The 107279-nt window shown below is 56.1% G+C and overlaps 5 protein-coding genes across 30 annotated transcripts; 2 read left to right on the top strand and 3 right to left on the bottom strand.

The window, feature by feature from the left end:
- Positions 1-466: 466 nt before the first annotated feature.
- SEZ6 (seizure related 6 homolog) lies at positions 467-14079 on the bottom strand. 2 transcript variants are annotated; one of them, XM_057414599.1, is made up of 17 exons: positions 13935-14079; positions 6302-6880; positions 6094-6227; positions 5204-5396; positions 4383-4568; positions 4141-4309; positions 3560-3726; positions 3283-3477; positions 2920-3058; positions 2644-2840; positions 2372-2566; positions 2099-2290; positions 1825-2022; positions 1697-1735; positions 1486-1606; positions 1308-1410; positions 467-731 (listed from the first exon to the last, which is right to left on the bottom strand). In XM_057414599.1, exons 1-17 carry the CDS (start codon positions 14002-14004, stop codon positions 702-704), a joined length of 2907 nt encoding a protein of 968 aa, XP_057270582.1. In that variant the 5' UTR covers positions 14005-14079; the 3' UTR covers positions 467-701. The 2 variants fall into 2 exon arrangements, with proteins under 2 accessions (XP_057270582.1, XP_057270575.1); XM_057414592.1 differs by having other exon boundaries at positions 467-747.
- Positions 14080-17313: 3234 nt separating this feature from the next.
- PIPOX (pipecolic acid and sarcosine oxidase) lies at positions 17314-20200 on the top strand. The gene is made up of 8 exons (XM_057414861.1): positions 17314-17496; positions 17758-17906; positions 18356-18557; positions 19114-19296; positions 19359-19505; positions 19571-19729; positions 19844-19919; positions 19995-20200. The coding sequence occupies exons 1-8, from the start codon at positions 17347-17349 to the stop codon at positions 20123-20125; spliced, it is 1197 nt and encodes a 398-aa protein (XP_057270844.1). The 5' UTR covers positions 17314-17346; the 3' UTR covers positions 20126-20200.
- A 511-nt stretch (positions 20201-20711) lies between these two features.
- Positions 20712-56507, bottom strand: MYO18A (myosin XVIIIA). Of its 22 annotated transcripts, XM_057414613.1 has the most exons (48): positions 56489-56507; positions 50601-51694; positions 44808-44870; positions 44594-44671; positions 44085-44219; positions 43569-43625; positions 42983-43070; positions 42753-42862; positions 42498-42674; positions 42203-42413; positions 41836-41978; positions 41271-41371; positions 41120-41183; positions 40861-41005; positions 40482-40502; positions 39525-39536; positions 38843-39019; positions 38676-38766; positions 38403-38595; positions 37869-37955; positions 37070-37211; positions 36827-36986; positions 36558-36744; positions 36162-36399; positions 35291-35400; positions 35129-35194; positions 34763-34891; positions 34214-34357; positions 33036-33125; positions 32836-32955; positions 32649-32760; positions 32390-32517; positions 32105-32259; positions 30885-31008; positions 30606-30806; positions 30214-30324; positions 29786-29890; positions 29553-29699; positions 29348-29461; positions 29079-29195; positions 28901-28984; positions 28568-28705; positions 27741-27926; positions 27517-27656; positions 26574-26618; positions 25032-25154; positions 22975-24147; positions 21774-21911 (listed from the first exon to the last, which is right to left on the bottom strand). In XM_057414613.1, the coding sequence occupies exons 2-47, from the start codon at positions 51612-51614 to the stop codon at positions 22983-22985; spliced, it is 7548 nt and encodes a 2515-aa protein (XP_057270596.1). In that variant the 5' UTR covers positions 51615-51694; positions 56489-56507; the 3' UTR covers positions 21774-21911; positions 22975-22982. The 22 variants fall into 22 exon arrangements, with proteins under 22 accessions (XP_057270736.1, XP_057270745.1, XP_057270754.1 ...); XM_057414660.1 differs by lacking the exon at positions 56489-56507 and having other exon boundaries at positions 44190-44219; XM_057414753.1 differs by lacking the exons at positions 22975-24147; positions 56489-56507 and having other exon boundaries at positions 20712-21911.
- Positions 56508-60806: 4299 nt separating this feature from the next.
- On the top strand, positions 60807-65668 carry CRYBA1 (crystallin beta A1). Of its 3 annotated transcripts, XM_057414890.1 has the most exons (6): positions 60807-61210; positions 61901-61965; positions 62771-62889; positions 64209-64350; positions 64832-64974; positions 65100-65668. In XM_057414890.1, the coding sequence occupies exons 2-6, from the start codon at positions 61921-61923 to the stop codon at positions 65245-65247; spliced, it is 597 nt and encodes a 198-aa protein (XP_057270873.1). In that variant the 5' UTR covers positions 60807-61210; positions 61901-61920; the 3' UTR covers positions 65248-65668. The 3 variants fall into 3 exon arrangements, with proteins under 3 accessions (XP_057270873.1, XP_057270884.1, XP_057270893.1); XM_057414901.1 differs by lacking the exon at positions 60807-61210 and having other exon boundaries at positions 61833-61965; XM_057414910.1 differs by lacking the exons at positions 60807-61210; positions 61901-61965 and adding an exon at positions 62486-62619 and having other exon boundaries at positions 65100-65666.
- A 6395-nt stretch (positions 65669-72063) lies between these two features.
- On the bottom strand, positions 72064-107051 carry NUFIP2 (nuclear FMR1 interacting protein 2). Of its 2 annotated transcripts, none has more exons than XM_057414828.1 (4): positions 106829-107051; positions 82515-84224; positions 75593-75625; positions 72064-75190 (listed from the first exon to the last, which is right to left on the bottom strand). In XM_057414828.1, the coding sequence occupies exons 2-4, from the start codon at positions 84016-84018 to the stop codon at positions 75138-75140; spliced, it is 1590 nt and encodes a 529-aa protein (XP_057270811.1). In that variant the 5' UTR covers positions 84019-84224; positions 106829-107051; the 3' UTR covers positions 72064-75137. The 2 variants fall into 2 exon arrangements, with proteins under 2 accessions (XP_057270811.1, XP_057270804.1); XM_057414821.1 differs by lacking the exon at positions 106829-107051 and adding an exon at positions 87065-87341.
- Positions 107052-107279: the final 228 nt, after the last annotated feature.

Genomic DNA, 107279 nt, shown 5'->3' on the forward strand with positions numbered 1-107279 from the left:
CTCCACCCCAGGGACCCCCAGCCCGGGCGGGACCCATCGAGGGGTGAGCCACAGCCATACCCGGTGTCCCCCGTCCTCGCCCGGGTCCGTCCCTCCTTGGGTGCCGGGGCAGGCGGGGGGGGACACATCGGTGGCGGAGGGGACGCCCCAGGGAGGGAGAAGCAAGCGGGGGGCCGGGGGGGGACGCAGCATGCTCGGTGCGGGGGACACACGACACGTCCCTGCGTGACGGCGGTGGGAGACACGGGGGTGCAGGGGGGGCAGGACCTGTGCTGAGGTGGGAGAGGTGGGGGGCACCCCCATGGCCACCCGAACCCCTTTAACCCCTTCCCCCCCCCCCCAGGGGCTTTGCAGGGTGTCCCCCTCTCCGCTGCACCCCCTGTGTTTGCCGGGGGGGGTCCCCACAACCCCGCTCCCCCCCGCCTGGGACCCTCCATTGTGTGGCTGGGGCCTCGGGGATAACACCCCCCCCCAATTCAGCACCCCAGGGTGGGGGTCGGGTGGCAGCGGGGTGCAGGCAGACCCCACGGGGGTCCGGGTGGGTTGGGGGGTGCAGGGGGGAGCTGGGGCTGGGTCAGTCCCACCAAGCGCTCGGCTTGGGTCTCATTGGGAAAGGTGGACCCAGCCCGTGCTGGGGGGCTGGTGAGCACGGGGGGGGCCGGGAGGGGTGGCTTCGGTGCCCGGCTCCACGCTGCCCACTCCTAGATGGACACTTCATATTCCCTTGTCTCCTGCAAAGAAAACAGACTGCGAGGGGTTGGACACTCGGCACATGCATGTCCCACCCCATGTGTTGTCCCTGGATGGATGTCCCATGTTGTGAAGGGTCCCTGGATGGATATACCATTCTGTGCATGGTCTCATCCCATGAATGGTCTCTGGATAGATGTCCATCCTGGGAAATGATCCCTGAGTGTATGTCCCATCCCATCAACAAATATATTCCATCCCATGTGTGGTCCCTGCATGGATGTCCCATCCTGTGGAGAGTCCCTAGATGGATATTCCATCCCGTGCACAGACCCTGGGTAGATATTCCACCCTATGTGTGGTCTCTGGATGGATGTCCGTCACATGAAGGGTCCCTGGATGGATGTCCCATCCTGTGAATGGGACCTGGATGGATATTCCACGCCATGTGTGGTCCCTGTATGGATATCCTACCTAAAGCACTATCCCTGCAATGTGTCACCCCATTCCATTCCTGTCCTACTCCACACACAGCCCCTGGCACACCTGGCTGATACAACACAGGGTCCCTGGGGTGCCCAGCTCTGGCTGGGGGGACCTGGAGGGCCAGTACTTACTCCTGTCTCATAGGTGGGGTTGTCAAAAGCCGACTCCACTGTGATATGGTCATAGGGGTGGGAGCCAGCGAGGGGCAGCTGCAGGGATGGCTTCCCCTGGAGCCTGTGGGGAGCAGACAGATGGAGCAGGAGGAACATGGTGACCCCATGGGGTGCCGGGGGCCACACGGCCACTCACTTGGAGAAGTAGAGGTAAATGCCCCCGATGAGCAGGGCCACCACCAGGACGGGCAGGAAGACGGCGATGGCGACATTGGTGCCCTCCAGCGCTGGTCCCGATGGCACAGCCTTGGCCACGGCTGCATGGGATAGTCGGCTCAGCGAGGGGGCACCCCGCATCGGCTACACCCTGGGTGCTTGTCTGCACCCCATCACCCCCTTACGCTTACCATCCAGGTTGCGGTTGCTGTAAAACTCATCGTAGGAGGCTGGGGGAGGGAGGAAAGAAAGAAGCCGGGATCATCAGCAAGAAGTGGGGTGCTGAAGGATGCTGTGGGGTGATGCGGGGTGCTCTCACCCGCCTTGCAGATGGGAGGGGAGCTGCTCCAGCGCGACGGGTGCCCGGGCAGGCAGCGCAGGCTGCTCTCCCCCAGCAGCGCCCGGCCGTCGGCGCAGGAGAAGCGCAGGGTGGCTCCCGCCGGGTACAGGCGCCGCTCGGGGCTCTGCCGCCCGCCCGCCGGCACGCCGGGGTTGTGGCACGGCTCGTAGGTCTCCGCTGTGGGGCAGGGACACGGCGCCGTCAGTGCCCATCAGTGCAGGGGACATGGCCTGGGAGAGGGGACCCGACTCACGGATGCACTTGGGGAGGCGGTCGCTCCACTTGGGTCCCCCCGCGGCACGCTCGTGGCACGTCAGGGTCCCGCTGCCCGCCAGGATGTAGCCCTTGTCGCAGATGTACTGCACGGTGCCTCCCACCGGGAATCTGGGGCTGGAGACCACCCTGCGGCTGTGCTCGGCGTCCCCGGGGTCCCGGCAGGAGGTCACTGCAGGCAATGGGACCGGTGATGATGGCGGCTGCTGGGGATGTTCCGCAGGGCACGGGGGTGCCAATGGGCACCACTCACCCCGCTCGCAGGTGGGCAGGTCGCCGCTCCACGTCAGGTCCCAGTGGCACATCAGGAGGTCGGTGCCGGTCAGCTGGAAGCCGGGGTAGCAATGGTAGGTGACCACGGTGCCATGGAGCAGCTCCGGCTGCGAGGATGTCTTCCAGCCATTGGCGATGTCTGGCAGCTCGGGGCAGGTATCATTACGGGGCACCTCTGTGAGGGTGACAGGGTGAATGGGGTAGTGTGGGACACCAGGGACAATGCTGGCACTATCCCACCGTGGGCCTCACCAGAGAAGTGGATGACAAAGCCCTGCCGATAGGCAAAGGCACCAGCACCAGGGTCAGACTGGAACTGGACGGTGACATCAGCGGTGGAGGCGTAGAGCTTGAAGCGGCCGCGGGCGCCCGTGTACTGGCCCAGGATGCGCGCCGTGAGGTCATCCCCGTCGTAGAAGGTCAGCACATCCCCTGAGCCCAGCCGCAGCCTGGGGGAGCAGGGCGGTGAGGGCAGGGGGGAGCATGGATCCCAAACCCCTCCATCCCCGTGGCCATCCCCGCACTCACACGCGGACGTCCAGCATGATGCGCTTGTCCTCCTCCACGTGCAGCCCCCAGATGCAGTCCTGGCCCTTGCCGTACGCCTCTGGCCAGTTGGGTGACAGAACCACGCCGGATGCATCCGTCAGTTCCCCGCTGCACACCGCTGTGGGTGCATGATGGGCTCAGCATCGCTGTGGGGCACCCACCACGGCACCCACCACCCACCATTCCCATTAGCTACGGCTCCCACTGCATCCCACAGCTCCAGCACACACCACAACGCATCCTTCCTGCTCTATGCCCAGCTCCATCACAATGCCACCTCCCAATTCCAGCACCCCCCAAACCCCATCTCCAGCTCCCTTTTCCCTGCGCACTGGTGCCCACCACGGCATGCTGGCTCCGTCTCATTCCACTGTGGATCATTGGGATCGACACACTCGATGATGGTGGAGCCCTGCTCCAGCGTGTAACCGGGGTCACAGCTGAACTCCACTGTGGTGCCCACCGGGTACCGGGGGTCGCTGGCCGTGAAGTTCCCATACTTGACAAAGGGCTCGTAGCAATGCCCCCGCTCAAAAGCTGCGGGCACAGGCGCGAAGGTCTGCAGGGGCCAGGCGGGCATGGGGGTGCCTGGGTGCCCCCCTCCACCCCGGCCCCGTACCCTCATAGCGCAGCGCCATGCCCGCAGCGGCCCCGCTGCTGTCGGTGGTGAGCTCCACAAAGAAGTGGCGCCCGGTGCTGAGCAGCCCCTCGATGGGCAGGTACTCCACCTCGTAGGAGTCATACACCGGTGGTGCCTCCACGTTGTTGCCGTTGCGGATGATGAGCCTGGCAAAGCATGGCAGGGGCAGGGTGCTGTGGTGGCCATGGCCAACAGCACCCGTCCTTGGGCATGGGTGGTAGCATGGCCACAGCCATGGCCAGCAGCACCCGTCCTTGAACATGACGAATGACACCAACCCTTGGCCATTGCCAGTGGTGTCCTCTTTGAACGTGGCCAACAGTGCCTACACTTGAGCACGGCCAGTGACACCCATCCTTCAACATGATCGACAGCATCTTCCCTTGGATATGCCACATGACACCCATCCTTGAATATGACCAAAGGTACCCATCTACAGGCATGGCCAACAGCGCCCATCTTTGGGTATGTCCAAAAGCTCCATCCTTGGCCACGGCCCAGTGTGGGGCTGCTCCATGGTGCCCTGGTCCCCCCACTCCCCCCCTTCCCTGTTGCCAAACCTGTCATCATCCTCTGCCAGCGAGACCTTCTCGAAGTGGAGGTGCAGGCGGTGTCCGGCGGGCGCCTCCAGCAGCCAGTGGCACGTCAGGTTGTTGCTGTAGTTCCCGGGGAAGCCGGGCGAGACGATGCGTCCCACCGTGGCGTTCCGGACCACGCCGCCACACGCCGCTGCAGGAGAGGGCCCGTCAGCACCCGGCTGTGCCGCGCCGGCTGTGCCGCATCCCCCGGTGCCAGTGCTCACCGAGGCAGAGGGGCTCGCGGGCGCTCCAGAAGGGCCGGGTGGCGTTGAGGCAGGTGATGCGGTGGGTGCCCTGCAGCTGGTAGCCGGTGGCGCAGCGGAAGCGGGCGTCCCCGCCGGGGTGCAGGCTGCTCACCGACACCTCCCCGAACGCCGGCCGTGCCGGGAAGGGGCAGCTCAGCACGTAGGCTGGGGGCAGGTGTGGTGTTATGGGTGGGGATGGAGCCCCCTAAAGACCCCAGCCCACCCAGCACCCTGGTATGGGTGCTGCAGGGCTGGGTCACACGGTGCCTACGTCTGTCTGTAATCATACAATCAACCAGCTTGGAAAAGACCTTTAAGATCAAGACCTTCCTTGCCAAGGCCACCACTCACCCATGAGTGAACACTTGCAGGGGTGGTGACCCCAGCACTGCCCTGGGCAGCCTGTTCCAATGCCTGAGCGCCCTCTCCATGAATAAATTGTTCCTAATATCCAGTCTAAACCTCCCCTGGTGCAGCTTGAACCTGTTCCCTCTTGTCCTGTCACTTGGGAGAAGAGATTGACCCCCCACCTCACTCCATCCTCCTTCCAGGTAATTGTAGAGAGCGATAAGGGCCCCCCCCGAGCCTTCTCTTCCCCAGACTTAGCCCCCCCAGGTCCCTCACCACACTTGTGCTCCAGGCCCTTCAACAACTTCATTGCCCTTTCTCTGCGCTCTTCACCCACTTAACCCACCACTGGCACAGGTAAACTGTGCCGCCCATCACCATGCTCTAAATTACCATTGCACCAGCGAGGGAGCCCCTGGGAGGTACCAGGGTGGTGGATGCTGCGCCCATACCTTGGTATCGGAAGTGGTAGGAGCTGGGGCTGTGGGGCCGGGGGCTTTGGAAGCGCAGGGTGAGGATGTTGGCAGGGCTGCGGATGACCTGGCCCCGCAGCAGGAAGGACTCATTGGCCAGGAGGGTGGGCTCCAGCCCCCCCATGCTCTCCACTGTCAGCGTCTCCCCCTCTGCCAGGCTGATGTTGTGTACCTATGGGGACAGCCGGGAATCACCACCCCGGTACCTGGCTTGGGGCTGGTCCTGGGGCAGCTTGTCCATGGTCGATAGCGCGTTGGAGCGTGTCCGTGCAGGGCAGCGCCTTTCAAACACGGTTACCAGCACCATAAGTCATCCTGCTCTGCAAGGAGTGAGCCCCCCACGGCGCAGCCAGGCCCACACCGACAGCCCTGCCAGCAGCTCCAGCCCTCTGGAGTGATTTGCTATTAATGGTGTTAATTAAGCACTGGTGTGTGGTGATGGAGGAGCCAGGGCTGACTGTGGAGCTGCTGCCTCTGGGTCACCACCGGCTTTCAGTGGGGACACACATCCATGTGCCACCGATGGGAGCAGCACGTGGCCTCAGCTTCTGGTTCCAGCAGATGGGAACTGGGTTTGCCTGGCTCTGCACCACATCATCGCTCACACCTTCATTAAGTCATCCTGCATCCCTGCTCCTGTGCTGGGTACCAGCCATGGCAGCTGGTGAGCACGGAGCATCCTAGGGCATCCCACCAGCTTGTGCACCCACATCCCTGCCCCAGGGCCCAGCTCTGCTGACTTGGGGACGTGGGATAGGGACAAGACTGTGTGTTTGCTGCACTCCACACAGTGATGGCACAGAGCAGGGAACATGCCACGCTTGCCCATGGGCACTTGGCACCCCATCCCACCCCAGTTCCCATCTCACCTTGAGCTCCACGCCATAGCCAGGGTAGACAGAGATGGTGTAGGTGCAGTCCAGGCTGCCATCATAGGGGACACTGGCCAGCTCCGGGGACACCAGCCAGCCCTCAGGACCCGCCAGCGTCCTATTGCAGGGGGCTGTGGTGACAGAGGAGACCCCTGCTCAGCCCCACTTCACCCCAGCTCCCCCCAGCTCCCTCCCCAGCACTCACCAGGCCCCTGCAGCGTGGTGACAGTGGTGGTGGTGATGGTGGAGGTGGTGGTGGTCCCCTCCTCATCCCCATGGACCACAGCATCCCCAGTGCGGGGTCCTGGAGATGTACCGGGTGTGATGGGTGCCTGGCTGGGGGGCGATGTGGGGCTCGATTCCAGCACCCTGGCAGGGGACCACGAGGGATCAGCAGCCGGTACAGCCCCCCACGCATCCCCCCATGGCCCTGGGTGCCCCGCTGGTGTGGTCAATGGGTCAGTGGGGAAGGCAGCCCTGGGCAGGGCAGGGGTGCGTGGCGGGGGCTCAGGGGCGGGGGGACCAGGGTCTGGCTGCAGGGCACCAGCGGGCAGGACGGGACCAGGACCCCCAGGCAGGAAGGGTGCCTGGCCCAGGTAGTCCTTCTTGAGGAAGGCTTCGTGCAGCAGGTCCTCCAGCAGCGGGTGGTGGTTGAGGAGCTTCAGCGTGGGCGCTGTGCTCACGAAGCGAGCCTCTGCCTCCCGCTCCTCCGGTGTGGGCAGCGCCGTCGGCTCCCTCTCGGCCTCAGCGCTGTCCCCGGCTTTCCTCGCCAGCCCATTGAAACCTGTGGGGAGGAGAGAGTGTGGGGTGCTGGGGTCCCGTGGATTGATGCTGCATCATAGACTGATGCTGCATCAGAGACCGAGGCTTCAGGCTGGACCAATGGTGCACTGTGGACAGATGCTGCATCATGAACTGACATGGCCCTGGGGACCAGCGATGCACCAGGGACTGAAGCTTCCTCACAAACCGATGCTGTGCCCAATGTGGCACTTGGAAGCAAGCCTTGGGCATGGACCGATGCTGCACCAGGGAGCAATGCTGGTGCAACATCAGTCCTGTGCTGCACTGGGGACCAACACTTCACCATGGACCAACACTTCATCCTCCATCCTGAGGGGCAACACCTCCTGCTCACCAGTACTGCACCAAAGCCAGGATGACAAACAAGCACACTGACCACATGCAGTGGGACCCTGCCCTGGGGCAGCCCTGGCAATTAAGCCATGGCTAATTAATGCATAACTGCAGCTTGCCCCACATTAAGGGGTGCCCACCCCTCCCATTGTAGACATAGAGGTGATTGCCATGTCTGCCATAACCAGCTGCCCCGGGAATGCCATGGCTCCTCCGAGCATTAATCCCTGAGCAAATCCCAGACACTTACAGCCTTTAGACCAAAACCAAAAGCATTTAATCAGCCTTAATGAGCCACCAGCATCTCTCCCTGGTGGGTCTGGTCCCCACAGCTCCCGAGCCCCACCATACCACGGCAGGAAGGGATGCCACGGTGGCAGGGATGCTGTGGCAGCACCCAGCATCCCTCTATGGCCAGCTGGGAGGCCACAGGAGCACATGGGCATGTCCTGCCACCGTGCACAGGCGCTGATGACATGGTACTGCCAATTACCAGGTAATTATACTGATCTATAGCAGGGCAGGGCCCCACGAAAATTAATTACTCTGTGACTGCTGCTTTTAAGGGACTATTAAGAGACATTAGCTTGGGTGAGCAGCGTGGGGAGGAAGCTGGTGGGTGCCAGGAGGCATCTCCACCACCCAGTGCATCCCCTTGGCTCCCTTACCATAACCCAGGGGTGGTGGCAATGCCCCAGGCACAGCAGCACGGTGGGAGGTGAGTATCTGACCACACCAGCTCCAAAAGGGTCACTTGGCCCCCAGCAAGGCCCCAATTATTTTTTAATGGGATCCATTTATTTGAACATAAAACTTGATGAGTTTGTACTGAAGGCCACCAAAACCTCTCTTAGGCTTTAATAGCAGATTAGTGCTCAGGGACCAGCCCCTCAGAGCAAAGGCTGGAGGAGGGATGCTCACCCTGGGCTCCTGCACCCCTTGCCCATGACATCTCAGCTGCCCAGGGTGCTGGCAGCACAGTGGTCCCCACTGGGGCTGCTGGATGAGGTGGGACCCCACAGCAAGATCCCTACAGCGGGTGCTACCTGGGTGCTGTGGCACCCTGGGCTGGGCAGTACCTAGACAGGGGGTGCTGCCCTGGGCTCTGTGTGGTGCTCTGTGTACCACTGGATGCTCCCAGCATCGTGGGATGCCTCTGGGTAGCAGGAGATATTCCTGACACCAGGGGATACTCTGCGTACCACTGGATGCTTCCAGCACTACAGGATGCTTCCGGCACCAGAGGATGCTCAGAGCTGGAGACGCCCTTGGATGCAGGATGCTTGGAGCACTGCGAGAAGGCAGCAAGTGCCCAGATGTTGCCACCCATGTCCCTCAGGCACCACCAGATTAAGACCCTCCGCCCCTACAGATATCTCTAAGCAGCTTATCTCCAGCACCACATCTGTGTCCCTCCCACAGCCCCAAGGAGACCAGGGGCTGGTGGCATTAAACCCTGCCACCTACCACCCACCTCCCAAGCCCTGGCATCCCTCCAGGGCTCAGGGTGCTCACAAACACTTGCAAAGGACCCATCAAATCCCCAATAGCCGGGTGCCCATGGGGGCTGAAGCTGGGCTGGGGTCCTAATCCCTCACATTGGCTTTACCAGGCAGGAGTCTGTTAGTGGGAGCTGGGGAGATGCTGGAGACTAATGGGGCTGTGGCGGCGGCTGCCTCCCCCCCATTGGGAATCAATGCTGCTGGCTGTCACAGATACATAAATAAGGCAGCACGTGGCCTCCTGGGGAGCAGCGATCGATGCTGCCCGACGAGAAAGTAATAACACAGCGGAGGCCACTGGTCAGGGCCCTCAGCTGTCCCAGGAGCATCGCGGTGCTGCCCCGTGCCTCAGTTTCCCCATCTGTAGGGGGGTGATGGCTGGCAGGAGGTGCAGGCAGCCGGGTCCATGGGGGCAGGGGTTGGGGCTTGCAGGAATCCAGGGTTCTTTTCCAATTTAAAATCCAATCTGGTTTTGCCCCTGCGCCCGGGGCTGGCAGCGGTGATGAATGAGCTGTCAGGCAGCCGGCGCCACGCTCCCCCCCTCCGCAGCCCCAGCGCTGGGTATGGGATGTGTTCGCTTGATGCCAGATCCCCATCTCCATGCCCTGCTCTGGTAGCCATGGGGAATGGGGACCCTCGCTACCAGCAGGCAGGGAATGAGGGCGGATGGGAAGGTGTAGGCAGTGTGATAGCACAGGCAGTGTCAGGATGCAGGCAGGAGCAGTGGGTGGTGTAAAAGCGCAGGCAGGGATGGTGGGTGTAAGCAGTGGGGAGGTGAGTGCAGGGAGGTGCACACACACGGCGTGATGGTGCAGCAGGGATGTGCAGGCAGCTCCCCGTGCCAACACCGCTGCCACGCAGCCAAAGCACTGCCATACAGCAAGCTGAGCACCCCATTGGCACCCACATCCTGCTACCCCATGGCCTCCTCCATGCCCAGACGCCCAAGCCAAGGATGCTGGAGCAGCCGGAACCAAAGGGCTGCCCCGGTGCCTGGGGACGCTGCTGGTGAGCGCGGCCGCCAGCCCTGGCAGCTACCAGAAGAGCTCAGTTTAATATTCATGGCGGCGCTGGCGGGGAAGCGTTTGACCTTGTATGTTCTGCGATTCTCCTTGAATTGAACAGTCATTTACCCGCTGACACATGTCACATGTCACCAGAACCAGCTCCCTGGAGCCCCGCGGCTGTGGCACACCGAGCATCACCGGCACCGAGCGGGCAGGAGGGCAGAGCCCACCGGGCACCGGGGTGCCCATCCCCGGGGGTCTCCCTCCCTCCCCACCCCTGCTGAGGGTGCCCCCGTCCCCTCCTCATTGCCACAGCCTGCGTAATCCCGCTTTCCCTGCGGAGCTAATGCGTTTGTACAGCGATTTCCCTGAGCGGCGGCAGTGATGAATTGTGCGTCTGCTGCTATTTCGGACCTGAGAGCTGGAGCCGTGCGGTGCCACGTCCCTCCTCCCCAAATCAGTGCCCAAATCAGCCCCATCCCAGCCCTGCATTGGTATCCTTGGGACGGAACCCCCATTGGCGGACAGCACTTGCTCTGTGCCGCTCCAGGGTGCCCATGGCATGGGTACCAGCTCCCCACAGGGCTCTGTGCCAGCCTGGGCTCCACAAGGACACCACACAGCTCATCCCCTGGTGGCAGAGGGGACACCCACCCTATAGGGCACCCCTGAGTGCATGGGTCCAGGCAGGAGGCAGGCAGGGAGAGCAGAGCCCCGCTGCCCTGCCAGCTCCCCTTCCCTGTGCCTGCTGCTGGCAACAGTAATTGAAATGTGCTTGTCTGGCTCCGTGTTGGGCTGCTCAGCCATCACCCTCCCTGCAGACACCGATCCCTCCCAGCAGGTGGGAAGCATGGAGCATTGCACCAGAGCTGGCATCCCATCTGCCTCCAGCACTCGCCTTTGTCCCCCTGGGAATTCAGCATGAGCATTCCCTTGCCAGCAAACCCTGCTCCATCGCTGCTCTTCATGTAGGATCCCAGACTGGTTTGGGTTGGAAGGGACCTTTTAAGCTCATCCAGCTCCAACCCCTGCCACGGGCAGGGACACCTTCCACTAGAGCAGCTTGCTCCAAGCCCCTGTGTCCAACCTGGCCTTGAACACTGCCAGGGATGAGGATGAACCAAAGCCACCATCCCCTCCCATTGCCACCTCCCAGGGCAGCTGGGGACCCCCAGAGCCCACCCTACCTGGGCATCACCCCCATGCACTACCCAGCATCAGCTGATCCTGTCTTTCAAGCACCTCTCTATTTTCACAGGGTCACAGCAGCGCTCTTGCAGCTGATTAATATTTGATCCCCTCAGCGCAGCTCGTTACTGCGTTTAAATTATATATATAATAATCCCCAATGGCATGGCAAGTGTGCAGGCCGGTGCCTGGTGCTCCTCACACAGGCTGGGCATTGAGCACATTCCCAATGGGATGCTCTGACACCTCAGAGGATGACACAAGGGGCACCAGGTCTCATTGCAGGGCAGGCTGGTGGGGAGCCAGGGAGATGGAGACATCCTCTGACAGGTCCAGGCAGCCCCTTTGCCACCCAAGGATGTCCATGGTGGGAGCGGTGCTGGTATCCTGGCTGGCTCCATCTCTTCAACAGCCAAAGGAAGGGATGCTGGCTCTCTGGAGCTGCTGCCTGTGACTAGAGGGAATCCATTACCTCCCTGGTTATAGGCAGCTTTCAAAGGCAATCTTTCAATTGTGTGCATTTAAAGAATTGATCGGAGGCAAAATTATCCTCTCCCGCCAGAGTCACCGCAGACACAACTCCATCCACCTCCCCTGGGGCCTCCCTGTGCTCACAGGGGGCCTGGATCCTGGGATCATCCCTGGCCTTCACCCCAGCACAACCCTAGTGAGCCCCGCTCCCATCTGTGGGTCCTTCCATTGCTCTGCACCAGCCCTGGGGTGCCCTTGCTGTGCCGTTGCCCCTTTGCACCCCATTTTCCTCCCACATTCCCACTGTCTGGCTCTGCCGAGTGCCTGCACAGAGCCTGGGGCCGGCAGCCCTGCTCCGTGTGCCAAATTCATCCCCACCTGCGGCAGGTCCTGCGGCAGCCAGGCTCCCATGGGGATGATGGAGGCGGCTGGTGCAGCCCTGCATCCCCATGGGGCACCCTGCCCTCCCATCCTCTGGCTTAAGAGCATTATCCACATAATCCCAGCCTGGCGCACGCAGTGTGGCAGTGATGAACTCCTCCGGGGCACGCAGGGGATGAGCACATACGCTGTTAATTACTGTAGCAGATCCCGCTCCCTTCCCTCTCCCCTCTCCTCTCACCAAAACTCCGACCAGCACCGACATCCCCAGGGATGTCTTGTCCCCAAATCCATTGCTCCTATGATCATGGTGGATGTGGCTGACACTGGCAGGCATGGCACAGCTCATGAGGGCACAGTCAGGCCCTGTGCCAGCCATCACAACCCGCAGGCTGCAAGAACCCCAAATTACAAGGAGGTCCCTTCAGCACAGCATAGATGATCCCCCGAACAAGCCAGGCCTGCCATGGCTTTAGAGAGCTGGGAAAACGGGGTGCGGTGGGGCAGGGTGGATGGAACCATGCCTGGCACCATACCCTGGCTGCATCAGTGCTGTGGGGCCTACACCCCACTTACTCCTGTGGGCACTGGCAGCTGGTGCTGCCCCATGGCTGGGCTAAGCCTGCAGGCCACTGGGTCCTAGCCCCGCATTGCCATCATCCAGGGGACATCAGCGATCCCCTCAGCCTGGGTGAGGGTTCTGTGAACCCTGTACCCATATCACCTAGACCCACGGCACATCCCCAGCATGCTCCAGCCCATCAATGCCAAATCAAGGCCAGGACAACAAGGTGGTGCTGCATGGAAATCAGGGTGCTGGGCTGGTAGCCCTGCCTGATGGGGGACAGGGAGAGGGTGGGTGAGTGTCAAGGGCAATGCCCAGCACATTGGGGGGGCACAGGGTGAATAAGACCCTACAGCTCCCAGCCCTGGGAAGAGCTTGGCACATCCCAGGGCATCCCTACCTCTAACACTCTGGGAAACGCACGTACAGAGTTTAATTAACTTTATTGATATTCAGAAATTAGGGGACTGACTAGAGGTAATTGCTCATTAGAAATCATTAAACTGACACTGTAAGCACCAGCCTCCCTTGGGGGAAGCCAGAGCCCTGCTCCCAGGACAGAATGAGGCACACAGGCACCCCTCACCCCCCCCCCCCAGTGGGGTGGGAGATGTGGGTGCCATGGCCTTGCTGCACTTGCTGCCATGCAGAAGTTCCCCCATCCACCCTCTCCACCCAAGCAAGAGGCTGTGGCATCACTCCCGGCGGCACAGTGAGACGGGAATAGCAGCGGGCACAGGGCCACGACGCCCTTCCCTGGCTGGGCTCTGCTGCCAGATGGGGAGTTTATGTAAGTCCCTGCACGGCTGCTGCCTGCAGCTTGGCCGAGCCCCGCAGGCAGCCTGCGTCCCCCTGCCCGCACCCTGCCAGGACCAGCAGGGATGGATCCCCACCCGCTCCTCACCCCAAGCCCTGATACGTCCCCAGTCTTGGGGTTTGGGGCAGCAGAGCCACAAGGCATCACGGCTGCCCGTGCCCCATGGGTGGCAGAGCTAAGGAGCTGAGCTGGGTGTTGGCTGCTCTCCTTGGGAAGGACCAACCCCCACATCCCTTCATCTCCCCTGCGCTCTCCCCGTAGCCAAAGGGGTCACCCCAAGCGAGCCAGAGAGGAAGGGGGGGACAGAGACGAATGCCCCCAGGCGCCACAGCACGGAGGGGCCGACTCGCAGCCGGTGAGGGGTGTCGAAGGGCTTGATGCTGAGGGCGCGGGTCCCCCCCTCGGTAATACCGGCAGAGGGGCCGTCTCCAGAGCCCGCCGGGGGCGGCGTTGCACCAGCCCGGCTGCAAACAGCTCTGCGCGCCCCCGGCGGCTCCCGCTTCCCGCACCACCGGAGAAAGGGGGGGGGGGGGGGGGGGGGGGGATAACGGAGAGGTGATGGCGGGGGCCCCCCCGGTGAGGAGGGATCGAGCGCAAGTTGGCAAAGTTTAGCGGCGACAAGGCTGGAGCCACCGGTACCGGGGGGTGTTGGTGTGTATGGGTGGGGGGGGGGTGACCGGGACGGGAGGGTGCGGGGATGGGGGGGGGGGTCACCGTGTTGAGGAGGGAAGCGGGGAAGGGGGTGCGGTGATGGCGGTCCCGGCGCTTACCGTGTGCGGTGGCCCCGAGCAGCGCGGCGAGCAGCGGCAGGAGCCGTGCGGGCGGCGGCGCGGAGCCCATGGCCGGCGGCGGTCAGCACCGCGGACAGCTCCGCGCTGCGGGCACGGCCGAGCCGCAACGCAACGCTCCGGGTGCGGCGCCCGCCAATCCCGCGGCCGTGGCGGGAGTTGCGGGGGGGGACACACACACACACACGGACCCCGCCGTAATGCTCCGAGTGCGGCGCACGCCGATCCTGCAGGCTGGAATGGGGAGGGAACGGGGAGGGAACGGAGAGGGGGGGGCTCCTCCCGGCCACCCCCTCCTTCCGCGCCGTAACTCTCCGAGCGCGGCGCCCGCAAATACTGGGAGATGGAGGCTGGGGGAGGGGGATCTCCTGTACACCCCCCTTCCCGAATGTAAACCACCCTCCGGGCTGGGGGCCTGTGGGAAAGCTCAGCGGTACCCACCCTGTCATATCCCACCCACCCCATGCTGGATACCCACTCCTTTCAGCTGCCCTTCTCCATCTCCTCCTCCTAAATAGCCCCAGTTAGGGCTGAGCTCATTATCCCTAATCAGGGCAACCTGGGCCCAGGGCAGCCCTCCCAGCTTGATGGAGGGGGGGGTGTATTCTGTGTTCCAAGGGGCTCACCCCCCTTCCCCAGCCCGCTGGCTCCCCGGGGAGGGCCGGGGGCCGCCAGCCCTGCAGCAGGCAGATGGCGTTGGCACCGCTGCCGGACGGCTCTTGCGTGTGTTAAAAATAAACACAAACCCGGCTCTTTGTTGAAGAACCCCCTCCCCATCTCCGCCGAAGCCCAGATGGCTTCTCCTCCCCGCGCCGACGCCGTGCGCCGCACAGAGCCCGCAGCCCGGCCGGCCCCAGCCCACGCAGCCAACCATCGCCCGGTGGGTTTGCAGTTCCAAACCCAGGCCCTGCTTTGCCAGCACGCACCAGGCAAACCTCGGCTCGGGATGTGGGCAAACCCATGCCTGCGCTGGGACCGATGCTGTGGTCCTCATCCCAGGGGGATGTGGGGTAGGCAGGGGGCAACTGATGCTTCCCGCAAAGCGCTTTCAAGCTCTAAACCCAAAACTTTGATCTGCTGGTAGCTGCATCAATGTTTAATGCACCAAAGGCCTGGTAGGGCTTGGAAGATGAACATTTTGAGGCCAAATTGATGGGTTTTGATATTATGATATTCAAATAATTTTTAAGCCGCCCAACGCTTCCCCCGGCACCTACCTGGACTGCTAATGAGGGGCTGCCTCCTGTTTGGGTTTGACACAAAGCAAACAAACCCTTTGCAGGTGCCTTCAAAGCATCTGGATGGGGAAATAAATGGGGGCGAGCACAGCACAATGATGCTGTGCTCCCCAGGGAGCATCCTGGCTCCCTAATTCTTCCTTTAGTGCCAGTTGGCACTTTGATGGAGAATGTATGAGGCTGGCACAGCCCAGCATGAAGCGCTTGCACGGGTGGTGGTGGGTTTTTGGGATACTCCACCTGCCAGCCCAGTGTGCAGTGGGTGCAATGGATGCAATGGATGCAATGGGTGCAATGGGTGCACTGGGTGCAATGGGTGCTGTGGGTGTAATATGTGCAATGGGTGCAGCAGGTACAGAGCTCTGAGCTGCTGAGCCCTGCCTGGCCTTGGCCAAAGCTCCTCATTCCCAGTTTGTCCTAGTCCCCATGGATCTGATCCAGGCTCAGCTCCTGCAGCCTGAGCCAGGCTCTTCCCTCATCAATCCCACCCTGTGCCAGTGCCAGCCCCGAGTTTTCCCATCCATCCTCCCAGCCTGCACTGGGAATATTTCATTTTTACTGTGCTCTCCTGACCCGCACCGGCTGCTTTGGGAAATGGATTTCTTGCTGTCTCGAGCGTTGCCTCTGGTTAATTTAAACCCAAGACAAGAGGCAGGAGTGATGGAGACCATCTTCTCTCTCTTATGCAGCACAGGGCTGAAGTAGCACCCCAAAAATTCACCCCAATGCAAGATGAGCCCATGCTGCTGCTTTTTGGGGGTTTGGAGTATAGACATCCCCAAGATGAGAGCAGCCCTGGTCGGGATCATCCATGCAATGAAAGTGATGGTTTAAGGGGTCCCACAGAGCCCTGGAGATGGTCACTGTCTCCTCCAACACCAACAATCATCCCTGCACCCCACAACAGCCTCCCCAGCTTTACAGCATCTGAGCAAGGCTCTTCCAACCCGACCTATTAACACACCGTTAACAGGAGAGTAGTTCATTTTGCCATGTAATGTTTCACGGATAATTAATTATTCTTCATCTTCCCAGCAAAAAAAAGAAGGAAGAGCAGGTAAGAGGTGCTGTTCAAAGCACAAAAAAGCCAGCTGAAACCTGGGGGAATTGGTGAATTACTCGTAACATCAAAGGCGAGGGAGGATGTGCTGATTTAGTGGGGCACCGCGTGATGCAGAGCCCTGGGCATCGCAGCGATGCTGAGGCCGGCACGTCCTCATTGCATTAGTGGTCCTGAGGAATAGCACTGAGGAGGGGTCTGTGAGGGACCCCATCCTTTGCTTGTGCTCCCCATCTTTGCCCCATCACCTCTCCATCCCTGTCTGCTGCCGGATCTGCCTTCGCATGATGCTGGGGTATCCCCATGACCCAATTGAGCACCACGTTGAGGGGGGGGGGAAGGAATTCCCCCCCCAGGCTAGTCCCCAGTGCTTCATCCATCATCGGATGCGAGCAGCAATGTAAGTAATGATATTTAACATTTCATAATAACGACAATTAACCAGTAAGTAATGCTTTTTACACCACGAAAGCCAGAGTAAATTAATTCCCCTAATTAGCCGTCAGGCAGCACATGGGCACTGGCATCCCCTGCCTGTGTTACCCCCCCAAAAAGCATCACCGAGTGTCCTCAAACCCCAAATCACATCCCATAATTTGCACCAGCACCAGTGGGACATGGGGCTTCACATCCCGGCCTCTCTGAGCCCTAAATCACCCCTATCTCCTGCTAAAAACATAGCAGCAACAAGAAAAGATGGCACCAAAATGGTTTATGGCTGCAATAAATTGTGCTGGAGGGAAAAAAACCAACCTGTTTGTCTTGAAGCAAGCAGGGGGTTCGCATTGCACACAAATGGGAGCGCTGCTGAGCCCCATGTCCAGGGACCAGCAGGGAGGGAAAAGGGGATTTACTGGAAACACTTTTCCATCACATTTATCTCACCCTATTGCTCTGATCCTGCTGGGGGGGTGAGGGTGATGGAGGGGTGTAGTACCCTGTGGTACCCTGGGATGCGGGGTTCAGGCCGGTCCTGGTGGGAAGGATGCGGCTCCCACTGTCCCTGTTGGGGCTGGAGGGTGGCCAAAGCTCCACCACCAATGGCTGGACTCTGCCCCATCCCTCCCCTTGGCTCTGCTCCCGGCTGCAGACAGAGATGGGAACAAGGACAAAGACGGACATGGCTGCCCCCAGCCAGCCCCACCAGGCCACCTACGACACCATCGTCATTGGGGCCGGCATCCAGGGCTCCTTCACCGCCTATCACCTGGCCCAGCGCCACAGGGACACCCTCCTGCTGGAGCAGGTACCGTGTTCCCAGCCCTGACATGTCCCCAGCTCCACTGGGTCCCCAGTGACAACGAACTGGGGCGGGTGCCTGCAGGCCTGGATGCCCTTTGCACGGCATGGAGTGGAGCTGCCACATGTCCCCAGTGCCAGCAGCCCTGTGCCCCCCAGTGCCAGGACCCCCGTTTCCCAGCACCATAGGGCTGGGACAGAGTCAGGGCAGGCTGTGTCCCCAGGTGTCAGGGGGTGGCACTAACCCCCCTGTCCCCCTGCTCTGCAGTTCATCCTGCCCCACTCTCGAGGCAGCTCGCATGGGCAGAGCCGCATCACCCGCAGCGCCTACCCCCGGGTGCCCTATGCCCGCATGATGCCCGACAGCTTCCGCCTCTGGAAGCAGCTGGAGGACGAGGCCGGCACCAGCCTGTACAGGTGATGGCAATGGGGATGCAGCCCCACCAGCACTGTTCCCCCCACGTGGGGCTGGGGGCTGCGGAAGCCGTGTGTCAGGGCTGGATGAGGCCGCGCTGGCAGCAGCTGCCAGCCCTGGGTAATTTATGGGGCTCATAAGGAAGCATCATTAAGGAAATGAGCATCCAAATGATCCTCTGCTGCTGGGGTCAGCGCTGATGGCAATAGCTGGATTGCGGGGGGGGGGGGGAGCGTTGTGAGTGGGGTGCTGGCATCTGGATCCTCCCCATGCATCACCGCACACACCCATATCCCCGTTATCACCTGTATAGCCCGCATCACCCAGCATGCCTAATATCAGGCATCGCACGTTCCAAGCATCACCATTGCCAGTGCCTCGGTTTCCCCCAGGGGCAAAGCAAGGGGGGTCAGTGCATGGAGGGGGAACTGATGTGGCTGGTGGGACACAGGCGGACAGGGCTGGTGGTGCTGGGGCCGGCGGGTGACCCGGAGCTGGAGGGCTGCCGCCAGAGCCTGGGGGACAACCACGTCCTTGATGCCGTGGAGCTGGCCCAGCACTTCCCTGGCCTCCGGCTGCACGCTGGAGAGGTGGCCCTGTGGGACAGCACTGGTGGGGTGCTGTTCGCTGACCGGGCGCTGCGGGCAGTGCAGGTGGGTGCTGTCAAGAGGATGGAACAGGGTAGGATAGAATGGGATGGTATAGGATAGGATGAGATGGATGGGAAGGGATGGGATGGGATGGGATAGGATAGGATAGGATAGGATAGGATAGGATAGGATAGGATAGGATAGGATAGGATAGGATAGGATAGGATAGGATGAGATGGATGGGAAGGGAAGGGATGGGATGGGATGGGATGGGATAGGATGGGGTGGTATGGGAAGGGAAGGGATGGGATGGGATGGGATGGGATGGGATGGGATAGGATGGGGTGGTATGGAATGGGAAGGGATGGGATGGGATAGGATGGGGTGGTATGGAATGGGATGGATGGGAAGGGAAAGGAAGGGAAGGGAAGAGAAGAGATGGGAAGGGATGGGATGGGATGGGATGAAATGGGATGGGATAGGATGGGATGGGGTGGGATGGGATGGGTGGGGATGGGAAGGGATGTGATGGGATGAGATAGGATGCTATAGGACGGGATGGGATGGGGGTCCTCTGGCTCAGTCCCTGCAGTCACCTCCTGTCCCCATCCCCTCCCAGGATGCCTTCCGCCGGCACGGGGGCACCCTGCAGGATGGGGAGCAGGTGCTGCACATTGAGCCTGGGGCCGTGCTCACCATCACCACCACCGCCGGCGTGTACCGAGCGCCCCGGCTCATCATCACCGCCGGAGCCTGGACCCGTGCCCTCCTGGCACCGCTGGGTCTTCACCTCCCGCTGCAGGTGAGGGTTGGTGGCACCATGGGGTGGCACGGCCACGGCCAGGGCTAACGCTGTGACCCCAGCCCCTGCGCATCGACGTCTGCTACTGGAAGGAGAAAGAGCCTGGGAGAGCAAGCAGAGCCGGGCCCTGCTTCATGGCCATGGGGCTGAGCCAAGCCCCACACGGCATCTATGGGCTGCCTGCCCTCGAGTACCCCGGTCTGGTCAAGGTGAGCAGGGTATGGTGGTGTTAGGGGGGTCCCCCCAGCAGCCCCCCTGACCTGCTGCCCCCCAGGTTTGCTACCACCACGGCAGCCCCACGGACCCCGATGAGCGGGACCGGGTGCCCCCCGGTACCCCCCGTCCCGATGTCACCCTCCTGAGCAGCTTCATCAGCAGCTACCTGCCCGGCCTGGAGCCCTCGCCAGCCGTGGTGGAGACCTGCCTCTACACGGTGAGTGCCCCCGGGGGCATCCAACCCCAAGCTGCACCTTGCCGTGCCTTCCCCACAATAATGGGTCCAGAAGAGGACCCCTGGCCCTGCATTCTCACACCATGGCTCCCCCAGAACACCCCGGATGGAGACTTCATCCTGGACCGGCATCCCAAGTACAGCAACATCATCATTGGGGCTGGCTTCTCGGGTAGGTGAGGGCACCCAACAGCCCCCAGTGCCCCAATCTGGCCTGTGCCCCCCAACCTCCACTGTTTTCCTACAGGCCATGGGTTCAAGCTGGCACCAGTGGTGGGGAAGCTGCTGTGTGAGCTGAGCCTGGGTGAGGAGCCATCCCATAGCACTGCTCCCTTTGCCATCACCCGCTTCCCTGGAGTGTTTCGGGCTGCACTGTAGGTGAGAGGCCCTGGCTGTGCCCACACAGCATCACACTGACCTGCAGCTGTGTTCCTGCATCCCAGCATCCTTACATCCCGGCATGCTAGCATCCCCGCGCATCCCCACATATCCCCATATCCCTGCATCCCGGTGTCCCAGAATGCTGCACCTCAGCACCCTTCCACCCCACACCCCAGCTACCCTGCATCCACACATCCCCATACTCCACCATCCCATCACCCAGCATCCTGGCACCCCTCCACCCCACATCCCAGCACCCCTGCATCTCTCTATCACAGCATCCTGGTCCCTGCCTCCTCAGATCCCAGCATTCCTACCTCCCCCCATCTCAGTAGCCCTCCATCTTGCACCCCTGCATCCCCATAGCACAACATCCTGCCACCCTACATCCCCAGAACCCAGCACCCCTGTCTCCTCCATCCCCACATCCCAGCATCCTGGTACCCTGCCTCCCCGCATCCCAGCATCCCCCATGCCGCGCGGTGCCAAGCTGTCTCTACCAAGCACCAGCTCCCAGGAAACAAATTAAGGAGCTTTGTCAGCCTCATGAAGATGGAGCTGGAACAGTGCAGAGATGCTCTCGCTTAGGAGTCAAGTTAAATGTTTTAATGTTAAATGTGCCATTTTATTATCATTAGATCGCTCCCACTTAATGAAAGCGCATTAGCGCAGCGTGGCTTTACAGCAGCGAGCGCAGAGCTTCCCCCACTTGTTTCCAAGAGATGCTTGGGAGAAGGGACCAAACAACCTGGTTTGTGGGGTCCTGGGGGGGAGCTCTTGGGGATGGGGGGAGGCAGGGGCAGCACCCAGAATCAGCTGGTGGGTGCTTTAGCCATACGCAGCAGAGGCGGCCAGCGATGCGCATCACCATCTCCTCCATGTTAAATAATTAACTGAGCGGAGGGCTCCCATCCCTGCTGCTCATCTGCATATTTATGAAGATTGATAAACGATGCAGTGCCAGCACCCGCGAGGGCTGTCTCCTCTCCTCATCACCCATGGGTGCAGCAGGCGCAGGGCTTGGTCCCTCCATGCAGCATCCTCATCGAGGCTGGATCCAACCCACCATCACCATCACCCCCTAAAACAGGGTGACCCCCCCCCCAGCCCCATGGAGCAGCCACTGCCACCAGCCAGAAATGACTTTTATTTCCATACTGAAAGTAAAGGGGATGGGGGGGGACGGGACGGGACGCACAGCTGGGCTAGTGCAAAACAACCAGGCAGGGTTGGGGGGTGACAACAACCCGCATGGGTACGTGGGACCCCATCCCCATGTCCCCTTCCTGGCTGCTCCCCAGGGCCCGGCCAGTGAGAGACGTCTTTGGCTCAACTAAAAGGGGTTTAAGAGGACACTGGGGTGCCTGGGGAAGGGGGGGGGGGGGGAGTTTAAGTTATAAAATAAGGAGCCAGCAGGCACTGAGGAATAACAAACCAGGACGCCGGAATGACCGGCTCCACCGCCGAGGGCAGCCGGGAGGTGGGAAGGTGGTTGGGGGGCTGCAGCCAGCGAGCCGGCCGGGCTGCTCCCCACATAGCAGGGCTGGGGGGTGGCTGTGTGTGTGTCCCCCCCATGTCCTGTGCATCAGGAGTCACCGGCTGCCCAGGGCAGCCCTATAGAGCTGGATGTCTCTGGGGCGATGGTGGGCTCTAGGCAGGGGTCTCGGCAGCCCGGCTCTCGGCCTCGCTGGGGGAGCTGTGGGATGAGCGGCGGGTGCTTTCCTCGGCGTCCTGCTCCTCATCCCATCTGTCGTAGGTGAAATGGTGCCGGGAACTTGGGGGGCTGTGGGAGAAAGTGGGGTTAATGGGGGTTCAATGCTCCCTGCACACTGCAGTGCGGGGCTCAATCCCCTTGGGTGAGCAGGCAAGGTGGCAGCCGGATGGATGGAGCCTCCATCACCACCTTTATTATTGTTTCGGAGAGATTTGGGGTATCTTCCGCTGCAGCTGACTCATTCCCAGGCTGAGCTGAGCCCCGTGGGTCAAACTGGGCCTGCCCAATGGCTACCAGCCCCATAGGCACCTAGCACACGGCCATGGATGCAAACACCAGTGCTCATGGACATCACCGCTTGAGGGTCCTGCATGCACCAGAGCCCACGGCTGGGTCCTGGGGGGTGTTCCTCCCCACCACCATCACCCCATGATGCCTTCCTTGGCCCTGGGTCAGGCAGCCCGACTATGACCATGTTTCCACAAGGCTTTTCTTTCCCTTTCCTCCAGCTCTTTTCCTATTCAAGCCATTGGAAAGGATAAACCCTGCTCTGAAATCACGGCCGGAGACCCCAGCGCAACCATTTGCACCCCAAATCCCCATCACAAGCCCCTGCACAGCACAGGGCAGCAGGATGTGGCTGCCACGAGAAACAACTCCAAGTCCCAACCATCCACCCCGGCACCCCCACTGCGGGTGCTGCCTGCCCTCCATGCTCACACGCTGCACTGGATGCATGTTAGTACCCATCCCATTCCTCCCCAGTGCCTTCGGGACCCACCGCTGTCCCCAGGGCGCTGAATTCCCTGGGGCGAGCCCTTAAATTTCCTGAAGGAATAAATTCAGCTGCATCCTGGATGGTGGCTGGGGAACAGGAAGGGATTTGCACTTCCCAGTACCCCACGTGCCCCAGCTACTAATCCCAAACATGCTGCTGGTCCTGCTGCGGCCATGCCCCATGGCTGGAGATGCGTTGGGGATGCCCTGCAGCACCCCAAAAGCAGGGCTGCTCTGGACACATCCCAGGGAACCTGGCAAAGGTGAGATCCACACCCGGAGCCAGGTGAGGGTTAGGACGAGCTGTTAGTGGCACACGGGGAGGTTCATGCTGCACAGCACACACCGCTCCCACCTCCTGCCTCAGTCGCTCTCGGGCCGGTACAGATACTTCATCATCAGGCTGTCCACCTGCTTCTTCCTCTGCTTCTCCTCCTTCTTGCCCCGGCTGGGGTGTCCCTGCTCCTCACCCCCCGGTGCCTTTGGGCCCTTCTTGACACTGGAGGTGCTGCGGTAGGAGCTGGTGGAGCCGGAGGACGAATCGGAGGAGGAATCCGATTCGGACGATGACGACTCCTGCTTCTTCTTCTTCTTGGATTTCTTCTTGGACTTCTTGGAGCGCTTCTTGGAGCGGCTCTTCTTCTTCCGCTCCTCCTCTTCCTCAGAGGAGCAGGAGCTGCTCCGGTGCCGGTGATGCCGGGAGAAGTCGAGGGCGGACGCGGAGCGGCGCAGGCTGCCGGGATTGGGGTCGGCAGCACCCAAGGGGGCCGCGCTCCGCACGCTCCGAACGCTCCGCACGCTGCGGCCGTCATCGGAGTCAGCGTCAGGGCTGGAGCAGCCCCGGGCCCGCACCGGGCGGTAGCTCAGCACCTCCTGGATGGCAGCTTCCAGGTCGGGGTCCAGGTAGGAGCGGTGCCCCACGGGGCGGGCGTCCCTGGGACTCCCCTCTTCAGAGGCAGCGCTGCGGGGCCGGGGGGGCACAGAGAAGCTGCGCCCCAGCGGGGGCTGCCCACGGGAACCCTCGTCCGCCTCTTCCATGCGGCTGCGGGCCAGGGAGAGCCGCGACTCGGGGCGACCTTCAGGTCCCCCGCGCCGGCTCCTCAAGCTCCCAGGGCTGGAGAGGGCGAAGCTGAGCACTGAGGACCGCTCATCCCCTGCCTCCTCATCCTCCATCCCGCGCCAGGAGGCTGAGGACGCCCGGCTCACCGGGGCAGAGGCGACGGAGGCTTTGTCTCCATCGGCAGCGGAGAGGGACCAGCGCTTGCCCAGCCCTTGGCGAGCCCGGCCGCTGGCATCGGCGAAGGCGCGGGCGATCACAGCCGCCCGGTCCTCGGGCTCGGTGCTGCGGGCTGCCCTGCGAGCAGCACGCTCGGGGGAAGGCGGCCGCTCTCCCAAGGCACTGAACAGCGTCTGCTCATCCCCATGGCCACCTATAGAGTCCTTGAGGCCCGGCCGCTTCCTATAGCTGAGGCAGCTCAACACCGACACCGGGCGCTCCTCACCCTCTGGACCGTCCGGTGGGGCTGACCTGTGCCAGCACCACGCACGCACCGGGGAGACAAGAGAGAGATGGAGATAAGCGGGCGAAGCGGGGCGGTCGCGCTGCCTCGGCGACGTGCGTCAGTGGGAAATAGCACCGAGTTAAAATGCCAGGTAAATGGGGGAATTGTTCTAGCCCAGCACTTTGATTCCCCTTTTCAAGTGTTGCGTTCAATCTATTTCATTGTCGGCTACCTGGAGCCGCGGCGTTTGATTCCCGACTTCAGAAAAGGCGGAATTATCTCCCATAACAAAATGTTTTACATCTGCACCGCTGAATAAATTAAACCAATTAAGAAAACCCGGCTCAGATCTCTCCCCTCCTGCTCGGCAGAAGGGAGGGGGGAGCCCCCTGGGACTCCTAGAGCCCGGCTAGGAAATTGGGTTTGGATAAAAGCAGGCTGCACTCAGCAGGCGAGCGCTTTCCCTAGGGAATGGGAGTGGGGATGTGTGCCCCAGCCCCACGCTGGCCATGGGGGCACATGGGCATGGGCCCCCTTTCCGCTGGTGATCTCTGAGAGGTGTGGGGAGGTTTGGGGAGGATCCAGCCCTGGAGAAGGGGGATGATGCATAGGGATAGAGCCGATCATTGGGAATGATGGGGAGGCAGATGGGCTCGGGGCTGTGATGCCCATGTGCCTCCACAGTGGTGGTGCAGCAGGTGGAATGATGGGGAGGGGGACCATGGAGGTCCTTTTGGGTGGGGGGACATGTGTCCCCAGTGGAGACTAAGCTGGTCATCACTTAACCATTCCTTGACCAGCAACACAAGCACAGCACCCAGAGCGTGACATCCCATGGGTGCTCCCCCTATACCTTGTCCATCCCCTGGCACAGCTCACCCTGTCCTCTGCCAGCCAGCCCTGCACCCACCTGCTGCCCTTCAGGCTGCCGTCATCCGAGAGTGCTTTGGAGGAGCCTTTGTTCTTGGAGAGCCAGGACTTCACCCCATCCACGCGCTCCTCCAGCTCCGAGTCCACGTCTGAGTCACCGTCACTGCCGGAGGAGCGGGTTGGCGTGAGAGAAAGCAAGATGTGAGCATGGGGCAGTGAGATTTTGGGTGCTGGAGTGGCAAATTGCGCTGGTGGGCGCTGAACCCTCCAAGCACCCACTGCCTGGGTACCCTGGTGTGGGCAAAACCGCATCCCACGGCCCTGCTCCATCTCCAATGTGCATACATAGGGGCTCCATGGAGCACAAACCCCCAAACCACCCCTTTGCCCATCCAAGGAGCTCGTGCACCTTCTGCCCAATGTCCCCCCCTGCCATTGCACAGGGCAGCAGGCAGGGCATAGCTTCAGAAACGCAGGAGATTTCCAGCCCTAGGGCTGGGAAGGAAATAAGTGGGTTCGTTTTATAGGCCACCGTTGAGTGCAAAGTTACAGCGAGCAGGAGCAATGTTGATGGCCCTGGGTAAACAGGAGTTTAGCAGGCAGAACAGAAACGACCCCGGCAAGGCGGGCAGATTTACAGCCCTGCCGAGCCTGGAGCTCCTGATTTACATCCCAGAGTTAAAAAAGTCCTATCTGGCTTAAACCATCTAATTTATATCAGCCGTTCGTAACCATATTGATTGCCTTTAGAAAGAAGGCGCCGTATGCATTGCAAAATCCATTCCTCCACGTTAAAAGCATCCCTGTATAAATCTCCCTTAATACCTAACTGCTTACTGCTTTCATTAGGGTTATGGCAGTACTGGCGGGATCCATAAGGAAATCGAAGCAGCACAGCCCCCTCTCTAACCACTCTGCTGCCGGCCAGTGAGAGGTGAGGGATCCCACCAAGGATGGGATATATCATATCATCTTAAAGAGCTGTTTTATCCACCCAGCTTTGGGCTTATTCCCTGCCTGGGGCTGGGAGCAGACAGCACAGGCTGGGATAGACCCTGTGTATGAATCTTCCTCTTTACATGCAAGGCAATTTGCCGCGCTCCATCACACGCACGTCTCCCTCCCCTGCAATACATCCAGGCAACGCTCAGCTTGGAAGAAAAACACAAACAAGAACCCACAAAATGACAACAAAACAAACCCCAACGAGCCCCCTAAAACAAACTCTGGGGGCAGCTAAGGTTTTATAACCATCAGAATTAAACTCCACATCAAACACAGTTCATACCCGTGCCGTTAGTTAAGCGCGGCCCGCGTCGTGGTGCAGCGACCACAGGTGGGATATTAAAGGTGGGTGGCGGTGGGGCTCTGTACCAATGTGCTCATCATTAGCCATGGCAGAGCATCCCCCCTGCCCCATCCCGGGGGCTCATCCCGTCCCCCCTGCATGGGATGCGGTTACGTGCCGTGCTGCGGGTGCTGTTAGGGCATGCGGAGATGGGCCAGTGGCATGCGGGGCCCCGGCCCGTGGGGGTGAGGTGAGGGTTAGGGGAGGGGGGGGAAAGAAAGAGAAGCTCCTCACAGTTTACTCTTTCTTTTCTGATACTTTGTCACCATGTCCTGCAAACTGGGAGGGGTTGGGGGGGGGGGGGGGTGTCGGGGTGGGGAGAAACACAAAAGAAAGGAAATCAAATCAAAGGGAAAAACAAAAGACCAAAAGGATGGGAATAAATGGGGGTGAAGGGCCTGGAGCACCAATCTGATGAGGAACTGCTGAGGGAACTGGGGATGTTTGGCCTGGAGAAAAGGAGGCTTAGGGAGACCTTCTCACTCTCTACAACTACCTGGAAGGAGGTTGTAGTGAGGTGGGGGTCAGCCTCCTCTCCCAAGTAACAAGTGACAGGGTAAGAGGAAATGGCCTCAAGTTGTGCCACGGAAGGATTAGGTGGAATATTAGGAAAAATTTATCCACTGAAAAGGGTGCCCAGGGACGTGGTGGAATCACCATCCCTGGAGGTGTTTAACAGACGTGTAGATGTGGCATTTGGGGACATGGTTTAGTGGTAGACTTGGCAGTGCCGGGTTAACATTTTGACTGATGACCTTAAGGGTCTCTTCCAACCCAAACGATTTTACGATTCCATGATTCTATCCTGGGCTGGATTCCAGTGTCCTGGGCTGGGCTGGATCCCAGCATCCCAGACCTCCTGCCAGCCTGCGCTGCCCTGGCTCCTGGAGCTCCCTGGCAGAGTCCAGCCAGCCGGCACAGCCCTGGCTGCATTTCAGGCACCTCCACAAGTGAGTGAAGCTGCACTGGGGCTGTGGAGGGTGGGATGCACGGATTGATGATGCGTATGTGCACGATGGCCGGATGCATGTGTGCATGGTGCATGGATGGACGCATGGTGCATCCCGTCAGGGCCAGGCAGAGCCGAGGGGTTTCAGTGACATTTCAGAAGTGGCAAGGAGAAGCAGTGAACCCCGGTGATGTGCCTTGCACAGGGGCCAGGCCTGGCTGCTCTTACCTGTTGATGAGGTCCTCATTGCTGTCACTCTCCATCTCATCCTCGATGGCCGCCTGCAGGTCCCCGATGCGCTTGAAGGCCAGCTTCAGGTCCGACTGCAGGCTCTGGTTGGCGGCTTCCAGGCTCTCCAGGTCCATCTCCTGCAGGGAGGGAGCAGGATGAGCTGGGTGCCCCGGGGAAAACACCCCTGTTCCCCCTGCCCAGCCCTGTTGGGGGTCCCTCACCAGTTCATGCTTCTTGCGGCTGGCCTCTGCCTCCTTCTTGGCCAGCTCGCCCATCTCCTCCTTGACATCGCGAAGCTGCCGCTGCAGCCGCTTGTTCTGCTCCTTCTCCCTGTTCTCAGCAGCTGCGCGCTGATCCCGCTCCTCCGTCAGCTTCTCCATGTTCTCCTTCAGCCGTGTGGCCAGGCTCTGTGGAGCAGCAGGCATGGGCTCACCCTATATCCCTCCACGAACCCTTCCCCCTAGAGCATCACCCACCAAATGGCTCCCATCCTCAAGGGGATGAAGGAGAAACCCCCCCCCTCCCAGGGCCGGGAAAGGGGCAGCACAACCACGAGGGCTTTGTTGAATTGGGAAAATAGATTTAACTCTGTGTGAAGTAATTAAAGCGTGTAACGTAGGGGAAAAAATAGCTCCATTCTCCCCCAAGCCACTGAGCCAGCCACTGCATATTTATGGCCCCGGCAGAGAGAGCGGGGAAGGGAAATAATAGCCTGGAAAATATTAAGAGGAGAGCTAAGCTGCTCCACTCCCCGGCAGAGCTGCAGAGGCAGAATATAAAGCAGGCTGCGTTTAGCGGGGCCGGCAGAGTCTATAATTTCCCTAAGTCAATGCAGGGAGAAAGCAGCACTTTGCTGGGCTGGGTGCTGGATTACTGTTATCGGCGCTTGCAGGGAGCTTTCCCTGCAGGAATGGGGACAGCTGCCAGCAGGGGAGGGCTGCAGCGTGGGGGGCCTGGCAAGGGGATGCTTAGGATGTGCTCAGGGGATGCCCTGGGCAGCTTCACGTCATGGTCCCGGTGTACCCCGGTTCCACACGGAGGGATCTACCTCCAGGCGCTTGACTTGCGTCCGCTCGAACTCCAGCCTGGTCTCCAGCTCACGGATCTTGGCCTCTTGCCGGCTCACCAGCGACTTATCCACCATGGATTGCTCCAGGAATTCCAGCTGGCTCTGCAGGCCTTGCAGCTGCAGGGGAAACACAGCCTCAACCACAACCTCCCTGGTCCCCAGCTGCCAGCCTTGCCGCTCCCATCCCAATGGAGAGCTCCCCATGGGAATGCTCTGCACCCCGTACTGTGGGTAGCAGGTCTCTGGGTGCCCCCATGTGCCCCCTGGCTTCACTCATGGCGCATCCCCATGGCCAGTGTCAATGCTCCCTACCTTCTCCTGCAGTTCCTGCTTCTCCTTGCTGACCTCCTCCAGCTGTGCCTGGAGGTCGCTCATCTGCGCCAGGTCCCGGGATGCCTGTGGGACACATGGAGGCCATCAGCAGGGACCCCATTGTGCCGGCTCCAAGAAGGGAGTTATGGGGGTGCTGTGGCTGCTGTTCCCCCCTCACCTGAGCCACAGCCGCCTTGTGCTTCTTCATCAGCTCATTCATGTCCTCCTGGTCCTCCTCCAGCCGACTCTGCACCTCGTTCTTCTCCCGCTGCAGCCGGCTCAGCTGCTCCTCCAGCTGCGGGGAGCCGCTCGCGTCTCCCACTGCACCCCAAGAGGAGGGCACCCACCCCCAAAGCCACCCAAATGGTGTGGGGCCACCCTGACAGCACGCATGGTGCCGGATGTCCCCCTGGCTGCAGGTGGGGTAGGACCCCAAACCCCACTCACCGCTGCCTTGGCCTTGGAGAGGTCATCGATCTGCAGGTGAAGGTCTTCGATCTCCACCTCCATGGACTTGCGGGCCTTGACGGCGGCCGCGCACGTGAACTCCGACTCCTCCAGCTGTGGGGACACGGCTCAGTGCCCAGCTTAGGGCTGGGGCCACCCCGTGTCCCTCGAGGGCTGTGGTTCTGGGGGGAATCTGTTTGCTCACCTGGTTCTTGAGCTGGGCGATCTCCCTCTTGCTGGGCGCGTTGTTCTTCAGGTGGTCCAGCATGATCTGTGCATCGGCCAGCAGCGCCTTCGTCCTCTTCAGGTCCCGGCGCAGGCGCTTCTCCGTCTCGAAGTCCCGCTGGTTGGCCTGTGGCACGGGGGGCATCATTCCGGGACACTGCCAGCAGGGCGCCCACCCCACCATGGGGCTCCCAAAGCCACCCTGCACCCTACCTGCTCACTGACAGCAGATAACTTGCTCTCCAGCTCCCGTTTCTCTCTCAGCACTTTCTGCTTGTCCTCGTACTCCTCCTCCAGCTGCACCTCCATCTGCTTCAGCTGCAGGACAGCCCAGGCAGCCGCTCAGGGTAACGGGAAGGGGCTGGGACCCCTTCCTCTTGCGTGTCCCCACACACTGGGGACTCGGGGGGACCCCATCATCCCGGTGTTTGCGCAACCACAGGCACAAAGCCCAGTGTGCGCTGGCCGGGGCAGCGGAGGGACCGGTCGGACTCGCCGAGCCAGTGGAGCCGGGCTGCGGCTGGACGCGTGGGAGCCGGGTACTGCCTGATGGTGCCCGGCTGGCAGCTCCCAGCATCCGACCGGGGCACAGGGACACATCCCGGACACCCATGGGCAGAGGGGCCGCAGCCCAGCCCTACCTTCTTCTGGCACGACTGCCGAATCTCCTCCACCTCCTCGTCGCGGCTCTCCACCTCCTTGGCATGGGTCTGCCGTAGCCGCTCCATCTCCATCTCCAGCCGCAGCTTGGCCTGCAAATGGGAAGGGGGGATGTGGTCAGAGCAAAGGGGACATGGGGGGACCCCAGTGCCATTCCCTGGGTGCCACTCACCCGGAAAGCCCCCCGGTCTGAGGCTGGCCGGGCTTCCCGCCCCACAGTGACCTGCCGGGCCATGGCACGGAGAGCCAGGAGCCGTGTCGGCACCAATGATGCCTGGCCCAACACCTCCTCTTCCCGGGCAAGCCCGTCCCAGGTAATAACAGCCCTGCATGAAACCACCCCACCCAGAAACCTCGCCCCTCCCCGCTGTACCTGCTCCAGCATCTGGATGGTCCCAGCCTGCTCATCCAGTTCCTCCTCCTGGTCTTTGACCTTCGCCTCCAGGTCCCTCAGCTGCTTCTTCACCTTGGCCAGGGAGGCTTCATCCTTTGACTCCTGGGAGGAGATGTCCTGCAGCTCAGCCTCCAGCGCCTCTGCCTTCTGTGTCAGCCCTGCGATGTCCGAGTCCTTGTCCTGCAACGAGAGGGGGGCACCATGAGCCCGGGACACCCACTGGTGGGGGCACTGGGGAGAGGACATGGGACCACTCACCTCCAGCAACTGCTTGAGGCCAAAGACCTCGGCCACCAGCACGTCCTTCTCACGGCTCAGCTTCTCCCTCTGCAGCCTCTCCCGTTGTGCCTCCTCGTGCGCCTGCGAGAGCTCGCTATCAAACCTGTGTGGGGACAGCAGGACAGGCACTCAGCACACTGCCACGGGCACCAGGAATGGGTCCCCAGCCCTGTGCCGCCAGCACCGTGCCGAGCATCCCCATCACACACCAGCAGGCACTAAGAAGGGCAGCGTGTCGCCGGCTGCTCATTTGAAACATGCTGCTGATGAGCTTTTAATTGCCAGCACGGTGGCACGGAGTCACTTGGAGAAACTCCTCCCAACGCCTTCCCTCAGTGGCTAATGGAGTGCAGCACCCACAGTGGGGCTGGTGCGTGCTGATGTTGACACTCTGCTATGCAATAGGCATCTGGGGACACTGCACCCTCAGAGCAGGACATGCAGGGGCTGCAATACATGGGGGTCTCCAGCTGAGATGGGCTCTTGTGGCATCTCAGCTCCATGGATGCAGCCCAGTGCCACGGTCCCATGTGGGATGGCACTGGTGCCATACCCGGGGAGGTCATGAGCTCCTGGTGGGGGACTGCTCATGGGGCAGCTTTTCCCTATGCCCCTGGGATGGGATCAGTGGGGTTTGCTCTGAAACTGCTGCCTTTGGGGCTTGGAAAACAACCCTGTGTTTCAGTCTGTGACCTGCATTAAACACCTCGCAGCTAATCCCCATTCCTGCTCGCGCTGGGTAATAAACAGCTGCATTAACACAGGCTCCAATCCACGGAAATTGAAATTAATTAGATTGGATTCTCTTGCTGTATTTGTGTGTGTGATCATTACCATAATGAGATGAAAGCGTCCCTGCTGCTTAATAACGTTAGCAAACTCCAGAGCTGGGAGAGGGGACGGGATGAGAGCGAGTGCTGAGCACAGCCAGGGAGCATGAGCAGCCTCCACCATAGACCACGGCCTCACACAGGGGGATCACTCAGCTTGAGCCCCCAAAAATAGCATCAGAATCACCCCCATCACCATAAACACCCGACTCGGGCAGCTCTATCCCACTGGAGACACCTCGGCCAAGTGGGAGCTGGTGGAGTGCCCAAATCCCTGCTAAAATGGTAATGCCACTCTGCAAGAGGCTGGCTGCGCGGCGAGGATGCCACCCCCGCTGCGTCCCGGCACCGCCGGCGCGCGGTCCCCACCTCCGCTGCTTCTTCTCCAGGTCGTGGTTCCGTCCCTGCTGGCCCTCGAGGTGCAGTTTGGTGTCCTGCAGCTCCGCAGCCAGGCGCTGGCACTTCTTCTTCAGCTGCTGCAGCACCCGCTGGCTCTCCTCGCTGTCTGCCTGCAGGTCTGTCAGCTAGGGGCAGGAGCAGGCAGGGTGCTGAGGAAGCCACCGTGTCCCCACTGGCATTGTGCTCCCTCAGTTCCAAGCTGCCCATCCCCATGCTGAGTGGATAAAGGGGTCCCTGGGGCTGAGCCCCACTCACCTTCCTCTCCAGCTGCCTCTTGCCCTGCTGCTCCACCTCCAGCTTGTCCTCCAGCTCCTGCTGCAGCCGTTTCTTGGTGAAGTCGATCTCCCGCACCGCACGCTCGTATTTCAGCCGCCATTCGCCACCTGCAAGGGGAATCTGGGTCACCAAGGGGCTGCATGGGGTGCTACGGGGCCACCACGGAGAGGGGGGCACAGTGCTGTGGTCACGGGGCACCAAGGTGTGCCAGCAGCCAGCACCGGAGACACGACAGTACCAGAATCATCATCATCCAGCTCCCCATTGAGCTCTGCCGCCCGGATGAGCCGAGCCTCCATCACCTCCATCTCCATCGACTCCATCTGCTTCTTCAGAGCATCGTACTTAGCCTGAGAGGGGACAAGGCCACGGTGAGCACCGAGGGGTGAAGGAGACGCTGCGTGGCTGTGGAGACGAGCACTCACCTGCAAGTCCTTCATCTCCTTCTCTGCCCGCAGCCTCTCGGCTGTCTCGGCGTCCAGCAGCTGGGAAGCTGACTCTCCAGTGTTCCGCTCGTCCGTCAGCTCCGATGTCAGCTCCGTGATCTGGGGAGAAGGAGGGGGGGGAATGGGTCCATGGGCCAGGGCACGGCATCGCAGCCGCTCCCGGTGCGGGCAGGACCTACCCTGCTCTCCAGGCGGTCGCTGTTGAGCCGCAGCTCGTTTCGCTCCTTCTCCACCTTGTCAAGCTTGCTCTTCAGCTGCTGGATCTCTTCCTGCAGCAGAGCGGGCAGTGAGGGAGGGGGGCAGAGCAGGGCAGGTCCCCGCAGGACCCCCCCCTAGCACTGGGTGGGCAGGATGGGGGCTCCCCTGCCAAAGGCTGGGCAGGGAAATTCCCCAACGCTGCCGTGCTGACTCCAACCCCATAAATGGTGTCTAAACACCAGGCAGCCCCAGCGGAGACAGAGAGGGGTCCCTGCATCCCCTTAGGAGATGGGGTGGGAGCAAACCCACTCATCGGCAGCTCAACAAAGGGTTTGGGTGCACCCGGCCCAGATGGGGAGGGAGGGGGCTCAGCAGGATGCCTGGGGACCACGGGCCAGCATCTTTCCCTCCCTCCTCTGAACCCAGCACAGGCACCCATGAGGGTGAAAGCTGAGCCAGGCTCTGTGCTGGGCGGGATCGGCAGGGGCAGCAGTGTCTGGTTGCCAGCACGGGGTGGCCCCCGCAGATGCCTCTCGGCACAGTTTCATTTCCATTCTCCACGCCTTGTAATTGGGCTCAGGCAACAGCCGGCTCTGGGGATGCTAATGACATGCTGATCACAAATGAGGGAGCAATCCCAGCCTGGCGCTGATGGGGTATGGGGCAGCCACGGTCCTGCATCCCTCCCAGCCATGGGTTATTGCATCCCACCACGCCATAGGAGCCTGCGCCTCACTCCACCACAAGATCCTGCATCCCAATCCATCACAGGATCCTGCATCCCAACCCTACCACAGGATCCTGCATCCCACCCCACCACAGGATCCTGCATCCCAACCCTACCACAGGATCCTGCATCCCACCCCACCACAGGATCCTGCATCCCAACCCCACCACAGGATCCTGCATCCCAACCCTAACACAGGATCCTGCATCCCAACCCTAACACAGGATCCTGCATCCCACCCCACCACAGGATCCTGCATCCCAACCCCACCACAGGATCCTGCATCCCAACCCTAACACAGGATCCTGCATCCCAATCCCACCACAGGATCCTGCATCCCACCCCGCTGTGAGGTCCTGACTAGGACTAGCCCCCCCCCCCCCCAGGCCCCTCTCTGCCCCATTCAGCGTCCCCCAGCATAGAGATACCCACGTCTTTGCCACGGATCTGGTCCTCAGTGAGCTGCACCTCGATGAGGGGCCGCACCGTCGTGAAGAGCTTCCACCAGGGCCAGTCCTTCACCCCCTTGTTCTTCTTGATGTTCTTCTGCACGCACCGGATGGCCAAATCCTGGATCTGGAATCACCGCAGGGTACGGCGTCAGTGGGACGAAGCAGGGTGGGTGCTCAGCACCCTGGCACGCTCCCCTTTGTTAGCATTTGGGCTAATTGCACCCGGCTCATCTGGTTGATTCTTTCCACCCCCTCAAAGCTAATCTCACGGTGAGGAGCTGCCAAGGTGCCTGCTTTACACCCTCTCTACTATTAAAAGTAGGAGCCGATGCTCTGCTCCATCCCACCGCAGCGATGCCCGATGATTCCCCTCCACCCCCCCGGTTCCCCCTGGCCCCCCACAGCTGGGCGGGTGTGGGGGGAGGCGGGAGGAGGAGGTGCTGGCCCAGGAGGCAGCAGAAAGGCTGCGCTGCCCATTTTAGGCGAAATTGTGCAGCAGAGCTGGGAGGGGAGAGCTGCTGGGACGAACCTTCCTCTTCTTGAACTGCTGCCGTGCCAGGAAGCCCCTGCAAGCTGCCTGGAAGAGGGTGATGTTCCTGCTGGTCTGCGTATCCCGCTGCTCCTCCAGCCTGGCCAGCGATCCAGCCCGGAAAAACACCTGCGGGACGGGAGCAGGGCGAGATGCCGATGGGTGCCGGCATCCCTCCGGCTGCACCGGCTGCTGGGGACGCAGCTCTCCCCTCTGCAGCCTCTGGTCCTGTCCCGCCGTGGGGGTTTTATTCCTCAGACAAGAGGAATGTCGTAGGGGGGAGCAAACAGTGCTGCCCTTGTGCGGCCGTGCCACCCTGTGCCATGCCATGCCACCCATCCCTGCCCACAGCCAGTGTCACCATACCCGGCTCAGACCCATGTGGTAGCTGCTCTTCTCCAGGTCCAGCGACTCCAGGAGCTCCTCCACTGCCTGCAGGGAGGGAGAGGTGTCAGGGCGGTGCTGGCAGCACCCTGGGGTGGAGGGGACCCCTGGGGTGCAGCAGTGGTCCCAGCACAGGGCACGTACCCGCTTCTCATCCACCACGATGTAGTTGCGCCCGTGCTTCTTGGTCAGGTGAGGGGCCAGGACGTCAAAGCGCCGCCTGAACTCCGCAAACACCATGTGGTCAGGGTACCCTGTGGGGAGCAAGGGGGATGTAGGAGCAGCCAGGACACCCAGGGGATGGCCGGGGACGGCCCTATGTGCCCTGACTTGCTGGAGACCATCTTTTGGGAGAGCTGATGGTGTCACCCCACGTGGCACAAGCACGGCCAGAGAACCCCAACCCTCCCCGGGACGCTCTCCTTGGCTGCGTCCTCCAGCTATTTTGGCCAGGATCCATGGAGCAAGTGGCCGGATCCTGCCTCAGGGGAGCGCAGGGACACGTGTGTTGCTTGTGCAAGCAAACAGGCTCCTTCCTGAGCCGCAGCCAACTTCGCCGTCATGCTCACGGTGCCGAGCCTCCACATCTTAATTAGTGACGGGGTATTGATGGGGCTGCCGACCCCGGCACAGCGGCCATCGATCCGGGCGGCATCGATTCCCTATTGCAGCAGGAAGAGTCCATCCCCCAGGCAGTAAACCCTTGGCTGGGCAGCCAGCCACGTGCATCGATAAATGCTTTGCTGAGCATGACCCAGAGGCCCTCGTCCCAGTGGGATTGGGGCAGGCTGCCAGCAGGAATGCTGCCAGGAGCCGGCGGCACCAGTGGAGACACCCTATTAAGGCCATGCCTGTCCCCAGCACAAGGGAGGGGGGACAGGACCACGGTGGGGGGATGCGGTGGGGTTTGGAGTAATGGGATGTTCCAAAGGGGGTCGCTGGGTAGGGTTTGGCTCCCCACGGAGGGGACACGTCCAGGATCCATCCCCACACCCCGCAGGGTGCCACATCTCACCTTGGCGGTACATGCGGAGGGCATCGAGCAGGCGGGAGCCGCGGAGCTGGGCGCGCAGCAGGGGCACGTCGAGCTGCATGAGCCCGGCCTCGCAGTGCTCCGCGGGCAGCTCCAGCTCGCTGCCGCTCACCCGCCGGCACGGCCCGGCACGGGGGTCCCCGCCGCCCCCCGCCGCCTTCGGCAGGAAGCAGTGCACAAAGTGCAGCTTGGACTTCTTGATGCTGTCGATGAGGGCGTCCTGCAGGCGTGGGAGACGGAGATGAGCGGTGACAGGCAGTGATATCCCAGCCGGACCTAGTGATCCATCATCCATCCATCCATCCATCCATCCATCCATCCATCCATCCATCCATCCATCCATCCATCCATCCCCCCCCGTGGCATCCCCTCGCTCACCACTTGCAGCTTGATCTGGATGCAGAGGGACTTCTTCTTGACGGCGGCCACGCCGGTGGTGAAGGTCTTGCGCATGCTGGTGGCGCGGCGCAGGGCGAGCTGGGACCCCCCTTCCAACCCTGCCACCGAGCCCGACAGCACCAGCGCTGACCCACCACGGCCGGCAAACAGGCTGCTGATGACCTTCCTGTGGGGCACGGAGGGGATGTCACCCTCCAAATCACCTCTTACCCCACTGTGATCCCCCCCTACCCCAGGACCAGACTCACTTCTGCGACTCCTGCAGCAGGATGGAGGCGTTTTGGGTGGCTGGGTTGTGCTTGACATAGTTGAGCCAGCCCGTGGCATCGTACTCAACCCAGTTGGTCCCCGAGCTGTGCCCCAGGAGGAAGTGCCGGGGCTTGTCACTGGGGAGCAGCGGGTTGTGTCCTGTAGGGAGACACGGCACCGCTGGGCACAGCCCCAGGGACCAGCACTGATGCACTGCCCCATGGTGCCAGGCTCCTCCTCACCTTTCTTGCCTCCTTCCTGGGGGCCGTAGTAGGAAAAGAGCCGCTCCAACAAGGTGTCCTCATTGCCGCCCGGCTGCAGAGCCTCCTCCTCCAGCAGCCACAGCAGCCCTCGTGCCTCGTCCGTGCGTGCCAGTGACCGGACCTGGGGGTGACACTGCGCTTGGGTCCCATCCGGCACGCCGGCATCCCCGCGGTGACACAGGGGACACAGGCCTGACCCTGGGATGCAACCTTGGGTGCTGTCAGCAGCAAAGAGAGGGGCCCTGCTTCATGGAAACCCAGCAAGGGAAATGTCTGCAACACTCTGGGCAGTGCATATGGCTGGGGTGGAAAAGTCATTGCTCAGGCACCCATGGGCTGAAACCCAGGGCAGGGGTGGTGCTAGCAGCACCTTTAGTCTCTGCAGCCTCCTCGAGCAGGGACTGGAGCACTCCAGGGACTGATGCACCTTGGGGACCTATGTACCCTGAGGACCAGAGCATTCAAGGGACTGGAGAACCCTGAGGACCCATAAACCCTGGGGACCTGAGCACCTCGAGGACTGGTGCACCCCAGGGATCACCCAATATCTCTGCACCCTCCTGCCCGCAGCACAGGCAGCTCCCAGAGCTAGTGGGGACACCACAGCAGCGGATGCACCAGGGATGGGGGCTGCACACACACTTGCAGATGTGCTCTCATAGCCAAGCGTTCAGGACAGCCCCTCTCCTAACCCAAACTACTGCCAAAAGGCCCAGAAAGCCGCACAGGGCTGCATCATGCCACGATGTGACCAGAAGGAAGCGCAGTGTGTGCTTACCAGTGCCTGGTGCGAGGGCTGGTCTACGGCAGCGACAGAGCCGGAGGAGCTGGGCTCAGCATCAGCCAGGGCAAGCTCTATGTTCTCCTGGTGAGGGGGAACAGAGGCTCAGTCAGTGACCATGCAGTGAGGAGGCAGTGATAGGGACTGGCAATTGGTCTCAATGGGGTGTAGGAAGGAAGCAGGACATTCCCAGTGTCCCACTGCTCCACAGTGCTGGGTGCCAAGGAGGGACCAGGACACACGGAAAGGTCGCGCAAAGATGGAGCAGCGACAGTGATCTTCACCACCAACACTACCCATAGCCTGGCACTTTGTCAAACAAAGCTGCTGGGATGGAGCTGGAGCTGCCGGCAAAGGTGCTGCCAGGAAGAGAGCCCCGGCATGACCGCGGCTGCACAGAGCATCATCAGAGCTGCTTTGCTGGACTGGTCCAGAGCAACCATAGGGCAAGAAACCATGGGGGAAAGGACACGAGATGCTCATGGAGAGTGGGAAGGAGGCGATGGCAGCCCTTGGGGGTGTCCCTGTCACCTCCTTGTAGCGCTCCAGCTCGCGGGCGAAGGTGCGCTGGTGGAACAGGAGCTGCAGGCGCTCCTGGGCATAGTTGTGGCACAGCTCCTCGAAGGTGGCCCCTCGGCTCTGCCCTGACAGCTCCGGGTTCTGTGCCCCGGGGGTGTCCACCACCGTCACCGAGCACACCGAGTGCTGGCTTGACTTCAGTGCCCTGCGGGGACAAAGGGACAGAGCGGGGTGACTGGGTGCTGTCCGGCCACCCCGGCACCTCCCCGGTCACCCATCACGTACCTGTTGAGGAGGGAGATGAGGAGGGTGAAGAGCTCAGAGTACAAGCCGGCTGCCATGCCCTCCAGGCACTCCAGTGCTGTCAGCTTGGGACCTGGCCAAGGCAATGCTTAGTGTCCCCATGCTGGTGTCCCCTGGGGCTGTCCCCACCATCCCATCCCTCACCATACCTGTGCTGCTCTCGCCCAGGGGTGGCTCGTCGGGGCCCTGCCGGAAGGAGGTGGATCTCTGCAGGGTGCCCTTGGGCTGGTGCTTGAAGATGGAGGAGGAGAGCTCCTCCAGGCTGCAGCCCAGCAGATAGGCAGCTTTCTGAGCCCACTCGTGCCTTGCAAACTGCTTCCTCCCGGCTGCAAGAGGGGAGAAGGGGGCTCAGCACCAGCCACAGCATCCCCCCACATGGGGGGGCACCCCCAGGCAGCCCTGGGGTGGGCTCAGATCCCCCAAAATAGGCTGGGAATGCTGTGCACAGAGGGAGCACGGGGCTGACGCAGGAGAGCTGGGAAGCGTGTTCTGGGGTCTGATTAGAGGAGATGGGGGATGAACGGCTTTGTGCCTCTGCAGGGCTCAGCCCAGAGCCGTGCTGTGGGTCAGAGAGTGGGGGTCACCTCTCAGTGCCACCACCCAGGGACCCCTGGGGCCTGTGATGGTGTGGGGCTCTGAGCTACCCCAGCACGGGGACACATCCCTGCTCGGCCACATGCACTGAGCATCCCCCCTGCAATGGGGCAGGACAGACCCAAGCACAGGGATGCTGGGGAAGGGCAGGTGAGGTGGGAGGTGGTTAATGGTGACACGCAGGGACACGACAGTTGGGAGGGGGAAACTAGAGACACGTGGAGAACAAGACTTTACCTTCGTCGGCGTCTGCATTGCAAAGGGGCAGCATGCACCATGCGAACAGAGACAGGGTTAGAAACACCGGCACCCTCACGCCACGCACATGCCAAGCCTGGTCCTCCCCCCGGCACCGCTGCGGTGAGACCCTGCGACCCAGCATGGGGACCCTTCCCCTGTGAGCCCCAGGTGCAGTGGTGCGGAGCAGCCCAGCTCTGCCATGGGGAGCTGCTGATGGATCCAGCCCACTACAAGTATAAAGGAGCCAAGGAAACGGGGGCTGGCGCGGCTGAGCTGGCAATGAGCATCCCCACGAGATGCAGCACAGAGCTGGGGCTGGATGCTCTCCCTGAGCAGGATGCAGGGATGCTTCCCCCCAAGCAGGATGTGGGGCTCCTCCTTCAGCAGACCCCCATGAGGAGGCTCCAGAGCTGCCCAAGCATGGCTGCAGCAGGGCCCTGCTGCCCTCTAGTGCCTTGGAGCACCCCAAGAGCCAGCACTGCACCACGTCGTGCCCCCGAGATCCTCCTGGTCTCTCTCTTCCCATCCCCAACTCATCTTTTTCCCCTGGCACAGCCACCAGCTCCAGGTGCCCGCTTTGGTTGTGCCGTACCCAGGCCCTCCTGTCAGCATGCAGCACCAGGGGGGCTTCCACGGTGGGAAGGTGAAAGCCCCAGGGGGAGAAGAGCAGCCCCATGAAGCCAAATTCACCACTCCCAGGGATGAACAGTGAAGCTGGCACCCATCAGAGCAAGCCCTGCAGCCCACGGTAAGCTCTGGGTGCTGGTGCCCACACCAACAATGGTACCAACAGGACTGGGTTGGGGGGCAGCAGGCAAAGATGGAGCTGCCAGGACCCAGCTGGGCATCAGGGCTGGTCCCAGCACAGCAGCAGCATCCCAAGCCCCACTCCCAGCCCCAAACTCAGCTCCGCACGGCACCACCCGGAGCAGAGCCCCCCATGGCTCCCATTACCGGCTCCATCTGCCAGCGGCTCTGCAGGAGGACAGGGGAGAGATGTTACACTGGGGACAGGGACACTTGTACCCCCGACTCCCTCAGCCCCAGCCAGGCTCCTGGTCCCCCAACTTGACAGGGGCCAGCTCAGGGTCTGGGGTGCTCAATCCCCACCAGCCAGTGGGACCACCCCAACCAAGGGGGCAGAACTGGGTGTCCCAGAGCACACAGGGTGGCAGGGCACTGTCCCCAAGTGACACAGCCCAAACACCCCCCCAGGGCTGAGTCACACCAGGAGGGGGTTATTTACAAGGTGCTGGTGATCACTTCGACCCCATGCAGCCATCAGCCCCAGCCTTGGCTCATTAATGCCTCCCAGCCCAGAGCAGCACGTTACCTTTCGTGGCCCCGGCAGCCCCCAGGTGATAAATGGCACCGAGGACGAGCCAGAAGGCTTTCTGCTCATCACTGGCGATGCCCATCACCTTCATGGCAGCCTGCAGCTTGTTGAACTGCTGGGTCGCCTTCTGCTTTTCCTCTGGCTGTAAAAGCAACAGGAGCCATCAGTGTGGGAGCCTGGCTCTGCCTCCCCTGCAACCAAATGGTCCAGCCCCCCCCCCCCCCCATAGACCCCCATCCAGCCCCACAGCAGTGACCTTGGAGAGGGGTGTGATGCCAAAGACGTTGTTCTCTGCCAGGTGGTTGAAGTGAAGCTCGGTCCTATGGGGATAAACACCGAGATTGGCTCCATATGGGAGACCCCAGAGACCCCCTAAGCCAGGGCCATGGCCTCACCCCCCAGCTCACCTCAGGGCACTGTCAGAGCAGGCCAGCAGGTAATAGAAGACATTGAAGGTGGCCTCGTTGGCCGGGCGCTTGGCGACACGCAGCTTCTCCAGCAGCAGCGTCTGGTGAATGGGAGGGTTGGGAACCATCCCCAAGGACCACCAAGGCTCCCACCAAGACCCAGCCCACCCCAGCCTCATTCTTACTGCCTGCCCAAGGTCCCTGCAGAGACATGAGGGTCTCCTGCCCGCTGCAGGGCATCATATGAATGCAAACATCATCCAGGCAACCCAGGAGCATCTCCTCTCCTGGGTGTCTGCTACTACAGGAGCAAGAAGCAGCTCTCTGGAATTAGGGGCTCTGCTGTTATCACACCAGAACAGTGTCTGGAAGGCAGAGAGCTGCTGACGCAGCGAGGCCATCCGATGTGTGCGTGCTGGGGTGTGAACAAAGATGAGAGAAGGATGCCTGGCTGCTAAGCGCTGCGAGCAGGAGGAAACACCTCGTGGAGGATGGGCCAGCTCCCGCACAATGGGGAGCTGCCCTGCTAAGGACGGACTGGGGGGGGCCACCCCGGCCCCCTCACCTGTACAGAGGCAGATGCCACCTGCCCAGCCTGGTCGAAGTCCAGAGAGATGATCTGGGAGAAGCGAGTGGCGTTGCCATTCATGCCGGTGCTGCTATTGCCAAAAGCCTCCAGGACGGTGTAGAGAGCCTGCCACTTCTCCGCTGCGGGAAGAGGAGCGGGGTGCTGCGGTGCAGCCAGAGGCAGCACCGCCAGGCAGGCAAGCGCGGCTGCTCCTGTGCCATGCTCCGCGCCACGGCCGCCCGCGGTAAAGGGGCCGGGGTGACAATGTGAAAGCACAACGTGTGGCACGTGTCCGGCCGCAGCAGGACGCTGGGACCGCAAAGCGAGAGGCATGCGGGGACCCTGCAGCACGCCGGGGACTCACCGGAGAAGACCCTTCCGGTGCTGCCGGCGATGGTGGCGAGGTACTGGACGAGGTGCTGGCAGTTGGTGGTTTTGCCGCTGCCGCTGGCACCCAGCAGCACCACAGCCTGGTCCTGGCGGCTCATGAGCATGCTGCGGTAGGCAGCCTGAGCCACCGCGTAGATGTGCGGGGACGTGTCCTCCCTGCGGCACCCTTTGAACATGTGCATGACCTGGTGGGGACAGCGGGCGAGGGTCAGCACCCTGCTCCCTGTGTCCCCTCTGCTTCCCCCCCCCCCCGTCAGCACCAGATTCACCTTCTCGGAGTACATGGATGGGGAGCTCAGCGGGTTGATGATGACCATGGTGGGGCCGGCGTAGGTGTGCAGGAGGTTGCCGCCGTAGCGCTGCCGCAGCGTGTGCAGGACGCTGGACTCGTTGAGGTAGAGGAGGCTGGCGAGGTCCTCAGCACGGTCACAGGACGGGGGGTTCGCCTGGCAGCGAGGTGAAGGAGGGGGGCATCAGGTGGGAAATGAGGGGCTGTGCCACTGCTCCCCATCCTGTGGCCTTACCTTCTCCACATCGTCCTCCTCCACCTCCAGGATGGCTCCATCGTGGTCCAGCTTCACCTTCACCTTGCCCTCGGGCAGGGGGCTGCCGTCCTCTGGCCGTAGTTGGCTGCCTGCGAGACGCATGGGATGCTCAGCAGCGCTGTGCCAGCAGCGCCCTGGGGACGCCGCAGCCATGGGAAGGACAGGGAGAGCTCCATGGCCCCGTGGCACCAGGCTGATTCCTGACTCACCCAAGGAGAAGCCATCCCTGTGCACCAGCCACACCTTCTCGGTCTCATACCAGGCCTCCTCGGCTGCTATCTGCTCCTCTGTCTTTGCCTGTGGGACAGCGGGATGTGGGGTGATTGTGGTCATCTGCCCCACCTCCCATCTCACGCCCTCCCCATGTCTCTGGGGCTGAAGGAAGCAGCCTGGCCACGGGGCCATGTGCTGGGCAGCCAAAAACCCCAGCAAACCCCAGCTTGCCCACTGCCCCCGGGGCTGCAGAGACCACCAGGGCCCTGCCACAGACACAGAGCGACAGTGACCCACGAGCACATCCACCATGGGCACCTTGGGCAAGCCTGGAGGGGCCAAACCCCCAAACCACAGCCCATGGAGCAAGTGCCAGGATACAGGGACACCAGGCATGCTGTGGGGACGTGGGGCATGCTGCACACTAGGGACACGGGAGACGCCGCTCAGACGTGACAGAGGGACACGGGACGCGGCACAGCGACGGCAGAGTTCCGCGGTGTGGGAAATGCCGGGCTGGCATGGCCAGCACAGCGGGAATGTCCCCACCAACTGGGAGCAGGGTGAGCCCCAAAGCCAAACCTGAGCTGCAGCAGGGACGGCGCCAAAGGGGGCTGCCGGGGCATCATCCGCTTGACCCTGGTGAGGTCGAGAGACGGCGGTGAAGGCGAGAAGGGTTAATCTCTGCCCCACAGACAGCACGGGAAGCAGTGCCGGTAAGCGACGGGGGCAAAGCACTGCTGTGCCAAAGCCTGCTCCTGTGCCACAGCCACCACAGTCACCAGTGGAGTGGCAGGTCCAGCGCTGTGCTGGGGACACACGGAGCCAGGAAGGATGCTGGCCATGAGGCCATGCTGCCAAAGCCCTGGGAAGCCACTGTGCCAACCTGCTGCAAGCTCTGCCAGCACTGCCTGCTTTGGCATGAGCTATGCTGGGTGCTCAGCCCCTTTACATTGCTCTGCTCCCCTGCCCGCCCTGGCTGTGTCACCGAGGCCAAGAGCACCCTCCCACGACCCCTGGCTCCCTGGCACTGGGGAGGGGAACCCAGCCCCGGCCACCCTGGCACCACGGAGCAGGGTGGGATGGGGAAAGCCTTACGCTCCAGCACGAGGCGCGGGCACAGACGCCAGCCCAGCGGCACACAGAGGATGGCAGGGGGTCGCTGGTAGAAACAGGGGGCTCCTGAGGACAGGGGTACGGTACCTGGCTGGGTGCCGGGGCGGCAGGGTCCAGCTAGCGGCAGCGAGGAAGAAGAGAAAGGAGAAGAGAAGGAGTGAGAGGCAGAGAGCAGCAGAAGCACCGTGCCGTGCCACAGGGCCTTGGCACAGCCACAATCCCCATGTTACCACCTTGGCGTCATCCCAGCCACCAGTGCCAGGCTGCCAAAGGGATGCCACCAGCAGGGCAATGCAGCTCCCCATGGCCCAAACCCACCAGCAGCCCCTGTCATCCATCCCCTACAGCCAGTGCCACCCAGAAAGGAGCCACGATAGTGGTGGCCAGGCGCAGGGGTACAATCACCCCACACGGAGCACACAGCACGGACGCCGGCCATGCCTCCCCACCCCACATGGATGGCACGCGAGCACCGATGCCCCTGGAATTACAGTAGCGGTGAAGATCCTCTCCAGCCGGCGCTGTGCCTCCTCTGACGGGCTCAGCTGGGATGCGGGGCTGGGAGCTGCCTGGAGGCAGAGCACTGTTAGCACCAGAGGGGCTATCACAGCCTCGCAGCCCAGCAGTGCTCGGAGGCTGGCACAGCTGGGGTACCAGCAGGTACCCCCAATGCGCAGGGACCCTGGTCCCTACTTCCACACACACCTGCTGAGGGGGTGCCGGGGCAGTTTTCGTGGGGATCGGCCGCTTCTCGCTGGGCTGCTGCTTCTTTTCCACACGAACCAGAGGGGAGACAAGGGGTATTGTGATGGGGTGGCCGCAGCGCACGCAACTGCCCCGAAAAGTGACCCCCACCCTGCACCACACACCCCAAAACCACTTCAAACCATGCGGGTGAGCTCACACCACGGGCCGCACAACCCCACACTGCTGTGTTAGCGCATCCCTCGCCGTGTACACACACCGGTACCTTGTGCCTCTCCAGGGCGGTGGGTTTCAGAGCGGATGCCTTTGCCGGCTCTGCTTTCCCTCCCGAAGGATGCCCCAGCGGCTCCGGCTTGGCTTCAGCACCGGGGGACAGGGACGGCTTCGCGTCCCCCCCAGGCGGCTCGGGGGACTTCTCCTGCCTGTCCCCCGGACGGAGCCGTGGACGGTGCTCTTTGGTTTTGCCCTTTGCCATGAGGGTTTTGAGCCCTGCTGAGATCTCATCCTTGGGCTCCGGCTTAGCGGGAGCTGCCGGCACGGCGGGGGGAGGCGGTGGGGCAGGAGGAGCTGGGACGGGCGCTCGGCCCGTCTCCTCCTTCCTCGGAGGGGGCACTGGCTCAGGACCTTTGGCATCGCGCCCCGGTTCCTTGGCACTGCCGGCGTCCTCCCCAGGCAGGACCTTGCGCACCACCTTGCGCACCACCCGCACCACCCTGCGGCGGGACAGCCCCTGCTCATCATCCCCTTGTGCCTCGGTGGCCGGGCCCTCCAGCCCGTTCATGGCTGCACCATTCAGCACCGGCTCCGGGCTCTTCCCGTGCCCAGGGGGTGGCTCCAGGCTCTTCGGGGGCTCAGCTGTGGAGGGCTCAGCTTTCGGGGGCTCAGGATTCGGGGGTGCAGGCGCCGCATCCTTCGGGCTCTTGGACTGCAGCCACAATGACACTGGTGTGAGTGGAGGTGTGGTGGTGCGGTGCCTCTGCCACACGCACCCGCGGCTTGGGATATGGTGGTACCCGGCGCCCTGTGCCCTGCCGTGGGAACACAGCTCCCAGCCAGACCCCTTCCCCAGCCAACCCACAGCATCCCCACGGGGATGCTGAGCCCACAGCCCAATACGATGTCCCCAGGACCCTCCACGATGCCCCCAAACCCTTGTACAGGGTCTGTCCCCACCGAGGGCAAGCCCCATTCCCAGCACAGCTCCACCCTGCCCCTGCCTTCAACACTTACAGCCCCATCCTCCTTCCCAGGTCTTTTCACAGCTAAAGACTTGTCCTCGTCCTTGACCTGAGGGTCACACAAACAAGAGGAGCCTGTTTCAGCCCTTTGTGGGGCCTCGCTGCCAGAAAAGCCACAGGGACCAGGAAAAGCCATCGGGATCATCACTCCATGCCAGGGGGGCAGGAAAGCAAGAAACAGCCCCAATCTGCAGCCTGTTGCAGCCCCAGGGATGAGGACATGTGTCCTTCCAGGCTTCCCAGGGACTGAAGCACAGAGATATGTCCTGGTTACGGCAAACCCCAGAAGTGGGAGAGGAAAGGACCCTGCCTGGTCCCCTCAATGCATGCAGGCAATGAGTGAGCTGCTCCCACGGGGGCTCTGTCTATCTGCACGTCACCACATGGGTGTCACAGCACGTTTTAAGTGCCCCCAGCTAATCCCTGTAGCACGCCATGGGATGAGCCAAGCGGGACAACCAGGAGTATGTGGCAGGGTGGGCAGCCAAACCCTCCCCTGCCTCTGAGCTCCAGGGCTGGCCGGTGGCACCGAGGGGGCTCACACTGTGTTAGGGGCTGCTCACAAAGGGGCTGTTAGTGATGGTGTTAGTCACCGCATGCGTGGCCACACCGGTGACCATGGCCATGCTATGGTGAGGCCGGGGCAGTGCCGGCACCGAGGCAAACTGGCTGGCAGTGTGACCCGAACGCGGGTGCAGGCAAACAGGCAAGAGACTTCCCTTCTGCTCCCAGAACGCAAACCGGGATGAAAACGCCATGGCGATGTCTCATGGAGCCGCAGCCTGAGCTGGGGAGAGAGGGAGAGGTGAGACGGGCCCAGGACAGCATGCAGGGTGGCAAACATGGCACGGTGCCTAAGCCCTGCTGGCCCCCAGAGCCTGGGACCCTCAGGAATGGGGGTCTGAGACCACTTGGCCCTGCTCAGCACAGGAAGGGCTCTAGGGACAGGCAGGCGGCCGGGCTGAGGCTGGACAACACTCATTGCACAAAATAAGCCCCTTTAGTCAGGCTGCAGGACCGTGCTCCGCTTTCCCCCCTGCAGTGAGCAAATGCCAGGGTGAGGAAAGGGATATTTTCTACCCCAGGCACCCTGCTCACGCTGACAGCAGGGGTTTATTCTGAGCCTGACCCCATGCCAGCAGCCGGGCAGCCCCGGCAGGGACCCATTGCCCCAGTTAGAGCCGTGCTCTGAAACCCAGGCGGGTCGTGCCTAGGGCTGCGGGGGAGAACTCCCTGTCCCAAGGCCAGATATGGCACGGAGGAGCACGCAGCCAAAACACCTCCCTGTGTGGGGGTACCTCACCCCATCCCGAGGGGGCCCCTTCTCACTGCAGCATGAATCACCAGTGCCCAGAGCTGGGCACGGGGGTCCCAAGGGGAACCTGCTCATGGTTCAGAGCCCCCAAACCCTCTGCCCACCGCGCTCCCACCTCCAAACTGCCCCAAAGACCCCAACGGAACACCGGTACGGGGGTCCTGGTGGACACCACCAAAGCACCCCATGGATGGGTGCAGCAGGGGACCGTCCCCTCTGTGCTCCCCCCATGCGGTGCTGGTCGCACCGGGGGTCCCCACCTTACCGCGAGGGTCGTGGTGAGCCGGGAGCGGGGTTTCCGCCGAGGCGAGCGCGGCACAACCGGGTGCGAGGGGCCGGCGCGGGGACAGCTGGGCTGATAGGGCCACCCTAAAAATAGCCTGAGGAATGTGAGGGCCCCGCCGGCGCGCGCAGCACACGCCGGGAGCGACGGGGAGGGACACGCGGGCAGTGGGGCCTCGCCACCACCACCACCAGCACCACCAGCACCACCAGCACCGCGGCCAAAGGAAGTGATGTGGGAACAGCCCAGCATCCGTCCCACCGCCCGCCCTGGGGGGGAGTGGGGAACGACACCCCCAGGCTGAGCGTAGCGGCGGGGTGCAATGAGGGCCCTGTATGGCGAGGGTCAGTGCTGCACCATCCTGAGCCCCATAGTGGGGTGCCTGGTGTCACGTTGGGGTGCCTGGTGTGGGAGCGGGGCATCCGGCATCGTGCCAAGCGGTGCAGCCTTGACACCGCTTGCTCCTCCCTTTGGTTTCCCATGAACACAGCAGCCACCCGGAACGCCGCCGCTGCTGCTGGGGATACACGGACAGACGGACGGAAGCGTGGCAGCCCTGGTAAAGCCACTTCTGTGGCAAAGCTGCCTCTGGAGGGCCAGGGTCTCCCTGGAAACAGTAGGGCAAGGGACTGGGGGCCTCCCTGCGCGGGGACTGCCGGGAAGAGGCCGGCAGCAGGGAATGCCGGAGGCACGGAGCAGTGGTGACCCATTGGCACGGGCATGGAGAGGACCCCAGTCAGTGCCTGAGCAGGTCCCTGCGTGGCACAGATGTGCCCCGGGCTAAAGAACACTTCCAGAGGGAGCAGGGGGTCCCGGCTTGACTGGGAGAGCCAAACCCATGGGCAACACAACATGGTCCTGCCTTCCCAGGGGGTCCCAAGCACCCCATGGAGCCACGCGCCAGGAAGGAGCCTGGGCTGCTCCGTGGCTGCGTTTCTGCCTGGCCAGCAAATTCCTATCGTTCCTCCTCCAGGAACTTCAGCAGAGACATCCCTGCGGCTGAGCCCTCTCCCCATGGCCACCGGGGAACCCCATAGTGGGGCACCCCAGCAGCACCGTCCCCGTTATAAGGGTAAAAGAGCCAAACCGAGAACTTTAGATGGAAGAAGCGTGGATAAATAAAGCGCCTTTGGCACAACGGGAACAGCACGGTTCCCATTTCAACCCCCCCACACCTCATCCCTGTTGGACACAGGGCACGGCACAGAGCCAGCACCATGGCACAGGGGCCCTTTGCCGCACAGCCCTTTGGGAACCATGGTGCCGGTGGCACGGGGCGAGCGCGGCAAGAGGGCTCTGCCGCATGCCTGTGGTCCCTCCAAAGCGCCGGAGCGGTCGGAAGCCTTTCTGGAATATTTCTGCCAGAGGAATTTTGCCGGTAAATAAATAAACAGAAGCGTGGAGCTGAGCCAGCCCCACGCCGGGAGCAGCGCCGGGATGTGGAGGGCGCTTTCGCCCTGCTCCTGGTCACAGCAACCCCACGACACCGGCTGAGCCCAGCACCACCACCTCCAGGCACGGCGCTGCCCCTGCCTGCCCTCAGCATGGATCCACAGGGATAAGGATGGCTCAGCACGGCCCCCGATGAGGGGTTAAATCCCTCATGGAACACCGGGAGCCCAGCACCATCCCTGCTCCAGCCAGGGAGGGGCTTCCAGAGCCCAAAAGCCCAAAATATGTCTATAATTTCCTGTTTCAAAAAGGATCATTTTTATTTAAATTAGGACCAGAAACATTCCAGGGAGCTTAGCGGGGCCTGGGGGGAGAGCCAGGCCTCCCCGTGTGCCGGCACCTTGCACTGGGTGAGGGAGCCCTGACTGCACCCTGCACCGCAGCCCTGCCTCCCCAGCACCGGCAAAGCCACATCATGCTCCCCCAGTTCAGCCTGCACCAGGAGGTGCCTGTGCTCTGGTGGCAATAGAAGATGCCACCAATATGGTTAATGCAGCCCCTCTGGCTGCTTTCCCGTGGCTGGTGCTGTGTAACCACACCGGGACCCAGCACAAGGCTGAGCAGTGCAGCCTCTCCCCCACAGCCCCAAGGGCACTGGAAACTCCTCTTCCCCGTTCCCAGCACTGCGCTCTCAAGGGTCACAAGCACGTTGCTGGCCCCAGAACTGAACGCGCACACATCCCCCAGCCCCACAGCGGTATCGGTTCAGGGTTATCCCGATGGCATTGCCCTGTGGTGCCCCATCTACCTCACCGCAGCCACATCACACCGCACAGCTCTCCCCGATGCAGGTGACCTGCTCTGCAGGCACCGGCACCCTCCTCTCCCTAAGGAAGGCTTAAAGATACCCTAAACAGACCCAAAACCAGCGTCATGCTGCTGCCCATGCCACCACAGAGAGGTCAGTCCTGCAGGGTCAGCAGAGCCAGGCAGCTCATACAAGAGATGTGGGTCACCCAGCCATTAAGCTTCTATTTATACAGCACCAGCACGGGCTGCACACGCCGGCGGCAGCTCCCGTCCCCCGGCACATCACACTGCCTGCTCCGGTCCCTGGGGAGGGATCCAGCGGGAAGAGGCCAATGTGGGCAGTGGGGCAGTGCCCCTCCTGCAAAGCAGCAATAGGGATTTCACGGCAGTGAGGAGCAGAGCTCCTGTCCCTGCTGGACTGTTCTCCCTAGGGACAGACTAGATGCAGAACTGTGCTCTCCTGGAGCCCCTCCAGCAAGAGGGAAACCAAACCCAAGAGCACACTGAGTATTTTGAGGGCAAAACCCACCGGTGCCAGTTCAAAACTGGTGCCAACCTGCCCCTGTAGCCACTCTGTTGCCCTGCGCTTGGGCATCATTCCTGCATCCCAGCCACAACCTCCTGCATCGCTCCTGGCTGGGTCAACCCCGGCATCCACCGCACAGTCCCTGCCAACCCAAATACCCTCTGTGAGGATGTCGGTGGCCAGCAGACCCCCAGGACACTGTCCCCATGGTGAGGATGACGTTACTCACATCCCAAGCAGCACGGCGCGTCCCCTGGCCACCCTGCAGCCAGCAGCGGCTCAGCTCGCTCAGCTCCAGGATGGGCTGCACCTTCAGCTGCACCGTGTCCCCGGACTGCCGGATCATCTCCACGATCTCATCCCGGGATTTGTTCTCCACGTTCCTCCCGTTGATTTCCACCAGCCGGTCCCCTGGCACCAACCCCAACGCCAAGTCTTTGGTGCCGGCTCCGGGCTCGGCAAAGTGCACGACGCGCCGGTACACCTGCCCATCGGGCGCCCGGTCCAGCATGGTGGTGCGGCGCAGGGAGAACCCGAAATCACCCGTGTTGCGCCTCTGCAGCTCCAGCTGCCGTGGGGTGGGAGGTTGTGGGGGGACCAATGGGGGCAGCCGCAGCTCGGCAGGGAACCTCTTGTCGACGAGCTCCGGCACCCTGGCACGCAGGGATGCAGCAGGAGGGGTACAGGGGTGTCCCACAGGGACCCCTTGCTTGGCGAGTTGGGTCTCCAGCGTGCGCACCTCAACCTGCGGGGAGGGTGCTGCTGAGTGCTCGGAGGGGGTGGATGTCTCTGAGGTGCTCTCATCCCGGCTCTTCTGCGAGAAGGAGAAGCGTTTGACAATCATCTGGGAGTTCTGCTTGGCCAAGGAGCCGAACTTGGCCGCCCGCTGCAGCACCGAGCCCTTGAAGTTGGCATCGTCCACCTTGAGGTCGTCGCTGGAGCTGGCCGTGCTCAAGTGGCCCGAGTCCAGGATGACGCTGCCCCGGTTGCTGTCGGAGTCAATGTCTGTGAGATGCAGGTCGGAGCCACTGGCCACCTTGATGGGTATGGGGTTGGAGATCTCCAGGCGGGTCTTGGAGTCCCGCTTGGAGGCACGGTTGAGGTTGAAGAAGCCCCGGCGCATGCTCATCTCCTCCAGGCTCTTGAGCTCAGCCGCCGACATCCGCTCCTTCTTCTCCTTCTTTTCCTTCTTCTCCTTCCGGGCCCCATCCTTCTCTTTGTCCTTCTTCATTAGGTTGAACATGGTGGAGGGGAGCTCGGGGCGTTCTCAGCCCCGTGGCAGGGCGCTGGGCTGGGGGTGCTGGTCACGGCACGGCCGCCTGCCTGCAGAAGGACAGACAGGCAAGGGTGCCATCAGACAGCAGCATGGGTAGCGCCCACCCCACCACCCCTCAATCCACCCCACCGAGACCCCCAGCCCTTGGCCATGTCCCAGCATCCCCACTATCCCCAGGGCACTGTGGGCCTTTGAGACTGCCCTGGTCACCAGGTCCTTGCCCTGGCTGGGCACCAAGCCCTAGGAATGCAACAATGGTGGTGCTGCATCCCTAGGGATGCCCCAAAAGACACTCGGAAGCCTGGCACCCCATTTATCCCCAGGCTATCACTGGGGCTGACTGCAGGCAAGACCCCCATCATGTCCTGCAGCTTGGCAGCAGTGCTGGAGCAGCATGGGCAGGCAGGGGAGGAAGGCATCCCAGTGGCATTTGCAGCGGTTACCACCGACATGGATGCTCCAGGCAAACCCACCCATCCCTGCGGCTGCGGCACCGTCCTGCCCACCAGCTCAAAAAGCGCCCTTGTTGGAGAAACAGATTCCTCTCTGCTGCTTGTCCCAGGCCTGGCCACCACAAAGCCATGGGGGACAGCCACGGGCAGCGTCCCCAGCGGGGAGGGAGCCGGAAACACGGCCCTAAGCAAAGGCTGCTGTCATAAACAGGAACCTGTAAAATCACATTCCTCCCAAACACTGATAAGTGTCTAATTTTAGCACCGGCGACGCAGAACCTCGTGACGCTGCCTCAACATCCAGGAACAGTCGCTCTTTCATTCGGGCATCCCGTGCAGGGGGGGGGAGCAACCAGCCAGTGGCAACACCACGGCCTGGAGCAAACCTCAGATCCCTCCCTGGAAAACCCCGGGAGCACCCATAGCGTCGCCCCACATGGGGCTGCTACGGGATCCGTCAGTCCCCGGGGCAACTGGTGCCCCCCCCAGCCTCCACCAAGCAGTCAGGGTGTGGATAAACAGCTCCACGGTGGAGCAGCGGGCTGGCAGCGTGGCGCGGGACAGGCTGACAGCTATATATAACAGGGCAGGAAGCTGCACAGGAACTTAACCTCAGCACAAAGGACAACAGGAAAACTCCCTGTATTCGAAGCATCTGCTTTAGAGCTCTCTGATGGGTGCGGGGATGAGGTTTGGGAAACCCACGGAGAGGGACAGTGCTGCCCATGTTGGCGCTGCAGGCTCTGTGGGCACCCTGGGGTGCATGGATGCCATGCCGTGCCAAGCTGCACCTTGGATCCAGCACAGCGTCAGTGCTGCATCACCACCACTGCCTGGCCACACGGTCCCTGCTGTCCCTGGATGCACCCAGTGGGACACAGGGAACCCATCATCCCCTTGGCAAAGCCACATGGATTCAGGGATTGCCTCAGCCCCGCTGCCCCTCGGGCTGGGGCAGGAGCACACGTGCCCAGGAGAGTCCCAGCCGCAGGGCAGGTGAGGGCAGAGCTCTGCAAGCCATGGCAGATACAGGATCCGACCCAGGCAGAGAGGGAAGCAGTCGGAGGGACGAGGTCAGGCATGGAGCATGGCTGGGTGGCTGCATTCACCAGCTCAGAGCCTCCAGCCCATGGCCAGAGGGGCTGCCATGGCTCTGACCACACAACTCATCCCCAGGGCTCTGTTCTGCCCTTCCCTGAGGCTTTCCCTATTGTCAGGGCCAGGACCTGGGCTGGGCAGCCCCCCAGGACACAGGAAACCAAGCCAGCTCCTTTCTCCTCTCCCACAAACACCGGCTGCAGGGCGATTGCTGACCCGAGCCTGGGAATGGCACAGCTCCTTCCCATGACCCACAGCGGGTCCTGCCAGCGAAGGGCCCCACATCCACGCCGTGATGAGGGTTCTCCACCGGCTCCTCCACAGTGATGCTGGGGCCTCAGCACAGACAACAGCAGGGAGAGAACAACCTGCGAGTGTCCCTGCTCCCCCTCCATGCCGCCGGTACCCAAGTGGGGTGGCCTGGGGGATGCAGAAAGGGCTGCACCCTCCGCTCACCCCATGGCAGGAAGGGGGATGCTCGGCCCCCTTCCATGGTCCATGGGGAGGGACCCTTGGGAGCAGAGCTGCTCGCTGGGCTGGTGCTGGATAGAGCCGAGGCGCTGGAGGCAGGCGGCCAGCACTCCCTTTGTCCTCCGTGGTTTCTCTCCCCTGCACACACGCTCCCTTCCAGCCTTTGTATGCTCAACAAAAAGGGGGAACAAGCGTTACCATCTGCATCCCTAATCAGGCAGCGGCCCTGCCACATAAACCCCACACAAAGCCACTGCTGGCAGGAATGGGGCAGGTGAAGACCCCAGCCTCCCCAGCCCACATGGGATGCGCTCCCTGTTCCCCAAGGAGCCTCCTGCCCGTGGCACGCACACACCGGGGATACCGGATGGGTGCAGCCCGACGCCTCGAGCAGGAGGGGAGGCAGCTGCTGAGCGTCTCCTTGCTCCTGAATCAGACCCAAGGCGCCTTCCCTGACTCATGGGATGGGATTACCCATGGCCAGGCGTGTTCGGGGCAGTGCCGTGAATGAGCCATGGGAGGGGAGGGAGAGGCAGCGGGACGGCACGCAAGGACACTGCTGTGACACCTGGGCTGGCAGGACACAGGGATGTCACCCTGCAAGGGCCTGGGGCCAGAAAGGGAGACCCAGCTCCAGGCTCCCAAACCCAAACCCCCTCCTTAGGCCACCCAAGAGGGACTTGGGGGGGGGGGTGGGGGGGTGAAACTTCCCCTTTATGCACCCATCATGGCCATGAGCCCCCCATGTCCCTGCTGGGGAGTTTCATGCAGGAGGAAGGCGTTCACTGGAACTCCAGCCACTCCTTCCCTGCCCCAGACGCAATCTGGTCCGACACGCTCCCCGCGCAGGGACCTGCACTGCAAGTTTCCCGGTCTCCTGCCCTGCTCCCTGCTGCGATGCCGGCACAGGAGCCAGCCCGGTGGCTGTCACCTCCTTGGACACACCATGCTGGGGCATGGACAACGCTGTGCCAGCGAGTGCGTGCTGGTGAGAGCGATGCTGAGCGGGCAGCCCAGCTCCCTCACACGATGACCTGCGCCATGGCTCCTCGCCTCCTTGCCGGACACAAGTTTTCCAGAGCACAAGGAAATCTAGGGGGTTTCCAAGTCCTTCCACCCTGCCTGCCCTTATGGACGATGCAGGAGGAGAACAACGCTGGATTTACCCGAGTCACAGCTGGGATGTGTCACTAGACTGTCTCCAAAGCGGGACTGTGGGTTCTGCTGTGGGAACCCACTTCCAGCAGCAAAGGTGACCCAGCCAGCATCGCCCTAGGCTGGTGGTGGAGGCCAGGAGGGCACATAGGGTGTATGTGTGGGATGCAGGCACTCGCCTCACCCCAAAGCCGGGCAATAAACCAGCCCAAAGAGTCCTTACAAAACAGAGGTGACGGGGCAGCAATCACTGCCAGGCTCTGCTGGGTGGGAACTAAGTGGGACACAGTTCAGTGCCCAGCTCAGGGGGAGGACAGGCAGGTCACAGCCCCTCAGCACTGGGCCCGTGCCACCCCATAGCCCTTTTCTGGCTCCAGATTTACAGCCTGACCCCGTCACGGCCCAGCCCATGACAGAGGTGACGGGCTGAGCACGGCCCATCAGCGAGCAAAGTTCAGGGCTGGCGCAGGCCCTGCGGGAACACCTGACTGCTTATGGGGCACAGGGTGATGGGAGCTGCTGGATGGGGGTCCCCCAGTGCCGGGGTGCCTGGGTCAGCCCAGGGTGCAGGAACACAGCTCCTGCGTGCCCTTGCTCACCCGCCATGGGCCCACGCTCTTCTGTAATTGCCCTAAGTTTAGCTCTTGACCAGACGATTTGCATCTCACAGCCCGGCTGGAAACCACACTATTCCTGGCCGCGCGTCCCAGCCCTCACCCGCTGCTCTATATATTCCTCTCCAGGCAAATGAACATGCAGGCAGGCGCCGTGGCAGCCGCAGGCACCACGAGCCCCCGCCGCCCCCAGCACAGCAGCTTGCTGCAAGGACACCCACCCGCCCTGTGTGCCTCCAGAAAGGGACCCAGGTGCCAGCACCACCGGCCCCGGCGGTGATCGGTTATTGCTGAGCTGGGATAATGGCTTTGGATGCAATCCCCCAGTGGTGCAGGAAAGGCCCAGGCCGGTGGTTTCTCCCTGGAAGCAGGGTCAGTGCCAAGGAGCTTCACTGCAGGTGCTGGGGCACCCACCATGAAGCATCCATCATTGCACACCCATCGTTAGGTACCCGACATGGAGTACCAAACACGGGGCTCCAAACAGGGGGGCACCTAACACAAGGCACCCTGCAGGGACAGCCTGGCATGTGCCCCACACCACACAGAGGGTTTGTGCCCCCCCAGCGGAGCTCACAAACCTCCAGCACCCCACTGCACGAGTAGTAAACACACAGGTGCTGCAATGCAACGAGAGGGGGTGCGTGTGTACACACAAACCAGGGCCCGCAGCGCAACGGGGAGGGGGGGGGCACGCACAAGGTGACACAATGGGGCCGGCACACACAGACACACACACGCACACACGTACATGTGCAGAGCACCGGGGGATGCACAACCACGGGCGCTGCGAGACAACAGCGGGCCACGCGCGTACCCGCACCCCGCAGCGGCACCGGGGAGGGCAGGGGGGGGGGGCACGGGCACCCGCGCACACCCCGGTTGTGCACCGGGGGAGCACAGCCCGGTCCGCTCCGCTCCACCGGGGGAGGAGGGGGTGTGATGCAGACGGACCCGGCCCCGCACGGCGCGGTGCGGTGCGTGCCCTGCCCCGGGGCCGGCTTTGGGTCTGGTACCGGTACCGGTGTCGGGGGCTGCGGCGGGTACTCACCGGTGGCGGCGGCGTTGCGGGGCCCGGGGCTGGTGGCGGCGGTGGTGCCGGGCCCCGGCGGCGGCGGCGGCGCGGGGCGGGGCGGGGCGGATCCGCACCGGGGCGGGCACTGCCGGCTGTGCGCGCGCCGCTGCTCACGGAACGGAACGGTAAAGAGGGTCCCGGCCTCCCGCATCAGCCGCCACCGCTATAGCACCGTGCGGGTGGCCACTGCCCGGTGCGGGGCCGGGAGCCCAACCCAGCACACGCTGGAAACGGTGTGAGCACGTCGGGTGATGATGAACACAGCCCTGTGCATCGCGCCAGGGCGCGCACACGCTCCCGGGGTTCCCCTCCTCGGAAGGATCCTGCAGGGAGCAGAGCCTGATCCGGTGCAGGGTGGCTGGTGCCCGTTGGCAGGAATACAAAGCAGGACGTTGTGGCCGGTGCTTCTCCCCGTGCTTCCCTGCCCACGCTGCTTGTCCGCAGGGAGGGCTGTGAGCAGACCAGGATGGTGCCTTGGCCGGGAGACAGCACGTGATGAACGATGAGCATCACCCAGCAGAGCCTTTGTTACAGTCCTTCCACTCTTGTCTAGCGCTGGCACATCACACTGGGGTCACTCAGATACAGCGCAAACCCTGCGGACCCTACAACCACCACCTGTCCTGGGGCAGAGGGGTTTCAGGACAAGCCCTGCAGTCTCTGAGCTGAGACAAGCTCCCTTGCCAGCGCATGTGGGAGCAGCCAGGCCACCTCAAGGGACATGGGTGACCCAGCAGGGCTTTGGGGCACAGAGACCCCAGAGATGGGCATCCACGAGCTCTTCCCAAAAGCTCTTTTCAGGGTGCCCATCACCTCTGCTGGAAAGCCCCCGATGGACAGAGTAAGCTATGGGCACAGGGATCTTCCCCAGCACCACCCCTGCCGCCCCCATGGCTCCTGCCCTGCCCTGGGGCATCCAGAGGACTCCAAACTCCAACCACCATCCATGGGAGGCTGAGCTGGACTGAGCTGTGTGGTCCTGGCTCTCCTGCTGTTAGGCCACAAATGCAACAGCCTCACCACCTTCCCTTGCTGAGCAGCCATGCTGGGCTGTGTGCTAGCAAGAGGCTGAGCCCTGCCAGGCTCCTGTCATCCCTTGTGCACTGGGAGTAGCACCAGGTTCACCCCACTCTTAGGACACGCTTGCTGCGTGTCACAAGCCCCATTCCTTGCAGCACTGGGCCCATAGCACGTGCCCAGGACACAGCAGCAGAGCGGCACGTGTGTGGGAACGAGCTGGGGGCCATATGAAGGGCGCTGCTGCGGGCCCTGTGCTGCGGGACGCGGTGCAGGAGGAGATGCAGCTCTTGCAGCGCAGAGGACGGCAGCAGCAAGTGCAGCCGCCTGCTTTTGTCACACTTCCCTTTGTCCCAGGCACGTGGTGCCAAGCGCAGGGAACCACAGCGTCTGGGGAGCAGGGATGGGAACTGATGAGCTGGAGCGGGGGCAGAGCCCTGGCTCAGCTGCCGGGGGGGGTTCCCAGCTGCATTGGTTTGGGAACACATTGTGTGACTGCCCCTCTGCCCAGCACAGGCGGGTGAACAGCTGGTTACAGCCTGCGGCAGCTCCTGCTTCCTTATCATGCAGGGCAGACGGTGGCGGGGTGATGCCGGCTGGAGCTGCCGAGTGTTGGGGTCTCCGGTGTGACACAGCCCTGCCACAAGCAGTCACCCGGTGGTGCCACCCGCCTGCCTCTTCCACAGGGCTAAACACCTCCGTGCTTCCCAGCAAGGTGTCTGTAAGATCCCATCCACCCTCACCAGCCTCTCTCTTGGGACCGCGGCACCCTGAGCATCTCTGTCTTGGTATGGGGGGGGGGGGGGTGTGGGGTGTGTTACAGGCACCCTATGCCCAGGTAAAGTCTCCGTGTTGCCCCAAGCATCCTATAGAGAAGCAGGACAGAGCTCCGGTGCCCCGGCAGATGGTCAGCTGGAGCACTGAGGGCCCAGAGCCGGGCTGGGAGGGAATCATCTGTTTCTCAGCACCGCGGGGTTTCCTAAATAGGTCACTGCTTTTTTATAGTCTCTGGGATCTAGAAAAACCAGTTGTTCCGGACACCCCGAGGACCTGCCAGCACCGCCGCAGCCGTGCTCCCCAGGCACTCACTGCCGGTCCTTGCTGGGGGGACCTGTCCCGCCAGCACTGCTTGGTGTGAGCAGGGAGAGCAGCTGGGGAGCTTAAGCCGCACACTGGGGTCCCGTTCTCCGCCGAGGGTGACCATCCCTGGCCGTGCCCGATGTGGGGTGTGCAGGGGCTCCCCATTCCCTGCTCCCGGCTGTGGGCAGCTCCAGGCACTGACTGAAGCTACCGGCAGCGGTTTCCCTTAGCGGGGAGCCGGTGCCCTCGCAGGGGGCACGGGGCCGAGCCGGGCAGCACCGCGCTGCGCTCCCGCATGCGCCGGGCCCGCAGCCTGCTCGGGGCGAGCTCTCCCTCTAGCGGCTCCTGCCAAAGCCTCCGCGCACCGGGGCGGCCGGAGCCCGGTCCAGGGTCCGCAGGGAGCGAGGGGACGAGCTCCATCCCCTGGCAGCCGGGATGCACGTAGCGGGGCGCGCAGGGGTGGGACCCAGTGGTCTCACGGGACCATTCCCCCCAGCAGCCCCACGTTCGGAGCGCAGGTTGCCTTCCCCTCCTTTTCCCTGCCCCACGTTTGCTGGTCAGCCACCGTGCCCAAGGGGTCGGTGCACAGCCTCAGCCCCACAGCTCTGCCTTCCAGTGATCCCCCCCTCTTTGCCAACCACGTCTCCATCACCTCCATCACCCAGCGCAGCCTGCACCAAGGCTTCCCCCCGCCGTGGCGGTGCCCTGTACCCCAATACCTCACTGTCCCCGCTGTGGGCAGCGCTGGGCCGGTGCCATCGCTGCAGCAGGGCCCCGGCAGGGTCCCCCGGGCCGGGCGCCAGCCGTGCCGCGGGCAGCGCTGACAGGGCGCTTTGCTTTGTGCCGCTGCCCGGTGGGGAGACAAAAGGCGCAGTCAGACGCGGGCTGTGATTGTGCTGGCAGCCATGCGCTGAGGCAGCAGCCCCCGCCGCCACGCTCGCCTCGTGACCCGGCAGGGACCGGGCCTGTGCCCAGCACCATGGCACCCAGGGACTGTGCTCACCATGGCACCCAGAGACTGTGCCCACCATGGCACCCAGGGACTGTGCTCACCATGGCACCCAGGGACTGTGCCCACCATGGCACCTAGGGACTGCGCCCACCATGGCACCCAGAGACTGTGCCCACCATGGCACCCAGAGACTGCGCCCACCATGGCACCCAGGGGCTGTGCCCACCATGGCACCCAGAGACTGTGCCCACCATGGCACCCAGGGGCTGTGCCCACCATGGCACCCAGAGACTGTGCTCACCATGGCACCCAGGGGCTGTGCCCACCATGGCACCCAGGACTGTGCCCACCATGGCACCATGGCATGGCACCCAGAGACTGTGCCCACCATGGCACCCAGGGGCTGTGCCCACCATGGCACCCAGGGACTGTGCTCACCATGGCACCCAGGGGCTGTGCCCACCATGGCACCCAGGGACTGTGCCCACCATGGCAACCCAGAGACTGTGCCCACCATGGCACCCAGGGGCTGTGCCCACCATGGCACCCAGAGACTGTGCCCACCATGGCACCCAGGGACTGTGCCCACCATGGCACCCAGGGGCTGTGCCCACCATGGCACCCAGGGGCTGTGCCCACCATGGCACCCAGGGACTGTGCCCACCATGGCACCCAGGGGCTGTGCCCACCATGGCAACCCAGAGACTGTGCCCACCATGGCACCCAGGGGCTGTGCCCACCATGGCAACCCAGAGACTGTGCCCACCATGGCAACCTAGGTCTGTGCTCACCATGGGACTCTGGGGCCTTTGCCCTGCCATGGTACCTGGGGCCTGCCCCAGCACGGTATCCTGAGGCCTCTGCCTGCCATGGCACCCCAGGTCTTACCCCGCCATTGCCTGCCCTACCGAAGGGAAGGGAGAAGGAGGGTGTTGGACAGCCAGGACCTGGTTGTCATGGTTACCATGAGGCCTGGGGCCTAGCGGTGCCTCGTTGCCATGGTTACCGCAGGCCTCCCAAGCCCATGGCGGCTCCATCCCCAGCCATGGGGACAGGGATGTGTGGAAGTGGGGGGCAGCCCCAGGGCTCGCTGTGGCCATGGGAGACCCCACCACACCAGCAGGGATAAGCAGCATCACAGCCCCCCTTACCCACCACAGAGCCACAGTGAGGGTGGAGGGTGTCCACACCAACATGGAGGTGGAGACCCACCAAGGCAATGGCAGTGCGTGGTACACACCTCACCAAGCCCACCACCCATAGGGTCTCACCATGAAGCCGCCATCCCCACCGTGCCAGCCAGCGCCCTGTGACACCGCAGTGCATTGCCCCTGGAAAATGCCAGAGTGGTCAGAGCGTTGAGTCATTGGTGCCAAGATTATCTGTGCAAACAGCCGCCCTGACTGGGGGGGGGTTATTATTATTATCAATTTGTTTTATTTTTTCTTTTTCCCCAAGAATGTGGCTCAGCCCATGGGGATGAGCAGCTGAAATCTCCGGGGATCAGCAGGACAATGCCAGAGCAAGCATTGTGCTGACGGCTCTGCAAACGCTGGCACCGGCTCCCAGCCAGCAGCACCCTATAAAAGCCGAGCCGCTGAAGTAGGCAAACATTACATGGGGGAAGCAGCAGTAACCGCCTGAGCTAGGTGAGTCCTGGGACCGATCCGCACCTCTCCCACCTCGCCCCTGCCGGGCAGACACCTTCCTCCTGCCTGGTGCCCAAAGACACCCAGAGGGACCATTGCCCTTCCCCATGGCAAAAGACAGGCTCACACATCCCCGCCGGCATCCAGGGGGTGAGAGCCCCTCTATCATGGGGTATCCCGCTCCTGGTACCCACCCGGCCCACAGCACAGCGGTTGGCGTCTCCCATCACTGGTCAGGGCTGTCCATGGGAGCACACTGTGACTCCCAAGGGAGGCATTGCCGAGATGCTGGGGCAGGGAGAAGAGGCAGGGGGGCTGTTGGAGACCATCAGGCACGGGGCAGACTATGCCTCACATCACAGCTCCCTGCTCCAGCTCAGGGGGGTTATTCCTAGTGATGGGAAGGGGAAAGGGGAGCCAGACAATACGCCGGTGCCATGGCTGGGAGAAGGAAAGGGACACTGCGACAGTGAGAAGGGAGCACCATGCTTTAGGTGTTTTCCAGAGTCCCCCAACCCCGTTTTGTGGCCAAACAAGAGGGTCTCGCTGTGACTGGTCTCAGTAATAGGGCAGCTGCCTTCAAAAAGGCACTGCAGGCAGCAGGCACAGAGCTGTCCCCAGCCCCAGGAGCGGGCAGCAGGGGAGCACAGGGACACACTGCGGTGCCAACGGCTTTTCCTTCCTTTCCAGACACCGTTCCAGCACCAAAGATGGCTCAGACAAACCCTCTGCCTGTCCCCATGGGCCCATGGAAGGTATGTCCTCGCACCCCTTCTAGCTCTCCTTTCACTGTGTTCATGTGGGGGACAAGGAGAGGAGGAAAAGCCAGTCCTCCAGGAGCAGGGCAGTGAGGCAGGGAGGAGGTACAGGAAGGACAGCACCCCTGTCCCCATTATCTTTTGCCTATGGGAACGTGCCTCCCGCCTGCTCAAACCCCTCTTGGGTGTTTTCCATAAGCCTCTTCTTAGCCCTGCTCTTACCAGTGGCCCTGTGCCAGGGAATTAGAGCAGTCCCAAAAGCCACACGCTGTTGTTCGCCCTCCCGTCAGTGCAGGCGGGCAAAGGGGACAGGGGACACGGCAGAGATGGCGGGGAGCAGCCCCGAGGGTCTGGCAATAGCTGTGGGCACACAGTTAGAGAAGGGAGCCGAGATGGAGAAGCTCGGGTACCAATGGGATGGGCCCCACCGGAGCTGGAGCCTTCAGGGAGAGAAGAGCATCATCCACAGCCCCCGGGGAGCAGCACCCCCCCCTCCGGCCCTTTCCCCCCCGTTATCCCTCTTTGCCCTAGAGCGCTGGGAGCAGAGGCCGGGAGAACCGCCAGCCGCAGCCCGGCCACCCGCCCGTGCCAGCGCGGCTCCGCTCCTCCCTCCGGACCGCGGCGCTGCCCCGGGAGCCGACCTCCTCTGGGGTGAGCAGGAGAGCGGAGCGGGGCCGGCACCGAGGCGCTGCGGGGCCGCATCCCGGCACAGAGATGGAGCGCGACCCTCTCAAAGAGGGGCTGAACCGCCTGCGGCCGGTGCCGGGCACTGCCCAACGCCGCAGCTCGGTCTGCGTTGCAGATCACTGTGTACGACCAAGAGAACTTCCAGGGCAAGAGGATGGAGTTCACCTCGGCCTGCCCGAACATCATGGAGTGCGGCTTCGACAACATCCGCTCCATAAAGGTGGAGTGCGGCGCGTGAGTACCCGGCAACGGGATGCTTTTCCTGGGTGGGTTGACAGGGTGAGGGGTGGCCGGGCTGGAGCAAAGCACGGCAGCAAGGGGAGGATAGGGACAGAGAACCCCACCCTGACAGGGTAGAGCAGGCAGCCCTGGCAGGGCCAGAGGGACAGTGGAGATGCTCTTGGCACCATCCAAAACTCCCTCCCGCAGCCTCGGAGCAGCCAGGTTTGGAGCTCACCAGTGCCCCTCGAAGATGCAGCAAAGATCAGCACTCAGCAAGGTTTTGAGCCCAGCCTAGTCCCCATCCTGCCTGTGTAACCCCATCAAGCACCTGGGCAACCGCAGCTGCCACAGCGCCCAGCCCTGATTCTCCCCATTGCTTTCCTGCATGGCCAGATCAGAGCCTTCCTACAGCCTGCACAGGGCTGCCCCAATCACTGGTAGGGGTCTGGAGCAGAGCTGGGCTTCTCTCTGAGCACAGGAATCTTCCCTGGCATAGACAAGCCATGTCCTGATCTGCTCCAGACGCTGTGTGTAAGGATGGTCCCCATAGCGAGCATCCTGCTGGGGCTGGGAAGCAGACAGGATAGATTTGTGCTGCTATATTTAGGGTTTGTAATGCTAATGGGATTACAGCGGCGTGCATGCTCACACCGTAATCAGCTCGCTGCTCCAGTTGACGTGCTCCTAATCAGGCTGCTCACCTTGCACAGGGGAGCACGACTGTGGGACACAGGATTGGGCCTCAGTCTGGATCAGTTGCAAGAGGCTCTTGGCCCCCGCCCCCGGGCTCACTGTGCCTCTCATACCCCAAAAGCAGGAGCCTGGGGTGTGCACAGCCTGTGCCATCATCCTCCAGCCCCCAGCCCAGCCTCTGCCTCCCCACTCAGCTCCAGTTGTTCCATCTCATTCTCAAGGGGATGTCCCCGCCCCAGGGACAGGCAGGATCTCATATGGGCAGCATCAGGGCTGGAAAATACGTCCTGCAGGATGAAGACATCATCTTCTCACCTCTCCTTGCCTATTTTCAGCAAAGAGGGGGAGCCAGAAAGGGGAAGGCATCAGGAATTCGGGTCTTTCCAGCTGTGCTTTGTGGGAAACAAGAAATGAGGCTTTTTGAGAGCAAGGCTGTCCTGGGGCATCCAAATGCGATGCTGAGCTGTGCACATAACCACAGAGCAGTCAGGGGCAGGGCAGCCACATCCAGCACCGCTTCCTCTCCTCCCCACGGGTGGGCAGAGGCCAGACCCCAACTCCTCCTCGCACCCTGGTGCCAGGCGCGGGCAGGACCCCACTGCCGGCACAGGAGGCCCTGGCACGCTCTGTCTCCGCAGCTGGGTGGGTTACGAGCACACCGGGTTCTGCGGGCAGCAGTTCATCCTGGAGAGGGGAGAGTACCCGCGCTGGGACGCCTGGAGCGGCAGCAACGCCTACCACATCGAGCGCCTCATGTCCTTCCGCCCCGTCTGCTCCGCTGTGAGTGCCCCCGCTGCCACGGAGCCCTCCCATCCCTCATCCCATTCGAGTGCCCCAGGCAATAGCTCCAGGCCAAGGGAGCGGGGTCAGGAAGGGCAGAGCCATGGCAGGGGCTCTGTGGGTGGCAGAGGCTCCTTGGGTTGGGTTCAGCTCTTCCCCTCCCCATGCCCAGCAGGATTTGGTCTTTCTGTCCTGTAGTCTAAAGCTTTGAAGGGGATTTTGGGGCATCTGTATGTGAGGAGCTGGCGGACAGCTCACCTGAGATGGGAGCTGTGGCACAGCTCTGACACCTCCTGGCTCAGCACCGCCCTGCTGAGCACCTCCTCACAGCTGGGCATTGGGAAAACCAGGCTCCCCTACAAAACCCCACACAGCCCAGGCTCTGAGCACCTCCCTCCCCATCAAACCCTGGAAGCAATGCCATAGGGAGGGACAGCCAGGGAGGGAGCACCCCTCACCCTCACCCCATCTCTATCCCCAGAACCACAAGGAATCCAGGATCACCATCTTCGAGAAGGACAACTTCATCGGCCGCCAGTGGGAGATCGCTGATGACTACCCCTCGCTGCAGGCCATGGGCTGGGCCAACAACGAAGTGGGCTCCATGAAGATCTCGTGTGGCGCGTAAGTGATGGGCACAGCACCACGGGCAGCAGGGACAAACCACAGCCGGAGGGGGGACACCCCATAATCCCCTTGCTTACCTCTCAGCCCTCTTAATGGCTGCCTGATGACTCCTTGTCTTCCAGCTGGGTTTGCTACCAGTATCCCGGGTACCGTGGCTACCAGTACATCCTGGAGGCCGACCACCACGGAGGAGACTACAAGCACTGGAGGGAGTGGGGCTCGCATGCCCAGACCTCCCAGATCCAATCCATCAGGCGTGTCCAGCAGTAGCTCCCCACTTCCCACTACATCTTTGCAAGGTTTCTAAAGCTCACCGGCTCCCTTTTGGTGCTAATACTCCCCTCCCGAAATAACCACCCCTTCTTGTACTGCAACTGCTTATGGAACAACACTCCCCAACGGTACCGACTGCCACAACTGCCAATAAATGTGACTGAAAGAAAAAGATAAACCAGCTTGGTGGGTGTCTGCTGTTCATAGAATCCCAGACTGGTTTGGCTTGGAAGGAACCGTAAAGCTCATCCAGCTCCAACCCCTGCCACAGGCAGGGACACCTTCCACTGGAGCAGCTTGCTCCAAGCCCCTGTGTCCAACCTGGCCTTGAACACTGCCAGGGATGGGGCAGCCACAGCTTCTCTGGGCACCCTGTGCCAGCGCCTCAGCACCCTCACAGGGAAGAGCTTCTGCCTCAGAGCTCATCTCAGTCTCCCCTCGGGCAGGTTAAAGCCGTTCCCCTTGGCCTGTCCCTACATCCCTTGTCCCAAGCCCTTCACCAGGTTTCTTGTAGCCCCTTCAGGCACTGGAGCTGCTCTAAGGTCTCCCCTTCAGGAGCCTTCTCTTCTCCAGGCTGACCCAGCCCAGCTCTCTCAGCCTGGCTCCAGAGCAGAGCTGCTCCAGCCCTTGCAGCATCTCCATGGGCTCCTCTGGACTCGCTCCCACAGCTCCACGTCCCTCTTGTGTCTGTTGTGTGCCAGGACTGCAGTCACACATCCCCATCCCAGCAGCAGGGACCAGACTCCAACTCTCACACGCACAAACACAGCAGCCAAACCCTTGGTGTGGGCTTCTCTTCCTCCCTGCCCTCCCCTTCCCCTTCCCCTGCCAAGGGAAAGGACACTGAGCTCCTGGTCCCACGGAGCATCCATGCCTACACAGAGCCACCTGCACTGCTCATGGCCTTCATGGCCAGTGCTGCTGGCCCTAAGGGACCAGGAACTGGAGTGTCCGTTGCCGCAGCATCCCCGGTTGAAGGGATGCTCCCCGACAGCGCGGAACAGAACCTCACACCGACACCCACAAACTTTAAAACTTTTATTCAACAATTTACATCACTTATTGTCTGTCTTAATGTATTCGATCTACACAAATTTCTGTTTTTCTGGTTTTTTTTCCTGATAAAATAATAAAATTTGGATAAATTTTGAAGACCTGTTGGTGCAGAATAAACAAAATTCCAGGTATTTTTTTCCTTTTTTTTTCTTTTTTTTTTTCTTTTTTAAACATTTAGTGTGAACTATGACATCATTGGTAAAGATAACATCATGCCATTACAGCTCATGGACATCACCTATCCTTACAGTCCGTGACATCACCCATTCCAGCGCAAAGGGCTGTGCCAGACACAGCTACAGCAGGAATTCCACTAACTCTTCCAGCCACCCCCTCACCACCGGGAAAACACCGACACTTTTCCAGCTGGGCACACAAGAGTGCATTAACCTCATCGGGAATAACCAAGGAAGGGAGAAGGAAACACAAACTACCTTTACGGACTCGTGTGGTCGCACACAACCAAGAGGGGCTGCGCCTCTCTGAGGGTCAGAGGTAACTCAGCACAACCCCTTCGTGGTGAATTTAATACACAAGGAAACGGAAGGAAATGAGAACTCGTGGATGGGGGAGGCGGGAGGAGACAGGCGAAGCGCGCGGTTGGGTTTCGCATCGCCCTTAACACTGAAATACTCAGGGGAGGGGGACAGAGGGGGGCACCCGTCCCCCCAGTAAACAAGTTGAGGACCTCCAGAGCGAGGCTGAAGGTGTGTAAGTACACGTGTGTGATGGTAGATAGAAAAGCAGCCCTGTTCGGTACGAAAGAAAGCTGTCAAGTTAGTACAAATCGCTGCCACGGCGAAGGGAACGGGAGGAGGAAGCGGTCAGGGTCCTTCTCCCCGCACAAAACCCCCCCTCTCCTGCGCAAAAGCTCTGGGATAAGCAGCATCCTGGCTAAGCAACACGTTTCCAAAGGTGGTACCTGCAACCCAACGCACCCAACTCGTGAAAACAAACCCCAGATGAAGCTCAGAGACCAACGCGAGCTCACCCTCCGCGCCAGGGACCACCGTGAGGAAAGCTGTCCCCCACCTCACAGTGGGAATACACAACGGAAGGGCTCACTCTGTCATTAGAAACCTCCAGCAGCTCCGTCTCCATCCCCTCCTCAAAGCTGTGTGCTCCCCGTCCCCATCCCACCCGCACACCCCGCGGGGACCGCTCTCAACCAGAGGAATAAAGGGGCACTCGTTCATGCGACACTAGGAGCGTACCTGAACCACAGGCCAGCGACACCCCGCTCCCTCCGATCCAAGCACTAAAGCAGGCTCTTTAAAATAAAAAAATAATATATATATATTTATATAGCTCTACAGAGACAGAGAAAGCCAAGGAGAGGGGAGAGGCTACCAAAAAGAATCAAGAAACGCCAGTCCTCTGCTACAGCTGTCAGCAAAGAACTGTCACCTTACATCAGACCCTGCAGGGCGGTGAAGAGAACGCAGGCAATGACAGCACAGGAATGCAAAAGAGGGCAGATAAGTCACTTCTGGCAATGAGACACAAATTAAACTTTCAAAACATGTGCATAGCTTTATTCATCTGCTTCAAACTAACCTCATCGCGGAGCTCCGGCGAAGCCCCGGTGTGCAAAATGCATCTCTAGAAAATAATGCAAGCAAGCTTTTCACATTTACAGTGGCAGGAGCACAGAACGACTGGGACAGGAACCACACGCTGGGGTGAGCTGGGAGAGAGATGAAGGAACAAGGAATCGCACAGCTTCGTATTCAGAGTCACTGACTGCAAACAGAAGCGTTCCTATTTTGTTAACTTCGAGCAAGGCGTGTTTTAATTCTGCTTTACAACAAAAAAATGTAAGAGAAAACCCCCACAGTAACAAGAACCACAACCTGGAAGGGAATAAACCCCCGGATAACGGGATCCCTGGTGCTGCAGGGCCCTAACTCCAGTGCAAAGCCCCTTGCAGACCATCACTGGCCCTTGCTTTGCAGGCGAAGCATTGCAATGCTTGTTTTTGACCGCGGGAGAACAGCAAAGCAGCTTCTCTTTCCCTACCCCCTCCAAACTCACAGGTGCCACCCCACAGGACATCGCCCCCAAACCATAAGCTGGGCTCAATGCAGGCTCGAGCCCAATCCATCAATCCCATGGGTCACTGGGACAGGAATGAACCCTCGGATATGGATAGGGCCCAGCTGTCCCAGCAGCTCACACACCGCCACCAGCTCCCTTCAGAAAGAATAAGCACACGTGCAAGGCACATTTAGTCAGATGGACACACACGCAAACATGGGCGTAAAACAGCAAACGCTGCCCCAGAAAGAACTAATGGATGCTGAATAAACTAAATTAAAGAGGCAGAGAGTCCTAGCCTATGTACTGATATACTATTTTCCAGACAGTTGTAATCCCCAAGCGTTTTTCCTACACTTCAGACCTTCCTCATTCTATCCTCACTTTAGAGATACTATTTTTCCTAAAGGATCTTCTATAAATAGTCAAGTACATTCCTTTTTTCCCCCTCCAATGAACTCCTCCTGCAGGGTCGCATCCCCCCTGCAGTGATCCAGGTCTGACCCAGTAAGACAAGAGGTTCCAGACCTGCTCGTGCCCTGTGTTAGCACCTCAATGGGGCAAGACCTCCCTCACACTTCAGCCATCAGGTTTTGGCTGGTTAGAGGGCCTTTTGTCTTGGAAAACAACCCAATTGCAGGCACCAACCACTCTGCAGCACCCAGAGAAGGAGCCTGTGACTGGACTGCCAGGGGTGCAGGCAGGAAAGAGGCCACACGATCTTTAATACTGCTGGTTAACTTCACATTGAGATAAAGCCTTAAGATCTTTTTGCAGAGATGAGCAATTTCCTTCCATAGAGACTCCATTAGAAAACAGAAGTACTAAAACCAGAGACAAGACACGGATTGAGATTCTTCCACCTCACAAGTTATTTGGGCCTCTTTCCCGCACCACCAGGCAGGCAGGAAGGAGAAGCTGAAAACCTCAGGGATTTGCGCTACCCTTTCCAACAGCAGCTTGACAAAAGGAAGGAGAGAAAAAGCAACAACAACAAAAGGCAAATGCACAGTGATCTCTCAAGTTAAGAGTTCTCCTTTGCTTGCGTTTGCATAGAAGTTCCCACAGGTCAGCACCAAAGTCAGGTAGACCCCGCTCCTGGACCCCGTTCCTACACTACCCGCAGTTAGTGGCTGTGTTACACCAGGGTTTAGCTACTCGCAGAGGAACTATATGGTCGTGTAAAAGAAAAACAACAAAAGTGCATCACACATTCTTGATGTTCAGGGTTACTTATAGCAGCAGCAGCATTAATCCAAGACAATGAACAGTTGTAGAGTCGTTCTTAAATGCAGCAACACTTAATGAAATGTCTTCAAGGAAGGTCTTAAGAGGGTCCTTCTCGAAAGGATAAAATGGAAACGAGACTATTCGACAGACACAAAAAGGAGAGAAAACAAAAATTAAAGACACCATCTTATTTACACACACAAAAAAATAACCCAAACGACATTCTTGTTAAAATATCTTTACAACAGCTAAGCAAAAAAAAAAAAAAATAGGTCTTTTAAGAATAAAGCAGAAACTCCTAAAGCAGTATCCATTTTTGGAACCCTTATTTAGCACCTGAGGAAAGACCGTATGGAAAGCAGACAGGTTTTTTTTTTGTTGGTTTTGTTTGTTTTGTAAGAAAGTTGTGGGTTTATGTTCGCAGCACACACGTTTCATACCACAGACAGAAATGAACTCATTTTTCTCCTTGTCAAAGATACTCTACTCATCAATAAGGCTGTAGAAAAGGGATACCGCTATCTTACAACATGGCTTTAGAGCGCTGGACATGTTAGATGATGCTTTCTGATTAACAGTCAAGGTGAACACAACTCAGCATCCCCTGGTGAAAAAGCATGGGGATGACTTTTGCTCCTGTCCCGGGACAGCAAGCGGCGTGCCAAGAGGGTCTCATGTCCTCAACACAAGGCCATCATAGAGCTCTCTGCTACCTCCCCGCACATCTGCTTCCAAGGCTCTGGAGCAGGATACAAGGAAGCAGCCTTACCCTGTGGTGTAATACATCCTGTACAAACACCTAAAGCTCTGTGATCTCTGGAAGGCAGCACAGACCCAGATCTGCTCCTTCACACCAGACCAGGATGCTGCTTCTCATGGACAAAATGCTCTCATGGTGGCCAAAGCCAGAACGACTCTGGCTCCTCCAGCCCCAGCCCTCCTCCTGCTTTATGCACTGGTGTGAAACATGCAGCAGCTTTAAATCAGGTGTAGCCTTGTTCTCTCCCCTCCTGACCTCCACCATCTCCCTTGTAAACAGTCTCTGTAAGGAAAAGAAATCACTAAGGACGTACATACAGAAAAGTCTTCTAGGGATGAGACTCCTGAAAGCTCTGGACACCACAGCAACTTATTGAAGATGCTGGATCGAAACTGAACACGCAGGAAAAACCACCTGTGAAACACATCTGTGAATGCCACAGCTCCCAGATGTCCCCGAGGTCACCCACTGGCTGGAAAGGATGCAATTGTGCTAGAGCGACCCTCTCTTGAAGGTGAAAAGCACCAATTACACAGAACTGAGGGGAGAACTTCCATCTCTCCTTTCTCCTGTGGATTTTTAGCTAAGCTGGTTCCCCCCATCACCCACTCCCACGGTGTACTCACAACCTAAGGAGAACTGGGGTTCTCTTCAATGTTTCAAACAAGTTCACAGCAGCTACAAAAGGCAAACAGTGGGATCTGTCCCTGCTCACCGCAGCAGGGCTGGACAAAATGACCTTTGAAGGTCCCTTCCAACCCAAACTGCTCTATGATTTATGGCTGAGAGAGGGTGATGCTTTGAAGCAGGTTAGGGACAGAACCCATGCCCTGGAGCTACCCACATTGCCAAGGAGATTTCCAACAACAAAAACAGGTGTCAGGGACAGCCAAGGACAAACCAAAACCAAACACCAACCAAGCCTTGAAAGTCATTGCGTTGCCAATCTACCACAGGTAGACTAGGAGGGAGCAGTGATGCTGAAGGTCCCCATACCACCGCCACCAGAGACGCGAGCATGGAGCAGCTTCTAACCCATCACTTTGAGTGGACCAGACACTTTGTGATCCACCAGAGAGAAAGCAGATCCCATGCTGGATCTGGTACATACTGCGCAAAACCCTGTACAAGAGCTCCAACAGGACCTGTTGCAGAGCAACAGTGGGGAAAGACCAGAGGAGAAAGAAGCCAGCCCTGCCCATGAAGGAAGCCTTACCCCAACAGACAGCCTGGCCAGGGAACCAGAGGAAAGGGACTCATCGGATCAACAACAGGAACAGAAAGGGGAGAGAAGCCTTAACCTGAATTGGTATCTTCATACAAAAATAGGTCATGATCTCACCCTTAGTGCCACTTTCCGATACCACACGTTATTTAAGGGTTTTTGTTTTAAAACTTCACTCAGTGTAATGAAAACAATGGCACAAATAAATACACGCTCGCTCTCCTACACGAGTAAGATGCTCGCACACGCAGGCCAGCTCCTTGCCCACAGATACCCTTGGGTGCAGCCCTGGGAGAGGCTGAGCACCCCTTCCCGGGCTGTATTTGGTTTATGCTACAGTACTAATACTCTGAGTCAAACAGAAAAACAAAACATGAGACTTATCAGTAACACCTTAGCATTATTTCAATGTGCTAAATTAGTCACAGCTCCATTTCCTGTTTTTTTTTCTTTTTTTTCCTTTTTTTTTTTTTATAAGTTTACACAAAAATAATCAGAAAACAGATTAAATCTGAAGAGATTTTTAATAAGTGCTCAGTGAAGAATTGTGTGAGGACTTCAGGAGGACTGCAGACAGCGACAGGGCAAGTTACACCAAAGCACAAGGAAGTTTCTTCACGGTCCTGCCTGGCTCTAGGCAATACTCCATCTCCATATCACCACCTCTGCCAGCGAGCCAGAGTTACAGGAGCTCAGAGAGAGGAATTCCTAACTGCTTAGCACTGAGCACACGCCATGGAGCTCATGAAGACAGACATTTGAAGAGAGGATGGTCAGAAATACAGCAGAGAAGCTGCTGAGAGTGTTTCTGGATGGGTCCCGGTGGCATGGAGCCACGTGCAGCGAGGCAAAGCAGCAGGGATGAGCATCAGGGGAGAAATCAACCCAACCCATGGCTTGAACTGTGCTCAGCGCTTGTTTAGAACATCAAAACTGGACTAGGCCAACATGAGCATCCTCAAATACTCAGCAAGACTGGGATCCTTCTACAGGCGCAGGGTCAGATTCAGCAATGGGTTATTGCTGCTCAGCTTCTGCATCGCAACAGCCGAGAGAGCAGATCTGGGGCAGGGGGGCACCAGGACAGCGCAGAGCCCAGGGAAGCAAAGAAGGGTTTGGATTTATCTTTTTTGTCTTTTTGTTTTTAATGGAACCCAGCCCTTAAGGCGACAAGTGACTACACAAGGCAAATAAATACACAGCAGAGCCTTAAAGCCAGTAAAACAAACTGGGAACTTTGCTATTAGCCTTCACCCTGTTGAAAATAAAACAAAACACATCCCAAAACATTTCTTCCACCTTCATTTTCCCAATCCCACCATCCAGTTTGTTCAACACTTTAAAGCTCAGGAATGCCTCAGCTCTTCCACAGTGGAGCCGAAGGTGATTCCAACTTTTGGCAAGCAGTTGGGAGACTCAACAGAATTAGAGATAGGAACGTTGAGGACTAGATGTGGGGCACATCTGTAAACATGTTATACATCTGAAAGTGACACACACCTGCAGAGGTGGTACAGGTTGTAGGTGAAACAGAAGTATTTGCGACTGGCCAACCACACATTTCTGAACCTGGACTGGTACAATACATGATCACTATATAGTATTACACTACAGTATTATACTATATAGTACTTTATACATAAAGATGGAGTAGGCAACCCATAATCAAACTTGTAAAATGAAGCGTGGCAGACAGCTAGCGATCTTACAGAAGGTACAGAAGGAAGTTCCATTGCCCCACTGTGAACCTAAGAGTCTCGTTCAGGAACAATCTTATTAAAACAAGAAACAATTAAAAACCATGATACACATTCCTAGTTAACAGAAAAACAAGTGGATATATCTAAGCACAAGGGGTAGGCAGAAGTTTTGGGCTTATCTGCTTCATTAATGCCCCATAGGGTCCAGACTGATTTGCTGCTGACCTTGGTACCCCGATGTATGTGAGCCGCTCTTTGGCCACAAACACTCCACACTGGGTGCATGTGGAGCTTGGGTAGGTCAAAAACCCCAGTTTGGCTTTATTTATAGCTCCTTCTTGCACTGGACCCTGTGAACTTTCCACCTTTAAGAACCAAAAACCCAGAGAAACTACCCAACCCCAAGCTGATTTGGATGCACTACACAAGCTGCAATGGGACAGAGCGGGTTACACAGCTGGAGCTGCAGTCTGCTTTCTCTACCACTGCTAGAGGAAGCTTTCCTTCCCTTGGGATTTATTGATTTACTCTTTTTAATTATTTTTTAAAATTTTAATTATTATTTTCATTCCTAAGTCCTCAATTTTTTTTTGTAATAAAATAGATTTTTATTAAGAGATCATCATAAGCAGAGCCCGGAAATACACAGACTGCATTAAAATATAAAAGAGCTTTTCCAACGGGCAGGTGTGGCCATTGGAGTTCCATGGACAAATTGAAAAGGATTTAAATTCTTTTTTTTTTCTTTTTCCTTTTTTTTTTTCTTTTTTTTTTTTTGATTTTCTTTTTTTTTTTTTTTTTTTTTTAAGAGAAAAGAAATAATTCAGGAAAGGTGGAAGTTAGCAGAACTCAATTCCTCTTCAGTTTTCCAATGAAAATGGGAAAGAAATCCAGCACATTTAGTGTTAGGAGACAGACAGAGCAAATATGAAGCACCTACAGTTGAAAGCAGAAGGTATTTTTTTTTTGCTCCCAGTAATACAATGGCATTAACCTGTGGGAACAGTGGGTTTTTTGTTTTTCTCTGTATTAAATGCCTAAACAGATTGCTTATTTTTGCACGTTGTCTTTTAAAATGAAAAGAACTCTTCAGTTGCAATAGTCCAACGTGTAACCGGAGCCAGGTCAACTGTGTGACTTCACCATGCATCCTAGAACTGCAGTATTACCCCCAGAAGAATGATGCTTTAAGACAGTATTCCCAGCATCGGATTGCTGCTTTACTCCTGGCAAAACATGCGGATTATAATTCTCTGGATAAAAAAGGAAACTGCAAACTTCAAGGTGTTTCTCCAGCATTCAATGGGAAACAAAACAGGAAAAAAACCACAACCAACTAGGGGAGGTGGAAGGGAAAGGGGAGATGAAGTATGGTGAATCATCCTGATTTCCCTGTGATTAGTGTGTCACTACAGTCACAGAACGAGAAACAGAAACCTTGTCAAGTGGAAATGCCTCTCCAGTGGGTTGCTGCGGCCCATGGCAGACGACAGCAGGAACTTTAGAACCGGGCTTGTAAATCGAGTCTGTGTTTGTTAATCACTTGCATTCACTCTTTAACAAAAAAAAACAAAAAACAAAACCAAAAAGGAAAATAAAAGAAAAGGGGGAAAAAAAAAAAATCTATTCAGTACCGGAGATTAAATAATCACGTGTGTAGTCTCGTTGAAATAGATTTTCAGATTCCTTAAGAAGTCTAATTACTTTCAGTTGCCATTTTTAAATAACTATATATATATTTGTATATATTATCCTGTGATTCTAGTTACGGTTCCTCTGCTGCACTGAAGATTTAGAAGGAGCATAAAAGCCTTTTGTCCCCCACGAACAGCACAAATGCTGCAGAAAGGTTAGAACAGGCAGTCTCGTCTTGCTACCTTCATTGATCCGGGCGATCCATGGCTTCATCGTAAGTGATTATCCTTTTGGGATCTGCAAAGAAAGCGCAATCCTAAGTTTCCCACAAGCTACTTTCAGAACCTATGGCTGAAGATACTCCAAAACTTATTCTTGGGTCTGACAGCCAACACCAGAAGTAGAGAGCTGTTTCACGTACACATAGGGAAAACTCATTAAATCTTAGACACTGGTTTTACTGCTCTTTGAGGGACTCTGCTTCTTTCTGGACACCCCAAAATTATGGTAAATCTTATTGTTCTGTCTTTTAGCAATCCAAAACACAGGTAAAGGTAAACCCACATTACAAACAGCAGGCACTGAAGAACTAAACTCAGGCATCTCCAGACACCAAGACCATCCACTCTCATCACCCATCCCAACAGACAGAGGAGAACAGAGCAACTTAGCTTATTTATTCTTTCCAAAAATCCTTACCTTGCTTCTGCAAATTCCAAACCAATTCCATTTCTGTGGAGGCAAAACGAGAAGAGCATTGTTATTATGCAAATTGATGCTGCCACCAGAGACAACTCCAAATATACTTTAATTTTTCTGAGCATGGCACAACACTGAGGCTTTCAGACAACGCCAATCCCATCCAGCCCAGCCCCAACTCAGCCCACAGGTTTGCATGAATTGGATGTGAATGAGCTAGGAATAAAAGACTGTAACGTGGTCTTCAGGGTCAGATGGCCATACTGAGCATCAGAAACGTCATCTCCAATCTCCACTCCCACACATCACAAACTCTGGGCTTTACTACTCTGACTCCAACTTGCAGCCTCAACAAGAAGCCTGGAGAGATGATTTCTGTGAGATCAGAACTCACTAACAAAGCAGGCTTCTCATGGTGCACGCTGTGCACCTGCCAAAGCACACCATGCAAAGACACTGCTGCAAAACTGCCAACACATCACCGAGAACAAGGTGCAGTGCTCAGGACACCCAGCTCCCTGCCTGGCTGGCAGTTCTTTCCCTAGTCTACACACACCTGTGGGCTAAAGACAAACCAACCCTCCGCAGTTCTTGCTGAGAGCACATGTTCTTGTTTAGCTAAGAAGTAACAGTAAAGTTAAATGTTCTTTTCATTCACTTTAAGAATCAGAAGGTTCTTCCCCCCACCCCTTGCAGCCCCATGACAAGTTGCATGGGCCATAGAGCAACCTGCTCTAGTGGATGGTGTCCCTGCCCATGGCAGGGGGCTGGAACTGGATGAGCTTGAAGGTCCCTTCCAACACAAACCATCCTGTGATTCTATGATTCACTCCATGAAAATATCACAAATTAAGTCACATCTTTAGAGACCCATTCAAAATAATTACATTTAGACACTCTCAAGTTGGGATTTTGTGAGCTGGAATATTTATGAAGATACTAACAGGACCCTGCACCCAAGTTTAGGAGTCATAATTATAGAAAAGGAGCATTTAGTAGGAACACAACCTGCAAGAACAATCTTTCAAGTTCTCCCTTTTGCCAGAAAGGAGAGTGACAGGACCTTGGCAGGGGTGGGAACAGGGAATAGCAATGGATTGAGCTACATGGTATGTGCAGTGAAACACAACCCAAGGCAGTAAGTAAACTAACCAGCATGGGAAAGGAAGAAGAAAAACCCTGCAGAAGTCACAGCCTCAGCACGATGTGTGCTGAGTGCCACCTCCATCAATCACTTCCATGTTTGCATCTCTTCTCCAAGCTTCATCTGTTCTTTGTCCTCTGCTATCTCAAGCTCCCTGGGGCAGGAAATTGCATGCAGATGAATACTGCCAGTCCCCTCTGCACAATTAAGCCTTTTGTAAGGAAGCCCCTGACAAAATTTTACAAGGTCTGTTTTTTATGTGTCAGGGTAACAACAGCCAGACTGCGCTCAGGGGAACTCCAAGTGTTTTGGGAGTAGCAACAAGCCTCTACCACCCCCAGGGATGGATGTAAGCAACCTAGCAAGGGGCTCCCTCATTCACCAGATGCAGATTCCCCAGCAGTAAAATGAACCAGCTACTAAAATTACCTCCAGTGGAGCTCATTTTCCATTCAGGGACGTTAGATGCATCATTTCCTAACAACTAAAGGACATCACCTATTTTAAGAGCTTTCCCCAAAGGCAGGGCTCAGAAAACTACTCTCAAGTTGTTGGCTCTTCCACATTAGAGCAATGTTTGAGCATCAAATACAAGGCAGAGGCTGAAGCACTGCTCGCTGCTCTTCCTCCAGGCAAAAGACCATGCTTTCTTTTGCACTTCTATTTGGCCTTAACTTCATGGGACATCAGAAGAGGGTGAACTGCTTGTATTAAGATGTGCCTGACAATCAGATAGACAGTGAGATACTATCAACAACACACACACAAAAACCCTTGTCAAAATTCTGTTTTAAAGAAAACCCTAACAAATCAACACCCAAATTCCACAACCCCTTCAGGCTTCAATCTTCCTTCTTCAGAAGGAGAGGTAGGAGAGGTGGTTTTGTGAACTGTCCTGTAAAGCACACACACAGACACACTGGCAGGCAGATGCTCACCCTGACAAAGCTACAAACCCCAAAGCCCATCAGAAAACTGGATGTGATACTGACTGCTACTGAGTATTGTCAAGTGCAAGAGCAAGGTCCTCCTCTCTACCTGGCCAGCAGCACATGGATAATACAGGACAGCAGCACAGGTTGAGCACATTCACCAACTGAAACAACTTCACAGAGGATAAAACCATCAAGTTTTTGGCAAACTGCAACGCAGAACCAGGAGAAAAAGACTCTCCTTCAAGCTTAAGGTGAAATTTTGTGATTTTTGCCTGCTTTACTTGGCAATACATTAGAGTGAATTTTCTTCTTGGTTGTGGACTGATTACAGGCTGCGTCACCTCTGACTGTCACATGGTGCTGTGACAAGTGCCAGGATCACTACAGCAGTGGCTGGACAGACCTCAGTTACCAGAACTGCTGCTTTCCAAAGCACAAGGTGGTCAAGACCTGACCAACAGAGGTCATCATTCCCAAAGCAGGACACGTGGCCAGGGAAATTGCATGCTTCCTTCTCAGCAGGCTCCAACCCAGCTGGAGAAAACGCCATCAACAAGACCTTGCACAACCTGGCATCAAAGCCAGCCCTGCTCCAGCCAGGGGCAGAACTAGGTTACCTCCTGTGCCCCTTCCAACCTCATGTTTTCCAGGATGCTTTTACTGTTGGCCAACCTCCCCACAGCCCTCTGGGATCATGGCTTCAGACCATCCTCATCAGGTTTTTCTATGTAGATGACACAATCAGTAAGTAATGAGATTGCTGTTCAAGGCTGTGTAGACTCATTGCTGTACTGAATACACTGCAACTCATCCTGACAATTGGAAACAGCAGAAACTTGAAGGAGAACTAAATCAGCCTTTTCCTCACAACTCAGGCCTCACAAGCAATAGACCGAGCTCTAACCCCTTCCCACCAAGGGGGATGGGAAGCCAAGGCACTTTCTTCCCCTCCTCTCCTGATGTAAAGGATGGGAATTGCTGAACTCACAGCTCTGCTATTTCTTCTGACCCAGTTCACCATTGCAGTGCACGCCACTCCGGGCTGGCCCACGCTGCCTTGCTCCATTTTCCATGCTGCTCTTCTGCTCCTTCATGTGAGCAGAGATGCTGGCGTGACCGGGATGGAACAAAGCAGCAGCACAGGCAGAAACTTGGGGGCAAGACAGAAAAGGAACACGCTGCAGTTTCCTCTCCTCCACCCATGTGGTCTTTGCTACTGTGCAGCTGAACTGCAGATCTTAACTGCTTTTTAGGTAAGGAAAAGCAAACTACTGAGCTTCAAACTTACACAATGTGCCACGTAGAGCTTGGTGTAGTGACAGCGTGGCCTGGAAGACTGCAAATGCCCAAGTATGATGAAATCCTGCAAAGTGCTGGTAATTACTCTGATATGAAATGGCTCATCCAGCTGTCTGTAAGAGGACTAAAGCAATAAGAGGATACTGATTTCAATAGAACTAAAGCTGCTGAGATACAACCAGTAGGCCCACCAGTGCTCAACTAGATCAGATCTACCTTGCTAATCAGCTATGTCACCCATGAGTGTTTCAAGGCACCAGCACAAACACCAAGTGGCACGTGCTGTCAGTGAAGGCAGCCACACTGAAGGATCGTGTTTTACAGTCAAGCAGATCCGATGAGCAGGGTAGTCCTGCCCTTTAAAAAGGAAGAAAGCCAAGGCATGAAGCAGGGGCACAGAAGAAAACACATGAAAAGCACCCAAGAGAAGAACAGGAGGGTGAATCTCAATCTAAATCTCCCCTTTGTCAGTTTAAATCCATTCCCCTTGTCCTATACCTACATGCTCTTGTAAAAAGGGCCTCTCCAGATTTCTTGTTGGGCCCCTTTAGGTATTGGAAGGAAGCTGTGAAGCAATTACAATCTATCATGCCCCTTGCAATCACTGGACAACCACACACAGGAAAACCTGCTTTGCTGGAACAAAGCTACCGAGTAAGTTAGAGGCTTTCCCATGGCTTATGTGCAGCCCAAGATGAAGATCCACACAGCCTGGTCACAGCTACGGACACAAACAGCACAAAAAGGTGGGCAAGCTTATGGCATACAAGCTGAGACGCTGCAACCATACACACTAGAGCCCATTCCTCACTGCAACACCCAGAGCTTCATCCTTGCATTGAACTACTGCACACAAAGAGCTCAGGGTAGAGGAACACACAAGGACCCCACCAGTGCTCCACGCTCACCCCATCCTTGCCCTGCCATCGTTTCTCTTTGTGTCCATAACCCTAGAGGCAGGGCAGGTCTGAAGATCAAACTATTGAGACTTTGCTCAAAAGCAAACAGATAACAGATCGATGTGACAAGGGAGAAGTTCACCCTCCTCTCGAAATGAAAATCAAACAATCTGAGGATCCAACTGCCCGGGACACTCGAACAATGGCCCAGGCAAACCCGCAGGGAGGAGAAGGCAGCTTGTGAAAAATGAGCAAGTGAAATCGTTCCTTTCCTACTGCAGAGGAGCTGGCTGGCCAGGAGCAGGACCTCAGGAAAACAGCCCAAGATAAACGGAGGGAATGGTGTGGGAATTAACCACTGCACTGCTGCCCTGGGAACACACCAGCAGCGGCGTTTCCTGGACGTTTTGCAGGACTCTGGCTGCAGGGCCACCACGACAGAGAGGGGACAGCTACCTCCATCTGCATGGAGCAGAAAAAGGCACTATTCCTCTCCCTACCCCTTAATCCAGCTCACCCCAACAGACCTGAACACACCAGGAAGCACCCCTACATCACCACAGAAGCGATACTAAGACCTACACATGGACTACTATCTCCTGCTTTGTAAACCAGTATCTGAAGATTAAGTAGGAGAAAGACAAGCCCAAGCTGTCTGAAGCACCCTTATCAGTGTGTTAATGACAGCATTGATTAGAAACATCCATCATCTTTTACCCATAAGTAACACCTTGAAGCTGGCACAGGCACAGCAATGAATGGGCAGAGGAGGGGTGGGGTTGTTTCCCCAGGGCATCACAAGGGTGCTTGCTCTGGATGCTCAGAGCAAGAGCATTCACATGCACAAGGATGGAAAGAGAAGAAAAAGAGTATTTTAAAGAGTGCTTTAGGTGTCCATTCTTGCCACTGAATGTAATTAACGCCTGTGTTTAGAAGAACTAAACACAACCAGACTTTGAAGTTAACACCTCCTTAAGAGAGGACATGGGAAGGGAGTGTTCTTTATTTTCCTGTTGTTACCATTGTTCTACTGGGGTCTGTCTTTCACACTGCTAGTGAGAAAGGGAGAGCTGATGAGTCTCTGCAGCTGTACAGAGATGCTTTCCTACAAGAAAGCTAACAAAAGGCTGACAAAACCAAAGAGAAACGAACTTAAAGGTTGGGAAAATTTGCAAACTCAAGAAGAGGCTTGCCTAGGACTATGCTATGCTTCCTGGTACCCCCATTTTCTGATGGAAAACTGGGATTTAGGCTGCAGGCAGTCACAAGAAATGAGAACAGAAAGCTTGCTTTAATACTGGAACAGACTGAGCACAAGGTAGAGGACCCAGATAAAAATCAATTGATGAATGCTGTTCTCAAGAATGCTAGATCATGAGCGAGACCTGGAAAAAACACATTTGGAGTTATTATTTTAAAGTGACTGGGCTTGCTGTTACTAAAGGAAGGCATCTGAGTGTCTGTCTGCTACACAAAGGGTTTGTAAACAGGTAATTTAAGAACTTAGCAGTAGGCCAAAACACAGCAAATCTGCCAATGCCAAGCAAATACAAACACCTCTGCAGAGGGAAGCAAGACATTACCCACGTATGTATGTGGAACAGTAAACAAGAAACGGGTGATCACCTTTTTCCCTTCAGGGTAAGGGGATGGATGCAGGGAGTGGGAAGAGGGTGAATGAGAAGTAGGAACTGCCCCTGTGTTGTCGCGACTGTGCCAAAAGGGAACTCACAACCAGGCTCCTGTTAACACGGAGCCAAAACCAAAAGCCAAGAATTGCCACAAGACCTCACTGCTGCTGGGGCTGAGGCTGAAACCGAACACAAGCCAGCCACAGGCTTCCTTCTCTTCATTCCCAGTTCAAGGCATCTCTATCATGTTTGAGTCATTTCAGGCTCAACAAAAAAAAAAAAAAAAACAAACAAAAACAAAAAAAAAATCAGGGAAATTAAAAAAAAAAAGAAGGAGCTGGACTACAAAGGACTTCATGAAAGCAGTAAAATCATCTGAAAGATTTGGTTTACAAAGACAATGAGAGAATTCAATCTGCACCTTCCAGAAGAGCTGATAAGCAAAGATTTGTCTTGCTGTTGCTCCAATATTCCAGAAGGGCAGGAGAAAAGGGGGGGGGTGTGTGCTCAGGAAATTAAAATAAATCACACCATGAAAAGCTGTAGGAATAATTTGTCTTCCTTCAAAGCTGTGATTTCATGGCCTGATCTGCCCAGGGGAGAAGCTGCAACACTTTGGTGGTAGAGGTGTGAGTACAGACTATGAAGCCTTTCCAGAGACAGAATATCACCTGGTAAAGCTGGAACAGAACTGGCAAACTTACACATTTAACTCCTTCCAATGCTGGAAGCTCGAGGAGGACTTGCTTCTTCCAGGGGAATTAAAACATGAACCATACTTGCTGTATCATCACTTACCCTTGTCCACAGAACAGGGAAACAAGTACCTCTGAACATGAACTAAACAACTGTTTGAATAACTTCCCCAAACCACTACTGCTGTTAGAGATGTACAAGCAAAAGGCTCATTTTTAAAGCAATCAACTGCTGTAAAGAATAGATCACGTTAGAATATTGCATTTAAAATAATAACATAAAAGAGAAAATGCCCTTAGGCATTAGTGAAGCCATTACCTTTAGTGTGATACATAATAGCAGCCCTCAGGTCAAAAGAACCCCAGCTATCTTTCCTTTCTAGGCCTCTCTGGTACCTCTGTTCTTTGGCGGAGGCTAGCAAATTGTTCGTGGGAGAGGCCAGAGGATTCTCTACTTCATAGTCTTTTGAAAGAAACACTAAAGCACCTTGGCTACCGGTGTCTGCCTTTTGTAGGTCACCTGTGTGATGCGACTCCAAAGCTAAGACACCACCCTCAACAGCAGTCCCAGGCTTAAGAATAGCACTAAGAATTTGAGGGCTAGTCCGTTTATCCAGCTCATAAGCCTTAGGAAACACAGGTTGTTCAGTTCCTGAGGGAATGATTTCAGCACACTGCGAAACCAAAGTGGCAGGATATTCCCCTTGAAATGTCACTTCCATTAACTGATTATCCGCAGATTTCCCCACCCCAGTTTCGGGTCCAGCGCTGGGCTCGTTGATGAAAGACAAACCCCACTGATTCTGGAAGATATCCCCCAGGTTCTGCTGATTGGTCTGCGATGGGAAACTGACTTGGGTTGTACCCAGAAGCACAGTTTGCATATTTGAAGGGTAGATAAAAAGGCTAGATTTCTTTTGTTCGAGAGCTGCTGAAGGTGTACTCATGTCCTGGGGTCCTGACTCAGAGGAGGTGGATGGTACAGTACTAGCAGCAGATGAGAGCAGTGGCTGGGTCCCTGGGGAATACACACTTCCATCTGTCCCTGCCAGGATGGGCCCATTAGAGAAACTAGCAGAAGTAACAGATTTCATAGCAGACATGGGGACCTGGGACAGTCGACTGGATGTTTGGGCCTGAGCTTCCCCGGCAGATGATGAAGATGAAGAAGATGATGTGGATGGGGTTTGAGCTGCTTTGTTGAGGTTCTCTTTAACTTTACTTGCATAACTTATTTTGGGTACGATTTTAGCACTGCTATTGTCCACTGGAAAAACTGGGGGTGGTTTAAATAAGGTCCATGAATCCTCTTTAGATGTAGCTGATGACGCGTGCTTCCCTTTGGGCCGGTCATCAAACTTCTTGCTGCTAATCCCAGGTTTGGCATCCGAGTTTTTTCGCTGTACATCCCCAAGCCCAGGCTTTCCCCGTCCTGCTCCACCAGCTCCAGCCTCGTATTTCCAAACTGGCTTAGTATTTTCAATTCGGTTCCCCTTTTGCTCACTATAATCAGGCTTGAAACTCTCAAGTTCCTGTTTTAAGGTTGGGGCACTGACCTCCTGTTGCATTATTTTGTCCTGAACTAGATTCAAGTTCTCACAACCCTTGGCACTGTTGCGCCTGCCTTTCCGCTTCTTAGGTGTAGTATATCCACTCTCGGAGCCACTTCCATCGTTATCGGCCCCTTTCCCTATGTAGCCATTGGTGATATAGCTGGAGTTATTGGTTACCACACCGTTTGGAATAGACATTCCCTCTGGCTTGTCTGAGGATTGGCTTTCTCTAAGTTTGTTCTCGTAGGATTTCTCATTCTTTTTGTCCATGTTATTTTTCTGAATGAAGTTTTTGGGTTTGATTCCAGCTTTCCCCAAAGCGCTGGCCTTCACAGTCTGCTTTGGGGGCACGTTAGTGTCTACGAGCTGCTGGCTGCCATTGGGTACCCTGGATCCTGGGGTGGTGGTTTCATCAGAGCACAGGCCCTTTAATGACACTTCTCTTTCTCCTGCATTACCATTTAGCTCTCCATAGCCTAGAAGGAAGCCAAAAACAACAAAAGGCAAGAATTAGAATGTGAAACATTAAACTTCTGATGGCAGAAAGCTGTAATCAGCCCCAAACATATCCAGTTTCCTCAAGCAGACATTTTAAAATAGGAAAAGTCTCCCATGTACAAAAGCAAAAGCTTATCTGCTGGAAACCACAGCACAAAGGGTTAAGCACAAAGTATCAGCAGCCACTGACTCATACATACAACATGGTGACCTATGGATGACAAAATACAGGGAAAGACTATTCAGATACTAGATAAGGAAAATGCACTGAAGGCCACTGGCAAGCTAGAGAGCTATTTCATCAGCTACTGTTTCCAGGTCATGCAGAGGAAAAAAAGTAATTCCCAGGATGCTTCAAGACAGAGGGATCTGCTGCCTTTGCTATGAGATTTGTTAAGGTTCAGAATCCGTACAGTGAACCAGAGCCAACTCCTATCATCTCCATCAGCTGCCAGGCCTGCAACACCAGCAGCCCTCCTTCCCACCCTCCTCTCCCAAGTGCCATCTCCAGTAAAGGGGGAAAAGAATCCCTACGAAAACCTAAAAAAGCAGCTTTCCAAGAGGACATGTGCAAGTCCAGTTGGAAGGAGGAGGAGGGAAGAAAGGGAGCCAGCACCCCCTCACTTCAAGACAGCAACCAACACCTCCCTACATGTGCTCTTTAACATTGAGAAGGTGATAAAAGCAGGAAGAACCACATCCCTGCAATCAGCCTTCACCACTACCAGTGATTGGTCTCCTGCCCACCAAGAAACTTGTCCTTGGGAGACCCGCTCCTAGCTTGAGACCCAAGGAATAAAGCACTTGCTGAGGGATCCACCTCAACAAAGCATGAGATTATGCTGTACACTCAGCCTTCCTTCCTCCTTCTGCAGTTCATTTCTAGGCCTTATGGTTCTGAAGTGAATCTGGAGTGTGCAATTCAAGGAGCTGGAAGCTCAGAACAGCCCAGAACCACCTCAACTTCCTCCTTGTTTCGTTTTCTTTGCAAAACCTCTGGCCAGAGACCTTTCACTTTCAAGGACTTTGGCTACAATGCCCAAGAGAAGCCTTGAAACCCCACCAAGAGATGAGGACTCTGTACCCAGCTCAACAAACACACTCCAGCTGCGCACGGAGCAGAGGGACCCGCTCCTCCAGGAAGAGCGATATCCTTGCTCCTCCTCTGACTCATCCATCCTCCTTCCCGAGGGTGGAAGGCCTGACATCTGCAACAACTGACCCACCTAAGGCTTCATCTGCAGCCACGGTGGCACCAAGTCAGTCCCCCAAGAATGAGAGCAGGCAGAATTCCAGTTTGAAAAAGAATGTTTTTGTTGTTGCCAATGTTGTTGAAATTAACTGCTATACCAGAAATCATTGTTATCCTCACATCCTGGAGCCTCAGATGTCTGGCAGATGTAACTGCTCAAGTTCTGGGTAAGTCGGGAACAGAAGAATCCTTGTAGGAATCTTCACAGAAATTCCACAATTGCGTTTGCTGAGAGGGATCAAAAAGGATTTTACTACGCGCAAGTATCTGTAACCACCACAACTTCCACTATAACTTCCCAATGGGCTGTTAAGAACATTAACCATGATTCCTTCATCCTGGAGAACACTGATGGGATGGGATTAAGTCAAGGACTAAACAAAATCAAGTATTTGAGAGGAAGCCTTTTCCCAAGAGCAACGTGTTACAGCTGACCTTGTATGACTCAAGACTTCTGACACCACTTGCTAATGCAACAAAACAATAAGAACGGTCATAAGACCACTGCAGATGAGGAGCGAAAGAATGAAATGAAGAACAAAATCCATCTCAGTAAGTCAGTGTGTCAGCAGTTTCTAGCTCCAATTCTCAAGTATTCACAACTCGGCTGCCCAGAGCTTTCTCCCAACCAACGTTGGGCAGAGCTGGCTCTGGCCTAGGCACAGAGGGGCAGCGAGCAAACGTTCAGAGGAGGAAAGCTAAAGAAAAGCGATGTCGGAACGCGCAGGTGAGGAGGCTCTGGCACGGTTTCACAGCTGGGAAGGGAGGGGTGTCAGAGCGAGCGCGCCTCGGCACCCCGGGCACACTGCAAACAGACAAATGACTCCTCAACTTATTTTTTGCTCGGCAACTTATTTTAGCGCTGGCCGGGGCCGGGGCCGCTCCCTCCCTACCCCCGCTCCCGAGGCTGCGTGCGTGGCTCCGGCGCCGCCAGCCCCGCTCCCGATGCCGGCCAGGGCCCTTCCCTCGTTATGTAAATGAAAACCTCAAGGAAAACCACAGAATTCAGGGATCTGTACGGCATTTTGGCTGCTGCCGCAATCACACACTTGCTTTGAACCCCCCCCCCCCAAAATGGGATTATTTCTCAGGACGCAGCAGCCGGGCAGCGCCCCAGGGTGAGGTGGGGGCTCGGGAGCAGCTTCCCCCCTCTCCCCAGTGCCATTCACGGGCTCCGCGCAGCCTCGCCCCCGGCTCGGCCCGAACCCCGAGGAGGAAGCGGCCCCAGAGGCACCCCCCCCCTCCGCCCCGGTGCAGGCCCCTCCGCCTCCTCCGAGTCACTGATCGGTTCTCCCCGGGGCCTCCTCGCCCCCCGCAGCCCCCCGGCCCGGCCCGGCCATGGGCAGCGCTCCCGGTGCGGCGCGGCCCGGCCCCACGTGCCCGGCGGGCCCCGCGGCTCCCGCTGCCGCGCCGGCCCCAACATGGCGGACAGGAAGCTGCCCCAGCGCGGCGGAGAAGCTTCCAGCCGGGCCGGGGGAGGAGGCGGCGGAGGAGGAGGAGGAGGAAGGCCCCGCCGCCGCCGCCCCGCGAAGGTCACAGGCCCCGTCCCGCCGCCCTGCCCCGGACCTGTTCTCCGCTTGGCCGCCTCTTGGTGCTGCGGGCCGCCGTGCTTGTGCTCGTGTCGGAGCGGCGGCTTGGGCTGGGCTCGGCCGTCGGGCGGCGGCAGGTAGGCGCTCTGCGGGTGGTGGTGGTGGTGGCCGCAGTAGTAGTAATGGTGGTGATGATGGTGGTGGGGCTGCTCCTCCATGGGGGGCGGCTGGCGGGGCCGGGCCAGGCCGGGCTGGGCGCTCGCTGCTGGGCCGTGCGGCTCCGGCGCTGGGACGCGGCGGACTGGCAGCGCCCGCCCTGCAATCAGCGAGCCGCGCCGCCGCGCCCGCCCCTCGCCCCGCCCCGGCCCGGCGGCCGGAGAGGAGAGGCGAGGCGGGGAGAGGAGAGGATATGGAAGCCGGCCCAGCCACCGCGGCACGGCCCTGCCGGCCACCCCCTCGCCAGGTGAGGCCAGGGGCCGGGTGCGCTTCACCCCTCTCCCCCGTGCAAGCGCGGCCGTGCCGGAGCACAGCCACCTTCCGCTGCCTTCACCGCTGAGTCAGGCCTCGGAGCCTGGCGAGCGGCTCCCCCGCGGAACCGGGGCGGTGCACGCACAGCCTGGCTCCGCAGCCTCGCCCCCCGCGGGAGAGGGGCGGCTCGGGGTGCAGCAGAGCCCGTAAAGGAGCGGGTAATGCCGAGCAGGGGCTGCAGCAGGCCGGGGTAGCGCAACCGCGTCCGCAGGGCTGCGCCGGAGGGGAGGCGGTCAGCGGGAGCACCGCGTTAAAGCCGCAGTCACGGAGAACGCGGGAGCAGCAGCGCGCTGGGAGCGCCACCGGGTCCCCGCTCTGCTCCGGGGCTCCGCCCGCAGAGCGGCCGGGACGGAGCCCAGCACGGCTGTAGTGAGGGCCAGGCACCTCCACGCACCCCACTGCTGCTCCCGAGAAAAGCGCTGGAGATCAGGAATGATGCTTAACAAAGTGCCAGTGGTGGTGTTGGAAAGCCGGGGAGGGGAAGGGGGAAACAACTTGGAGCTTGTCAGAGTTTGCCCCAGATTCTCACCACTGCAAATCTCTGCTAATGCCCACTGGAGCGTGTCTTGTGGAGGGTCTGCAGCCAAGTGACCTCGAATCCTGCCTCTGCTCTGAGCATGTTCCTTCGCAGGAGGAAAAGGCCAGCAAGACTTTCCCCTCCACCTGCCTTTCCCCACTCCCTCGCAGACACAGGCATTCTCCATGGACAGCAAGGGGTTTCATTTGGACACAGCAGCGAGAATTGAGGCAAGAGTTAGGAGGGTAGGAAAAGGGCAGCAAGAGGGATGGGGAGACCAGGGATTGACACAGGCTGGATTCAGGTGCAGAGTCCTGCTCTGAGTTATTCAGTACTCCAGTGTGGTTTATTACCTGCAGATACTCAGAGCATGAACCACAACAAACAGGAAGCATGAGTGACAAAACGGGATCATGGAATTAAAGACGCTTATAATTAATATGCACAAAATAAAAAAGGCTGCAGAGACAAAAATAGTATTTCCTCACATCTCAGGGCTTGCAATTGCAGCTTGTAACATCCTGCTGTATATTTTACGTATTAATATATAGTAAACAAAGTTCCTGTGTGCAGAAAGCTCTATGAGGCCTCAGCTCTGTACAAAGGACAGTCCTTGCCCAGAGATTTTGCAGTTCCCAGTTTCATTTCACCAGAACATAGTTGAAAGTCTGTGCCTCAAGCACAGCTCCCCATTCCACCCTCTTTTATACCCAGGAGGTAAAACCTTTCCTACCAGAAATACCAACTTCTACATTAATATAGAGGATTTTTTCAAGGTTTGAGGTGTCTGCAATCCTTACCAAGCCAGCCCCACAGTTAATATTCATGTTCAGCATAAAGAAAAGTGATTCAAAACACTGTGAAACCATTTAAGCACACACCTCTGAACTTAGGGCCTTACCCGTGCTCTCAGGAATAACGGTCCTTTCAAAGGCTGACTCAGAGTGACCTCATGCTGCTTAGGAGACAAGTCTTAAAATGAGGAGTCAGGCTTTAATCACGCTTGACATTTTATTGGTGGCTTGGAAGAATTTATTTTTAATATAAGGAACTGGCTTGAAGACACAAACTTCAAAAGATTCAGGAGAAAGCAAACAGTGATGGTGGACAGATCAGCTCTGTACACATAGGTACAGGAGAAGTTTAAGTATTCTAAGTACAGAGTCCAGAGGAGATGCTGCGAGGGCTGGAGCAGCTCTGCTCTGGAGCCAGGCTGAGAGAGCTGGGCTGGTTCAGCCTGGAGAAGAGAAGGCTCCTGAAGGGGAGACCTTAGAGCAGCTCCAGTGCCTAAAGGGGCTACAAGAAACCTGGAGAGGGGCTTTGGACAAGGGATGTAGGGACAGGACAAGGGAGAACGGCTTTAACCTGCCAGAGGGGAGACTGAGATGAGCTCTTAGGCAGAAGCTCTTCCCTGTGAGGGTGCTGAGGCGCTGGCACAGGGTGCCCAGAGAAGTTGTGGCTGCCCCATCCCTGGCAGTGTTCAAGGCCAGGTTGGACACAGGGGCTTGGAGCAAGCTGCTCTAGTGGAAGGGGTCCCTGCCCGTGGCAGGGATTGGAACTGGGTGAGCTTTAAGCTCCCTTCAACCCAAACCAGTCTGGGATTCTATTCTGTCACTTACAGGTGTCATGACAGCATTATCTAAAGCTTGAAAAACACATTTTTAAATCCAAACTAATGCATGTCCTCCAGTAACAGACCAGGCACACAGCGCAAGGCACCATGACACGGCTCATATGGCTACAAGAGGGGGAAACACTGCCATGCCTAACGCAGGGAGGCATTTGAAGGGTGCTACAAGTTCCAGCATGCAATGCTGCGCTGTGGGCTAGCGTCTCCTACATGGCCTGCTGGGACATGTAGTCTTTTGAAGCTCAGCTCCCATCGTTGATACAACATCACCCTAGTTCCACTGTGTATTAATATTCAGTAGTTGTTCAGGATGTGTTCTCAGTGGAGAAGGGATACCAGAGATTTCCATGCCTCCTCATCCACAGTTTTCCTTCTTGCTGCTCTCTGTGTTTGCAAGCCAGCAGGGTCTCAAGCAAAAGGAAGAGGTAATTTTCCTTAGAATTCCACACCCAGTGCTAAGTATTCCCACATCCAGGCACAAAGTTGGGCACAGCCAGCATAATTCAGTCATTTATTCAAAGCCTTAGTTTATAAAGCTTTGAAGTAAATGGCTTTTCAGAGAACCTGCCACTTAAAGCTGCAAAATGAAGGCAGCAAAGAATGAATCAACTGCTACAGAAACCATGAGAAAGTTTTCCTGGAGAGCCTGACCTGAGATGAGCTTTGAGTTCACATGAAAATGCAGTTAAACTGAGAAGCTAATCTAGTGATTTTCTAAGAACAAATAATTTCCTTTCACGGGCAATCCTCTTTTAAGACATTACATTTCATTTCCATTAAGTGTGTTCAGGTAAGTTCAAACTGAAGTTATAAAATTAATCCATGAAAAGAAAAATGCTGTCTTTGTATTTCTTTTGTCTGACTCCTATTTAAAACTCAGAAGTGGGAAACATCCAAATTACCATATTTATAGATACTGGGAAGGGCTCTCAGACAAAGTGTGGCATTTATTTACATTTTTTTTGCCACAGGGTTTTCATTTATAGCAAGGTTCAGGCTCTGTACCCCAACACATCCAACCTAATAACGCACTCAAGCAGATGCTTAGTTCCAAGTATGTTTATAGCAATATTATTCAAGACCTTGATACATTAAGCCCCTGAAATCTAATGTATTTCAGTGCAATGCAGTCATGATTTAGCAGCTGCTATTCAGATGTTGGAGGAAGATGTGAATCTCAGAAGCAGTTTAGTCAAGATGGATGACAGGGTGCTAGTGCTCCCTGCAGCCTCCTGTTTGACCAGGGTGCAGCTCACAACTGGCCTTTGCAGTTACCTTCAGGTAAGGTGGAGCCTCTCCTTGACTCTATTTTTGTACTCACTGTGTACATTATTTATAGGTTCAGAGCTGGTCTCTTGAAAGACTCCTTTCTCTAGAGACGGATATTAGATTTTGGGTTAGAGGTCTTAAAAAGCAGCAAAAGAAAAAAAAAAAGGATTTAACCCCCTAACTGAATTGTAGGAATGGGTACCGTACACTTACCTTTCCCACTCCTAACAACTTAAGCATTGCTACCTAATAGCACATGCTCAATTAAGATGTTTTTTCCTCCCGAAACTTAACTTCCAAATGCCATAAGCACACTATGTTAATCCTTCAGTCACTCTCCAGAAAATTAAGGCAGCCCAGCACCAGAAATAACCATAGGGCATAGTTTTGTGAGGCAGCAAAACTGACGTAATGGCTAGCTGCTTCTGAAAGGGAAGGTCATCTCTGCCTGTGCCTGCCTCTGCCCTGCCCTCACAGCAGCACTGGTGCTTCTCTGAACCTGTTTGAGAAATTAAACTAAAAGGCAGTTCTTCAGATGAAAAAGTGTACATTTTTATGCTGGTTAAGCTTCCTGAGGAGCCAGACAAGTATTAACACCCTTAAGAATAGGCTGTCATGACAGCAGCTCAGGAGTTGCCTTCTGCAGCTGAGCGATGAGCCCTTCTGGGAATTGGGCAGTAGGGACACAGCTGGGGCTGCAGCCACTTAAACCATCTAATGTTATTTTGCTCATACTTGTGAGTCAGTCCCCTCAAATGCTCAAAGAGGGATGACGTGATCACCCTTCAAAGTGTTTTGAGTGAGCTGTAACAGAACAGCTGTAAGCAGTGGGACCTCTTTCTGGTGGCTACATCTATTGTTTAATAGGACTAGATCTGAGGAACATCGCTGTTGTAAACACATTGAAGGGTCCACTCAGGCAGGAGTAACATTTGCTGCCCATATTTGCATGAAAAATTGTTTACTAGAGTGCAACCATAAACTGGAGGCAGCTTCTTGGATACGTATAAGAAGCAGCACTGGAGGCAGGCAGCAGGTTAGCCTCAGCCAAGTTTCTTGTTACTAGTCTGGGATTTCAAACAATCCTAACTCTGGGCTTTCAGACAGTTCTGGATCTCCTCCTGCTTCATTAGATCACCATAGGGACCACAGAGAAATCCACACAAACACCTTCCAAGGTGTTCTTGCAAGAACTGCCCTGCTTTTAGGGCCTGACACACAGGCAGCCCTGTCTGACTTACAGGGGGGGTTGTAGCAGTCACTGCGCGCAGTAGACTTTGACCTCTGGAAGATAAATGAGAAAAGGCTCAATCCACAAATCCCAAGTACTTTTTATCTTGTTATACAACACAGGAGTCACAAGGTCGCTGGTCACATTTCATTCTCATTCCATTTGGATACCAAGCAGTTATTAGTTTGAAACAGGGTTGGGTTTTCTTTTTTAGTCATTATTTTTAACATAAGCATTGGGTATGTCTGCACCTGACACACAGGGAGTTCAATATGTGTTTGGACTTGGAGTCTCCAACCTAACAATGCAGAGCACTAGAAGAACACTGCCTTTGGAAGGGTCTTATTTGAGTTATTACTAAAGTTGTTTCATTTGGTGACACAGGGCAATGATACTTGACTACAAGATTAGGGATTGAGAAGAGCCCTTGTCTGGAGGAAGATTAAAAAGACTGGAACCATTCACCTCTGAGGGGGTGAATCAAAAATGTCCACAGTGAAGGTATTACAGAATGCATAGCCTTGAGATAGCACCTTATGTTCACCTTATCTCAAAACATAAGAACATGAAGGGGAGGGAGGGGAAGGAAAATTAAAGGATAAGCAGCCACATTTTAATGCTTTGCATTAAATGGAATGCATGGAATTCATCAATATGCAACATTGTGAGGAGCAAAATAGTATGTATTCTCAAAGAATGGGCATAATTCAGCTAAAAGTAAATATTTGACATCTAAATTAGAAGATTTGAATGGATTATTATCTATTATTCTTCAGGGCACAAGTGAGCTTCTACCTTAGGACTTAAGAAGCTATTTCTGTGAGGCATCCAGTACCTGGAGAGCTCAAACAGAACTGGGGAGCAGAATTTACTCATAATAAACCCATCTACTCCAAAGGAACCATGAGCTGAACATAAACACACAGCTGATGGCTCTAGCCTAGGCAGGAAGAAAACACAAGGCACTAGAGACCAGTAAGGACTGGCAAGGCAAGCACTGGTCACTATGCAGCAGATGCCTCTTAACATCTGGATTCCACAGAGGGGTTCTTACATCTTCAACTTAATGGATCTAGGCTCCAATTTCTAAAATCCAGGTATTTTAGTTACTAAGTGACAACACTGCAGAAGGCAAAAGGCTAACTCTCATCTCATTTTCCTTGGAATACGGTCCATAGCTCTTGTGCTCCCCCGCAGTTTCTTTACTTCACTGCTTACCTACTCATGAGGAGGCATTACAGGACAAAGGCTTTTGTTCACAGTAAAGGGGTTGTGGAACAGCTATTCTGGCACAGCTCCCCAGGTGGGGATACAGTTCACATAGGCAAAAGAACTCACTAAACCATCTCCTTAAAAGGCAAACTACACCATCAGAATAAATCATGTCTACATCTTTGCTTTTTGCATGCCATCATTGCTGCAGGGGTAACTCTGGGGTTTTTACATTCCAGCCTGCATAACTCTTCTGGCAGGACTTGTAGTTCCTTGACCAGGAAGACAAGATGCACCAGGAAACAAGCAAACAGCAGCAGAAAAAACAGAAAAGCTTGCTTTGTTTTCTTGACAAAGTGTGGAAGGTGTTTTCTTAACAGCTTCTTTTTTTTGCACATATTGAAAGAGAAGAATGAACTAATGAGCCATGAGCTTGGCTCTGTTAACAATGAGAAGGGAACTGTGTCCACAAGTCACCTCTGGGGTGGAGAAGAGCAGCTGAGTAGCAGTACACAGCAACACCTACAAAAGAATTTATTTACTACATGTATGGAACAAGATTATTATCTCCTAATGAACTGTAGAGAAACATAAGTAAAATCTAAAGACATAAACAACTCATCTAGAACCGAAGCAGAATTCTAGATGCAAGACCCCCTGCTCTGCTGGAAAGTAGCCCAGCAATTCATACACCAAGTCCAATTAATAATATTCATTCTTCATTATCATCTTTACACTGCAATAGACCTCATGGCAGCCCCAGGAAAGGATATGAGTCAATCCTTGACTAACTGGCTCTGATTCATTAAGGAACCAAACACATATAAAATCACTCAAGAGAAAAAAAAAAAAAAAGCTAAGGTTTGCCTGGCTGATAATTTATCTAATGGCTGCTAAGATTGGAGTAATGGGAGAGGGATGAGAGGGAACAGCACTACATTGCTATGGAAACCAGAATTTTCAAAATAAAGGTTGCAGATCTAAAATAATCCATACTGGTTTTGATGTGCCCTCCCTTTGCCACAACGAGCCAGACAGGCTGACCAGCCAGGGTCAGACAAAAAGCTTGCATGTGGTGACAGAAGATGTCCCATGGTTCATGTTCCTTATCCCAGTGCAGGATGGGCTCTGGAGAGAAACCTCAGTGTATGGTCTGTTACCTGTACAGTTTGGGGAGTTTCCCTGCCATGCAGCCAGTCTGGTCAGGCCAAAGCAAAATGAATCTGTAACCACCTGAGGTGGGAAGTGTTACCTTTATTCCACCCTATTGATAATCCCGACTATTTCCAGAGTCCTTTTTTTATTATTATTAAGTGAACTAAGACAACACAATATATACAGCTTTATGAAGTTCTAATCCCCTCACATTAGAGGAAATTCCTTACACACTAGGAAATTCCTTACACTGCAAATAGTTCCAGTGCAGTTACTGTTCAGGGTATCCCTGTTCTTTGCTCCCTGTTAGTCCCATTTTTGAAAGACAGCTGGTAACTTCCCCGCTTGTGCCTGGGCAAAGGGTTTCTCATTTTAGACACACATGTACCTCTATACCCCACCTACCCAGTATCAGCTCACTGATTGCTGCTGTAAACAAGTCCAGGCTCTAGGAATGCTGACTCACAGAGCTAAGGCTATGGGAAATATTTAGAGCTGCTAAAGAAGCGGAGCTCAGCAGGTTTCCTGCCCTTCCTCCTTATCTGTGAGCCCCTTGTCATGACAGGCTGTAATGAAGGACCTTGCTTCCTCAGAGGAGGCAAAGAGTAGGTACTTGCTTCCTAAAGATAGCCCAGATTCCTCTGGATTCCCAGTTGCTTGCTAGTAATTGCAGGCAGAGGAAGAAAACCCCCAGTGCTTACAACTACAGGGCTACAGATGTGCCCTCCAGGGTAGGCTCTCTCCTGCCTAATGCAGCATTGCTCACTTCAGTGCACTTCTGTGATGTACACAGATTCCTTTAACCCCCCCCAGTATCTGCTATGGAAGGCTATGCTTTACCTATAGACTTTACTGAACCGGATTTAGCTCCGATTCCTGCCTTCAGCAGAGCTGAGTCAGTGCAGACAGGCAAATCACTGTTTGCTTTGAGAGGGTTTGCCACCAATCGAGACACGAGGACTGGGTGCAAATTATGGTTTGCTGTGGGCATGCCAGCACAGGCGAGGAGAGGAACCTGTGCTCAGGCTGAGCTGCAGGGACATGGAGCAGTGCAGGAAGATGGGCGCTATCTAGATGGGAGCCAGTCTGGGTGCATTCTGCCTCTGTGAGCACACTGCTGCACCCAAACCAATCAGCTCTGGATTTTATCCAAAGGACAAGCTGATTGCCTAGCAGCCCATTTTCCCCACTGGGAAGTGGCCTCCTGTTGCAAAAGGCAGAGCATTTAGGGAAAGAAGAATTTTATACCCACACAATTCACATGGCAAATAACCCCAGAAAGCCTATGAGGAAGCATTTATGGCTGGCTGGGATGGGCAGGTTGCTAAGCCTCAGCCTGCTGCTCCTCCTCCCATTACCTACACAGCTCATTTGCAAAGAGGCAGAGGCTGATGAGCTACATTTGCAAGCTGGGCAGGGCAGACCAGGGAGCAACTCTCATTGAGGGGAAGAAGCAGGCTGTGGCCAGAGCTGTATTGCAGTGCTGAGAAATGACTGTGCTAAATGGTCATGGTACTAGTATTGAGTCGATTTTACCTATAACCTAACTAGAGTCCACAGCCAATGCGGCCTGTAGCTTCAAAATGCACCAGAAGCACACAGCTAGGGATACAGAGCTTCCCTTTTTATTGGCAATTGAGTTTCAGCTTAGCTGTACACCAAACGAAATCCTCAGCAAGCTGATCTTGCAACATAATTCTCTCTATACTTGACAATTTAGAGATGCATTTGGTTGAATCTCCCCCTTTCAAGGTAACAGGAGCCATTTTGCATAGATGGAGGCTGAGGCTGATCCTACAAGGCTCTCACACTAGTTTAAGGGAACAGTAACTATAGTGCTTTTGCCCTATTTATAGTGATTACTCAAAGCCAACCTGAGGTCCTGTCAGTCCTTCATCTCAGCTAACTGCTGTGAAGCTGGCTCAGTGTGAAGATGGCCCTATACAAAGAATAGATCAGTTTGTAAATACAGAACAGCTGCTTTAGCAGAATGCAAGGAAAAGAAGCAAGGATGTTGCTGGGCAGAGAAAGCACTGCAAGAGCTCACAGATAGCCTCCTTTCTCCAAAGGCACATGCGCACTGCTATCATTCAGTCACATTTCTCTCAAGCTTCCTGGTAGCAGTATCAGCAAGTGTGTTCTGTCACATCTGACTGGCTGCAGGACTCTGTCCTCATCTGACAGCAATGACCTGGCCTCAATTTTTCACTATTTTGTCACCTCCTTCCTCTCTTTCAGCACCATAAAAATCAGTGGGCATGAAACCTGCAGCGCAAAGGCAATTCTCGCTAGCACAGCCTGCTGCAGCACTTACCTCAGCACGCAGGCGGCTGCAGGAATGGCAAACCCCTCCTAACCTACATTAGATTCCCATAATGTTTCAGATCAGGCACTTCACTTCCAAACTTGGCTGAGATTTATCTCCATGGCCAGACTTAGGATGCACAATAGAGACTTCAAAATCTGAGGGTCATGGTGAGAAGCTCTGGTAAACTGCTATGCTTTACAATAACAGACAGTTCAACCCCATAAGAGAGCCCAAAACCAGATACTGAAACCCCCCTAGAATGAAGGCCACCCAGATTTCTCCACATACAAACTGTGCTGTAAAACATCAGCTCTGGTTGAATGGCTACAGCAAAACACCCTTGACATTGCCACAGCCATAGCCGTGCTGGCCAGAGGTGATATCATGGACTGTGCTCGCTGTCTGGAAATGAGGAGCAAGGAATACGCTGCTGGTGGCTGTTCAGTCCAGTGACACATCCTGACATGGGCCACAATGAGACCGAAACGGGCAGTTGATGCCTTTTAAACGTAATGGCAATAAAACCCCACAGAGAAGCTGTGTACAAGCACAGTGACTCGGTCAGTGGCAGAGGGTCTGCCCAGGCCTTTCATGCTTTTGTCCATCTCTTGCTGTACCACCTTAGTCCTTCCCCACCCCTTAAGACCTCTCTCACGTCAAGGCTGCTCAGATAATTAAACTGCTGCTGTTTCCCCTTTGTTTGCTCAGTTCTACCTGCACTGAACAGCAGCAAAAGTGCTCTCCCATTGATGTCACCACTACCTTTAAGAAAAAAAGCTGACCTGTAAGCTATTTTTAGCCACGTTGTAAAGTTGTGGAGCTATTTTGGTCACGTCTCTGTACTGGAAGCTGCAGGATGCTGACAGGCTCCGTGTCAGCCTTGGGAACAGGGACTTCAACTGTGAATGAGAATGGCTTGTGACTTCACACCAAGGCTTCTCTGCCCTTCCTGTGCCATAGGACTCTTTCACACCAAGACTTGATTCCTCATCAGTTTAAAAGAGCAACACATCTTCCTGAATTCTGCTGGATACCAGAGGCTCTGTAGGGCCTTTGCACTACTGTCCTTTAAGACTGCACTGCTTCTAGGTCTGCAGAGGGTGCTGCTTATTCTGCGAGCTCCCTCACTCCCGAGGAGGGGAAATGTACAATTATGAGTCCACAAAGACACTGCACAAGATTTTATCTATCTTCCTATGCAATAAGCATTAGGCCAGTGCCTGCTGACAAGTCAGATGCCATGTAACTCTGTAGAAGGAAGAGCAGAAAGGAACCATTTGCATAGCAACATGTTGTTCTGCATACAGACTAATGCCTGAGAGCTCTGGGGTACATCCAGGGCATCAGGCAGAAGGTGCCTGGTCTAGACAATTGTTTTCTCTAGAGTGCCCAAGGGTTGGTTGCCAAGTTTGCTGGGGCTATGTAGCAGGTGCAAAGCATAGGCAGAGCAGAAGGCAGAGCAACTGGATTTAACAGAATTAAGCCCACAGATACAAAAGGAAGTTTGAAGGATATGAAATACGAAGTAGATGAAAGAAAGGAAAATACTGCAACTGGTGTGTTTAGGACAGGGGTGGGTGAGTCAGATCTATACAGGAGGAACAAGGGAGTAACTGTGTATGCAAGTTTTTGAACAGCTGTCAGTCTGAGAAAACTCCTCTTAGGACTACTCTTAATAATATTTCCTCTTTGACATACTGCTCTCTTCAGCTATAGTTCACATCTTCCCAAGACACTTCAGACAGTGAGTCGCGCACCAGTCTTGTTTGGGACAAGTCCCTTATGCAGCAAGAGGAACCAGAATTTCATCAAGTCAAGGTCTATCTCACATATTTCCCCCTGAAACATTTCTCTAAAGGTTCTTTTTTTAAGAGATCTCACACCAAAACCTACAGCCTGTTCCTAAGGTGAGCCACTCCTTACTCCACTGACACAACTTGCGTCTGTTTTTGTGAGCACAACCCACGTATCTCGTCCAAGCAGGACCAGCGCCTGTTATAACAGGATGGACCATCCCAGGCAAACACTAGCAACCTGTTGCAAACACAAAAGTTGATTTACAGAGCATCACTGTATTTCACTGGGTATTTCAGTGGAAGGAGCTGTTTTATCTCATCTGGTCCCAGGCAGGCATTAATCTGTGTTACATACATCACAGTCCTCACGCCAGTGAAATCAGCTGACCATTAACTAATATTTTATGGCATGGAAATTAAAACCAGCTTAGGAAGAATGTAACTTTTTAGTCATTAGGTGGAAATGGCATGGAGTGAATAGTATTGTTTAATATGTTATTTTAGCAGGACAGAATGGAAGTGCTGCAGTCCAGCTCAGACACAGAGCCATGTCTGCAGCAATGTGTCAAGACCTGTTGGGTCAAAAAGCTCAATGAAGTGTTCTGTGTTTCAGCTTTCCCCAGAGAAGCCCAGTAGCAGACATTCCATAGTGCAGACATTTTAGTGAGATGAAACAACATAGAAACATTACATTCCTTCCCTGCCCAGCTTCAGCAGCCTTGTTTTGGGACACTGGGGAAGCAAGGTAACAAACACGTCTGACAGAATGGACAGAAAACCTCTCAGCTCCTGCACGGTAAACCCATGCTCCTGTTAGCAAAGCTTTGCCAGTGTGGGGAGTTAAGTACTTCTACCTTTCATCACCTTCTAAATACTTAGATTTCATCTGTTTTCACACAATTTATCTTACTGTGAGAGCATTACTGGAATCATTACTTGTCTCCACCAATTAACGAAAACATCCTATCACCATCTCTACAATGCAGAGATTTTACCAGCAAACATGAAGAAAATGCATTTTTAAATATGCCTACACCTGCTCTATTTTCTGGTTGGAAACACCAGGCGTACAGTAACAAATCACAGGCAGCTCACCCCACAGACGTAGTCAGAGGTCGCCAACCAATTGTGTGGATCTAGGGAAGTGCACATCATATGCGTTCGCTGACAACTGCAATTGTTCCGAGCCTCCTCTAGGGAGTGCAGTCGTAAAGGGAGAAACGAAAACTGCGGCACACATGCCAGCTGGTAACCAGTGACTCAGGATATTCAGGCCGCCACAAATGGTGTCTGTCCATTTCCAGCTGAATACAGGGAGCAGCAATGAGGTTTGAGGTTGATGTAAGAGCAGGATTCTACTAGAACCCGAGGTCTGCTTTAGCATGTGAAAGAAAAGTCTGCCAAGATACTAAAAATCAAGACAGAAATTAAGCAATAAGATTTCAAATACCGGATCAATCATTTAACCCAACACACCCACAGCTGAATGCAGCATGGACAGCACTGCTATGGGGCTTCCATCTCTTGCCCACTTGCATATCATGCTGCATATCCATCAGATCATCCAGGAAAAGCCTGCTCAGTCTCAAAACATCATTCAGGAGGCCGTGGCCTCTGTGCAAAGAACACCAGACGCACATTCATTTCTAGAACTAGCTGTATTCTGTGTGCATGTGCACATCTCTGTACCAGAAACTGGGCAGAGCCACCAATTTACTTCACCCCAGAATCACAAAAAAGCAAAGCAGGTAAGATCTGGTGAGGAATTATGGATTAAAAGGCATAAGGTTGACTATTTCCTCCTTGCAAATCACGTGCACGCCTCACCTCTACAACCTTCTATGCCTTCCCCAATGATGGACCAGAACATGAAATGAATCTGATCAGAACAGGATCTTAAAACCCCAAAATAAAATCCATATTCCCAGTCTTCAGAAAACCCCAAGTATAATCCCTTAGTGTCACCACGACGACACACCTTTAGAAGCAGGGTGTCTTTCTGTCCCGCCATACCAGACATTCTTTACTTTTCTAGGTAAGTGCTACATAAGAAGCTGTTGTCACAGTGATTAGGAGATTGCATAGTGATCCACCGAAGCAGAGATCTTCTGCAAGATTCTCACAGGGTGCCAGGCTCTGGGTTGCTCTCTGGAGCCAGAGAGGAGCAGCAGCTCTGAGGACAGTGGGTTTGGGAAGCCAAGAGGCAGCAACCATTGCTGCTTAAGGATAAAGCTGCCAGGCTGACACAAACATTGCCACACACAGAAATCATCTACAGAAAACTCAAAGAGATATCCATGTATCCCAAGCAGAGCAACCAGACCAGTGGCCAGAGATTTCACTTTCAACCCAGGCTTCAAGTGGCTGCAGATACCTGTAGGGCAATGCTGGTCTTCTGTTTTTAGAAGCTAAAAGTTCCCTCTGTGTGTGTTACTAGATGTGGGTTCTGCAACGAAAATGCCAACAGCTTGCTCAGTTTAGGCTGAACAGCATTGCTAGTATCTGCTAGTACGTAACAGCCCATGGGAAGGGGGTAGAGGCACTGAGCACAAGCTTCATGTTTACTCAGCAGGCACGAGCTGAAGAGAACCATCTGATTCCTAACTCCTGTTGCCTCCCACTTTTTGTTTCATCTTCATACTACATATAAGCTACACATGAAAGTTAACTTTCATGTGTAGCTTATATGTAGTATATGTAGAAAGCCGATTCACTCACCCACTCCTCTTGCTGTTTTCTCACCTGTCTCCCTCAACCAGCCTACCAGAAGTCCTACATACTGACATAAGGAAAAAAGAGCAAAAGCCTCTAGAAAGTGTGATAAATAAAAAGGAACCATCAGCTCCTTTTCACCCTTGCAAAGAACAGAGTATCTCCTCCCTAATCTCTCCCATTCTCTTGAGCACTTATTTCTTTGGCTGTCTTGAATAGTTACAGGTGTTTATTTAATAGAAGCATGGGAAAGGAAAACTTATTAAAAGATGTTCAGGTATCTGTAAGAATATTCCTGGTGAGGGCACCTTTGGTTTCTAGGGGGATGTTGAGGATGTATGCATCATCACAGTCTCAGAACTTCATTTTCCACCTATGTAGGATTCCCACACTGGATTACAACCTGCCTTCACATAGGAGAGGAAGCTTTCAGTGAGGTCACACCAGACGCTGACAAGCACTGATGGGTGAGTCATGCTGCAGTAGCCAGAGATACTAGCAATAGATTTGTTAATCTGTATGCAGCCTAACTCTTCTTCTGGTCTATTCAAGAGTGGAACACAATGGCACAGAGACGGGTGACTGCTGAAGATCAAGGCCGTATTTTCACAACTGCTTTGTGGATTATAATAAGAACCAGCTCCTGCCAACAATGCAAACCGTGTCATTTTACTTGTAAAATGGAAAATCAAGATCCAGATGGGGTCAGCAGTATAGCTGTTCATTGGAGGTCACTGGAAAAGCCACCATGCTAATAAGGAATCGAAAGGTTCTCAGAAGAGTTCCACCAACTCTTGCTCCAGCAGTTTTAATCATCTCCTCTAGCAAACTGCTCTTCTAGAGGCTACATCCCTGTGTCAGGCTCAGCACCAGCCAGTCTAGCACAAAGGCCAGTGTTAGGCCTAACAGCATTGTTGCAGCTAACAGCATTGTAACAGCATTGTTAGGCTTGGACTGAGCTAAGACATCTACCATAAACCGGCAGGGTCAGGTATGGAAACTCTCTTCTGCTGGCTTTGCTACAGGGGAGAAACCTCTGGAGAAGCACTAGACCAGACAACAGCAACATCCTGAACCACCACAGCAAAATTCAGTAGATCTTGTCCATGAAGTGTTTGGAAGTGTGACACACAAAACCATGGAACAAGTGAGATGCAGGGACCTAGTGCATGACAATGGAAAAAGTTTCATTTTGGCTAAACTACTGGACAGCCAGAAAAAGAACCAATAAGAAAGGGAAGAGGCAAAGGAAATTGAAAAAGTTCTGTAGAGGGAGAACAAAGAAAGGAGGTGCTGTTGTATTTTCCTTGTTAGGGAGCTATAGCAAGCTTCCTAAGTCAAGCAGAGAAGTAATTGTTTAAGACTTCTATTCAGAAGACAGTGTGAGCAGCAAATGCCAGTAAGACAACTAACAAAAGGTGTCTCTCAGAGAAAGCAAGCCACCTAGAGATTGCATAACTATAATGAATTTCCTCCCAGTTTCACATTATTAGTCACCTTTCACCCTTCTCTGCCAAAGGCCTCTTCTTATCCATCTATCCAAGGGCCAGAGCCAAGACACAAGCCTTTCCTGTCCTGCTTCTTTCCATCAGTTGCTCTTCAAGGTCAAGGGTTCCACAATACTGATCTTTGCTGCACAGGCCAGACATTTTGAACCAACTCCAGAGTAAAACCCTTTTCAGCCCTGTTTTGATGAACAGATCCTCCTTATACTCAGTTGTCACAGCCTGGAAAAATGGCTTTTGGACCAACATGTTTTGATTTTGCTGTTAAAAGGAGTCAAGAACATTGTTATCTATGACTGTGTTTAAGAGGCACCCCAACACCCCACTTATCTCTAAGCATCTGACCTACCAAAGTGCATTGCCTCTTACTGTGCTGTGTCAGTCGTGTTTTACTGATATTCTGGAAGTACTTCCTAGCATCAGTTCATTCGGCATTTATGTTATAAACTATATATATAAAAAAAGGCACCTGAAAAAGGAGAGCTTAATAAGCTTATTGTTATTCTGTTGCACAGAAAAATAAAAAGAATTCCTGGCTGCCCCTGAGCAACGTGTATTACAAAAGACCCTGAAAGAGATCAGGGGAAATATACATCTGACAAAAGAAAAAAAGAATTCTTTTTCAAGTTCTGAAAACATTACAAAGCAAAACTATTGCAAAGATCCATCAAGAAGCCCTCACCAACAGAAGACATAGCTACCTAGAGTCCCTTGGAAACCTGATTGGCTCAGGTGGAAATGACCTACTGGCATTTATTTGTAATTGCCCAGCATGGCAGATGCTGAGGAAGGAAAAGCTGTTGAGTCACACTGCAAGCCACTTTTCCACTTTGGTCTGGTTGCCCAGAGGGTAGAGTGGGACAGTCAGAAAGCTGAGATTCTGTTTATGCCTCTGACACTGACTTCCCATATGACCTTGGCAAGTACTTCTTGTGCCACTGTTTCCCCATTTCTTAATAGATAAAACCACTCCCTTGACTCATGGGACAATCAGAAGTGCAGAGCAAGGAATATGTTTATTTATCTAATAAAAGACAAGAGAGAAAAGAATGAAGTACTATTATTGTTGTGCTATAATACAAAAGCAGTTATGTAATAACATCAGTATTGCTTCATTTTTGTCATTACAACATCACAACCCATCAGAGGGATGCTGTCTGACATGGTAACTTCATCCCAGTGAAGGTACTGAAGTTTACCTCATTGATACAAAACCAGATTACAACCATCTGGAAGACTCTACCTCGTTTATTTTGACCAGCCTTTCTCTAGAACATGTTTTTCCTGTATAACCTCCTAACCCATAATAATGGCCCAAACTGCAGGTTTCATGAGCTAGGAAAAGCAAAACAATTCCTTGCTTGTGCATTTCACAACTAGTCACACACTTAAACACACGAGGGCTTATCTTTTCTTGAACAGAGGAGCTGAAAGTTAGTTTCTAACTCAGTACATAAAACATGCAAAGGGCACATTCTGAAGATCTCATTGCCAGGAAAGAAGTAAAAAAGAAACCTCTCTAATTTGGCTAAATTACATTCTGCTTGCATGATACCAAAATGCCTAAACCAAAACCATTGACAACTGCAATTCATAACTGCTATCACAATTAATAACCAAATTTAATTAGTTCAAGTTTGACAATTTATTCTAAAATCTACAATTGGTCATTTAAAAAGGGTCACAGTAAAGCAGCATGTGGACTGGAGGCTAAGGAAGGTAGGACTGTGATTACAGCAGCTGAAACTCTGCCCTAATCACACTCTTATCTTTCTTATCTACTCAAGTATTTATAAAGCAATGATTACTGTTCTAGGCCCCATCACTGCTCCCAGTTAACTCTGAACCAGGACCTTTGCATTGCTGTAAGTAGTTTATACTGCTAAAGGTGTTGCCATTCTGCTGAGACAGAAAGCCAAGCTCCTCATCACTTAAAGTCATTGCAAAAAGTAAACTATGACACTTCTGAAGAAGTAGGGGTGTTAACCCCAATGTCCTGGCCAAATTCCCAGCTGGAGTAATTACAATGTGCCTTGAATAAATTCTTGCCACAGTTTCCGTTGGACATAGTATTGTTCTCTACTTCCTCTCCTACAATATTATGGAGTGCTGATGCACACTCTTAAACGTCCTGTCTATGCTGGAGTGTTGTGTGGGTCTACCCCATGACCAGCTCTGGGCAGCACATCGGGAATGATGTGTTGAAACCAATTCCGCCTGGCAGCTGAACCTCTAGGCAATCTGCAGTTTGTATTTACTGATGTTCTGGCACCTCCTTCTGATGGAATTAACTTTGGGTATAGCTATTGGATAAGCAGATGGGTGCAAATCCCAATGCAGACATACATAAACCTGTTTAGTTCTTTAAATGAACTAAATTTGCATCAGGAAATCAGCAAACTAAGCTAAACTAACTTTCTAGATGCCTACCATGATCATCTGAGAAAGCAGCAAGAGCATGCCTAACAGCACAGGGCTAGAAAAGCACACTAAAAGTGCCAGTTTCGCTGGTGACAATAAACATCATAGTTTTCATATTGGCTGTTCCTTCAGAATTTCTGCTTATTTTTGAAGCTATCACTGAATAAGGATCAAATGCAAATCCAGTATTTTTAGTAAAATACTTGATAGTTAACAGTAAAGCATTATTCACATTTTTCTGCAGTCACCATTAGAGATGCTGAGAATTTTTACCTAGAGCTATCGTTGCCTTTCTATATGTGTAACAGAAAGAGGGGAGGCCCAATCTCTGCTGGTGTTTGCAGGGTTAGCTCTACAGACCTCACTACCTGAAGCTTTTACTCTCATCATTCATGAGCTTTAAAGGCAATTTGTCTGCTAGAAGAAGTACAAGATCAAGATTCAGAAGAACCTGATTCTCAATTCCACCTTATGACCCCATGGGCAGATCACTCCCTCTTACTGCTCCATTTAGTTCTCCCATTGCAAAAGCAAATGATACCACTCTTTTGCAAAACAAGTACGAGAACAAATTTATACTGATAGGCCATGCTGGGTAGATTCGTGTCAAACACCATTGTTCTAACATATGAAAATACAAATATTTACCTTTCAAGTTTGTCCTTAATTTCCCCCAAAGCATGCCTCCAAACCCATGTTATTTTAGAAAGACAGAAACTGTAGTTTCAGAAAGTGGAGGGTTTTATTTTTGTACCATTACAAAAATGCCTTTTAACTTGTCAAACGATACGCTACAAATATCTTTGGCAGATGAATGAAACCAAGTTTCCTGTCATAGCTGCCAACTTTAAGGTTGAGATAATCAGATAAACCTTTAGTTTGCCTTTCCCCAATAACTTACAACAACATATGTTTGAAGTGATCCACACTTGCCTTACTTTTCCCATTGGGATTTGAAAAGGCGAAGTATCAGACCAGTATGTGAGAAGTTTGCAGAACTCTTAGATGTGGTCCACAATTATTACAGCCAACCTCTGTTCTTATCTTCCCTCAGGTTTCCCCCATCCCAGGTTAAACAGTACCCAGTAGCTCTGCTTGTTGAAAGGTAAAAACAAAGTTTACATAAATAGTATCCAGCATCATCCTCAATGGTTGCTTCACAAAGCCTTTTTATAGGTACAAACAGGTATAAAACACCTGTTAGTTTATGGGAAAACAGGAAGGAAATTTGTTTTGCTTTTTTAATTTCAGCAGTAATTCTGGATTTAGAGTTGTACTTTTTCATATTGGAGACTTCAGAGCCATGAATATTTGCAGGGCACTTTATAACGTTGTCCCCTAAGCTATAAGCCTGAAATTAAAAGCGCAAGCAACCCTACAAAAACACCTTTTACAAACTGTGTCTTACGTAACTGTTTCTAACAATTTATTATCAGGATGTCAGTGCAAATTGTTGGTGATTCCTTGCCCCCATACTTCTGAAAGGGAAAGCAACTATAAACACAGGGGAGACTGACCTCAGTGATTTCCTCTGTTCAGGCAGGAGCACAATGCGCTTAAACACCATGACAAGGAGAGGTGGACTGTTTAGCATTCCTCCAGCTGTAATCTATAGTAAAACCAAATAAACAAATACATGACTACAAGACATGATAATTAATCCCTGCATGAAGCCAACTGTTATCTCTAGCTCATAGATAGAGATACCGAAGCACACAAAGGCTCAGCAACCTACCAAGTTCAAAACCCACCACAAGACTACAGCTCAGGATGCTCTGTGCTTGGCCTGGGAGATTTTTACTATTAAACATTTCTGACTGTGTGCCCTTGGCTGAACTACGTCCTGTGTATGGCCAGAAACGCAGTCACTTGGCCAGGCCAGTTGCACAAGAGTCAGCACAAGCAGACACCTACCACCTTCCTGGGATTAACACCTGTAGCTGAGCTGCTCCCAGCACGTGAAGTGTC

The sequence above is a fragment of the Pezoporus wallicus genome, unplaced genomic scaffold (assembly GCF_028554395.1).
Source record: "Pezoporus wallicus isolate ANWC-B61680 ecotype Strahan unplaced genomic scaffold, APGP_CSIRO_Pwel_v1 contig_8517, whole genome shotgun sequence".
Classification (NCBI taxonomy): Eukaryota; Metazoa; Chordata; class Aves; order Psittaciformes; family Psittacidae; genus Pezoporus; species Pezoporus wallicus.

Coding starts and splice junctions, on each gene's coding strand:
- SEZ6 (XM_057414592.1), bottom strand. CDS start 14,004: ATGGGCTCCGCGCCGCCGCCCGCACGGCTCCTGCCGCTGCTCGCCGCG. Junction 4,569..5,203: donor CTACCACTTCCGATACCAAG/GTATGGGCGCAG, acceptor ACCTGCCCCCAG/CCTACGTGCTGAGCTGCCCC. Junction 748..1,307: donor ACCCCACCTATGAGACAGGA/GTAAGTACTGGC, acceptor AACCCCTCGCAG/TCTGTTTTCTTTGCAGGAGA.
- PIPOX (XM_057414861.1), top strand. CDS start 17,347: ATGGGAACAAGGACAAAGACGGACATGGCTGCCCCCAGCCAGCCCCAC. Junction 17,497..17,757: donor ACACCCTCCTGCTGGAGCAG/GTACCGTGTTCC, acceptor CCTGCTCTGCAG/TTCATCCTGCCCCACTCTCG. Junction 19,297..19,358: donor GTCTTCACCTCCCGCTGCAG/GTGAGGGTTGGT, acceptor CTGTGACCCCAG/CCCCTGCGCATCGACGTCTG.
- MYO18A (XM_057414613.1), bottom strand. CDS start 51,614: ATGTTCAACCTAATGAAGAAGGACAAAGAGAAGGATGGGGCCCGGAAG. Junction 32,761..32,835: donor AGGAGATGAAGGACTTGCAG/GTGAGTGCTCGT, acceptor GTCCCCTCTCAG/GCTAAGTACGATGCTCTGAA. Junction 32,260..32,389: donor AGAGGCAGCTGGAGAGGAAG/GTGAGTGGGGCT, acceptor TCCTGCCCCTAG/CTGACAGACCTGCAGGCAGA.
- CRYBA1 (XM_057414890.1), top strand. CDS start 61,921: ATGGCTCAGACAAACCCTCTGCCTGTCCCCATGGGCCCATGGAAG. Junction 61,966..62,770: donor TCCCCATGGGCCCATGGAAG/GTATGTCCTCGC, acceptor TCTGCGTTGCAG/ATCACTGTGTACGACCAAGA. Junction 62,890..64,208: donor ATAAAGGTGGAGTGCGGCGC/GTGAGTACCCGG, acceptor CTGTCTCCGCAG/CTGGGTGGGTTACGAGCACA.
- NUFIP2 (XM_057414821.1), bottom strand. CDS start 87,245: ATGGAGGAGCAGCCCCACCACCATCATCACCACCATTACTACTACTGC. Junction 84,225..87,064: donor GGCGGCCAAGCGGAGAACAG/GTCCGGGGCAGG, acceptor GCTTCCTTCTAG/GCTATGGAGAGCTAAATGGT. Junction 75,191..75,592: donor TTGGAATTTGCAGAAGCAAG/GTAAGGATTTTT, acceptor CTTTCTTTGCAG/ATCCCAAAAGGATAATCACT.